Source organism: Nilaparvata lugens, chromosome 1 (genome assembly GCF_014356525.2).
Source record: "Nilaparvata lugens isolate BPH chromosome 1, ASM1435652v1, whole genome shotgun sequence".
Lineage (NCBI taxonomy): Eukaryota > Metazoa > Arthropoda > Insecta > Hemiptera > Delphacidae > Nilaparvata > Nilaparvata lugens.
Genome location: NC_052504.1, coordinates 49,548,823 through 49,693,001, shown reverse-complemented (window position 1 = coordinate 49,693,001; position 144,179 = coordinate 49,548,823). Strand labels below are relative to the sequence as shown.

At 32.6% G+C, this 144,179-nt stretch overlaps 2 protein-coding genes across 12 annotated transcripts in view; one reads left to right on the top strand and one right to left on the bottom strand.

The window, feature by feature from the left end:
- The window catches only part of LOC111045126 (actin-binding LIM protein 3), a 95,249-nt gene extending 49,215 nt beyond the window's left edge, over positions 1 to 46,034 (top strand). Inside the window, exons 3-20 of one of the 2 annotated variants that reach the window (XM_039435743.1) lie at positions 1 to 85; positions 9,819 to 10,002; positions 12,650 to 12,777; positions 13,387 to 13,513; positions 14,587 to 14,680; positions 15,672 to 15,762; positions 16,630 to 16,799; positions 19,148 to 19,219; positions 20,897 to 21,101; positions 21,899 to 22,153; positions 22,955 to 23,064; positions 24,543 to 24,729; positions 28,345 to 28,461; positions 32,799 to 32,890; positions 36,736 to 36,805; positions 39,278 to 39,318; positions 41,146 to 41,340; positions 43,012 to 46,034. The exon at positions 1 to 85 is cut by the window's left edge and continues 11 nt beyond it. In XM_039435743.1, the coding sequence (XP_039291677.1) occupies positions 1 to 85; positions 9,819 to 10,002; positions 12,650 to 12,777; positions 13,387 to 13,513; positions 14,587 to 14,680; positions 15,672 to 15,762; positions 16,630 to 16,799; positions 19,148 to 19,219; positions 20,897 to 21,101; positions 21,899 to 22,153; positions 22,955 to 23,064; positions 24,543 to 24,729; positions 28,345 to 28,461; positions 32,799 to 32,890; positions 36,736 to 36,805; positions 39,278 to 39,318; positions 41,146 to 41,340; positions 43,012 to 43,125 (2,337 nt within the window). In that variant the 3' untranslated portion in view covers positions 43,126 to 46,034. Of the gene's footprint in view, positions 86 to 9,818; positions 10,003 to 12,649; positions 12,778 to 13,386; positions 13,514 to 14,586; positions 14,681 to 15,671; positions 15,763 to 16,629; positions 16,800 to 19,147; positions 19,220 to 20,896; positions 21,102 to 21,898; positions 22,154 to 22,954; positions 23,065 to 24,542; positions 24,730 to 28,344; positions 28,462 to 31,375; positions 31,459 to 32,798; positions 32,891 to 36,735; positions 36,806 to 39,277; positions 39,319 to 41,145; positions 41,341 to 43,011 lie in introns of both variants that reach the window. The other variant, XR_005572190.1, reaches the window with a different exon arrangement.
- A 1,240-nt stretch (positions 46,035 to 47,274) lies between these two features.
- On the bottom strand, positions 47,275 to 142,120 carry LOC111045125 (chloride channel protein 2). 10 transcript variants are annotated; one of them, XM_039435688.1, is made up of 21 exons: positions 80,659 to 81,193; positions 78,549 to 79,249; positions 74,517 to 74,790; positions 72,964 to 73,092; positions 70,192 to 70,325; positions 63,916 to 64,072; positions 63,416 to 63,541; positions 62,924 to 63,008; positions 62,164 to 62,265; positions 61,518 to 61,620; positions 60,771 to 60,902; positions 59,918 to 60,080; positions 59,138 to 59,253; positions 58,196 to 58,310; positions 57,467 to 57,604; positions 56,848 to 56,968; positions 56,309 to 56,459; positions 53,810 to 53,949; positions 51,150 to 51,330; positions 50,195 to 50,422; positions 47,275 to 48,583 (listed from the first exon to the last, which is right to left on the bottom strand). In XM_039435688.1, exons 2-21 carry the CDS (start codon positions 78,795 to 78,797, stop codon positions 48,434 to 48,436), a joined length of 2,994 nt encoding a protein of 997 aa, XP_039291622.1. In that variant the 5' UTR covers positions 78,798 to 79,249; positions 80,659 to 81,193; the 3' UTR covers positions 47,275 to 48,433. The 10 variants fall into 10 exon arrangements, with proteins under 10 accessions (XP_039291622.1, XP_039291614.1, XP_039291633.1 ...); XM_039435680.1 differs by having other exon boundaries at positions 47,283 to 48,583; positions 78,549 to 79,040; positions 80,818 to 81,193; XM_039435699.1 differs by lacking the exons at positions 78,549 to 79,249; positions 80,659 to 81,193 and adding an exon at positions 141,767 to 142,120 and having other exon boundaries at positions 47,283 to 48,583.
- Positions 142,121 to 144,179: the final 2,059 nt, after the last annotated feature.

The following is a 144,179-nucleotide window of genomic DNA, read 5'->3' as shown; positions in this document are numbered from 1 at the left end:
TGTCAAAGCTGCAAGAAAAAATGTTCTGGAGAGGTGCTCAGAGTGCAGGACAAATATTTCCACATTGCCTGTTTTAAATGCAAAGGTGAGTACTTTTCAATAAATTCACATCTTATTTGATGTCCGTTTTTTATCAATTTATGTTGCTCTTTCCCAATCATATTCATATGATTTGTAATTGTATCCACTTCCACTAATAAATAATTAAAAAACTAAAAAATATAAACTAAAAAATAATTCGATCCTTCAAAATCATGTTGATGAAAAATCCATTCAATAATAGTACTTTAAACCTGGCTAGCTAAGGTCTGGTGTCAGTTTTTTTAACTGGTGGCACCTGATCATTTCAGGGCCTCTGGCAAGACCTAACGACTATTAGGCTAATTAATTAGGCTACATCCGTTAATTGTAATTCCATAATTACTATTGATATAACCGTCGACGTAAAGTCTACTGTATTTGATATACAATGCGTATCCTTACTTTCTACTTATTTTTTATTTTAAACAGAAATTTAGAGAAACTAGTAAAGATCGAGCAACATATTCAAAATGGCATAGACCTATATAATATTAACAGACTAACGCAAGTACGGCTCAGAATAGAAATTACTGTAATTAGTATCAAGGTAGTGTTGCGTAGGCTTCGCACTAGATCACAAATCACCATAACACATTGTAGGCCTACTATGTATTAAACATAAGACATATGTATAGTTTTCGTTGACTGATTACAAATTGCACCTTGTAAGGTCGTCGACTCAGGTGAAATGTTGAAGAGAGAGAAAAAGAATGTAGGAGGAAAGATAGAGAGTAAGTGAGAATGGGAGAGAAAGAGCTGTATGTTTGCAATAGTAGTTGTAGTTGTTGAGCTGTAGTTTCCATTATGGTAACAACAACATCAGCGACTAATGAGACGAATTTCGGTGGAATGTTTTTGCCTGTGGCGGAAATTGAAGCATTCGGTGTCCTGTTATGTCACATGCGCGCTACAGAATACAACTATTCCGACATAACACCTGCGGCTGTGCCACCTGACCTAACCTAACACGCGACCATCTCCATTCATCATTACATGTCATACTCTTTTAATATCTAACACCTTTCCAGTATGGGATGTGTTTGATAGGAATTTAGAAGCCCTTTAATATATATTGAAAAATTAAATCTAGTTTATTTTTCTGTGGAAAAAAGTACCAAAGTCGGGTTGGTAGGTATGTTACAATAATGCTGGGATTAAATAATTTGAAGATGAAAAACCTAAGATATGAAGAACAATGAAGACACACATTATGCTGTATCTCCTAGGAAGAGGGAAGTAGAGTAGAAAGAAAGTCCTGTACATCTGCCCAAAAGTGCTGAGGTCAAAATAATAATCCTGATATAAAAATTAACCAAAAATCAATAAAGTGGAAAACATAAAATAAATAAGTTGGTATTTTCAATAAAATTATTTTTGGTATTTTCAATAAAATTATTGAAAATATTAGCCTATAATCTGTTATTATTAATATTAAATCCAACAATATTTTTAGATTTTTTACAAATCATCATGTTGCTATCAAAGTAATTACCATAGAAGGAAATTTTTATCACAGAAATTACCAGTAGGATATTATTATCATAATAATTCTATAGTTGTAAAAGTGAAAGTGAAACATAATCTCATCTAGAACATTTAATCTTTAAACATTTCATTTGGGAGAGAAATATCTCAAGGTTTGCTCTCTTTTCTCTCTCATTCCAATGATGTGTCATATTTGTAAAATAACCCATTTATAATTCTCTCACATAAACCTGAGAGAATAAACACTATTCTATCTTTTCAGTTTTTGTTGGTTTTCTATTCTATCTATACACTATTTATAAATATTGCTTAATTTTGATAGATATATAATTACCACCACAACACAAGAAGCATTAATTGCAATCTTAATAATTCATTTAAAGTTAAAGTAAATTATTAAATTTCTTAAAAGACTTCGTGATGCTATTGTGAAGCAGAAGTCATTTTTCATTTTTATTAAATTTATAACCCCCTGGAGGAGACGATTCCGGCTACCATATTCCCGGACCACATGGAGTTGGATCGACATCGGCGGCTTACAAGAAGATTTTCGACACGTGAGTGATTAAATTTGAATTAGTGATGGGCGCCCTAGTGCTTCGAAATAATCTGATGATCAAAGCTAGCTCGCCGAAAGGGTTATTATAAATTAAGAAATTAATAAGAGTAATACTTGCGCAAGTAAAAATTAGTATTAAAGGTTTAATTTAATTGAAAGAAAAAAATATAGATCAATATTTTAGAAATTTCTATTTAATCAAAGAAGTACGAAATCTAGGCTATCAAACGTATGCATACAATATTTAATTTTTGCAATACAATTTGCGATAATTTATCATAGTTCTAATTCACTAGATGAATGGCTCTACCTATTCCGTCAGGTGCCGAATCTTACACCCTGAGATAAAAATATATATTCGATACAAATAAATCTACTAAATACTAGAGATTTTAATATATAGATATATTTGGATTATTAGTGGCTAATTTATCAAGCTGATCTTAGAGCACATATTTTTGATTGAATTATCCAAGCCGACAAGTATTAGCAAGTACATGTCGCAGCTACATGCAAAAGAATGCATATGATTTCAAGATAAAGGCACATGGTAATGATTCGTGCCATAAATCTAGAATATAAAGTTAGCCTGTGATATTTTTATTGATTTCAAATATTGTTCTATTTTTATATTATATTTTTTATCGCTCTATATATATTTTTTGCCTCGACTGATCTTTGCATTATTTGTGTAATATATGTGTGAAATTTACATGGTGTGCAATTTATTTTATATTCCTCATCTCTATAGTATAAGTATCATTTATATATATATTTATTATTATTGAATTACAAGAGTTATTGGAGAAGCCCATATCTAGGCCTATCAAGATTTTTTCTAAGACTGAATACTATTAGAAAACCACGCCCTAATTATATTAAATCTCATGCTTTACCGACTGATGCCAAGCAGGAGGCTAATCGTTATTTAAATATAAAGAATAACGTGACACAAAGACATGTCGTACCAACGTGGGACTGATGATGAGAGCCAAGCTCATTGAATAATTATTTGAAATTAAGTCAATAACCATATTGAAAATTATAGATAACTTATACGAGTTGTGAGGAAAACTGACGAAGGGAAATTTGTATTACTTTTTGGGGAATCAATAGCTTTAAATAAAGAGAAATTATATGTTTTAAAGAAAATTTTTTATTATTGTTATTGTAAAAAAGAAAATATATTTTATAGAGAGAGCTATTATATTTTATGGGCCTAAACTGCTAGTCAGAAATCAATGAATAGTATTATTATATTATAAGAGCTTAAGTAATAAATAGGTTACCTGGCTTGTAATGTCCATAGGCCTATCCTCATTTGTGTCCTTATTAATGCCTTGTTGGCCAAAACTTTCACTTTTTTTTAACAAACACTTGACACTTAATCCATTTTTAAAATATGAGTCTCTTTTCGTCCACGCAAAGTAAGGTAGCAGACACACTGCAGACGGCGATAGTAGCGGAGATCGACGCTGAGGGGGGCGCGATGGAGTCCAACGCCCAGATATCTTCAATCACCGCCAAGAATCCTGTGAACAGTAATAAACCGTTAAATGTCTCCCAAGAAGCAATAAGGAGGGTTATAGTAGAGGGGATGATCAAGTCATTTTCTAATAGTTTAGAAAAAACAATGACCACAGTAATGAAGAACTTAAAGGCGGAAATGAAGGAAATGCGGGAATCACTGAAGGATACATCGGTAAGAACGGGTAAGGAAACTGCGGACACAATATCAGCATCTACCGCTGAAAATCAAGAACTAATTACAACCGATTTAACAGCAAAAATAGATACTGTCACTTGTGAGTTAAACGAAAGAATAGATAACCTACCAGCAAACGCAGAGAAGACTACAGCTAAAAAATTACGAATACATGATAACCCCGATACAACCCACGCAAGCTCAGAAAAAATAGATAGAGAAAATAAAGATACTACAGCCTCATATACCACCTTTGTGAACGGTTTACCGAAAATATTAGAAAAACAGAAGTCAATACAAGACAGCCTACCATCAAAAACCGCCGCCCACCATGAAATTAAAACAACCGCCAAACATCAACCCATATTAAGTATCCTGTTTCCCACCGAAGTCCAATCACCGCAGGTAGAGCAGCCCGCACATCAAGAGACCGCCACCATACTACCCGCTTGAAAGTCACACTCGCGCATCAAGAGACCGCCACCGCACCCGTGCATCATTCGACCCCACCAAGGCACCCAAGGAACCCAGGATAGAGGACCAAGAGGACGGACTACCGGAAGAGGAGCGACACCGCAAGGCCGGAGACGCAAGCGCCCGAGGACACCCAGCCGACATCAAGAACGAGAGGACGGCATACGGGAGAAGAAGAAGATGTATCGTAAGGCCCGGGGACGGAGGCGCCCGAGGACACCCAGCCGACATCAAGAACGAGAGGACGGCAATCGGGAGAAGAAGATGCATCGCAAGGCCCGGAGGCGGAAGAAACGGAGGAACCGCGCGCACCGATGGAGGCCGCATGCACGCTTCAAGAGGCCAAGGAGGATTCCGGACCGGCACCAAGGAGGACAGGAAGAGATTGCCGACAACCTGCATCCGCGGCACATTCGCTTCAAGAGGGCAAATCAGCGATGTGACCGGCAAAATGGATCGAATGAATGGATTAAAACTGGAGCTACTGATAGGACTACTATGGATTCGTGCATGGGCAACATAAAAATGGATTACTTGTGGATATTGATGGACAGAAAGTGGTTAGTAAAATCAAGAGCAATAAGGAATTATATTAAGAAAGTGAAAGTACCTGGATATTATATGATGAGAGATAATACTATTAAAGAGATGATAAATGTTTTGTTATGGTGTTTAATATTTGTTATGATGGCTGTGATAATATTGAAAAGTGATGCTATAATTAAGACCATGTTAGTGTTGAAGGAATTTGTTGACTGTTGGAAATCTTGTATGGTGAAATTATTGTTATTATGGCTGTGATGTTTGCTAAAAATTGTGATGTTAAGGAAATAATGAAGAGGATAATATTATTGAAGAAGTTTAGGGCTATGAAAAATCTTGCTTTACGAAACTGTTTCCTGATATGATTAAGCTTGTTTATAAAGAAACTATGTGGATAGTATTGAAAGAAATAAATGGAAGACTTTGAATCAATTAAAAGAAATTATTATTAAAGGAACAAGGAGTTATTTGAAGAGAGAATACACCAGATACCGGGGTTTTATATTCATGAAGATAAATTAATAATAGGACAGCCTCAACAATCAACAAATGGATAGCAGATAACCCAACCAGCCTACAGTGTAGCTACAAGCAGAAAACCAAAAGATACGGGAAAGCCACGAAATTTCTACAAACCATATCACAGAATTTGAAATAAATATGATAAGAAGTCAAAGGAAAACAACACTATCAAGCCAATTACTAACCTTCCTTAATAAATTTAATATTGGTATAGGACCTCGTGGCAACAATCCAATGTTTTAATTCCTTCCAGCCGTTAGAAGCCTGCAATAAGGAAAAGAACAATTTTTAAATATGTAATTAAATTATATACATCAGATAAAAAAGGACACAAGCGGGGATAATAAAATTAAAATTTGTTAATTACCTTTTTAAGAGAAAAATTGAGCAGTTAGGTTAGTTATGAAAGTCGATAGCAAATTCTGCTGTAACATGTAACACTATGAATTGTAGAACAGCGAACAGCTGACCAAAGCCACCCAAATCAAATGAATGTAATGTCTGTTGAACATATGTTTATAAAAAGAAGTACTGTACCCAAAGAGTTATTTATTATTGTTATTTATTATATTTATTAATGTCGATATATTTATTTATATGTTTTTATATTTATTACTTTTAATTATGCCACGTTTGTTACCTGAAAAGACTTAAAGTGAATACCAGTTACCAAAACCAAAGAGCCATTAGCAAAAGAAAGTATTGTACCTGATGTATAGAAAATTATTTATATTAAGACCTAAGAAATACTATAAGATATAAGCCCAGAAGTTTATGAATCGAAATTATTGTCTAAAAGGAATCATTTATGAGAATTATGAAATGTGTGTAGTTAAGTTGGCGGCCCTGCAAGCGGCGAATTTAAAAATTACTGTGTTGTAAATGGTGTCAGGAGGAGTACGTTTAGAAGTTTATATTTATGATATTTTTATGTGTGTTGAGGAGGAGAATTTGTTATTGTTTTTGATAAAGGTATAAAGGAGATGCAGCAAATATGTCTGCGAAATGTGATAGAAGTAGGAGAGTATAATTTATAAATAAAGTATAGTGTATATCAATGTATTGAAGGGTGGGTTTTCATTAAAAACATTGTGATTCTCAAATATTTTGAATTCAAACCCAGGGGCGCGTGTAACATATTTAAATCTGGGTAGATGAAAAGCCCTAACAGAAATAGTAATAGGTCTAAAAATAAAGTAATTGGCTAATATCGCCAAGCAGATAATAATCAAGATAAGATAGCATCAGCTTGTTCTGGCTAAATGGTACAAGAACTTAAAAAGGATTTGAAGGAAGTTTACTACTCATAAATAGATTATTTATAAAATATTTGAAGATTGAGGTTAGGTAGATGTATTCACAGATCGGTGACCTAGAGATCGATCAAACCGAAGAACGTAGAATCTGACCAAAACCCCTTGGCAGAGCTTTATTGCATTCGGATGGTGTGCAATGTGAAAAAACACCCGTCCACGTGGCTAATTATTAGTTAGCATGGAATTAATATTAATATATAGAATATTAACTAGCATGCAAAGAGCATAAATAAAAAACCAAATAAAAATAATTTAATGTATTCAGGAAATAAGAGTTACCAGGCGCATGAATACCTAATAAAATTTGCATGCACCAATAGTAAAACGGCAGTTAATAGGCGGCAACTGTAGGCCAATTCAAAAATATTTATATATATTTATATAATTGTAGTAGATTTTGTGTAAAAATTTGTGTAATCTATGTTATCAATATGGCTCGAATGCAAAGAAATTATTAATCATATAATCTAAGCAATATTTTGGCATTTTTGTAAGATCTATTTGAATTAATGGCGGAGGATTGAGATATTTAAATTTTATGCTAATTTGAAAGTCGGAAAGAGGATCTGTAAAACTTGAGAAGGAAGAACCAGCACTCGCCAGCCAGATGCCACCATAAGAGGACCCCAAATATTTTAGAGCGAAGTACCTTATTAATAATTTTGTAAAAATTAAAGTTAAAGTAAATTATTAAATTTCTTAAAAGACTTCGTGATGCTATTGTGAAGCAGAAGTCATTTTTCATTTTTTATTAAATTTATAACCCCTTGGAGGAGACGATTCCGGCTACCATATTCCCGGACCACATGGAGTTGGATCGACATCGGCGGCTTACAAGAAGATTTTCGACACGTGAGTGATTTAAATTTGAATTTAGTGATGGGCGCCCTAGTGCTTCGAAATAATCTGATGATCAAAGCTAGCTCGCCGAAAGGGTTATTATAAATTAAGAAATTAATAAGAGTAATACTTGCGCAAGTAAAAATTAGTATTAAAGGTTTAATTGAAAGAAAAAAAATATAGATCAATATTTTAGAAATTTCTATTTAATCAAAGAAGTACGAAATCTAGGCTATCAAACGTATGCATACAATATTTAATTTTTGCAATACAATTTGCGATAATTTATCATAGTTCTAATTCACTAGATGAATGGCTCTACCTATTCCGTCAGGTGCCGAATCTTACACCCTGAGATAAAAATATATATTCGATACAAATAAATCTACTAAATACTAGAGATTTTAATATATAGATATATTTGGATTATTAGTGGCTAATTTATCAAGCTGATCTTAGAGCACATATTTTTGATTGAATTATCCAAGCCGACAAGTATTAGCAAGTACATGTCGCAGCTACATGCAAAGAATGCATATGATTTCAAGATAAAGGCACATGGTAATGATTCGTGCCATAAATCTAGAATATAAAGTTAGCCTGTGATATTTTTATTGATTTCAAATATTGTTCTATTTTTATATTATATTTTTTATCGCTCTATATATATTTTTTGCCTCGATTGATCTTTGCATTATTTGTGTAATATATGTGTGAAATTTTCATGGTGTGCAATTTATTTTATATTCCTCATCTCTATAGTATAAGTATCATTTATATATATATTTATTATTATTGAATTACAAGAGTTATTGGAGAAGCCCATATCTAGGCCTATCAAGATTTTTTCTAAGACTGAATACTATTAGAAAACCACGCCCTAATTATATTAAATCTCATGCTTTACCGACTGATGCCAAGCAGGAGGCTAATCGTTATTTAAATATAAAGAATAACGTGACAATATAATTACCACCACAACACAAGAAGCATTAATTGCAATGTTAATAATTCAAGTACAAATTGTTTGATAATAATATTGAATAACACTGCCTGCGACAGCATTATGTAGTCTGAGCTGTGTGTGTGCCAACATGATTCTTTTCCCACTCTAATTCAAAAGAAATTTGTTGCGCTCCACGCTCTTTTATAACAATATTATTCAGTTGTGGCCTATATGACCACAACACACGCATCGTATTGACTCATTCACTGATGGGCAAATCAGTCACGGTCAAGGCATAACTGATCGATAACCTTGGAATCCTCACAGTATACTATACACTAGATGGACTAAGAAATGAGCTAAGATGCATGTTACAGAAGGGCAATTATTAGCATTTAAAGAAAAAATTAGCTATATATTTATAAAGTAATTGAAATAGTTATGAAATATATATATATATATATATATTATATATATATATATATATATATATTATATATATATATATATATATACCCAGGATATTAAGATCAACACTAACATATTTTTCAATGTTAAATTATTTATTATAATTTTGTAGTATGGTAAATAATCAATATTTGAATTGAATTCACAGATTTACAGGTATAATTCAATATTCATAGAATCATGGAGATTCTTGACCATTCAAAATCTTTAACATTGTCTTATGATTGCTTATCCTTTATGTTTAATTAATTGGTGCAATCATCAAAAATGTCATCAATGTATGAGCAGCTAAGTTTTGAATCAATGACAATGTAGGTCCACATTTAAGTTGAAAATAATTGGTAAGATACTTTGATTGAATCTGATAATCTATTGATCTATTGTGATCTAATAATATATACAATCTGTAATCGATTGTGATTTTACAAAAGCAAGTTCAATCCAATTCAGTTTAATAGAGGTTGGCTTACTCCAACATGCCGAATTTTGAATCTTAATGATTCAAAATCTTCGATAATTAATTCGAAGTACAAATCTTGTAGGGTATCTGTACCTTTAGGGTAAAGTGAATTTGGGTTTTGAGGTGCACAAATTCAATATTTCTTCAAATTACATTTATATTATTTACCTTGAGTATATTTATATCAATTTGGCCCTTTATAATAAAGGGAAAATATTATTTGACCAATTATTAAATTATTAAATTATAAAATATAATTATAAATATGAAGTTTATTTGTTTGTCTTGAGTTATATCATGTAGAATTTCAATGTTTGTTCACTTTCAAAGTTTATGGTAATGCATTCTTAGACTTCCAGACAACAGTATGAATGATTTGAACAAATAATATAATAATTATTGTGTTGATTGGTTTGCAGTGTGCAAGAACTCGCTGGCACAGGGTGGGTTCTTCTGCAAGGACGGCGGCTACTTTTGCACGAAGGACTACCAGACGCTGTTTGGCACCAAGTGCGCCATCTGCGGCGACTATGTCGAGGGCGAAGTGGTGTCGGCGCTCGGCAACACCTACCACCAAAAGTGCTTCACCTGCGCTCGGTGCAGGTAGGCCTACAGGGACTAGATGATAGACCTACATGTTATGTTTACATAAACTTTGATCTTTATTTTCCAAAAAATTACAACAAAGAAAACGAAAAACATAAGGGAACTTTCTTATTGCATTAGCAAGTTGATGCTAAATGTAGCTATATATTTGTAGTTTATTAATAAGAAAGTAACATTGCTGCTAGAATAATTATAATATACCATATATATACTATTTTTACTATAATATACTTATAAATAATATAGTCTACTAAAAATAATTACGGGTAATATTTGAGGTAACACAAACACATACACATTTTCATCATAAGCGAGATAATTCAACCTCGAATAGAGCAACGAATAAAAAATAAACAACAGAAAACGAAGATACAAAAACCTAACCTAACAAATTTGCTCGAAGCGGTTCGAGTTGATCACGGCTGTGATCAAATCAATCAAATTTATTTGGCATAATATCGAAAATACAAATCAAATAGACAATACAAAGTTTTACACATAATATAAACAATTTCTATAAGTAGGCTACATAAAAATAAACTTTGATAATAAAACTTATTATATAGGCGCTGCCTGCAAAACCTCTAAGGTTTGTGTGCTGGCAGCGAGTATCAATACAAAATACAACACTAACAAATTTATTGAAGTGAAAAAGAAAAAAAGAAATGATCTTGGACCTAATTATTTAAAAAAAGTTGTTAAAAGTACTTCATATGTGTATAAAATGAGCTATGTTTATTGATTTGATCCAGTCTGCTATTTTTTTTATATTAGTTTTTGTTGTCTCACTTGTAATTAGGTTCGATGGTATTAAATTGATCACCTATTGCTTATATATGTGAATTGAATTGAATTCACAGATTTACAGGTATAATTCAATATTCATAGAATCATGGAGATTCTTGACCATTCAAAATCTTTAACATTGTCTTATGATTGCTTATCCTTTATGTTTAATTAATTGGTGCAATCATCAAAAATGTCATCAATGTATGAGCAGCTAAGTTTTGAATCAATGACAATGTAGGTCCACATTTAAGTTGAAAATAATTGGTAAGATACTTTGATTGAATCTGATAATCTATTGATCTATTGTGATCTAATAATATATACAATCTGTAATCCCACATTTGTGATTTTACAAAAGCAAGTTCAATCCAATTCGGTTTAATAGAGGTTGGCTTACTCCAACATGCCGAATTTTGAATCTTAATGATTCAAAATCTTCGATAATTAATTCGAAGTACAAATCTTGTAGGGTATCTGTACCTTTAGGGTAAAGTGAATTTGGGTTTTGAGGTGCACAAACTCAATATTTCTTCAAATTACATTATATTATTCACCTTGAGTATATTTATATCAATTTGGCCCTTTATAATAAAGGGAAAATATTATTTGACCAATTATTAAATTATTAAATTATAAAATATAATTATAAATATGAAGTTTATTTTGGTTGTCTTGAGTTATCTCATGTAGAATTTCAATGTTTGTTCACTTTCAAAGTTTATGGTAATGCATTCTTAACTTCCAGACAACAGTATGAATGATTTGAACAAATAATATAATAATTATTGTGTTGATTGGTTTGCAGTGTGCAAGAACTCGCTGGCACAGGGTGGGTTCTTCTGCAAGGACGGCGGCTACTTTTGCACGAAGGACTACCAGACGCTGTTTGGCACCAAGTGCGCCATCTGCGGCGACTATGTCGAGGGCGAAGTGGTGTCGGCGCTCGGCAACACCTACCACCAAAAGTGCTTCACCTGCGCTCGGTGCAGGTAGGCCTACAGGGACTAGATGATAGACCTACATGTTATGTTTACATAAACTTTGAACTTTGATCTTTATTTTCCAAAAAAACATTACAAACAAAGAAAACGAAAAACAATAAGGGAACTTTCTTATTGCATTAGCAAGTTGATGCTAAATGTAGCTATATATTTGTAGTTTATTAATAAGAAAGTAACATTGCTGCTAGAATAATCATAATGTCTATTATAAATAATTACGGGTAATATTTGAGGTAACACAAACACAAACACATACACATTTTCATCATCAGCGAGATAATTCAACCTCAAATAGAGCAACGAAGAAAAAAATAAACAACAGAAAACGAAGATACAAAAACCTAACCTAACAAAAATTTGCTCGAAGCGGTTCGAGTTGATCACGGCTGTGATATTCAACAATGTAAAAAGACTGTGCATGGCATGCATGTTCTACCGTTAGTGGCCAGCCTAAGGGTAAAACATGTAAATGCATGTTCATCATGCACACCTGCATTTTGTATTTTCAATTAATTTAATCAAATGATATAGAAATGTATATTGCTCCCTCCTGATCAACGGTTATATTTTAATAAACTCATATAAGCTTGTATTTAATATATTAATAAAAACTCAATTACCAATACAATAATGAGACTCAAACTCATTCTAGCTTATGAGCTCCTTTGATATTATTCAACGTGATTCTACTGCAACGTAATGCAACTCAACCTTGTTTCAAGCTCAAGTCTTAACTTTTTTATTACTATACACAGACTCCAGTATTGATTCTAATATTCTTCCTTCATAACCTGTGCTATTCTTTAAATTTCATGCTACTTATTCAAATTGATTAATAACGGTTTTTGTTTCAGGCATGCATTCCCCAGTGGTGAACGGGTGACGTATACAGGGAAAGAGGTTCTGTGTGGAAAGTGTGTGCAGATTCCTGTGCGAGAAGTTCATTCAACGCAGTCTAGTCCAGTTAGTGCTTCAGCAACTGGTCAGTAATCATCCTATAATATTATCATTATAGGATATTAGTACTATAAAACAGAATGAAAAATGTTTTAACAACTTCAATGTCATAGTCTGAATGTACATCCAATACTAACAAATTGAAAATATATATGTGAATAAAAAGAAAATCCAATTTCAAAATTTAGTAAATTTTCCGAACAGACTCCATAGCAATTGTTGACGTTCTAAAGACCTCAACTAGGTAAACAAGTGAATAGTTTGACTCACATCAGACATGTGCTGCCAGTTCGGATATGAAACTTTGTAATAGCAGTAGACCATATCTGACTTTTACAATTGATTTATTCGTTGTAATAATTTTATAAGTTATTCCTATGATAACTTATTTATTTCAAAATCACAACGTTATTATACATTTATAAATGACAGTTTTGGGATTTTACATGATTGTATGTGTATGAGTTAATAGATGAATTAATGAACAGTATTAATCAATAAATGAATGAATCATTTCATTTATCCATTTACAAACTTGACTAAACAGAAATAATACTCCTTTATCCATTCGCCATACCCCTATATTCGTTGGTGAATAAATGAGAGGTTTGAAAAGTGAATGTTGGTGTTTTAGATTGTGCGGGATGCCGACAGGACTTGAAAGAGGGGCAGGCGCTGATTGCCCTGGACAGACAGTGGCACATCTGGTGCTTCAAATGCAAGGAGTGCGGAGCCGTGCTGCATGGCGAATATATGGGAAAGTCAGTATATGTCAAGTTTGTACTAAAACAATTAATTATTTGACTTGAATCTATTGAAACTAGTGCTACAGTATCTACTGTAACCTGAAGGGAAATGGTCTGACGAAAATAAATGACGATTTAAAGAAGTCAAAAAGATGTAAATAACAAATTAGAAAGATTTTGCGCCTAATGAAAAATAGTATAGGCCGTTGATATTTTCAGAATAATTGTTTAGCTTATTGGGATTTACAGAATTTGGCTGTAAAAGACAATCATTCCAGTAGGTAACGCCGATTAGACTAGCCGGCATAAAAGAACCACCTGCTAATTGGCCTCTAATTCCACTACAATTTTAAAATAGATTAATTTTTTGGTACAAGTACACTGCAAGAGGTAGGCCGATTTGCTTCCGCTTATTATTTGATTATTTTTGTACCTGGCAACTCCTGTTCATAAAAATTATTCAATATTCTAATACCTTTTACTGCACCAAATCAAGGAACATTTCCTTTATTCTTTATCTGAGTTTTTAGAAACTGTTGTACAAATATTCAATTTCTTCAATATATCTGACTAATATTATTATTATTATTTTGTTTTCGCATTCTATGACTGTGTGTGTGTTGTAATATTGTTGATGTGCGTGTTGGCTCAGCTGTTCACAGCCACCTAAATGCAAGAGACAATAATGTCTGCAAGGTTGAGCACCGATTTAGTAGATTATAGAGTGACTAATGTTGTGATTCAAGTGGTAGAAATTAGAACTTTGAATATCAAATCCCAGATGGAAACTATAATAGACTTTTAATTTAATTTATTGAACACAAAAAATTTTCATTTGTAGTATTATTATAGAATGTATAACTATTATGTTGTAGTATGAAATTTGAATACTCCTGAATTAGCTCTAAGCTAGAGGAGCAACAAAACACTGTATGTATATGATACTATGTAACTTTAAATGAAAAAAAATTGAAATTATTATTATTATTATTTTTATTATTGAACCTTTATTTCGTAAATAGTTCTGCCGCCAATTATTTGTATTTTCTTGCAGTTAATCAATGTTTGATTTAGTTTATTTTTTCCAGGGATGGAATTCCGTATTGTGAAAAAGATTACCAGAAACTATTTGGAGTGAAATGCGCCTACTGTAGTCGATACATATCTGGAAAGGTTTTGCAGGTAACATACTCGATCATTAAAAGTCTGCTTTTATCTAAATTTTTCCTTCTACATAGAATTGTAGAAAATGTACCACAGCAAAAATCGATGTAACTATTATAAAAAAGTTGATTGAGAGTGTTAGCTCCATTCAACAAAATTCACTGGATAACTTGAAAAATTACAACTTCTTCTAACAGTATTATTGACATAAATTCTCAATTCAACCACAGTGAGAGTTTTCTTATTTACACTCTGGTTAATATATTCTAGGCTATAATATGTGAATATTATATTATTTCCGTTTATTATAAACGGATATTGCAAATTTTACGTGCAATACCAGTGTATTTATCATTTATCAGTGTTGAATTATATTAATAAAATGAAAACATATTGATAAATTATATATTTTCCTGCTTTTTACGCTCTATTCGCTCAATAAATCGATAAATTAGTAATAAGTAATGATTGTATTAGAGAATAACTAACTTCTCATGGATTACGAATGCGTTATTAATAAATTTCGTAAGGAAGAATTTACTTATTACTAATTTGTGAACCAGGGGCGTATTTAAGGGGGGCCCAGGGGGCCCGGCCTCCCCCCCCCCCCCGGAAATAATCAATATGAAATCAGTAGGCTACAGTATTTACAGAAAAAAGTATAGTAATCTGAATTTTTGACGGCCTGACGGAAAAGTAAAAAGGGCGTTCAGCTTCAGCGCAAATTACCCTATGAATATGAGCAGCAAAACTGATTTAAGAATTATGAGGTGTTACTTAAAATCACTTAATTTAACATTAGCCTTGGCAAAAAAAATTCTATATACGCCACTGGTGTAAACCACTGATAAGGTCTTGTAAACTTTTCTTTCTTGAACACATCCAGAGGTTTTTAATTACCGTATATGAAAACTAAATTCATCCGATGATGATTTTCAACGTGAAAAGAATTAGACTAGATAGCGTTGGATAGACTCGAATGTGTGAAAATGGTGTGCTTGTGTTTCAGGCTGGTGACAACCATCATTTCCACCCGACCTGTGCGCGCTGCACCAAGTGCGGTGATCCATTCGGAGATGGTGAAGAAATGTACTTGCAGGGTGAGTTCAACTATCTATTTATTAGATAAATGGCGCAATGAGCCCAATCGACTATCGTCATATTACTTGAACAACACATTACAAAATAGCATGGTATAACACAAAAATTGATGATTATAATTTATATCATTAATAATAATGATTTTCGAAAGTTACAAATTAGTTTATTTATATTTGGACTTAGATGTATGATTTGGAAAAATAATAGTTTCGGGCTCAAAACTGTTATTTTTCGCGAGAGTTGTAATAAATATTTTAATTTTCTTTCACTTGATATTATAAAAAATGAATTAATAAATAAAGGAACTCTACCTCAAGTTTATCTATGAATCTATTAACATATATTTTTGTACACTCAACTCTATTACAGCAATTTGATATGAATCCTTCATAAATTTTCATTGAGAGAATGCATTGATTTCCTTTCAATTGAACACTCAAGGTCATACGATTCAAAAATGAAATTTGAAATTCATAGCCTCTGAATGAATGGCTGTGGTTTTGAAATAAATTCTTTCACGTTTTATATTATTACATTAAATAACAATTTAGACGTAGAGTACTAAAATATCATTGAAAGACAAAACATCAACAGTTTGTTTTTTGCTGATATCCTGATCAATCCAAGATTCTGGTGCAAAATAATTTATTTTCGCCTTTTTTCCAATCCCTTATCTAGTCTAGGCTATCTAGCTCTGATTATCTAGACTCTAGAGTGTAGAGTCTGCTCCTAGTAAGGTGCCAGTAAAATACTTTTATACCATAAAATAAGTGTTTCAATTATTTGCCTTTATCATACTTTCAAAAACAGTCACAGTATACTTTTATAAGTTTTAGTAGTATTTTGACGATGAATTTGTTGTGGAGGTGGCGCGATCTGGCACCCGCGGTGCGGCCCGGGACCGACGGAGAACGGCACCATTGTGAATGGCGGCTCTGTGAACGGACACGCCACCGACACGGAGGCCGAGGCAGAGAGCACCAAGGACGGACGCGATTTCGATCGCATCAGCAGTTCGGCTGTCAGCGAGATGCAGGTACACTCAAGTGTCTTACAAGTCATTCAATTCACTGAAGCTTTACTACCTGGTGTCAGAAGACGCAGTAGAATTATTGCAAATGAGGGACAATTACATAGAACATGTGACACTAACCAATTAAAAATGTCATTCAAATCAATTTAAATAATTGTGATACAAATCAATTGAAATTGTGGCACAACCCAGTTGAGAATGTACACAAATCAATAGAAAATCTTACACAAACTAGTCAGTGAGATGGAGGTTCAGTAAGCTGTTGGCAGTTATCACTCAAAAGTCAATCACGTTTTAGTATGCACACTGACTCACTTTGTTTTCATAACTTGTTTGTATTCCTATATAATTTTTGTCAGAAGATGCAGTTGAAAAAGTGGCGCAATTGAATAGACAGTGTGATATAAACCAATGCAAATTTGACACAAACCGATAGAATATGTAATGTAACTTCATAGAAAATGTAGCACAACACGATTGAAAATGTTGACAACTTGATAGAAAATTTTAGACAATCTTGATTGAAAATCTCACACAAAAGAAATGAAACTGTGGTACAACTCGTTAGAGAGTGTGGCACAACTACATAGAAAATGGTATGTAAAGTAGATCGATAGAAAATGTGAGAGACATTTGTAATTTTATGAAATGAAATAGTTGACTTGTCTGCTTGGATCTAAGACAATGTTTTAATTTCACAAGAAATTAGATTCTCTCAATGTTTTAATAGTTAATATTTTCATTTCAACATTTTCAATATACTCAATATTTTTATAAATAGATGTTTGCATTTTGCGTTAATTACATATGTGTTACAAGATGAACTACTTGCATTTTTTCTATTAATTTTGTTGTTTAATGTATCATGCATTAATATTTGGTGTTCGCCATTCAATTTAATTTTCCTTACCTATATTAAATTGATTTGAATTATTGAATATGCTTTCAATCTTCAGTAAAACCTATTAGTGTGATAGAACTTTTCGGAAGTCATTATTATTTTTGTTTGATAGTACCTCTCATCAATTATTGTGCCGTATATAGTTCAAGCTTAGTTAATTAGTACGTGTTGTAATAAACTGTCATAATTTCTTCTAGTCTGTTTAGATAAGATAATTTTTCTAAGTTTTATATGTTGCCTTGTAAGATTTTTCATGCTACTAGAATGGTTATTCCAAAAGCTATTTTTTTAAATACGATATTTTGATTTTAATATCATATTATAATTTTTTTAAATCATTTTTCTAAAAATAATATACAATATCATAATTGAAAACCTTTTACAGAATTTATTTTCAGTATTATGCCGAACCTTGGAGATTGTTCAGATAAAAATTCAGAGAATATTAATCAATATCAATGAATATCCATGGGCTTGCATATCCATCAATCTCAATATTAAATTGAAATACCAATTCTCTATACAATTTTTTGAGTGTTCAACAAAATATTGAGCTTTATACTATGAATGAAATAAGTTAAGACTAGGGCAAAATATCCGCGTTATCAAAGTTTTCAAAATTGCAACCTTTTCATGTAAGACAATTGAGTATTATACTGTAATATAGGGGCATACATGTAAAGATTACAAGGATGCAAAATTTGCAACGCAGATAATTTATCCAAGTCTCAACTTGTCTTATTCGGAGATTATAAGTTCATACAGCCTATTTTTTCCTAGACTGCACATTATGCATTTAGTATTGTGTGTTTTTTTGTTCTATACACTCGATTTTGTTTTTAATTTTCAAAAGCTTATTAAATAATTCAGAAAATGCTCATTAAAATAAGCGATGTATATTTGTTTATTATTCAGCTTCATTGCTTATTAACAAAGAAAATAGCGTTTCTCAGAGCATTGAAAAAGGTTTGATTGACAAGTTAATAGTCAAGTACAACAAGAGGATAAATTATATCAATTTCAAATATTTTCTAGAATGAAAAATATTGTCAGAAGTGGGCTTGTTTTTAACTTCATTCTTCGTCTATATTCTTTAAAGTCAAACCACAACTTTGTTTATAATAGTCAATATTTATTCCGAAATAATAGTAATATTATTTCTCGTTTCATTCCTGTCGTGGACTTCATATCCAGCCCATATCAACCGTTAAACCAATTTCTCCACATCCTCTTGATTTATTCTAAGCTTTTACTTTCTTCAATGCTCTGTGAATATTTTTGTTTCCGGTTGAAAAAGTTCGATAGTGGTTTACCATTAATAATAATAATTTTGGATATGGAGGGATGCTTGATTTGTTCATTTATCACTTTTGCAATTATTGTTTCATTCATTTATTATTTTGCATGTAATTTTGAGTTGATTTTTGTTTTGGATGCGTTTGTTTGGCAGTTTTCACTACGTTCTCGCACTCCAAGTCTCAATGGATCACTTTATAGTCCTTACAATAGCTTGAACAGAAAGGTCAGTTGCATTCTTTACACAGCATGCTTCAATAGATTAATTTTGCAGCACTAACTAGTGTTAGAATGTAATTTCTTACTGGAAAAATAAAGGTAATTGTCTAAATTAAAGGTATATCTAAATAAAGGTAAATCTCTTCCAATCTTAATCTAGCAGGCCAATATTAATTTAATTTAACAGTTTCAATTTCAATTTCGAAAATATTGATATAATTACTCATTTAAAAATATAATTACTATTAGGGCATAACTATCTAAATTTTCAATCTTGAAATCTACTTTGATTAATTCAACTTAAATATTTATTTGAATTTTTATAATAATTATGGTAATTGAAATTTTCATTTATCGTACTCACACTTTTTATATTAAAACATATTCTAATTGAATATCAAAAATAATTGGTATGGTCTGATTATTTTTCACCATGGAATAAAGTGAAAGAAAAATAATGTAAGGATGTTGATATTCGGGAGCCTTTCAATATTTGCTTTGATATTGTTTACTGTTACTTTTGAATATAAGTGAACATAAAAATAGAAAGAAAAATAAAAAGAGATAAATAAGTGAACATTTATAGAGTTGCCTTTCGCGGTTACTCCTAGGAGATTCCTATTATGATTTACATATCCAATCTTTGAAATTTTTTAATGTGTTAACAATCTTTCGCAACCAATCATTTCAACTATGTAGCCTAGCTTTTATTCAAATAACTACTCGTGTTTTCCATTCCAATCAAAATACGTAAACATTGTGGTTCGATTTAACTACAATTTGAATGATGTGAATGTTATTTGCAAGCATACACTTGTATCTCAGATATAAATAAAAAACTTAACTCTATTCAAGTCAATATTACTCGTTATAAATTAGTTTCCTCTGTTCAATGCTGTAGTCTAAGTTTGGGCATCAAACTAGTAGGCCTCGAACAATGTAATACAATAGGTCTAACATTTTTTCCAATTGTTACTTGAATAACTTTTTCCAAAGTTACTTAAATAACTTTTAGAAAAACTACAATTACGGTAATTGTTATTACAATTTTAATATTTTTAAATTGTCGTATGAGTTGATGTAAATTGCTTATCAAATTATCACTTGAAACAGAAATATTATGCAACTTCTACATAATATCAATGTCATGAATTAAATACATTGTCTATTCCACATTTGATTGATCACATGCGGAATAGGCATTATTCATGTTATTCATTATTTTTACGATAGTTTGAGACGGAAGCCTTGTGATCTTCTTACTGTCTTATACTGTTATTTCAATTTTGTTAAATATTGTGTAATTTTAAATGTATGAATGAGTACAAATATCTATGATATTACTATCTATGAGTCATTAAGAAATCTTGTGATTCAATTCCCTTCGGAAATCCGAGGCCTGGTTGCTCGTACTTTTATTGAATTTAATAGCTGATTCAAGGCGTCATCTGTTTTATTCATTAGTTCTTGTGGAGTTTAACTGTATTTTAATGTTGGTTATATTTAATATAAATTCATGCAACTGGAAGTCGGATTTCAATGCTCTCGGAAAGTTTTAAAGTTGATGCATTCGAAATATTTTACTCTTTGAGAGTTTTCAAGATGATGCATTCTAGATATTTTCAATGGAATGCATACTACATGGAATGTTATTAATTTGCTATGGTTTGCGTTGCGTTTGTAGTTCGGCACGCCCTACCAGCGAGCAGGCAGCCCTGGTCTAATTCTGCGCGAATACAAGTCCCCGAGCAGCCACCAGTACCCGGAGGACATCAGTCGCATCTACACGTACAGCTACCTGACCGAGGAGCCAACCACCAGCTACCTGAAGCGACCCATCGACCCCTACGACAAGCCGCCCACATCGCCGCACTTCCACCGGCCTGCCTGTCAGTACAATATCACAAATAGTCTAAGAGACCACCTGTTCACGTTCACAGTAAATTCCAATCCAGTAGGCAGAATACAAAAGCAGAACCATCAGCCAGCACAACTTTTGCATACTTTTTAGAACCCAGTTGCACTTACGTTTATTTAACATTGATTAGCCGCAGATTAATTCATTAGCTGATTTGTTCTCGTGTCATCACTGCCAACCGGGAATTTAATTTTATAAACAAGGATCAGGTTTTGAAACTAACCTACATCTTGAACCCGGTCTTAGATTTCTTAGATATTAATAAGATGAAGAGTCGTAAAAAGGTGAAAATGTCAGTTCATAGATTGGAGGAATTATATTACAAGCCGCGTCTGTCCGGTCTTCCCCTACATGCAGCTGAACACTGACATTTTGAAGGTGGGAGTAAGAAACTCAGCAGTCTTTTCCTAGCTTCCAAGACTGATGCTTCTATTCTATATTTTCGAATAGTAAGCATGCAGAGAGATAGGAAATGATTTGTATACGAGTGAGAAAGGTGGTCCCACTTCTACCTGATCACTTACAGAGATCGAGTGGCCAGGGGCTAGAAATATTCTCAAGTCCACTTCTTGCATTGTTACCGTATTCAATAAATAATAGTGTTTAATTACAAAGAATCACTTGTACCCTTATTATATCAAACATAATAGGGTGCTTATATCAATCTTTAGTGTGTGTATTTATGTGATAGTGTATTTTATAAAAAAACTTTAGTGTGTTTAAATGTGATTTAATTAATTGAGTACTGATTTGGTGCGCTTGTTACAGCGGCGCACTCGATGCGCAGTGGTAGCAAATCGTCGGGCACACTGCGCAGCCAATCACAGCACAGCCGGTCGGGCATGTGTGTGCTGGTGGAGAGCATCCGCAGTGAGACGCCCCGCCCCCGCTCCCCCCACCTCAACAACGAGGAGCCAATCGGGTTGGCGCACTTCCCCGCCGGCCATCCCCCCCCGCCCGGCGAGAAGCCCAAGATTGAGCGCGACGACTTCCCCGCGCCGCCATACCCCTACACTGATCCCGGTAAGCTCCACTTATTATGCAACTTGTGCATTCGAATAGCTAAAAATCTACTATGCTACATATAATCTATTAATTTGAGTGTAATCAACAAATAAGAACTAGGAAGTCGAAATAATTCAATCTTCAATAAAATACAAGAGGTTTTCCTCTGGAAGTTAAAAATGACTATTAATTCTTATTTTCAATTATTTCTACAGTATTTTTTGTATTTTCCAATTCACTGGATAATGCTGTTTGTTCATTGGCTTATCCAATGAATTGTTTAAATTTTGAACTGTTGTCTGATTTATTTAATAGATGATTCATTTTTTTCATAAATCACATTACTTGGAGGTGTCACAACCGTTTAGAAATTAGAAAACCCTAAGTTTTGTTACTCTCGAATTTTCAAATCCAAGTTTGTTCATTGAAACTGCATTGTAAACTACAACATGATATGGTGGCAAAGTTATTTTGAGAATTGTCACAACCTTTTCAAAAATTGTTTCAACTCTTTTTATCTAGAAAACTATTTTGCTTGAAATATTGACTTGGACCTAAATATTGTAAATTATGAATATTTTTAAACTCAGAATTCCACTAGAGGTTAATATTGGCGAAACAACGTGAACTAAAGAATGACTATGATGTAACTGAAACTAGTTAACAAATGTTATTATAAAATATAATCCTTTTGTTCAAATTAATATGAAAATCTTACACGATAGCTTCACAACTAGGTACATATAAAACAGAAAGTATAATGTTCAAAAGCTCTAAATTTCTATTTATAAAATGCAATGTTTTGTTTTATGCTCATAGAAAGACGACGTAGATGGTCCGACTCTTACAAGGGTGTTCCAGATTCCGAAGACGAAGACACAGTAGACACAACTATGAGTAAAAAGGAAATGACAGAAATCAAATTAAAGGTATGCAAGTTTCTGACATTTGAATCAAAAATATTAGGTTATACCAACATATAGTAAGATCATAACACTTGTATGCGCTTCTGTATATTGATGCTGACCATAAATGCGAAATAGAAGTATTGTTCGCTACCTTTTCCTAGTAGCTGTTCTATAAAATTGAAATCAAGATTTGCAAGGTTTTTTTGCTGGAGGAAATAATAATGTTTCGAAGTAACTGATGAAACTGTAACATTCCATGAGTGGAACGCGAAATGCAATACTTGTTACTTTGAATGTGCCCATATCTTTTATTTACGAGCATTTAAAATGTAATTGGAATAAAAACGATAAGGCTCTGTTGACACGGCTGTTCTAGCAACGCATGCTGAAAAAGGATCATAAACAGCAAGCAATTTTCATAAATAACAAGCCTTATTGCCCCAAGCAGGTTTTATAAATAAAATTAATGAAAAAATTGACATTTTTTTATAATAGAAATCTCATTCTACGCGGTCTTCTCATTCTAGAGAAATTTGAACTCTTATTAGTAGAACTTGAAAAAAATTGAAACTCGATAAAATTGAATATTAGCACCTATAGTGAGGTCCACGTTATAATGACAGTGAAGAAAGATAGAGAAAAACGTTGCCAAGTCTCTCCATTTTGCCACTGACTGTACACAGCTGTTACTCAATTCATCCCATTAAATTTAATCCAATAATAATTATCATTTCCTTATAAAATAATTAATTTAATGTCAAATTAATCAAGAAAATATATTTTTTCATAATTCGATTAAAAAATTTGCCTTCATACCTGAGATCAGATTTTTATTTTTATACAAACCTGAAATGGCGGCTAATTTAAAAAGCTGTGATACAACAATCTGAATTTCAAAACAACAGAAATTAAGTTATTTGGTAGGTATTCTATTCCAATTTATTTAAAAAATAATAGAAAAATAGAAATCCTATTTAAAAATAAGTAATTTCAATGGATTAATTCTCAAATAACCTTTCAATATTATTTATACCGGTACAAGTAGGTCTTACCTATACGTGTAGGCTAACTGAAGCATGGATGAAGTCTAGGACGGTTAGCTATATTCTTTTAAAATATCATTTCAGGTATTTTAATTTGTGTTTCTCATACGGTAATGTCTAAAAATTAGTTAATTGATTCAAAAATACATTTTAAATCAATTATACGACTTGTGTACTAAAGTATTTTGATAGAATGAAGAAAAAAAATGGCGGCTGAGAATTCTTTGTCTACTTTTGTACAGTCGTCACTGTCAAAAGTAAAATTAAAGTATTCTGGAAAACAGACAACATCGCAAAGCTAGAGACACATAGCGCTATCTGTTTTGTTGTATGATAGAAAAGGACAGCAACAGTATTGTCAATCCTACACTGCCATTATAACGTGGACCTCCCTATATTCACAGATAACCAAACTATGGAATTCAAAATTACATACTACATGTCTGTATTTTGCAGAAAGAAGAGGAGGAACTGAGTAAAATAGCGACCGGAATCGGCAAAGTGTTTTTGCAGAATGTTCGCGAACGCGAAAAGCTACGCGCGTGGAAAATGAGTCACATCGACCCGCGCAATGCCTCACGCACCCCCTCCGCCGCTAAGGAGCCCACCTACCGTCTGCGCTACCAGTCACCTGTCAACGCATGTAAGTTACACATTGGCAATCAAACATATCTTGACGACTATCATAGAGAAATCACGTAGGAAAGCGTTCTCAGTCTTCTCAGTCATTTATCATCTATATAACGACATTGAACTAGTGAACAAATGAAATTTAGTTTAATGTCAGCAGTATAAAGAAACATCTCAATAAATATCAAAATAATGCTGTGTTAAATTGAAATTTTACAGACAAATTAATTAAAGAAGAAATGAAATGCAAAAATTCACGTTTAGAACGTGGTGAAGATAACAGTTTTAGTTTCCACTTGATTTAATAATATTTCCGAAACGAATTGCTTTGAACAAGCTATTCAATTGTCATATCAACAATAATATAAGATGAAATAAAACAAAGAGATAAGTTAATTCCAGCTGTGCAAATATTTACTCTAGATTTTTCATTTGTTGACCTGGTGAAATATGGAAAATAGTGTTCATTATATCACTAACTACTGAGGAACATAATTCTCTACATCAAATTTCAAATGGTTGTAAACTTTGTTGTCTAATCCGTCCTTTTTTGAAAAATGTGGATGACACGCATCTATTGCAGAATGAGATTGACATTATATTTTATTCAAATTTCGAATTGATATAATTCTTGTATTAGGTCATTAAAATAACAGAATTCTTGTATTCTAATACGAAAACTTTGAAGATAATCACAGAATTATGACTGGATATTGAACTCAATCGATAAGATACTTTAAAAAAAATATATTATTTTTATATGTCATAAGCTTTAAGCTTGAAAATGTTTATTATATTTCTGAAACTTGTGATTGAGATAACTGAACATGATATCAGTACACGAGTCTTGGCGTTGAGTAAGTGAAAGCAATGTACAGTAATAATCATGTTTCCTTCTATCGTAAATAAGCTGTAAATTGTAATGTGTTCACGTTTGCTCGTTAAATATATACCATTGTTATTTATCTTGATCGACAATAATCAATCGCCGCCCATTCTTCAAATAACTAATTAAGCCAGTTACTTCAAGAAATGTAAAATAAATTTCCAAGACTATTTTTAAATGTTATAAAATAATAACAAATTATTTGAATTTTTCTACAATGAGGAATTCGTTCTCTATTGCCAAGTTGTCTACCACTTCATTATGATTCGTTGAAATAGTTTCTGACTGAAAAAAATTATAATAGAAAAGTTGTGGATTGAAGTAAAATACCAGAACTTTTGATTGGAACTGTACAAATTTCCATATTCCATTGGAGAACTCTAATACCAACAGATCTGTTAATAATTTAAATATTTATCAAATTTAAAACAATTGTTTCATTCATTGTGTATAGTTATCTTTCTACTCTTCAAATTATCCAATGTATAACAGAATTACTGATGAAAATCATACTTGTTTCAAGCTCAGTACACCATGCATTTATTCCTTTATTCTGTTCAACTGATTATGTTTTCAAGAACGGCTCATCATTTAAAGTTTTGTTTTTACAACTAACAAAATAACGTTTGCATGAGGAATGGTGCGTATCAATTGTGTTGAATGTTTGTCAAATTTTCCAATTAAAATTTGCTCTTCTTCATTAATCATTTCTGACATTTCAACCTTGTATCCAATGTAAAAATCCCATCATAATTTTAAGTGGCTGTTCATTTTTAACATGCATCTCTGCATGTAAGTTTGCAAGCTTTCGATATCATGCTGTAAATGTTTTCATTCATGTTTTTCTCATAATTATCAATCCAATTAAACAGGATTATGCATCAAGAAGGTTTGTTAGCACCTGTAAATAGGCTATAAGAGTACTTTTGTGATTAAGACTAGGTTTTAAGGGAAAAATTCGCCGATTTGCTGATATCAAAATAAATATGATTTTCTTTAAACGAATTGATAGATTGAATCACGGGAAATAGATTTTTGATCAAGTGTCTAGCCATCAATTCAACAATTGTTAATGCTGGGAGGGTACGGTATCTTCTCTGGTAAGGTCTAATACAGTAGGCCTACATAAAATTATTAGATATCTCCACGTTGTAAAGTAATGTAGATAAAATTATATTTTCTATATTTTTCAAGCCTTGTTGAACATTTCTTCTAAGTAGAAAACTTCTCCAGAAAATGAATATCTAAGAAACATGATATTGTTTCATGATTTCATGATATTCAATTTATGAAATTTTTTAACCTCTTTTCATGCTTTTATGTTGTTGATAACACACCGCAAACTCCCTTCTATGAAGCACGTCACACATAAGCATTTTGTTCTTTCACAAAACATTGGTATGCATACTCCAAGTGTATCATTGCATCCAATTAACCAATTTCTAGATACTTTATTTTCATCTTTCCATGCACAGAAAAAATTCCTTTAAAAATATAACTGTATGTAGCCCTTAATCCAAAGCCAATACTATGCATAATCATTCTCAAGTGAATCGATTGAGTTGAAAAAATAATAAAAATAATAATTAAATGCACACATTTAATAGGAATACAGGGATACAGGAATATCCTGTATGCTCTATGAAATGTTAATTACAATAAAATTTCATACAAAAATTCGAAACTATTTTCAATTTTCAAAATCAGAATCAATTTAATAGGAATGCACAGCAAATCCAAATAAGATTAAATCTAATAACGTTCAATCAAAATAATAATTTTGAAAATAGAGAAATAATATTAAAATACGTATAATTTCCTTCTGCAATATTTAAATTATTCCATGACCTTTGATTTAGTTGAATATTTTTGTTGGTGGCGTAGCACGACTAAATATTGACTTCAAGGCTTGAATGAGCCCCCTGCACACAGGGACATTTGTAGCGTCCACGGGAACGCGGAATTGAAATGTAGTGTACATTCTTGTTCCAGCCATTTCCAATTCCGCGTTCTCATAGCAGCTAGTGAATGCTACTAATGTCCCTGTGTGCAGTGTGCTAGAAGTATTTTTGTTGTTCAAACCAAATAAATAATTTATTTTCCAGACAGCTAATTGACACTAATTGTTAAAGATATATAAAAAATTATTTAGAGAAACAATGTAAAACAAAAAGATTGTCCGGTAAAAATAGTATAATGCTCAGTTGAAAGGTAGAATATCATTCATTTTGAAGGCTACAAATCGTAAGACAAATAATGAAGTAGGCTATTGAAAATAGCATAGGTTATCAGACTAAATGCCATGTTGGGTTTACGGTTTAAAAGATAGTAATTATATTACTCTAAAAGGCTTGAAATAGTTATTCTTGAAAATGAACTAGGTTAATAAAGAGATAATCGAGGAGGATTTTTAATCCAATAAATGTTATACTGGTTCGATTCTCGGTCTGGGCAAAATTTTAGGACAGTTTCATTCTACAAATTTCCTTCTGCTATCTCTTCGGTCAATATTTGCAGTAGCAGAAGTACTTAGCTCTATTTATAAAGCTCTCTTTTATTGGATATTTTAAAGAGTATTATACAATAATAATACTCCAGCAGTTTGTTTACTGTAATAAAATCTTCCATCTTAAATAGTATACTTTTGTAGTTGGAATGTAGAGTAATGAAGATTAGTGTTGAAAGATTAGGAATGGTTAGGAATGAATGAAGTACAAGAGATGAGTGCTCGGTTATGTTTAGCCCCCTCGCGGAACCTGGACGCGCCCCGGCCCTGGGAGGAAGACGACGAACTGGATCGTAGCTCAAGCTATCGCTCGTCGATGGGTCGATCAGTCGGTGCCATTCCCAGCTATAACGGTAAGCAACCCCCCACTTACCTCCACAATCAATCATCAGTCATTACATTTTAAAAGAATGTTGAAATCCAACTCCAACATACAACAAAGCTATGAATTGTTACAATAATTTATTGCACATTTCACCGAAAGCAATTTTCCTTAAATTTTCAATTTAATCCAATTTGATGGATATTACCAAATTTATTTTATTTTACTTTAAAATTATTCATCATAGAAAATATATTCATTATTTGAATGTTCTGTCATGAAATATACATCGGTCAGATGATCAATGTGACCATCAAAATGTCTGCTTAAATGATTCAAAATTTTAATTTGTGATAGCTCATATTGTCTTATATGACCATCTTTCACAGATACAACTAATTACCAAATAATAGTTTGAAAATTGATAAATCGCTCATAGTATGTGAAGAATAGTCGTTTTGTGTTTTACAATATTTATTCAGGGTATGCTAAACAGAATTATATTGGAATAACATGCGGTTTATCCCTTAATTTTTATCTGAATATTCTCGAAAAACTTGGGCCTATATCATTCATAATCTCATCATGTTTTAATATTGTTTTGATACTTCAAAATTATTCATATGAACATATTCAGAATGATTAAAATTTCTCTATACAAACGATTTTAATATTCTTACTTGATGATAATTGATTTACAAACTATTATCATAGTTTGAAAAGATCAGATGCTTTCTTATCTGTTTTTCATGATAATTTCAGCTCTCTATTGAGGCTAGATACACAGATTGATGATCACTCATAGGTTTACTGGATATTATATGTGGCTTAAACTGCATGCATTATTATAAAATTAAAAAAGATGAATATTTTACTTTACATAACATTTGGAAGCATGCTCTATTCTATTCTTTAGTGTAACTAATTCACAATGAAAAATATAATATTAGTATCTATTGTTGTAAGAATATAAATATTTCATTTATGGAAGAGCGTGCAATAAATCATCCATCATTTTTGCTGAATAATCACGTTCGTAGTTTTCAACTTTTAATTGAAATTTGTATCTATTGTTGTCAGAATATAAATATTTCATTTATAGAAGAGCGTACAAGGAATGAACCATCATTTTTCAAAATAATCACGTTCGAAGTTTTTAACTTTTAGTTGAAATTATTCTATGTTACCAAGCTAGATTTCAGTTGCCACTTTGTGATCAGACTTCAAGCACGGTAAGAAATGGCAAGCTTATCAGTTCGGTTTTCATGATAAAAGGCATGCAGTTTGCTGTTTTTTCATTTGCTTGAATGCAGGCAGTTCATTGCATTTAGCTATCATTTCAATTTGTTAAAAACATGGAAAATAGCATACAAGAAACTATACATTTTCAGATAGGTCTTGATCAATATTTATGGTACAAATAAATTAACAACCTAGATTTGTTCAATTTATGCAATTGAAAAAGTTATACAGCTATCAATAAAAAGTTATACCTACATCTATTAATATGAATTACTAATTAAGTTTAAAACCATTTCTAATCCATTATCTCGTCCAACTGGTTTTCCCATATCTTTGCTTGCCACTTGCCAATAATTGGATATTGCTGTATGTTTTATATGGAATGAGTAACGAAGTCAAGTATTCGCCATAAACTATATAAAACATTTGGAATACTTCTATCATTCTATTGACAACGGATTATAAATAGTTGTATCTACTGTTTATAAAAGAGCGGAATAGGCTTCAAAAAGCAACTTTGAAATTCAACTACATTCCTAATGTAGTTGACATTTAAATAACAGTTAAATGTAATTATTAAATCAAAATTAGAATCTTGGAAATACCATTCCATGCAATTTCCTTGCTAAATTCAGTTTCAATTTATCCATTTTTTCTACTATGTTTGATAAATTATTAACTTCCTGCTTCTATTGCATGTTGATTTGATATTTGTGTTACTTTTTGTAATGTGCATACCTAATATTGCAAGTTAGCGACTCCTACTCCATTGTATAACCCTTCATCCATTCATTCTTAATCATCTGATGAGCATTGTTAAAAGCAATAAATGCTGGTGTAATATTAGACTAAATTAATATTCATACTATTATTGAAATAGGCTTGGATGATATAAATTCAGTCATATTTTTATAAACTCTAGTAATTTAATCGACTCTGTTCTGTCATATTATGAACTCCATCTACTTTTTGTCTTTTATATTTTTTCGAAAAATTAATATTCCTCTGGTCTGTTATTTAATCTTCCTCTGGTTATAATCTCATAGAGTGTATTATTTGTGCAATGTAAATAATTTTTGAAGATTGTTATTGTTACTATTTTTGTTTTCAAGCAGTTGATACCGCGGTATTAGAAATTTTGTTCATTGAAAAGGTTGAAGTTGCCTTCCGGAAGGCTGGTTGAATTTCAATACTGGAAACATTACCTAATGTTTCAAGAAGCATGTTTAAAATCATTGTTCATGTTTTAGATGAATCCCATTCCAACCAACCAATACCTATTTAGAGTTTTACCGTCTCTCGTTGGCGTATGAAAGTGAACATTTTTGATAAATAATTATCTCCACATGTCACACCTTAGATTTTATATGCTTTATCCATTCTCTAGCACTATTCTTATGATTACCAAATTTAACATAATCTTCCAACATTATAATGACAAACCAAAGGTTTTTTGATATTTTATGATTTAATTGTACAGTACTTCTATAACGTATATAATAATTTTCCACACCTTAGATGTTTTTCATAGTATCCATTATTATCTACCACATATTGCATATTAGCAATGTACAATAATCCACCCACATTGTAATATCAAACCAATAGTTTATTGTTATTATTTTATAATTTAATTAGTGACGATGATGTGTAGATCGTAGCATAGCATACCTACTTAGCATGTGTGTTGTGTGGGTTAACAGTGGTCTCGTCCCACCACATGGTGCCCCGCCCTGGCTATGGACTGAAGAGCTCGACACTGCCTGTCTCGGCTCGCTATGACTCGGTGAGTGCAAACCAAATTGATCCTGGATCCTGAAGCCACAGGTAAGTGCCGATTTTCATTTTACGGGGACCCAACCGCTCAGAGATCTGTTGCTACTAGATGAGGTGAGTTTCGATTTACTCTCTTGAAGTAGTGTAAATGAAATGTAACGGTTTCAAAGATGTTTTTATTCTATCAAGTTTTAAATAAATTTTAATGAAATTACGATATAACAATTCAAAATTGTCATTCCCTAGTTGGATGAAGCTTTATTTTAACAAAAATACAAAATGATTTGTCCATCAACTTCATTCTGATTCTGAGTAATTCTAAAATTATATTTTTTTTGATGGATTTGTTGTAGTAAAAAATTGAGTAATTAATAAATTAAAAAAGGTCATTCTGAATTGATTCATAATAATTATAAAATTCAGTCCTTGATTTATTCCAGTCACGACAAAAATGGTTTCGTGTGATTTCTCCCGTATAGTGATTTTATTTCAACAAAAACAGAAAATAACTCATTCTTGAACTCCATTCTAATAAATTATTCAAGTAATCCTCTTTCATCGCTATTGAATTTATATTTCTTCAAAAGTATTGATGCGTCTTTAACTTATTTTTCAATAATCTATCTCATTTAACAGATTTGTAATTCTATCCCTGTATTTTCTCTCTTATTGGATGAACATTAACCTTTACCATTACATTTACGCTACTTCGGAAAAGACAGTGTTCGTTTAGCAGTGATAAACAGTGCAGCAAAAAAATCAAGGTCATCAGAGCTTCTGCAAATATACTCATGGTTGGTCACTATTTATGGCTAATTTACGACCATCTTGTTTCGAAATGGATCTAAATTGATGGGTCCAATTGTCCCAGCATAAGAATATTTTACACTATCAATTACTTTTTATTATTAATTTGAAACTTTTTTTAAAACCTTGAGGAGACGAACAGACCATGTAGGGTTTGTCAAGTTCATAATTTTTAATCAAAGATTCAAAATATCAAATCATCCGTTAATGATGGGAGTCATAAATTATGATCTTAATGGAACTGATCCATACTTTTGTTACTGTTTAATGTAGTAAATGTTCAGTCATTTCACACTCAGTCTGAAGACGTCAACACACCAAGGTGTAATGTTCTTCACTAACTAGTGATTCAATAATTTCAACTATAAACTTACCAAAATTAAACATTGATGCAGTTCATAAATTAAAAAAATATTGAAGGTTCAATATTTTTTTAGAATTATAACTTGACACCATGAGTATATTTAGGAAGTTGCAAGTTGCGTTGGGTGGGGGGGGGAGCAGTTGAATGGAGTAAATGTGTGATTGGTTGTGTGGTTGCAGTGGTGAGTGCCTTGAGGCATGTGCCCAAGCCTGGCTACGGCCTGGCGCCACGCTCTCACACCTTCAGTTCGACAGCCGGCACCACCACACCTGTGAGTACAACATAGCCAACAATCAACAGTCATATACAGCAATGAACTGTAATGCAGGAATTGTAGGCCCGGCCACACAGAGACCTGAGATTCTATAGTTTTGTATATCTATATCTTGGGTAGTTCTCCAAAGAATACTGTATAGAAACCTTCAGGATAGCAGATCGCTCTCTATGTGGCCGGTTCCTCAAACAGTAGAAATTATTCAATTCCACTGTAATTATTTGAAAGGCTGCTGAGTGGAGATATATTTATCAAATTATTGTTTAATTTATTATTTACCACATAAATCTCATTGAACTATCTGATTTCTATATCAACTATAATTCAGTCACTTGAAACTATTCAATTTCAACACAAGTATTTGAGAACTTGTTGAATTATCCAGCATATATTCATTATTCATATAATTAAGATTATTATCCATTATTGTAATGTATTGACAAAATTATAGAAATATTTAGAATAAATATAAGTGAAAATTCCACTCAAATTAAAGGCTACTGAGTGGAGATATATTTATCAAATTATTGTCTAATTTATTATTTACCATATAAATCACATTTGAACTATCTTTCTATATCAACTATAATTCAGTCACTTGAAAGTATTCAATTTCACCATAAATCAAATCACCATAAAACTCTCTTCAGCCAGCTACAAGTATTTTGTTCTATTTCATAACAGTTATGTTACAATATTCTGAATTATCTATTACATGTCTATCTATTTACAGGCTTGTCATAATAAATATTATTCCAGTATTATTATAATTTGTGAAGTAGACGAGAAGATTTCATTGACAGAAATTCTTCATTACACATTTTTGTGTGAAAGAAAGAAAGTAGTCTACTACTTATATTTCGTGCTTTGTGTAATCTAGAATGTTGAAGAAAGCCTTGAAGGAGTAAGATGTAGTTGAAGAAGGAAAAGAATAGCTTTTAATATTTCTAAGTTTTCTGTAAAAGCTGATTCTGAGTTTAATAAAATTAATTCTCAGTCTCTCTCTTTGTTTTTCTATGAGTAACTAAGTTATCTTGATATTAATTGTTTTATATATTTACAATACAAATGATACTAATGTAATAGCCTAACATTGGAAGATTAAATAATAAGATAGTCCTTGTGTTATTTTTCTTTCAAATGAAATTTATTGATGACAAAGTCCAAGATAAGGTTAGAATTTCATGTGTACAATTTTTATAAAATTTGGTCTAAAATAAACATGAAAACTATAAATTTCTAATTTAGATGGCTTCAATTAATAAATTGATTAGAAATATTCCACTCAATTACCAATTGTAATGAAGAATAATGAGTTATTTAAGAAAATTTGGAACCATCAAGAAACACAAACTTGTAAACACTAAAGCTCAGCTGACGAGGTTTATCCTTATTGAACTAAGGATGTGGCTATATTATGTTATAACTATTTTTGATGGTGTATTTTGGGCTGTACTTGTACATTACATTATTTATCCATTCAATGAGTATGGAATTTATTACAGCAAAGGTAACTATTGCAATATTTGTTCACTATAAAACTTGGAAAAAATCAATAAATTGCTCACTCTAATATAAGATTAGAGGCGTATAGATATAGAGATATGAGGCGAATCAATAATATTATTACGATTGATTGAAAAATAAAATTAATTGTAATAACCAATTTTATATGTAAAACTGGAAGAGACTTATTGATTCAAAACGTATTTGCTTGTTTGTCTGTTTCAAGCTGAATTCAAAACTCGCTTGTTATGATATGGATTATTTTATATATTTACAATACAAATGATACTAATGTAATAGCCTAACATTGGAAGATTAAATAATAAAGCTGGCCACTGACGAGCGTTCCAAACGGCGTGGCGCGGCGCGATGTCACTCCAGCTGGAACGATCCAAATCCGTAAATATTTTGTGGGTCAATTCACGAGCACTCCATTCCATCACTCCAGTAGTTGATGGTTTGTGATCAAGTATGGACGAGGAAACTTCTCCTGATTTCAACAGCTGTGTGTTTGTACGTAAAAAGAAAAAAACCCAAACGGAAATAGGTGAAACGTTTATTTTCGAATAGGCGGAATCACACGCATCTGAATTTATTTCAAGATCTTAGTGTCGAACCTTCGGACTGGAAGAATTATTTGCGTATGGATGAAGATACCTACAACCATTTACTTCGTTTGGTAACACCGATGATTACAAAGAAAGATACAGTCATGAGACAGTGCATTCAATCCCGGGATCCCGGTCCATTTTTGATACCTAACAATCCCGGGATTTTTTAGCGTCAATCCCGGGATTTTCGGGATTGAAAACCTGAAATTGTGAATCATATTTTTCCAAAAACAATTCAATATGGAATTTATTCATGGTGATGAATATGAGTTTCTATAACTAATTTATTGTTCTAAGTGTTTGACTAATTTATTATTTCACAGGCACAGTCTACAGTTGCATATACATAATAATGATTGTATACTGAAGCCTACTCTTTACTGGCTTAATAGAATTCGCATTATTAGTTCGCATAATTGGCAGAATGGTTGTTCATTGGTTGTTATGCCTCTTTGTTTCTGTTTACACAGCACCACAATTACCAGTCTAGACGGCGCAATATTTGCAATAGTGCTGATGGCATTTCCTTGAAATGCATTCCGAACTTTGAAAAGACTTCAGAAATCAGAAATAAAAAAGCACTAACGATTCACTCTCTGTCTAATTATTCCTCTCCTCTTCTCTTCCTCTATCATAAGTAGAATATCTAGTTGAAGAAGGAAAAGAATAGCTTTTAATATTTCTAAGTTTTCTGTAAAAGCTGATTCTGAGTTTAATTAATTCTCAGTCTCTCTCTTTGTTTTTCTATGAGTAACTAAGTTATCTTGATATTAATTTTTTTATATATTTACAATACAAATGATACTAATGTAATAGCCTAACATTGGAAGATTAAATAATAAGATAGTCCTTGTGCTATTTTTCTTTCAAATGAAATTTATTGATGACAAAGTCCAAGATAAGGTTAGAATTTCATGTGTACAATTTTTATAAAATTTAGTCTAAAATAAACATGAAAACTATAAATTTTTAATTTAGATGGCTTCAATTAATAAATTGATTAGAAATATTCCACTCAATTACCAATTGTAATGAAGAATAATCAGTTATTTAAGAAAATTTGGAACCATCAAGAAACACAAACTTGTAAACACTAAAGCTCAGCTGACGAGGTTTATCCTTATTGAACTAAGGATGTGGCTATATTATGTTATAACTATTTTTGATGGTGTATTTTGGGCTGTACTTGTACATTACATTATTTATCCATTCAATGAGTATGGAATTTATTACAGCAAAGGTAACTATTGCAATATTTGTTCACTATAAAACTTGGAAAAAATCAATAAATTGCTCACTCTAATATAAGATTAGAGGCGTATAGATATAGAGATATGAGGCGAATCAATAATATTATTACGATTGATTGAAAAATAAAATTAATTTTAATAACCAATTTTATATGTAAAACTGGAAGAGACTTATTGATTCAAAACGTATTTGCTTGTTTGTCTGTTTCAAGCTGAATTCAAAACTCGCTTGTTATGATATGGATTATTCAAATTAATGTTTATGCTTTGAAATATAATTGTAATCAAGTGAATTGAATTGAAGATAATACTTTCATTCAATTTTGTTAATGCCTGGTGGCTATATGACTTATAGTGGTCAAGGCTCCTCTTAGAGTTATCAAGTCTTCATTATTATTGAAAGGTACAGTTTCTTGATAACTTCAGTAACCAATACCCAAACCATATCTAATATTATTCTGTTTGTGTTTTGCAGGGTGATTTTTCATTTAGTGGATTAGGAGAGAAAACTCACAGTACTGATTTCAGTAGCGGAAAATCAGATAGTAAGTACAAATAGTATCTATTCATTTCTATCCAAGCTTGATAATATTCGTCACATTCATGCCGTAGTTTTATATTGAGATCCATCAATTGTTAGATGTTTGCAAACAATACGAACTCTTATTCGAATTTAACCTTGTATTCGAAAATTCCCACGAAATTGAGAAAATTAAGTGGTAAAGTTACAAAAATTGAGGCAGTGTGAACTTTCCTCACTTTTCTAACACACAGTATAGACTTTTATCGCTTAATAAGTTATGAAAATATTCGCTCAGCCCTAAGCTTGCTGAATCCCATGCAATGCCAATGTTAAAAAGCCATACCACGCACATAATACTAAAAAAAACTTATAATGAAGCTTTCCAGCATCTTGTAATGGAAGATCTATAGTAAATTAATTTACCAACTATTGATAAAAGCGTGATCCACGCGATAAATGACTGAATTTCATAAAAGAAACAAGGTCTTCAGAAAAGTGATATAAAATTGTCCACGTAGAATAATCTCCATAAAATTGACATCTTATTTGCATTTGAACATGTGTATACTAGGCTATTTTTATATCTGTCTCATCAATATTATTTTTAAATATAATTTCGTGTTAATCGACACAACACATCCACATTACGGTTCTACAATGCAAACCCCTTTCAATTTGTTGTTGATGATTGTTCCATGATAAAACCTTATTTGGTTGTTGTTGGGTAGAATTGATTTGTAATGTATGTGTTTTTGGATTATTGTAGATATACGTTAATCGGCCAAAGAATCTTCACCTTCATTCAACTGTAAACTGACTTTAATCTAACAACAATTTAACATTCAAATAACTGCGGTTATGGAAATAATGTGGCATGTGGGAATGTTATTTTATAATTATTCTCATCGTTCAATTCCCAAATTGGGCTGGAATATAATGTGGGTGTTGATACTCATTCGAATTGTCGAAGTGAGAGAGATAACCCGTCATGTTGGGACGCACGATCATATGCAGTGTGAACCCTCACATCTATTCCAAAGCATATGGTTCGTGCACATGCAGTGTGAACGCAGCCTAAGGTTGAGTCACCCGAAAACATTCTTCTTCAATAATAATTCTGTGGACTAGAGTTCGATTACAGTATATGAAATTGCCCTTCCCCATAAATATATTGAAAATAGTTCCTATAGATATTTGAATTATGTTAATTGACCCAGTAAATGAAAGTAATTATTGATAAGGGAAGTTGATTAACCGCCTAGTGCTTTTCTATCAATCATTAACAGTCTCTGATACCATTGAGTTGTTTGTTACGAGTAAAATATCAATGGTGCGCGGTTGATGAAGGGCATAAATAGCTTTATGCTTTGGACGCTATTTTCGACAAATAAACATTGAATCCTTGCCAAATGAATTAGTTTCCTTGATTAATATTCCAAATTCAATTTTTTTGTGATTATTTTGGTATCAAAATTTATGTGTTTGAAAGTGCTGAAGAATCATAACCTTTTTTGGACTAATTTGCAATCAAAATTCGGGAATGGAATAGTAAGGCATATAAGCATGTTTTTCCATCTCCAATAATTTGATGATGATGTGCTTCATCATTGTTGAATACATAAATAATGAATAAATTGTTCCGAAAAATCGAAAAACATAAAAATTGTACTGTACCAAAAACTCGAAATACAGGTTTGAGCAGTAAAGTATGGATAATTTTAAATAAATGTCATGGGCTTATTCGTCAACAGAGCTCGAATTTTATTTTAACAATGTGTAGTTCAAATGTTGCTATTCCAAGTAAAAGCAAAACATTTCATTTTCCACATACCTAATAAAAAAGTGAAATAAACGGTGGTATTTTTCATCCAAACACTTCTGTAAACGTTCTGTGGACTTCACCTAAGGATTTCATGCAGAAACACCAGGATTTCTCGTTTTACAGTTCCTTCATGCTACGTAACGTTCAAGTGTGCGTGGTTTGCTATGTTGACTTGAGTATTCACGTGATATGCTTGAGACGACTATGGACCATTTCCAAAAAAGTTTACAGAAGTGTTTAGGTGAAAATAGTTGTTATTCAGCACATTTTGTTATTTATCCATAATCAATGAAAACTTTCTTTAAATTTCCCCCTTTTCACGTGTGTAATGGCAACGTTCAAGCTACATATTGTAGAGATAAAAGTTGAGTTTGGTTCAAAAATAAGTTTGTGACAGTTTTTTCAAATTATCCATACTTTTCTCCCCCAACTCTGTAGTATCGAAACAGCAAAAAACATTAATATTGAAGTCAATTGGATGGCAATTCTTTCGACCAATTAGGTACTATTTCAATGTTTATCTGCTGAAAAATAGTAGTTTTACTCATTTTAATTGGCGCACCGCTGCAATTTGACTCTGTGTTTGCATTCAAATGAATGGTATGACAGACTGTTAAGAAGTCGTAGCTTATAGCTTGCCACTCACCAGTCTATGTCTATCTTTCCTCACAGTTTCTGGAGGCTCGATATCCGACGTCGACCGAAGGATCCTGGTATGTATTGCCTCCTTGGCTCCATTGGCTTGCCTCCTTCTCAACTCCGCTACTCAATTTCGCAATGCATGTCATATTTTTCCACTTTATTTATTTAATAATTCAGGGACTGAATAATATTGTAGACTGGAGAAAGAAACAGGTTTGGAGCAAAAATGTTTTTCTCCCGAAATATCATAAATATAAAGATTTGTATTTAAAAAAATATATATAAAAACTAATTAATGTGGTGGAAGATATTCAGGGAATCGTTTGGCTCCGTAGTTGCATTGATAAGTTTTCGCTCAGATAAGTTGAGATTTATTCGCCTGCTATTACCGTGATTCCTTCAAGAGCCGACTTTACTTAATATCAATGAGTTGGAAAAGCTTACAATTGGTTCGGAACCCATCTGAAGATAAGTTGAGATTTATTCTCCTGCTACTCCCGTGACTCCTTCAAGAGCCGACTTTACTTAATATGGAGTTGGAGAAAGCTTACATTTGGTTCGGAATCCACCTAAAGCTGTTGGTCCTTTCATCTCTCGTCATCCTTCCAATTACCCACGCACAAGCCTTGAGTGGGCATCACCCTCTGCTAAAAACTTACTGTATCTCACTAAGTTCCTCATCAGGTTTCTCTGTAGATATATAGATTGTTTGTTAGCTATTGATTAATAAAATAATTACAATTAAAAAAAAAAGAATCTGTACGTTTCTAAAGCTTTTACAGTATCTTATGTATTATAATCGTATGAATTTTCCGTTAGCTTTTGTTTGATATTTTGAATAACTGCTGGTGATAGGTCTTTCAATTCAACTTACAATCTAATAGAATTCATCATTTTCCTTTTTCTCAAATACTAACATAAAGGACCAAGTCGCCTGCATAGTTTATTCTTTTACACTGTCGAAAATTCTGTAGAAAAATATGTTTTCCTTAGTTTTGGTGTTTCTACCGGAATCAAGCATGCGTTGTAGTTTCGAAATTTTTATATAATTTATTTAGAAATTGATTTTCTTGAATATTATTTCTCATTGCAGAACAATCATATCACTTTGTATTATTACAGTCAAAAATAATCATCTACCAAAACAATTTTGTAACCAAGCAATTACTATTACTATTCACTGTATTAATATTTTCAATGTAATTATGTTATCCGTTCAGTTAATTCTCTTGGTTTCTGTAGTGTTGGTTTATAAACTTGGTTTTTATAATTCTATTTTATACACTTAGGCCTATATAGTTGGTTTTTTATAATCTTTGTTATTATTTGGCTTCTTTATTAAGTTTTAGAGTAGTTAGATCTAGCTCTAGAGCTTAATAACTTACATAATAGTTTCAGTTTAACTTCAATTCAGTTGAATGTTTTCGTTTGTGAGTATTTGTTTGGTGCCACTGTTGTTTTATCACATGTTCCATTATATATAATACTATTAATTATTCAGATAAATCAATAGTATTTTTTTATATACGAGTTTTCCAAGGTGAAAATTATTTGAAAATATTCAGATTTTTCCATTTGTGTTAATAGTCTGATAGAATGCACCAACTTGACAACAATGCTATCCAATGGAGATTGTTTGGCGTTAGTCGCACTATAGTTGGATTAATATAGCCTACGTTATTTTATTGTGAAACCAATCTGCAACAATTCTACAACTAATACACTTTTTTTGAAAAAAAATTATGTATCTCCCAATCAATAATATGAATTAAAATAAAAAGTGGTAGTATTCCAAAACAAATATTCCTAGCAAAAAATTGCTAATATTTCACTAGAATTTAGAAAAATTGTGATATTTTTTGAAATATTCTGATTTTGTTTTTGTGTTTTATTGACAGTCTGGTGAGATGCACAGTTCTTCGACGTACACCGGCTGCTTAGGCTACCCTCCCTCCGCGTCCCCCCACATCCGCCGCTCCCTGCCCAACATGATGGCCCCCGCCTCCAACGAACCCCCCAAAATCTACCCCTATCACCTGCTGCAAATATCCAACTACAGGCTGCCGGCCGATGTTGACAGATGTAATCTTGAGGTCAGTAAGATCCAATCTCATTAAAAACTATTAACCCATTCAATCAATTTTCTCAATACAGTATTATTATAAATAGTCTACATTCACTATATTTATAGTCTAGTTGGTGGGAGGGGGGATTCCAAATATGTTGTATAATAATATTGTATATTATACAATATTATTGTATTTCGTATTCGTGTATCATGTTTTTGGAAATAAATTTGAATTGAATTGATTATTCAATTCTCATTCATAAAGAATCAAACCTCAAGATTAATATTGATAGTTGATAGATCACATTAATTACAAATACACTGACAAACTATAGTCAGATTCATTTAAAAATTGTCAGCACTCCTTACAAATAGCACAGAAGCTTCCCATTCAACCAAAGCTGACCGTTTGAAGTGAATGTCAATATAGATAGTTGACTCCCTGTTGTAGTACAAATAGAATTTATCATATTTTCGTTGCACCAAAATCAAAAGATAAAAAACCAATGCAGGAGTGGTTTGATAGTTCTTTTGTAAATCAAAATAATTGAAACCATCAATTCAAAACGAAATTATGAATAGAATTTAGTTGCATAAAGGGAAGTGAATAAGACATGGAACACATTAGATAGATTATTAGATGTGATGGTACATTTTGTATGGAAAGAATCAAGAGAGTTCGTAATTATTAGAAATTGCTTTGAGAACAAGCATTTTCTCAAGCTAGATTCCAAGGAAGCTTTTATTATTTAGTCGTTTTCCAGGAAACAGCCACGAAAGAATTTTTCTCGACGGTTCTATATCCCCCAAAACCCCTAAAATTTCGGACTTTTTTAAATTTTTCCATTCAATCTCGAAAACGGACTTTTTTATCTATACTAGAAAAATATCAAAGTTGTATAGAGTAGAAGTGGTAGGTTTGCATAATTTTGAAAAACCCTTAGAAAATACCCCTTTTTTGAAAATTCGTAGCTCCGGAACAAAAAATGGTAGAATTCTGCGCGACCACTAAATTTCTTGGAATTTCTATTATCTTTAATTTTGTAGAGAATGATTTTTCTCCAAAAACTCGAAGTTTTCGAGATTGAATGGAAAAATTTTAAAGAAGTCCGAAATTTTAGGGGGTTTTGGAGGTGAAGCCGCCCTCTGGCGTGTCAGCAAATTTCAGATTCGAATTCAGTGCCCCAAAATACATATAGAACCGTCGAGAAAAAATCTTTCGGGGCTGTTTCCTGAAAAACGACTTCCTGATTGTTTACAGATTAGTAGCATATTAAAGTGTAAGTTTTGAGTTAGAACGAATTTTTAGAAAGTTTACTGTAAAGTCTACTACCAGTTAACCTCTAAAACTCAGGTGTTTACTAGGCCTATAATATTCGTTTATAATCGAGGTTGTCTTGCCTTTCCTTTCATAATTCTGTTTTGAATCAAGTGTTTAATTATTTTGATTAACAAAAGAGCTGTCAAGCCACTTCTGCATTGGTTTTTTATCTTTTGATCTTGGTGCAGCGAAAATCTCTTGATAAATTCTATTTGATGAAAATGGAAAGTTGATAAGCTATCTAGCAACAGGTCTTGAGTATTTTCCTCATATTCTGCTGAATAACTGTTGTGAATTGAATATGATGTTCTTTTATTTTTTTGTAGCGGCGATTATTGCGTTTCAATATAGTTTTATGTTGTGTGTTGTTTGTAGCGACATCTATCTGAAGCGGAGTTCGAAACTCTGTTCCACTGCAGCCGGATGGACTTCTACCGCATGCCACAGTGGAGACGAAACGAACTCAAACGACGCGCCAGGTTATTCTAAGCCATTGCTTTGCCTCTCCACTTCAACGTCTTCAGCATCACAATATTCACGTCGTTCGTTCCGGCTTACTGTGGCATACCCTTATAACAAACGTTTGCCATAATATTGTATCAATATCTTCCATTAAATAGAATATTGTAATTTAAAGATTAATAGATTATCATATATGAAGAACTGTAAAAGAAAAATCATATATTATGTAGAAGAATAAATTATTAATCAAATGATGATGTAAAATTTGCTACAAAACTATATTTGATAGACTTATAATATTCAACCAATTGCGGCAGCTAAGATACCCTAGTTTTCAAATTATATGATGCAGCTGATTTTTCAGTATTGTTTAACATAAAAGTTTAGTGGATATTGGTTTATTTAATCCTACTTTGTAGCTGCAGGATAATTTCTTTACTTGCATTCTTCAACTACTTTAGCAGCCTAAATTAATAGCAATTCAGTTGTGTATTTTCTGAACATATCGATTTGAATATATTATTTTTGAAATATTAATTGATATTGAATTGAATGTTTTATTCGGCAGGATTAATTTTCCACCGTAGGTAACCAAATTCCTAGCAATTGGATTTTTATTACTTGATTTAATTGTATAATTATAAAGTTTTGAATGTTGATGTAATTTGTAGTGAGCTGTGAAAAACTTATTATATCAACATGCTTTTAAATGTTCTAAAATCTGAATTTATTCCAATTTCTACAATTTTAATAGGGAAATGGAGACTATAGTAGTTTCGAATAACTTGGATTGTTATCAATACTTCCTCTGGTATTGCTCAGAAAATATTTATAACAGTAGCCTAGCTAACTTTGTTAATTATAAAAGTCTAAACTTCTTTCTATAACAGATGAATTTCATCTACTTACAATCGTGTCATATTTTAATTCACATTCTCATGAAAAATTAAAAATTGATTTATTGTCTTTGAAATCTACTGAACTACTTGTCTGATAAGTTGTTAATGAAGACTTCATAATTATAGACTGATTCTCATTTATTCAGAGATGAACTAGATCAATTGATAACTAAAAACTCTTGTCATTTGACACGTATATTTTCCTGTTGAAGTTTATAGTAAAATGTAATAAGAAAAATTACAATTTAGACATAGAATCTGAAACAATAAGGTCACCAAGTTATATTTTATTAAATGAATTTCTCATACGAAAATAAATCAATTTCTTAGAATTAGAGAATCACCCTCTCATAATTTGGTTTCTAGAATTGAATTGAAATGTAATTGAAAATGGTGCTAACATTAAGTGGGATTGGAAAGTCTCATTTAAACTTTGAATGTTCGTCATTGTCATCTTTTAAATATTTTTATTTCTAGAGATCAATCGAACTATTTGACATGTCGATCCTTTCAAATAATAATACCTACCATAAGAGATCCATGAATCTTGGAATTTGTTGAGAATTCTTTACTACATATATGATTTCAAAATCTGTCAGTTTCAAAGCATTGTCTATGAAAGACAAAACGTCTGCAAAACATTTTCTAAATTATTAATTCATTTATTTAGACTGACGAGTTTCAAGCAGTTCTTCCACTGCCATATTTACTGATAAAATTTTATGTACTACAATTCCAGCTCGTTAAAAATTCATTAATAAAGTTGGAACTGGCAAGGCTTTGTACAATTTTCTAATGTTACATTGTAATCGGAATGGAGTATATAAACAGTAGGCTACTTCATCCTCTCTGCTTTGGAGCGTTGCTATAATAATTTATTATGAATATTCAACTGTAAATATTATTTCAATATGAATAAATCGTTAATGATTAGTTTGATTGTATTATTATTAAGTAATAACATTGTAGTATTGTAATATAATTTACTTTAGGGCACATTATTGAAGCATTTAATTCGTCGAGCTGTGTAATATCGTTTCAAATTAGCTTTGGCGGCTTGTATAAACTTAGTATAGTTGACTCAATATTTTTATTATTTGCTAATAAATTATCATACGATAATTTGTTGAAAAAATGTTGCTTTCTATCTCTTTGGTCTTTAACTTTGGTAGCTATTTTACAACTCGGTTCTCCTGGGAACAACGTGATAATATCCTACGATGAGTTATTTTATTGCTAAGTTATTAAAATTGTGGAATAATTACAATGAAAACAGTAGAATGAGTGACCTCAAATTGGTAAGGAAAACTCAATTTGATCCTATTTTTGTTTGATATCTTTTGAGTAAGTAATATTGTGAAATATTAAGTTTGATTATGACTTCATTTTAGTTTCCTTAAAACTGCAGCTATATTTACGTTACAACCAGATTATTTTATCATCCCACATATTATTAGAGTATATTGCCTCTATGTATAATATTGACGGCAATTCATAGCTATTCAAATTTAATCCTTATATTTTAACAAGAGATAATCTCTAAATCATTCAAGTTATTAATAATTTTGCGATTTTTAATTTTATTGAATAATCTAACAATGATTTTAATTTTATTAGCCTATCAGTTGGTTGGATTTCAATATTGGTAGCTTATTATTTTTTATATACTGGTAACTGTATGATTCAGTGGTAACTAATTGTAAGTTCTTCTCAAGAAATTGAATGTTAGCTCAAGTATTATGTTTCATATTATATCTACAGAAATTATTCTCAATTTTGTAACATTTATTTTCTATCATACGGAATATAATAATGATGAACTTTTTTGTGTAATTAATTACTCTACCAAAATAGTCATGGAGCAGCTTCAGACTTAATTTGCTAAAATTATTTCATTGTCATTTAATACTTCAATACTTACAATATTCTGCTTTTGTATATTCACGATAAAATTTTGAAATATACTGTATATAATGTATTATCCTACTCTGAAAATTGTCTCCATATGCAAAATATTAAAGTAATCTGCACAAACTGTCCTGACATTTTTATTCATTTTTCCTCTCATGAAATTTGAATATCTTGAAATTCTATCAACATTCAACAAATATATTGATCAGCTTTATGATAACGTTAATTAAGCCCGTTAATACAAACTTTATATCAGTCTTGCATGATTACGCCAGATTGATATAATGACTGAATTGGACGGTTATGGCCACACGATATACGAGAGTATTATGATTTATTCAAACGTATTTTTTTATTCAGGTCCGTACGCAGATGCTCAGTGTAAACTGCATTTAGCCTGTCAAAAGTCGATTTAAAACCGTGGATCTGTATGCTGATTCGATCTTTAGCCAGTAAACGCCGTTTAAGCTGGCTCAAAAGTAGCAAATTTGGGCGTATTTTATATTATTTCAAATTATTTGAAACGATAATCTACAAAACAGTGAAGTTTTCATACTTTGCGTTCATTTTCAGTCTAATTAGTAGACAATTACCAAAAATAATCAAAACAGTTGATAAACCAGGCAGTACCGTAAATGCTCAAAAAAAGACTATAGAAGGAAAAGTTTGGAAGACTCGAGCTTGGAAACCGGCTCTTAGGCCCGCCGCAAATTAGACCCACACGTTAATACACGAAAAGCAACCCACGCCGTGTGTTGTTTTGTAAACCCTTGCTATAGAATAGAATTATTCATAATCAATCAGCTGACAAGTGGATTATTCATTGCATGTATTACACAGATGTCTATAGAAGCCTAGCAATGGTTTACAAAACATCCCAGGGCGTGGGTTGCTTTTCGTGGATTAGCGTGGGTCTACTTTGCGGCGGGCCTTAGAGTCGGGCGTGAATTGCCTTTGAAGTTTTGCTTGTGGACCGGGCTTTAATTGATTATACACTAATAAATATACAAATTTTTGATGATACCTGTACCACGTCTATATAGTGTGGTCCACCTTATAATGGCAGTGGATGAAGATAGAAGAATAGCGATGCCGATTCTCTGCATTAATTAATAATATTTCTACACTATCAAAAACATAATTGTCATCGTTGTGGACCTAAAAAAGGATAGTACCACCGGCTTTGTCAAATGATAGACAAGGATATCAAAACCAAAGTTGATCAAATACTGTCATTATAACGTGGACCTCACTATAGTGAGATCCACTTTCACATAGCATTGATGTTACTACTTAATACCGGTATGTTGAAAAGTGTCACATAAGAGTAGATAGTGTCAACATGGTGATAAAGCAAGTATAATGATTGACGAGTGACATAATCAATTCGCATTTATTTTTAATGACACTAAAATGTTCATACATAACAAATTATTGTAAGGAAAAGGTTGAGGAACGGGTCTTAATACAAAGCTATGAGCATTTTTATCATAGCTTTTGGCGTTTATGCATGAAATACAGATTAGAATATAAAAATAGCTCAATTTTTATTAATATGCATCAGATTTTTAGAATATGTTGTTGGAGCACATCGCACTCAGGTAATTTCATTCAGCCAAATATTTTGTCGACGCTGATTTTGGGGCCAATAATGAACAAATTTTGTAAAATTAAAGCCATGAAAATTTTTGACCCCAAATAATTACCTCTATAGAAAAACTTATTTGTGTACGTAATTACTTACATACATTGTATATTTTCAAAATTTTTGTTCTTTGTTGAATGCTTTATTTGTGCTAAATCTTAGAGGAGGGTGGATGATATACTATACCGTAAATACTGTAACGTACAATCTCTAAATTTCTAATATTGTTTCAACATCATATTAGAAATATATATTATCGATTATCACGACATAAAAGGCTACACATTACAATTTGGTCAGGTTTCAGGTCAAGAAAATTTGCTTTCAAGTGATTTTGATTAAATTTTCAAGAAAACTTTACATTCGGTATCAAGAGATTTCGAAATAAAATTGAGTAATCTACTTTTCTATAAATCGTCAAGTTCTAAAATGATTGCTGAATTTTCCCGAGAATAAAACTAGCTAGATTATAAATGTTGTTATTATTTTTAAACTATTATTTGCTCGAAGTTTCTCAAATGTTTGAATATAGTTCACAAAACACTTGACGAAAGAAATATCTCTCAATATTCAAATATTTCACAAATGCTTACAACATTTTAATGTATTTCTAAATATAATATATATGTTCTACATCTAAAAGCGTGATAACAACTAGAATTATAATAGTATCTAAAGATCACAGACCGACTTCAGTATAAAACTATTTGACTAACATAACAAAGAATACAACAATGGTACAGACAATGTGTACAGACTTTACACTTTGTTCTAGTCAGTAATGTTTGGTTGCTGCCAATTTGTTATTACTATACTAACAATACAAGTAATCTCAACAGTTCCAAGTATCCGTACTTGAATGATAGGAATTCTCAAATAACTAGCTACTGTTTGTAGAGATAACAGTATTTATTGAGTTTTTGTTTTCTGCGCTTAGCATGGGCTCAGTGAGTGACGACTGCTGCTGCTGCTGCTGCTGCTGTGAAGGAGGAAGGTTGCCATAGTTTGAGTCTTCGATCGCCTTCCTCAACTGCAAATTAATCAAATAACAATGTTATAGTTGAATTGGTTCTCAATGCTTAATACACGTTTAGTTCACTTTTTCCAAAAAAATATTTATGTAATCTTTGTCAAGTGAATCTTGTACATGTGACATTTCAGGTTTGTCTTGCGCATACCGACCAAAAGACGCGGTATGATTTCAAAGTCGATTTACAATAAATACTTAGAAAATAGAATTGTCTAACACGTTCATTGCTTCGGAGTGCGATCGGATTTTTCAATCATTTCACACAATATATTTGTTAGTAGAAATACCTGAGAAAACAGCCTGAAAAATCATTACGTATGCTTACTCTTACACCTAACTGACAATCTTTGGATAGCGGCGTTTTACAATATTTATCGATTAGCTTTTGAATAAATGCAATTTCTCATATATTTCTATAGTCTAAATAAATGTAGGAGAGGGCCAGAGACCGCAGCTATAATCTCGTTGCGTTTTGTATTCTAGTAGTGCTCAAACACTTTCAGGTTTAATATAAAATGCAATTTTCTAAGGAATTGTAAAATCGCGTAAAAATGTTTTTATTTTTAATACTTCACTTCTCAGAGAATTATAGGATTTAAAATATGTACAATAACTGGTAAGTCGATAATTTTCGTTCAACTTTACTCAGTTTATTGTAAATCTCAGATTTTGAGAGAATTGATACATGCATAAAATATTTCTTAATGTTTCAAATTGACATTTCTTCAACCCAGAACAGTACTAGGATATCGGAAATCAAATGTTGCACTTGGATTTATGAGGTTCGTTTTACATGAAAATTAATGTAAATAAGATGTAACAATAAAATAATTAATAAATGATTAAATAAAATTTCGATTGTTAATGGCAATCATCATAAAATTTGAAATTTTATGGAGTTACAATTTCACACGATCTCACAATGATGCTATTTGGTTGGTTGGAACTTCAAGTTTCAACTCATTTCAAACAGTAGATTGTATTGTCTATTCATACACTTTCAATCTGGAAATATGATGATGCGGCGGAAGTACCTTCAATTAGAAAATAATGTATGTAGTTTAATGGCAGTGCACATAGTGGAGTAGTATGTTTCCACCCATTTAAATGCATGCGAAACATTCAACATTCAAACTTGAAACTACCTTCCCGCTCCACAATGCACCCTTTTTATTAGGGTTCACCGTTCTATGATGGAAGAGGGCAAAGGGGTAAAGTGATACTAGAGCTGCAATACCCGCTTCAACTACAACTTCAACTTCAACTTCAACCCGCTGGACTGAAAAGTGGACTCAAATCAACTCAAGTGGATAGCATAACCTATAGTTTTTATTAATTCATAACTCTACCTTCATTGTATTATCATTCATCACAATCATCATCATCACCTAGGCTTAAAATACTTCTAGAAAGTCGCCTTTGTAAAATAATAAATAAATAAACTACATGTTGGCCCAATGACGACCAGCGCCAGTGTGTGGATGGGTGGTTTGCCAGCGCTGGCCATCATTGACCTGTGTTGTGTAACACCAGGCTGGGCCAGTGACTGGGCCAACATGTAGACTAGGCAGACTAGGCATTACAGGTTGATCTTATTTTTGAGTGACTGACCTCCTTGAGGCCGACAACGCCGACCAGTTTGCCAATGGCGGTGACATAGGCGAGGTTGACGCCGACCAGCGAGAATATCGAGTGCACCTTGAGCAGCGACGTCCTCTCGACCAGCTGGAAGGGGGCGGGGTCAATGTGGCACTGGTCAAATGTCACCTTCTGCGTCATCTCCTCCTCCTCCCACTGCTTCTGGTCCTCGGGCGACATGTCGATCACTCGCTCTCGAGGCTGCAAACAATAACATTAGCTTAAATATGTTATAAAATATTTTTATAAGATATTAAATCGTAATTAAACTATAAAAAGTAATGATTTTGGACTTTGGGGACCTTGGAACGTATAGAAAACTTGATTTTGGATTAACTTAATTTTTTTTAAAAGCAAAACTTTTCTTTCCTATATGGTAGAAGGTAGGGCAAGGAAAGTCGTAAAACATGTCTTATTTCATCATAAAGTCATTGATCATAGATCTTTGTCGAAGATTATCTACTGAAGATTATCTGAAGTTATCTACTCATCTACATATTTATTTTCTGTTAGTATGCAATGGGTCTTGCAAGATCTGGCAATACATTGGCATTTGTGATAAAGAATCAATCAATCAATAAAGATCGTTCAAAAAATATTTAATATCGTATAGCCTTAAAAGGTTACGGTACATTCTAATATATAATAAGCAATGCATAATATGGAAATCAAATAAGGAATTTTGTTTCTCCACGATAGGAAAAGAAATATTTCACATTCATAGATTTCTATGAAACACGAAATTGACCTTCATCTATTGTGTTACGGTATTTCTATAGCCTCGTTCACACTGAAAATATGTTTGTTCAATCAATAGCCATACAGACAAATATTATAGTGACCATGCATGAGCTATGAATTTCAAGTGAAAATCGTCACATCGTTAGGCTACCTATAACATTTGGTTAATGCACTTGTGAATGCTTACAAGTTGAACTTTCTTGTAGGGGCCCGGACTGGCCGGCGTGAGCGGCCTGAGCAGAGAGGGCTGCTGGATGATGGTGTGACTCATCTCCCTGGGCGACATGTCCACGGCACTCTCCGAGTCCGGGTGCACGTCCTGCAGGGTCGCCGATTTGTGGAAGATCGCCTCGAACGCCATTCTGATCCTGCAAAACAAAGATTCCCCATTTAAAATTTAATTGATTTATTTAGAATCTCGACTGTAAACTCTTCAATGTTGACTTGAATATAATGATAAAGGCGTGATGTATAGAGGTTGACATTATAGGATTAATACTGTATTAACAAAATTTATACTTTACAATGCTATTCTTACTACTCCAATGTCGACTTCAGTTTGATTATCCAAGCACGATTTATAGAGAATTTTACCATAAATTTAAAAGAAACAAGCTATTAATGATAAAGTATTTTCAATGGGGCTACTTGAATATTGATAATAAATAAATCAATAATTAACAAAGTACCATTTTTCAAAACTTTTTTATATTAACACTCAAGTTATTTAAAACACCACTAGTTTCGGCTTTCAAGCCATTATCAAGTTTCTTCAAAAAAAGTTGTGTTTTATATAAGTGTTAATACAAAAATGTTTAAAAAAGGGAACTATGAAATTCTTTCTTTATTAATTAAGCTATTATAATTTTCTGCAAAAAATCATGAGCAGACTCCTACCATACTATTAAATTTTAACGCTCGTATTCACGACTAAAAAATAGGTTGAAATGAACTACATTTGAGAAAATCTCACTTGGAGCAAAGTTTTACAATATTTTTTATGATCTCAGTATATGAAACAAGAGTGAATTGAAAGATTTATCGTAGCATATGCTTTATCTAGTATTTATAGGTACCGTAGTTACCTTAATAGAATAGAATAGAATTTTATTAGTCATTCAATATTTACAAAAAATACATCGACTTCGTCAAAATAAATCTTTTTTAAATCACTATTATTCATTAGTCAGTCTTAAAAATAAAAAATGAAATTAACAAGTAATGTAAAGCATAGATCACAAGTTACTCATTATATCATAAGAGAAATGGTACCCAGTTTATAGAAAAGAAATCATTTACTGTGTACAAACATTCATTAACTAATACATATTCAATTTTATTTTTAAATTGAGTGAATCCTAGTAACTTTAATTTGTCTGGTGTGGAGTTATATAATTCTATTGACATGAAGTGCCAGTTTCTCTGAGATTTTGGAATGGCCATATTGCGGAATTTTAAGTCTATGTCTATTTCGTGTATTTAAATTATGGTGTTGGTTTGTATCATATTTATCCAAATTTTTTTGTACATAACATAAAATATTAAAAACATACAGTGATGGCAATGTCAGCAATTCAAGTCCTATAAAATGTGGTCTACAATGCTCATTCATTGAAGGGCAAATTACATATGATTCTAATAGCCTTTTTCTGAAGGAAAAAGATTGAATTGGCTTCAACACTATTAGCCCAAAGCATAATTCCATATGATAGGAGACTCTGAATGTGTGCGTAATAGATATTCATCAGCAAAGGCCTATCAACAGTTACACATAGTCTGCGAAGCATATATAGGCCTTTAGAGAGTTTAATTGACAAAAATTCAATGTGCGCCTCCCATGACAGACATGAATCAATCATAACACCTAGAAATTTGACTGGTGTAGCATCCTTCTGCTTTCTGAAATTGAAAATTATATCAGAGGTTTTATCATCATTAAGGGACAGATTATTAGCTGCACACCAGTCCTTTAGAATAAAATGACTATGGTTTCGTTCTCTTTCAAGATCAAACTCGGATGGGCAATTAATTTTTAAGCCAAAGTCATCAGCAAAAAGGTAACCATCCAGACTGTTCCCATCAATATTAATCGGCAAATCATTTATATAGATATTGAAGAGAATAGGCCCTAAAATAGAGCCCTGAGGCACGCCAAACTCTACGAATCTGCCATTTGACAAAACCCCATCCTTGTATACAAACTGATTCCTGTCAGTCAAATATGATAAAAAAAGTCGCACTGCGCCTGGTGTGAAGCCATAGAAACCCAGTTTATCTCCCAATATGTGGTACTGAACAGTGTCGAAAGCTCCTGAAAAATCATATGACCTCAGACCAACAGAATCACCCGACTCCATGTTGCTTATAACCCCACTAAAAACACCAACAATAGGATCATTTGTGCTTCTACCAGCCCTGAAACCAAATTGCTTATGTGTGAATTTACTGTCGGACTCAAAATAAAATGACATCTGTTCATGAATCAAAAACGTCTCAAAAACCTTGGAGAAAACAGGTACAATAGCAATTGGTCTGAAGTTACTTTTCTCCTTTCTAGAACCCTTTTTATGTATAGGCAAAACTTTTACATTTTTCAACTTTTCAGGATACATACAACCAACAATAATACAATCATTAAATAAAAAAGCCAGTACCTCACTTATTTTATCAGCTGCTATTTTCAGAATCGAAGCATTAAGTCCATAAATATCCATACACTTATAACATCTTCAAGTGATTTTTGGACTGTGCTTTTTTCAAGATAGATTTTACATAAAACTATAAAAATGTATATTTGCGAATAAATAAAAAATGGCTCGGTTGATATAATTTAGGTACAGTAGGTACCTGCTTTCAGCTCCAGTGACCGTTGTGTAAGGAGTGACATTCGGCGTGAGAACCGGACTGAAATTGCGAAGACTGAATGAGTTGGTCTTTTTCAATATCGACTTTTTCGGCTGACCTCCAAAAACTGGGTTGTAATGAGGCTGTTGAAGAAATAAACATTCATTAACATTTACGATTATTTCAATCAAAGTTAGATATAATCCACTCTAAACATGGAAGAACCTGATTATGATCTTCGGTAATCAAGTGAAAATGAAAATTATTAATTACTACTGTAGGTACCTTCAATGAATAGGTATCCTATCAAATGTCATATCCTTGCTCGTATATAGGCCTATAATTAAGTGATCACCCTTACAACGGGAGTAGCAGCGCATGGGAGCTTCTTCTCAATTTATAAATGAATAAATGATAAATGATAAATGAATAAATGAATAAATGAATAGATGAATAGATGAATAGATGAATAGATGAATAAATGAATAGATGAATAAATGAATAATGAATAATGAATAAATAATAATGAATAAATGAATAAATGAATAAATGAATAAATGAATAAATGAATAAATGAATAGATGAATAAATGAATAAAGGAATAAATGAATAAATGAATAATGAATAATGAATAAATGAATAAATGAATAAATGAAAAATGAATAAATGATAATGAATAAATGAATAAATGAATAAATGAATAAATGATAAATGAATAAATGAATAAATGAATAAATGAATAAATGAATAAATGAATAAATGAATAAATGAATAAATGAATAAATGAATAAATGAATAATGAATAAATGAATAAATGAATAAATGATAAATGAATAAATGAATAGATGAATAAATGAATATGAATAAATGAATAAATGAATAATGAATAAATGAATAAAGAATAAATGAATAAATGAATAAATGAATAATGAATAAATGAATAAATGAATAAATGAATAAATGAATAATGAATAAATGAATAAATGAATAAATGAATAATGAATAAATGATAAATGAATAAAATGAATGAATGAATAAAATGAATGAATGAATGAATAAATGAATAATGAATAAATGAATAAATGAATAAATGAATAAATGAATAAATGAATAAATGAATAAATGAATAAATGAATAAATGAATAAATGAATAAATGAATAAATGAATAAATGAATAAATGAATAAATGAATAAATGAATAAATGAATAAATGAATAATAGAGAATAGTATTTTTTATAGTTTATATACAAATATATTAGTTTTTGCTGAGAATGATGCCGGCATGAGTTCCACAGAGGCTTATGCGTAGGTTACGAATGATGATGGGAGCTAGATGAGTGGACCTACAGCTTCAAGTGAGTTCCGAACCACCAGGAAGCGGTTTTTGAACTCATAATAATGGTATTTAGAGGAGGTCGGCTATTAGAATGGTCACCCTTACAACGGGAGTAGCAGCGCATATGGGAGCTTTATCTCAAACCAATATAGGTTTCAACTTGCTATAGGATGACAGCTGTCATCTTATACAATAAGTAGTAGCTTCCCGCTTCAGTATAATGGGCTGGAACATTTTTAAAATTTACAATTATACAAGTTTTACTTGATTGTTTATTTTTTTTATAGAATTGGTTACGGTAATTTATTATTAGAATATTTTTTTACTTCGTGTTCTTTCATTTTAGTATTGTGAAGACAATTGAAATTGCAAAAAATAGAAGCTCCAGAGATAACATAACAGCTAGAAAGAGTTCCAGTAAAAATAATAGAATAATATATTGAATAAATTACATCGCTGATTGCCAAAAACAATACTGGATAATTTATCAAAGAAATTTTATGGGTTTGCTTCAAAGCCAGAAGTTACCTGTTTGAAAATTACTTCACTCTGTTCATTTTGTTCAATACATGTTCTCTGCACCTGTAAATTAATATATCGTGTACGATTCAGATAAGCTTGAAGCTAAAGTAGGTTGAGTTTCATTAAATTGCATGTACAGAAGACAGGACCAAATTAATTTTCAAAAACCTACTAATTATTCTATAAATTGACAAAAATATCCAACTTTTAACACGAAATAAGAATATTGTTCTTGTGATTTCTTTGAACGGTTATTAATGTTGAACAGGCTTTGTATCGTGATGAGCTGGAACTCATATTTAATAAACAGGAATTATGACAGAAACTACATGTATGAGTGGAAAATTATTTCGCCTTAGATTGGGAGAGGTTTTTGGGCATATTTACCCATTAAATACAGTAATAATATTTACCTGTGACCCTTTCAGTGAAGATTAACATTCACACACCGATCAATTCTACTACGAGTTTGAGGAGGTTACATATTGTAATATTCCGATTTCAATAGTAGATGGAAAATTATCAATCTCTATCATTTTAACCCCTTTATTTGACACCAAATAAAGACTTACTAATATCAAGAACGAAGAATCGTCCCAACAAATAGATGAACAAACAGAAAGTTGTTATAAATAACAGTCACCTCGATATCAGAGTTGTTGTTAGTGGCGAGCTCATTGTGAGACAATTGTTTCATTTTGAGTATGTCGGGCGCGGGGGTGACTTCGAATCTGGACGGCCTCCGCTGTCGCTGCTCAAACTCCTTTCTCCGCCTTTCCAACTCCTCTTTCGCCCTGAAAGTAATTCCAAACTTTATATAAAATTCAGGCAAATGGAAATTATTCAAGAACTTCCAACCCAGCAGTTCACAGAATTTCACAGTAATATGAAAGGAGCGGATGAGAAAAACAGTCCATATTTACTAGAGTTGGAAGGAAACATCAACATACAGAAACTTTGTTGTATACACATTTTGTGGAACTTTTCCATAACTAAGAATACTGATTGTGTGGTAAATTTCAACACTTATTTAATATTTTGTATTAATAATAAATAATTCTAGAAATTTTGTTCATAGTAGACAATATTCAAATCAATTTTACAATTCATTATTTATTTGAATTATTGTTATCAGAGCTCGAAATAATTAGTGAATGAATGAATGAAGCCTCATTGACGTACCTCTCTTGAGCTTCTTTCTGCCACCTCGCTACCACTTGCAGTCTTCTCTCTCTACCCACGTGCTTCTCAATCACTCGAATCAACTCAAGACGCCTGATCGATCCAAGCAGAACCATATTGTCTGAAAAATTAAACAAATTCAATACGAATGTAGTTTTACGATATCATATATTAAATTCCACACATAGCACTGTATGTATGGTCTTTGTCTTGTAACAGTTAATCTATTTTTATTTCTACTGAAGATGAAGACTTTAAAAGTCCATCAATTATTGTGCTTAGGTAATAACGTACGGGATTGACTAATACATGCCAGATGGAATGGGAATTGAACCCAAGGACAGTAGAGCGATATAGGTAACACTTAAGATCGAACCCAAGGCCGGTATAGCGATATCAGACAGTTTGTTTGGCGCTCGATATATCTGTACAGACTAAGTCGGCTCATCAGAATTTTAGCAAAACATAAAAAAAGCTATCTAAAAATTGAGAGGAATAAAGATTTGGAAATAGTAAATGAAAACTGAAGAGATAATTATGGGATGAATATCTAGATTGTAAAGACTTCGTTAGATGATGAATAATTTTGGATAGGATAGGAAATTCTGAATAGGCTTACCGGGGTTCTCGACTAGTGGAAACACTTTCAGTCCTCTATTCTCTCTCAATACCATTTTGAGATCATGATAATTCATATTTTGCCAAATAAACTTGACGTCTCGCACCATGAAGTCTTCAACATAGAAGTTATACATTCCTGGAACAAATATTAACCATAAGTTACATTGGATATCCCAATGTTCAATAATACTCTAAAACGTTGTAATCGCTTAAAACAGTATATCCTGAAATTGTAAAACATGACGATCATATGTAATTTTATATTATATCATAATCATGAGGACTGAGAAGTTGGTAATTCCTGAAAAAGTGATTTTCTCATATATGTATATTTCAACTACCGAGGCTTCTCCAGCTTCAACATTTACACAACTGTAACTTTCTTGATGAGGTTTTGGACTTCAAATATTTAGTTTCACGAATGTTATACAACCATTCCGATTCTTCAAATATTTTATAAGGCCTACAATAAACATAAACTATAGGTACACATTTTCAATTTTTAGATCTGAACTGATCAAAATTCATGAGACATCAAAAGTGTTCGAATAAACTGCATCAAATAAACTTGAAGTTATTCATCTATATAGTTCCAAATAGAACGAATAATCTTGAACCAGTTGATCTTCCTTCTTTTCCCAATAATTATACTTTTCCATACTATTGCAAGAAATAAGCAATATTTTTAGCGGTATTTGATTTTGTCATAATTTGAATAAATTCGTACCAGAGCTGGACGGTAGAAGATCTGGTAGATAAGGTAGTTTCTTAATTAAGATAATACTGTCGTAAAGAGATGGCTGAAGGAGAGCAGCAATAGCATTGGATATCAGAACTGCCATCTGAAAATTAAAAAACAGCATTTATTAATGCAGGCCATTTTCTGATCGATACTAGGCCTAAATAACTAATTTACTGTACCTATTGCGTCCAAATATTTCAAATAATAGTCAATGAATTTTTCTCAAAATAAAATTTTTGATAGCATTACTTTTATTTGCATATTTATAAGCCCAATACAGGTTTGAAAATTATCCATTTAATTATATTATTTATAATATAATTATTAAATCTATTATTTATAATTAGCTCTATTATAATTGAGCTAAGAATTATTTTGATATTTATAAAAATATATTTTTAAATTATATTAGAACAGTTGAAATATGTCACACAAATACCGTTAGATAAATCTCTGAATAGAAGTTTTCAGAATTATGTGCCTCAATTTATCTAATAAATCATTTTTATGACATTTATCATTAATAATTTAAAAAATTTCATTGAAGGGAATATGATGAAGCAGCCTTTGTGGCTAAGTTAAATTGAAGATAATAGGCTAATTGAATTGAAAAATAGATAAAGTTGTATTAAATGAAAAAGACTAAGAAATTGTCAAAAAACACTGATTAATAAGTGTAATAACCGAAACCGGTCTTTCTAATTATCAATAAATCAGTGGTTTTTTGACAATTTCTTAGTCTTTTTCATTCAATATGAATAATTACCACAATATCAACTTCTCAACTACACAAAAAGTTGTATTAATAAATCAAATATAGGTTTACACAGTATAGGTTTCATAGTCATACTTTCTCTCGTTTACAGATTCTTCAAGATTCTCAAAACAATCTTATTTGCAGGTTTTCTTATAAAATTTCGTACTAACCATGACAGGTATGATATGAGTAATTTGTCCGGTCATTTCAAACAGAATGACAGAAACTGAAATGGTGTGAGTGACTGCTCCCGAAAACGATGCTGCTCCCACTGCAGCATACCCACCTAAAACAAAAAATGCATATTTGTATATTATAAAATTTTACAATACAATTATGAAATTAATATGAGAAACAACAAAGTAAACTTCTCTTCTTCCTTATTTTTATGAAAAGTTCAAATAGAAGTTATGTGACTTTTTTTCGAGAACTTTACCTTGAGACAAACTGTATTCATAGTTTTAATCTAGAATTTATAAAAAAATACTGTTTCACTCAACTTATTTCTTAAGGTAATTGGCATTGGATTATTACTATAAGTATGCAGATTTCCGATACTAAACTCGAGGGCAAAAATAGCTTGTTATTAGTGTGAAAATACAGAGTGTATTGATGTATCAGATTTACAAATTCAATCCACATGCATTAGCTCAATATGTAGAATCAATAAGCGTTTCAAGGCACTGCTGAGCCCCATCAAGTTTCAAGTGGATAGCAAGTTTTACAAACAAAACTGAAGTTCAAAGCGAATGAAAATAATATCTAAGACACATACATCATTTCTATTTTACACTGTAGACTGTAAATAAAGGCATTCACAGATACAGCATTTGCAATATCAATAATGTCTATTAAATATTTGACTCCTGATAAGATTAAAAGAATCAATAATCATTTTAGTTCAGCCTCACATTGGCGATGTTGAGATAGATTGGTTTGGTCAACTTTACCTACTATTATAGGTGTGTTGAGTTTGCCACGTCGGATGCCGTTGGGAAAGGACAAGTGAATGAGTTCCCCCACCACTCGGCCGAAAGCGGCTCCTATTTTGAAGACAGGAATGAAGCTACCGGACGGCACGGGAATTGTAGAAGCTATTATCGAGAAAACATACTGCAACAAACATTATTAATTGATCGATCATCTTATCTCAAATACCAATACAACAGCAAACAATACAACAACAACAATAAAAAATATACTACAACAGGAGGAAGCATTCGGCTTCTCAAATATTAAAATATGAGATAAAAGAAATACACCGAATCGAACTGAATTCAAGTAGTTTATTTCTACTGCAAGAATCTTCAATTGCTATATCAATTTTTCTACATAAGGTTGAAAAATGAGTTGGACGCATGGATCAGAGTTGCATGGTCTCTTTACGATGCACTGCTGTCATCATTTAAATATTCCTTAATTATTCATTTACAAGCATTCTACTGAAAAGCAACATTGCTTTATCATTTAACGCTTTTAATAGATCACAAATATTTAGTAGTCGTAGTGTATATAAGTGCTCGAATAAAAAGTGAAAAAATGCTTCTATAGTGTTTTCTAAAAACTTTAAAATTTATAGTTTTCAAGCTGCTTGATTAACTGAGCCAAGTGTCGCATTACGTAATGGATTGAGAAATCCACTTCAGTTAATTCAATTAATTGAAATCTTTGGTGAAAAATTCACACCAGCTATCAATTAATTGAGTGACATAAATAGTATCTCTTCAATTGTGTTCTCTTAACCATCAGTTGTCCAGATAGACCGTAATTTATGTAAGAAACCTAGCAAAATCATTCAATTACCGTGAATAGAATGAAGCCGGCCAAGCTGACGAAAACATCGGTGTGGTTGGTTGTCCAGTGCCTCAAGATTTCAGCCTCTTCCACCGTCAGGTAGCCTTTGGTCCACGTGAAATTACTGAAGAGACCAGCAACCTGAAAATGCAATTACCCAAATAGATAAATTTAAAAAATAAAATAAATACAGTATTTTATTGTATTTTTTTCTTTAGGACTACTTTTAAAATAAATAAAAATATAAATCTGAGTACCCTTTTAAATTATTTCGTCAGGACATGTTTCGACTAATAATGACATTTTCAGATTTATATTTTTATTTATAATAAATAAGTTACCGTGTATGTCTGATATGTTGTTGCTGTTTTCTATGCTATTAACATATTAGTAATATCACAGCATTGAATATTTTCTATTCCTTTCATATCAAAATGCAAAATTCCGAAAAACCTTACACTTACGTCGACGCATAATATTATTCTGAAAGGCCGAAAATGCGTGGCATGTATTCAGACAAAAACAAATCCCGTCGTGTTAGAACGTAGAACGCACTATAGCATTGCACTTCAAGTTAGTTTTGCAATAAAATGATTTTAGGAAAAATTATTTCATCTTCTAAGATACGTACTAACTGTATAACGAGTAAAATAATTTAAAATAATGCACATGAAAATGGCATTCAGACTAGAAGGCAACAAATAAACTATAAAAATCTCAACAAGTTAAGATTGGACAAATCAATATTAGGGCTACCTGATCGTGTGTATTCAAATCACCAGCCATGTATTGACCAAGTCCAAGCGGGAATGAGACAGAAGAAGACAACAGAATGACAATTCCAGGGTAGAGGAAGCGACTGCAAATTGAAATAAAATTCATTCATCAGCTCACCAACGTGACAAATAAGAGTAAGAATTAAAACTTTTATATCTTTGAAGCACAATTCGAATAGGAATCGGAAACGACAGTAGAGTAATACAATATTATATTACATCAATATTTATTATTGATTACCGGTACTTACTGTAATAAAATTACACGATTTAATTATTATTGATTACAATTCCATTAAGACAATACAAAATTACAATTCAGCAAAGAATCAGTCAGATACGGTTTAAGCATGAGAATAAATCCAATAATCCAAAACTAAGAAATATGTTGCTTTCTTCGGCAACTGGAGCATTGAAAATACGATTATTGATTCATTTTGATCTGAGTTATGAAATGTTGAAATTTAAACTTGAATCATCAATTTTATTAATTTGGATCTCTTCAAACTATGATGGATGAATAAAACAAATAAATCCAATAAATTTTCAAAAATGAAAGTCTTACTCTGTGAACAGTCTATTTATGTTCTGGCAAGACTTGTATCAAACAAAAAATACTCACGTACTTCTTCTGCAAAAAGGCATTCATCTTCTTGTTTCTGCGCATGAACAGTACGTATTGCCTGTGCGACCACACATATGCAGCTCCACCAAGACCGCACACTATTCTGAAAACAATTTCCTATTAGAAAGAACATGTTTGAAAAAATTTGACGACTTTTATTGGATTGTAAAGGAAAAACAATGTGAAAGTAAACTCGAAGAATCAATGCACTTGAAAATCATTTTGTTTTTCGAAATATAAAATCAATCATCAAATAAGGTATGTACTAAAAATTGAATTGGTGAAAATTCATTTTATAAAAATAAAAATAACTTCATATTTTTTAACATATTAATTTTGAGAAATTATTGATATTATAGTAAAAAATAGCCCACATGCAGTTTGAATTTCCTCGTCCATAAAAGAGCTGAACGATATTATTGAACTGGACAGATTTTAGTTCTCAACTAGTCTATAAATACTACTCTATGAATTTTGCTCTTTTGCTATTGCTGTCAGTAAGTTCAACAATGAAAACCCAATTCTGAACTATTTTAATTCGTTGTTGGTTCTCCATCTTGTTTTCACTGGAATTATTACTCTTGTATTCTTATACAACTTTAAAGTGAAAAAACAATCACATTCTTTGGTGTGGCGACGACCGTTTCGTGATGGCGTTTGCACATTGGAGAATGTATAACTTATAAGTTAAAGTTATATAAGAATACAAGAGTAATATATTTAATTGAAAATATATGAAATGAAGTTAAATTTCCACTCACCCCATCAATGCATAGACAACTAGCTCTTGAGGATCGAATGGGAAATCCATTGAGAAATTAGTCTGGAAGAAGGATTTGACTGTATCTGAAAAGCATTAAAACTCAAAATGGAAAAAATATATAGAGGTATTTATCAAAGAACGTTTTTGATTACCATTCTTACTAGAAAACTATTAGTACCTACAGTATAACAGTAGTGGCTGTGTACAGTGTTGCTCTCTGCGACAGTTAACATACAATGAATTAAAAAACTGAAATTGAACCACCGGCCATTAAATTTTTTAAAATTATAATATAATACTATTATTATTATTTATCTTTTATTCTTGGAATCAGAATGGAGTTTTTTCTGGATAGTGGTCAAAGTTTTATTGAGGCTCCAAGAAGTTTCTTTGATATCTTGAAATATTTTTTGCCACTAGATTCAACATTTCCTCATTCTCTAAAATCAAAGTAGGTAACTTAATAACTGGAAAAATATGAGCTGCTTACCTTCCTTTTGGAACCAGACAGCAAACAACCTGAAGACGGTGGCACTACACACGGCTGAGAAGAAGCCCCGCCAATAATTTCTCACAGCAAAGTAAACCGTTGTTACTTCGATACTAAATAATACACCTGTAATAAGAAAATTGAATTCGTTAGTTGTAAGTTGAGAGTGGAATGATATTGTACACAAGGTTACCTTAGTCTATGAACATTTTATTGGAATTGAATCTTCATTGAGGTGAACATGGTGAGGTGTCGTTTATCCATATTAAATAAAAACGACTTGATAATGTCAAAACTGATTTATTATAACAATTTGAGACGATTTTGAGACTTCTCAAATAAACCACTGGTTCTAATAAACCAGAGGTTTTGGCAGTATCAAGCCATTTCCATGCAGTAGCATCCATCATAAGTGGCATATCATCTAAATCCTCTCATCACGAGGAAAACCCTCTTCATGAAGAATAAAACTAGAGAGAATAGATTGAATGAATAGTTACCTCCGATAGGTGCGCCGAAGCAGCTAGCCACGCCCACGGCGCAGGCGGCAGCCAGCATCTCAGTGTTGCGCGACTCATTCTCGTAGATGCCCTGGAACGAGGTGACCAGCTTCGACAGCAGAGTCGCCACTATGCTCGCTATGTGCACGAACGGACCCTGTCACGCACAATGCACACATCACATCACTTACCGTAACTAACTTAATGCATAACGCACATTATTCTATTCCAACTTCCAACTGCCTTCATTTAGAAATTAGCAGGTAATGCTACGGTAATATGCATTGCACTGACATCACTATAAAACATCAGAAGAATTAGTAAAATAAAAAAATATATAGAACACCTCAACAAGTTGATAAAACCAAAGAGAAACGAATACTATATAATAGTAGTAATATCTAATATAATATAATTAGGGGAAAGGTGGGAGGCTATTAAGACATTTTTCATGTTTCATGCCATAAATTAAGGCGGTAGCTACAAGAAGGGCACATACAGCTATATGCCCTTATTGCGGAGAACGATCCGCCATTGCTTTCTCCATATATCCTGAAAGTTTCATGATGATATCTTGTGTCGTCATGTTGGTATGTGTGTTTTTGTAAATGAATGTCAGCTGATTTCTGTAAAATTTTTGGCTTTCAACTGCCAGTTTGCTAACTACCTTATAATACTATTATTTAGTGAATACGTTTTGTTATCTTATTTATGAGTTTGTTATGGCACTTCATTATTGATAATTGATATAGAACTCTTATATCCTTGAAAATGTGGAAGAAATGAGTGATGAAGACTGTGACAGCAAATGAATGAATGAAGACTATTGACACCAAAGATGGGACTGAAAAATTTGTAAGAAATTTTTTTATTTTTGAAATTTAAAATCAGTTTTTAGACAGTAGATCTAATTCAATAAAGTTTATATTCTAACTTAAATAATGATTTAATAATTCATTCAATTCACATTTTCTTTGACTGAATAGCCATTAGGTGTAAGAAGGGCACATAACATCTCTTTTTTTATATTATACTAGCCGTCAGGCTCGCTTCGCTCGCCATATCCGTTCAGCCAGGGGCTCCGCCCCCTGGACCCCTCGACTGGATCGTCCAAGAATGAGATCAGCAGGCTCACTTCGCTCGCCTGTATTTTTTATTTGAGCATTTTTATCATATGTTAGAACAGTCGGGGTCCAGACTAAACGTCTGACTAAACGGATATGGCGAGCGAAGCGAGCCTGACGGCTAGTAATATAATATTCCCAGGATTGAAGTAGCAGTGCCCAATCAATCTTTCCGCGATAAATGCATTTAAATCTCAACGCCCATTATTTGCACAGCCTGTTTCCTGTCCGTTAAATAGCTTTCAAACCAGCTGTAAGATTTATTTCTAATGCCAATGATCTCCAATTTTCTCATCAGCTTTAATCTATCAACTGTATCAAAGGCTTTAGCTAAGTCGAGGAAAATTATACAGTTATTTAGATTATCATTCAGTGAGCAGTTAACTTCCCTTGTTAAATTAAAGAGAGCATCTGATATATTTTTGTTATTTCTGAATCCAAATTGTCTTTCCGTTAAAATGTTATTATTTTCAATATAGGAACTCAACTGTGACTTTACTATTTTCTCCAAGATTTTTGAAAAAATACTTAAAAGAGATATTGGTCTGTAGTTATTTTTTTGAGATTTGTCACCATTTTTGTGCAAAGGAAAACCTAGCTATTTTGAAACTATCAGGAAATATACCTTGTTCAATACTTAAATTATAAATGTGTTTCAGAGGATTAAAAAATTTGTATGTTTTGTTTGAAGAATCTAGTAGGAATATTGTCGTATCCTGGCGCAGACATGCCTCTCAGTTTTGAGGTAAATTGATAATATCGATTTCACTAACGGGTTCATTGTAAAATTCGAATCAAGACGGTAGTTTTCATAATTCAAAACTGGTGGTTTTGTAGAATCTACAGCGCGGGCTAAATTCTCCCAACACGTGAAAGTATCATTAAAATCCTGAGCTACAGCCTTGATTTTCTCTAGTGGAGAAATGGAGCTATCATGAGCTGGCTCGACTGTTTCAAGAGGAAAACCATCTTTCTTATTGCTTCTGCCTGAAATTTCATTTATAATGCACCAGAACTTTTAGGATCTCTACCACTCTCATTTATTCTTCTATTATAGTATTGATTTTGCTTATTCTTAATAAATTATTTAGTCTATTCCTATAGTTTTTATAATGAGTTAATAATTCTCTATTGAAGGTTGTTTTCTGGTTTGTTTATACAATTTATCTCTTTCCCTAATAGATCGAACTAAGCCTTCGGTATCCAGGTTTAATTTTTTTGAAACGAGAATTCCTTTGAAACTGGTTTTTTTGATTCATCTATGTTACGTTTAATGATAGAATATATTTGTCTGTAGCAATGTTGACTCCTGCTCTATGAGAACGGAATTCCACGTTTCCTCTCTGAATGTAGATAATAAGGTTTCATTATGAATAAAATATTGGGAGGATCAGATTTACTTTTATTTGTGAAACTGGAAGTAATTTTTATTGCTTCAATGTAATGATCTGTAACTGCTACTTTAAGATAGCTGATTGTATTATATTAAGGTTTGCATTGTTAATAAATATATGATCTATTAAAGTGCTACTAGTTCTCTGTTCTCTAGTAGGTTTGTCAATGCAATTGACAAATCCATGCTCATATAGAACATTTAATATGAGTCAGTTTGTAAATCGTTGTTCAAATTGTTTCATGATGATATCTTGTGTCGTCATGTTGGTATGTGTGTTTTTGTAAATGAATGTCAGCTGATTTCTGTAAAATTTTTGGCTTTCAACTGCCAGTTTGCTAACTACCTTATAATACTATTATTTAGTGAATACGTTTGTTATCTTATTTATGAGTTTGTTATGGCACTTCATTATTGATAATTGATATAGAACTCTTATATCCTTGAAAATGTGGAAGAAATGAGTGATGAAGACTGTGACAGCAAATGAATGAATGAAGACTATTGACACCAAAGATGGGACTGAAAAATTTGTAAGAAATTTTTTTATTTTTGAAATTTAAAATCAGTTTTTAGACAGTAGATCTAATTCAATAAAGTTTATATTCTAACTTAAATAATGATTTAATAATTCATTCAATTCACATTTTCTTTGACTGAATAGCCATTAGGTGTAAGAAGGGCACATAACATCTCTTTTTTTTATATTATACTAGCCGTCAGGCTCGCTTCGCTCGCCATATCCGTTCAGCCAGGGGGCTCCGCCCCCTGGACCCCTCGACTGGATCGTCCAAGAATGAGATCAGCAGGCTCACTTCGCTCGCCTGTATTTTTTATTTGAGCATTTTTATCATATGTTAGAACAATCCAGTCGGGGGTCCAGACTAACGTCTGACTAAACGGATATGGCGAGCGAAGCGAGCCTGACGGCTAGTAATATAATATTCCCAGGATTGAAGTAGCAGTGCCCAATCAATCTTTCCGCGATAAATGCATTTAAATCTAAGTAAACCTATAAAATAGTGACATCTACAATCTCTGAAATAACTTTGCTACCTACTGGAATATTGTATTAGCTTAGAATTGTTCCAGATTGAATATTACTGTTTATGTTTTTTATTCAAAAAGTTTTCATAACTTCCAAATAATCCGTTTCTAATTTGGAGTCAGAGGTTGAAAATGATTAAGCGTAAAATTTTAGCTAAAATAGGGTGAAATCAAATAGCGTGTGAAAAGAGGATGTGGGTTGTTCATTTAATAGCAGAGTGCTGGAGTATTCTCTATTGTGTTTGTAAATTTCATACTGTTCCAGAATATTAAGTTTTCCACTTTTGTGGGTGAGGTGGAGGATCTCACAAACATAAAAAAATAGATTTATAAATTTGCATATTCTAAATTCCAAGTTTCTAAAATGTTCACAATAGAGAAATCTATTCAAAATTAAAGAGGATTCAGAAGTCTGTGCGATTATGCACTCAAGTCATTTTAAAAACTTAAGTTTTTCGAAATTAAACTTGAGTTTTTGGAAATTTCCAAAATGTAGGCTGTTATTCGTAAATTGCCATAATATTTTTCATCATTTTAAATATTATGCTGTTTTTGAAATAAAGCCATATAGAATAGAATAGAATCGCTTTATTTTATACCTAGGAGTTAGGACGCAGCCGGCTCTCTCTTACACTCAACCCTCCAATATAACGCTGAATAATTCTAGATTAAACAAATCAAATTGAGTAAAAAAAAAAATATATATAGAATATTACGAAGAAGAAGAAGAAGAAAAAGTAGAAGAAGAGGAAGTAAGAGAAATGATAGATATTGAACTTTTTTGAAAAATAGAAGAAAAAGAAAGAAAACTCGCCAAATAACCCTGTGCTAGGTTCAACCACCCTCACCACCCCTGATCCACCTGAAAACAGCCGGGCCAAGCCAACGAGGTTCCTCAACTCAACAGGCAATGAGTTCCACAATCCATAAGCCGTCACAAGAAAGGACTTGTTAAACATGACTGTCCTATGAATTGGGACAGCCAGTAAATGGGAACCATGCCGGGTACCACCCCGACCAATGTCACTCAAGAAGTGAAAGTCTTCAGCTACGTACTTGGGTGTCTGAGTTTTCAACACTTTATGTAGAAAGAGAACCGCATGGAATTACCTACATTCATGTAGCTTCATGAGTCCAAGTCGGTCAAAGTATTCAGTCACATTACCAAGTCGGCACGTCCGAGGTTGAAGATGAAGCGGAGACACAGTAGTTATGTGCACGTTGCATCCTCTGTAGTAGTTGAACAGTCATGTCAGTAGTTACAATGTCGCAATAGTTGAAAACCGCGAAAATCAAGGTCCACACCGACATAACCTTTGTTGAAAAATGAATGAAGTCCGAAATCTTCTTCAACGTCTTGATCCTAGCAATCACCCTATTGCATGTCAACGTCACATGGTTTGTCCAGTCCAAGGTCTTAGTCATAGTGAGTCCCAAGTTTTTCACGTCTGAGCTGTACTCTAATTGTACGCCATTTATTGTAATATACGGTCCATCTGACAAGTCAAATGTGTTCAGTAGTCTCAAATAACCAACCACGATTGCCTTTGACTTTGTCTCGTTCACCTTTAGCCCATTATTACCGGCCCAATCAAGTAAACGTAGCCTACTAACTCATCATTGATTTCCTCTACTGCCGTGCTGAAATTCTTTTTATTGCAGTGTTTATAGATTTGCAGGTCATCTGCATATAGATGATATCTGGTGGTTAGTGAAGAACTAGTCACGTCGTTTATGTATATGCTGAACAGCAGAGGAGCCAAGACCGACCCTTGAGGCTCTGCTCTATCCACATCCCAGTGCGCCACTGTGAAGAGACACCCTCCACTCTGACACCGACTCTGCAAGTAAGACCTTGCCCATGCTACAGTGATGTTTGAAAACCCTAATTTGAGAAGTTTGTACAAGAAGGTGGGATGGAAAATGGAGTCAATAGAGAGAGTTCAGAATATAATCTTCTCAAAATTTGCTTTGACTATATAGCTTTTTAGATATTGATGTGATTGTCTTATTCATGTATTGTTCTATTAAATAGGCCTAGGCCTACTTCCATGTTCTATGAAAATAACAAATAATATTTAAATAATATTAATAAATGTATTTATTAATACATTTTTTGTAAATAAAAAATGAAATACTAAAAAATTACTTATAAAATTCTATATAAAATTACTTTATGTATAGTATATAAATTAATACATTTTATTAAAAGAAAATCCAAATTAAATGCGGAAAATCATCCCTAAGACTTTTGCTACTGCAAATATTGACAACAGGGTAAACAGCTAGATGGAAATTCGATGAGTGCTACTATTCAAAAATTATTTGTCAGCCCGGGAATGACAAATAATTTTTGAATAGTAGCGCTCATCGAATTTCCATCAATCTGTTTGCCCTGTTGTCAATATTTGCAGTAGCAGATGTCTTCGGGGTGATATACAGCATTTAATTTGAATTTGCGTTTGATAATAATTTTTTAATTCATTAGAATTTGAATAAATGCAATATCCCAGTAATTTCCATCTGCTTCATGTATGTATTTCAATCGATCAAAATTGATTTACTATAAACCATATTAATTCATCAGATTGATTGAAATAGTATCTGATAACGATAAGGAAAAACTTATCTTTGGTTTGGTTGTAAGTTAAGAAGCATTAGATTATGAAGCGCAAAATGACAAGTCTATATTCAAGTCTAGTAATTAATCACCTCTTTACCCAAAGGTAATCCACTGCCCAGGGTAGCAGTGAGACCGATTATTTTGGCGATCAGAGTGCGGAACGTCAAATATTCCTTGAGTGTCACTCCGCGCAGGATGGTCTTCATCTCAGGAATACCGGAACCTGAAAAGTACAAATCATAATCATTTTTTAAATCATACAACGATTGTAAACAGTGGGAATCATCACCACTATACAGCAAACAGAAATGTATTCAATTACCTATTAATAATTTTTTCTTTGTATTCTGCTATTCCTTCATTTTAAAAAATATTATTTTGATTGAATTGACCTCATATATTTTGCCATTTCCTCATATATACGACTAGTGCATAAAATGGTGATTGATAAATGGAAATCTCAAAACTAGTGAACAATTTCCTTAATTTGGAATAGTGTAAAAATTAGAATAATAATAATTTATTTTTGTCAAAAAACAATTACAAAATTGCATTAGACAATGTCAGAGTATTTAAGAAACATTATTACATTAATAATTTGGGGGGAGATCCACTCAATACAAATTTATACCATCTAGGTAACTCATAAATAACAAATATAATCTTATAGGCTACACATACTAGTATAATATACAGTATTTTATAAGACAAACATTAATTGAAGGAGTTTTCATAAAATTCAGTCAAACTATAAAATGGGTTGTCACTTAGGAATTTGTTTATTGCCTTTCTGAAACTAGGATAAGGTAGATCTCTGACATATGATGGCAAATGATTGAAAAGTCTTATTCCCACATTAAAATGGCTTCTCAAAGTCCTTGATAGCCTTACTTGAAGAATATGTACATTTCTATAGGTCCTCGTATTATGATTGTGCACATTAATATTATTAAAATCAAGGCTTCATTCCTTCAATTTTATATACAAAAGCAACGTATATATATATATATATATATATATATATATATATATATATATATTATGATTGTGCACATTAATATTATTAAAATCAAGGTTTCATTCCTTCAATTTTATATATAAAAGCAACGTGTATATATATATATATATACAAACAAATGACAGTCATGACTCTAGTTTTGACAAATAGCGGTTTGCAGTGAGCTCTCACATTTGTTAGTTACTATTCTTATTGCTTTTTTTGCAGAACCAAAACTTCAGACACCCGTGAACAATACTATTTCCCAACAGAATAACACTGTAACTCAAGTGGGAATGAGACAAAGCATAATACACATTTAAAACATAGTTGAATGGAACATGATATTTTAGAGTCTTCAACAAATATATAGAGTTTGATAACTTGTAAATCACAGTAAATCAAGATGATCATTCCAAGTCAGATGGTGATCTATTTGTTTTCCTAATAATTTGATGTTTTTACAAAATTGTTTGACAATTCATGTCTATTATTCAATGTGAATATTGCATTTTGCGTCTTGGATTCATTGAGGAGGAAACAATTTGCTTTGAACCATGAATTAGCCTTGTCTATTGTTTGATTAGCAACTCTGTTGAGATTTTGAAAATCTCTGTCAATAGTAGGAAAGAAGTATAATCAGCATACATTATGGTTTTAAAAGATTAAACACTTGGATAGATCATTTATCATTACAAGGAACAACAGTGGTCCCAGAACAGAACCTTGTGGTACTCCAAATTTAAGATAAGAAATGGCAGATAGTTTTCCATTAACATCAACTATTTGAGATCTATTCTCCATATATGACCTAAAAAAATCAAGACACAAACCACGTACTCCTAAGTGACTCAACTTGTGAAGGAGTATTGAGTGATCGACACAATTGAAAGCTTTGCTCAAGTCACGGGCAGTCATCTGAGCAAGGCATTTATTCTCCAAAGCTTCTATTATTAATTGATCGATAATTGTAAGAACTGCCCCTGTTGTGCTTTTACCCACCCTATAACCAAATTGGGAGTTACTTATAAGATTATAACTATCGAAGTAGGTACATATCTGAAGCTTTGAAACATGCTCTAAAATTTTTCCGAAAATTGGAACTATGGAGATAGGCCTATAACTTTTTGGTGTAAATCTGTCTCCATTTTTTTTACAAGTCTCGAAATGTTGAGTTTTGTTGGAAAAACTCCTTGTTGTAGACACAAATTTATAAAGTGAGTCAATGGAGCAATAATAGACTGGATTACAAGCACATTTCAAAACGTGGTTGGATAAATCGAAAATGTCCCTGCTTCTTGAGTTTTTCATATCCATGACAATCTTATAAACAGTTTTATGACAATATTATAATTAGTTTACTTCACTTTATTCATTTCTACAAAATGAGTCTCAGAATGGTCATTCCTTGGGTTGAACATAGAAGACCAGTAGAAACAGTAGAATCTACCATCTTAACTGTATTATCACTAGGACTAACAATAGACGATTTTTCAAACTGACTAAGAATCTCATATTAGTGATAGCATATAGCTTTAATGTGTGAAGAGACCATCAGAGTTGGAAGAAATCATCAATATTGTTACTTTCTTTACTTTATTATTTTACCAATGAATTTTATGCCACAGCGAGTATTGGTTTAATGGAAAGGGTTGATATAATTAAAGAGCTTACCATGAGCATTAGTTGAATGGGAATTCATTTATAACGAATGCTGACAGGTTAAAGTGGATCTATCATAAGAATTTAGACCAAATTAGAGCTTACAATAATCTAAGTTCAGGCATACGAGCTTCTCAATAAAGTAATTGGGAATAGTAATTGGGTATAATTATCTTAAACTGCTGTTTGTATGATAACTCACCTATAGACTGTGGAGCAACGATATGAACGAATCCTGCCGAGAATAGGATGAGGAAGAGCGGAAGTGAGACCCAAGCCATGTACTGAGCGAAGGGATGAGACGTCAGATCTCTGTACAGCCATATTCGTGCTGTAGCAACAAATAAATTAGGAATAGAATAAATAATAATGAAGAGATTAGAAATTACATATAGTATCCAAAAATATCTGAATCGTTAGAACCGGAATCAATCAATCTTGATTATAGTCCGTACAAAATAACTTTCGACTTGGGAGGGACATGCGCAGCAGAGAAACCATACAGTGGAAGGGATACAGAGGCGCGATGTTTCCGTTCTGAACCGGCCAGCGTTCTCCAACTTCTAGCGATTGTTCATGTGCTCATGCTACACATGCGAAGTTTCCTGTGTGAAAGCAGTCAGACGACTGACTCTAAGCGACAAATTGGCAGCTGCGCTTCTACCTATGACTCTATATTTATCACTGTAATTGGCTGATCTCCCACCATTTCTCTACGCCGCATATTCCTCCAAGTCAGAAGTAATTTTGTACGAACTATAGATTAGTATTGAACAGATAATTATAAAAAAAATGAAAACTGAAATGAGAAATATAATTACAAACTTCAAACATAGATATTAATTTTGTCAGAATGTATAAAATCCATGAATGCAAATAAACTCACTCTAGATTTCAATGGTGCTTGAACCAGTAATAATTTAGTCCACCTAACTACCTACTTCTGTAACTTATTTATTCTCATCAATTATCCATTAGTTTCAGCATAATTTGTTTCACCTTGAAAACATTGCAACTTCTGATTTCATTTTAATTACAGTAAAATATTCTGGTTCTTCAACACAATAATAATTTGCCGTACGTATCACTTCAAATCGATTTTCAGTATTATGCTATTCATTTATACCATCATATATCCTCAATTAACATTACCATTAAACAATGATTTAAACGATGTAACAAAAAAAAAATGATCTAGTTAGTGGAACTGAGACCAGATGAATATTAAATCAGTCTTAAAATATCAAAACAAATAAACATGGAAATGCAATAAAGATATAAATTAATTTATAGCTAGAATATGATCATACATATTAATTTTCATAAGCATAATATGACTTCCAAGTATTTCCAATGTAAATCACCAGCTAGGATAGCCGAGAAGACTAAGGCGTTGCACCCTTCAGTCTGCTAGTGATACCTGGTCTTGGGTTTGAATCCCCATGGTATACCTATAGGCATAGGCGTTTGATCAACTCGCACTTTCAATTAACCACGTGCAGTTTGTGTTATTCTCTAGAATATTATCTTCAACGTATCGATCGATTACAATAAACTCTGACAAACTTTGTTGTACACGGAGCTGGTACCGCTCAAAGATTCTTCCAGAAAATCTTTTTCAGGAATATGTAAATACATTTTTTCTTATAACTAACTTATTCAGTTTCTTGTACTGTATGATATGAAAATGAAAATGCAACTTTTTAAATGCAAATGGATTATTAATTGTTAATGATTATTATAAAATAGTGAGACCTTTGTTGCAGACACTGATGCCATGGTCCATGAGGAAGCTGAGCACAGCCATGATGAGTCCAAGCAGGGCCAAGAAGACCCAATCCTCGCCCAGCTTGGCAAACGTGTGCTTCCAAATGAAGCCGATCGCATCCGATATTTTGGAGGCGCATTTTCCCTTGTACTTCACCAGCTCCTCGTTCTGTAGACTTTCTTCTTTTTTTCTTTTTCTGTGTAACCTGACCGCTTCTTCCTTTGCGTACTCTCCTAGCTCTTTCGTGTAGCGGCCATACATCTGTACAAATACAAAAATTCAATTAAGCACATGAAAAATACCGAAATCTAATACAGCTTCGAAACATATACTGCAACATTCGATTCAAAATACACCATTTTAGAATCTAAGAAAACAATCCCACAAATAGCTGATAGTTGATAGAAAATAGTTTCTTTCTAAATAACTGTTATAATGCAAATGAGTAATAGCCTAGAAAAATGAGAAAAAGTGTTTTTATCTCAAATTAAAAATCTTAATTCAATTTCGAGTAATATGGAAGAGTTCGGAAAATGCTCTAACGCTCCTCTCACACCATCAGGTACAACAATAGGTCTAGTACAAAGAATGATTGAATAAATAAATAAATAAGCATTTTCAATGAAAATTTTTGATCATTCTGCGTCTTTTAAAACTTTTTAAACTACCGTATTAAAAAGTGCATTTCGTGAACTCTTCATATAATGTGTTTCATGACGGATTTTCAATCTTATATGTACAACAAAAAGGTATAAACAGCCTAACCATAAATCAAAAAATTCGAGCTGGGCATTTGACAAAGTACTATATTTAAATATTCTGAAATGTATGGTTTTCTTCTATTACAGATTCATCAGCACATCCTCCCAAGACAAGTGACAGTGCCAAATAAACTATAATTTCTCAAATTTGCTTTTACATTCAAAACTATTACATCACGAATTCTATAATTCTCTACTCAACTACCATATTTTATATCTTCATTCATCTCATATAGATCGAAGAAATTCTTTTCTTAAAAGATCCTATAATATTAATTCATTCCTTACCATACCGAGCAAGAGAAGAGAATATGACATATGAGTATACAAGAGAATTCATAGAGATATAAATATATGAGATGAGAAAAATGAAGATCGATGAAATTTATTGATTGATTAAAGAGAGATTGATTTAATGGATTGATGGAGAGAAAGATAGACTTTATTCTTCAATTGTTAGAAGAGATAGAAAGTGCGAGACAGAGAGAGAACAAGCGAGAGAGAGAGAATCATTGCATAGTTACGAGAAAAATCAAACACAATTCCCATCATTTTTAATTCAGACTTTTCTAAAAATAATAAGTACTGCTTCACCGTTACTAATGACATTCCAATATAAATTTCCAAACCAAATCGGACTAAAAATAGTTTACCTGGCCAATATTTCAATCCCCAATCATTGCATAGAATTCGAACTTTACCACAAAAGAGTAGCCTAAATGCAATAAGATAGTGTCAGAACCTCGCCAATAGACGATTAGATTGCAAATAAGATCGAGTAACATCATTGTAGGTACATCAGCTTCGGCTAAATTATAGTCTTGCTCTATTTTTATTATTTGCATGTGGTCATTAAATACGGCGAACAGCATAAAAGCGACGCGTCACGTGGTTGCAAGTCCTTGAAGTTTTCCATTCAAATCTTGCATCATTGCACGACAGCCAACGCCAGTGCCAACAATGCTCTGATTGCAAAAATGACGAAGAGCGATTCAAGTTTGTTAGGTACTTCAAACCTCAACATCAATAGGTACCTCAACTTTAAAGTAGGCCTACTTCAATATGTATCAAAATATGTATTTATTTCCAATATGGATTGAGGTGACATTTCCATAAATTTTTGTTGATTGTTTTAATGTTTTACTGTAGAAATTCAGTCTATCAATAGAGTTATTTGAATTTTAAAACAAAATTATTTTCCAAAATTCAGTTTTTTCAAGTTATTATAGAGCGGAATAAAATGCTATCTTCAATTGAATAATATAAACTTATTACCGATAATTATTTTTTCATTTCAGAGAATTTGCTTATAAGAGATACAAATAATGTTTAGAATATAATCCTTTAGATTCATATTCAAATAATGAAACTTAATATTCATATCAACAATATTCATATCTGGACAATGTATCAGTAGATAGTGGTGTGATATAAATTGAAGTTAATGTGTAGTATTAAGCCTAATTGATTTATTAAGATGAGTGGAACTGATAATTATCAAGATAATTATTTATTCGATGTTAAAATTTTTTACTGAACTTTCCAATTATTGTGTTACATAAAAATTGATAGTTAAATTCTAGAAAAGGCATCTCTTTTTTGGTAAAACGTTCTTATATCGCCAGAAGTTGCTCTTAAATGCAAAGCAAGTCAACCACAATTCTGTATTTACATTTCATCAGTAATCGGACACCTTTTGCAGAAAAGTGGTGGCCAATCTCAGGTCTATCCTGCAATTTTAATAGAACAATTTGGGTTACTAGGGCATAGCACTTCACTCTTAAAACTCGAGTCAGAAGCAACATGCACCCAAGGATTTTAGCTTGCTGCTTCATTATAGCTTAGCTTTATACAAGTTGTTGCTCCTCATGCAGGTATCATAGCATTATAAAACTAGCCATTGTATGCTATTTTGCAAAGTTTTTCGATTTGTATACTATGAAGATATCAAAAGTTTTCTCAGGAAACATTTTTTCCTATTATTACTTTTTGATATATGAACGTCTAAAGTTTGAATTTTTGGGACAGATCATTTCAAATTCGGTAAGAGATAAATTCATAAAAATTTGAGGATGAATTCTTAATGGTATCTATTGTTGATTGAATGAGAAAAAAAATCCTGAGGATATCCATTTTTGATAGAGATATTCCAATTAAAAAAAGACCGAAATTACCTTCAAGGGCAGGTCTAATTGAGAGGATCAAGTATTTGAATTTTGAACTAATTCCGTTTTGAACTATTTTCAACGACATAGTGAAATAGATAAGAATTATTATATCATGAGATAATTCATCGATTTCTGTGCTTTATTAACAAATGTCTTGCACTTGATTATTCGAAGTATTCGGGATACTTTATAAAATATAATCCAGGGGGATAATTATTCGTGAGGGTATTATCTTTTTTACTTGAGACGATCCTTATACTCTACGAACTAGGATATGGTTGCGAAGCGTTTCCCTACCGATGGGTGAGGGATGGAATTTAGATAGTCGTGAAGTGGCTTTTAAAAATGAACTGTAATTTACTAATTTAAGACCATTATTTTTATTTAAAAATATCTTGAAGATATATAATTTATAATAAGGCGTATGTAATTTTCTGATTCAACAAGATAATTCTTATGCATTGATTGTGAGCGAGACAAAAAATAGAACCATACACAATTTTTTTTCGATTTACTTCCTTCCCATTTCACATGATTGGCCATCATGTTCCTCATATAGCTTACAGACAAGAATACACGAATAAAAGTTATGTGTGCTTTGTGAATAAATATGCAAAATGAACGAAAGGTGGTTATTATATGGCGTAGGTCGCAAGAAATCATAGAACACTAAAACTCCAAATTTAATGTCTGTTGTCAAACATAAAAATTTGGGAAACACTGCTGGACTATCAATTGTTCTAACGTTTCATGTTAACTATTTGACGTATCCTATACTCTGTGAATAGTTTACAAGATAGATTTGAGTCTAAGGAACAAAACAAAATAGAGATTTTATAGCTTTACGGTTCTATGTAAAATACTTTGAAGTTAGAACCGTTAAATATTGGTTTTATTATTCCAAGTATTCTGTGACGGGAAATACAGGATAATTTCGATGTATACTGTATAGCTATGCTAGTTTACAATGACAAGATAGGCAACTGCTCAAAAGTTTACTTTTTGTTATAGTGTTTTCTGTTTTACTTCAACTTTCAACGATTCTTATACTCTGTGAAGAGCCTCCAGAATGAAATGAAAAACAACCAACCCCAGACGCGTCCTCGTCGAAGACATCGTAGGCGGTGAGGAATCCGCCACCCGGGAAGGCGTCTGACTCGTACACATAGGGCGAGTAGGCGTCCTGGTAGCGTCGCGTCATCACCGGCGACTGGGGCGCCATCGGGCGTCGCCGCAGTTTGTACTCGGTGAGGAGGCGGTCGAAGTCGTCCCACTCCGAGTCGATCTCCTCATCGTCGACCAACTCCTCCTGCACGGGGGACAGCGGGTCGCGGGTCATCCTCGTCACCGGGAGTCACAACACTGACCGCAGAATCGTTTGTCTTTTTCGGATCACTGGGAGTTAGTAATCACAACACGTACCATTAGCCGAAGAGTCGCTTGTTTCTATACTGAATACTTTCTTTAGTAAGATTCACTCTTAATGAAAAGCATTGATGCTGACTGTTCAATGAGTAAATCTCACTTTACGGCGAGATTTGATGCCTAGTGAGATCGGTGCATTCGGTTTTTAACTGAAGAGCTTGGAACGAAATGACGCAACACGTGAGAGGAATCCCGTTTTTTGGATACTACTGCCAGCGGCTCGGTAAACGAGTTATCAAAGTTATTGGAAGAAACTGGGCCTATACTGTGATTATTCACAAAGATTTACAGTAGGCTAATGCCGCGTTTATTGTAATTTAATTACAACCAACACTACAAGACTCCAAATACTCAACACACTGAAACCTGTAGAAGAAGATTGTGTTCCAACTTCAAATCCAATTATTTCGATTTAATGAATTGAATCCGTAATGGCATGGATGGAAAGAAATCATGATTAAACTACAGCAACCATCACAATCGAACACACAAACTATGACTGATGTTTTATTTATTCTGTTCAAGTATACTATTATAGCTATCATTGAATTATTATTATAAGTAATGGCAAGGGTGAATGGTATTGATCTTTGTAGAATAATCAAAAGTTGCAAAGTTCACATCATATTGATAAGAAGATGCAGTGACAGTTTTTTCACATTGCAGAAAACCTGTCTATTTATTTATTTTTGAGGTCCAACATTCGGTAGTTGATCTTTAACATTAGTTTATTTTTATTTTGTTATTCCAAGGTTAAATGTTGTTTGTTTCAAGTTAAAGTTATTCATTTTGCTATTCTGAGCTTCATTGTACAACATTCTACATGGCTTCGGTTTGCGTGTCATCAAGTTCTCAGTAGAAAATTTATACAAGGACATCAAGTTGATTGAATTTTTAGAGGAAAAAATTCTTGTTGTACGAGTATAATTTCAGTTGGATAACAAACAAAAAATGAATCACATGACAAAAACGTTTAAATCTCAGCTGAGGATAAAGCTGACATGAGCCCTTGGCTTGTGCGTGAGTAATGTTAGGAATTAAGATGATGGCCGTTTAGGTGGTTTCCAGATTACACGAATGAAGCATGAAGCCTCTGCTATGTAATAGTAATTGATATGCAATTCCTAAAAATAGTTCTCAAAAAAGTTTCAAATCAGATTCAAAGCTCTTAGGGAAATTGGTTATAACTACCAATTTCTGTAGGCCTACCAGTTCATCAATATTGTACAGTGTAGGAAATACTTATCGAAATGTGTTATTCACTTGTAATAGAAATTATGACACATTCGATAAACAGAAAAGTCAATATTATTGAATTTGTCTGCTTCTATTCTCAACCAATTATTGTTATAATCATTATCAATCTTACATAATATGATATTATTGATATTTTCTGTACGATCAAGGCTGTTCTTTAAAATTGCCTTATATATTATAGCCGACTTTACTCAAACTCGTCTTTATAGCATAACCATTACATTATAAACTCGACACAGAGACTGCTACAAGGGCAACAGAACTAAAATTTAATATAGGGCATAGTATCAATCCAAAGAAAATTTAACTCGAAGCGTTTACTTTTCTAATTCCCCAAGAAGAAATGATTTATTTGGTATTACTTCCAATAACTTTTGTGATTGCCCTATTGAGTAAATGAATAGAAAATATTCTGGTTGCTTCCAATATTATGAGTGTAATACTGTTATTTGTGCAATCTCTGTAATTACAAAGAATAGGTAACATTATCAATAACTGTTTCTATAGAAGCGGCTTACGCGAGGTAAGAGCAATTTTATTGAGGGTGAGGGCAGGTATAATGTCGACTACACCTCCAATCTCAATTTTCTCGTTTCGCTATCTCAATAGCTTACAATAAACTATAGCAATTGGAAACTTTCAAATATCGAAGTATTTTCCGAGTGCTCAAGCACTACCTGACACGTAGAAATACGTTACTATAGTTGGAAAACGTGAACTCGGAAAAATCGATGTCGTATCTCCGTGTACATGGACGACCGACACAGAACGTAAACGACAGGTAACAAAAACTAGAAAGCTCTCGCAAACGATTGGATCGAATAATAATTGAATGTATATTCCGTGCCCGACCGACACGACACGGAACGACACGTAAAAAGTTGAACAATCGAAACGAATATGTAGTAATCGACACGACAAGAATCAGACACCCGGCGACAAAATAACGCATACAGTGACACAGTATTCAGCACAACTTTGTATCTAAAATTATTATGAGACCGGACCGGTTGTAAAGCAACAACGTTTGTGTCTCGACGACTACTGGGCACTGGCTTCCAGCACTGGGAACAGCGAAGAAATTGAAGAGGCGGAGGAGCCGGTGGCGGAGTGTGGAGTGGACGGGATATGCTTGCAGATTTGATGCTCCATCATCATCCACCTTCTTTGCTCCAATTGATCATAATTTTCCTCTTCATCTCTTCGCGACAAGTGGATAATAATCGCGTCCGTCGCTCTCCTTCTCTCTCAGTCTCTTCTGCCGCCTTCGGAGTCTCTCTCGCTCGTACTTTACAGCAAATCTCTCCTGCTTTTCTCAGCACAGGAAGTCGAAAATTAAGGCACTGTGTTGAAGGAACATTTTCTCGCAGCCGCCGACCAAAAGTGCATTGCATTGTATTCGTACGAGGCATGTTCAGAAAAAGTAGCCTGGTTATAAAGACTTATCAAGAATCAGCTTGTGGTGATAGGGTACTTCTGAAAATAATTTTACAAAATATTTGGATAATACTTGAAAACAATTTTGGTCTATTTTTGTCTGTTTCTTTATATAATATCATTAACATTATTATTAGAATCAATCAAAATAGTAGAATGTTATAAAAAATACATTTGTGGATATATTTTCCACAAAAATGCAACACAAAGTACTTGATTGTGCAAATTTAAAACTGATCATCCATGTAACGTGATTTCAAAACAATCACTCTTATTCATTGAATAATTCATATTACTAAATTTATTGCAGAATCATCACTTATTCAGCCTACGATTATATTAGGCTTATATCGGAAAGTTTGTAAGAATCAAAATTAATTGGTTTAATTTCAGTAATATTGTATTAACTTGGTTGTAAACTTATTTGATTATAATCTCTAGTGAGTAAAGCCAGAGACAAGAAATAATTTAGATGTTTTTATAGATATATATAAAAACATAATTTTCTTATGCTTATCCTTTATCTATGGTAAAGGTAAGGTTGTAAGTTGAATCTCTAACTATGAGTTATTATACCAGTTACAGGAGCATCGATTAACTGTTTCTATCCAGGAGTAACATTTCACCAAACTACACAAAAGTTGTAAAGCTTAAATATTTTATACTTTTAACTATAAATCCCATATAGTATCAATCGAATCAATAAAGGTCGACTTAATAATCCACTCTACCTCTATTCTTTAAACTCGTGTAAATTATTATACGTTAATACTCATACAAACGATTTTTAAATCTTATACATACAAAATATACAAATGCCAACAAATTTCGACGTAATCCGGTGATTCGCATGACGGCCACGATTTCAACCATTGAATTACGGCTTATAAATTCTTCCTATCCCTTCGCCCTCATACAAATGGCAGTGGTAAGCACAACACATTAACCAGTTAAAACAGATTGAAGTGAATTTTTCTAATATATTTATGAAAAACTACTTACAGACACCGAAAGATGTAGTATGAACAAATAGAAATACTGCATCGTTGTCCAGAGATACTTGGCTAATGTGAATGCTTAGAAGTGTCAACTATCGTCTGATGATAATAATATGCCTATTTTTGTATTTATCACAAACTCATAACTTATGTTTACATGGATGCGTGTATACGAGTGCGAGAGTGCAAGCCTCAAAGATCATCGGCAAGCCGAAATTTGATGATTTTATCCAGTTGCGTAAGTTTTATGTTCTGTATATCTGTATTTTCACATCTATATATATCATATTATATCACTGCTATTCCAATATTCTCGAATGCTAGACGATTCTTGTTGCCTGCTGTCACGTTGTATTGTTGACTTGCAAGTCTATGTGATAAAAATTAGGCCTTGTTAATGCTATTGGTTTTGTTACACAATTCGTGAGAAAATGTTTTTTTTTAATCTGCTCTGTGACAGAAATTAATCACCTACAAAACGTATAATTATATCATACCAGAAAATATAAAATGTTTTCATCATGGATTTTTTTATTTCTAAATATTCAAGTCGTGAGCCGACTTAGAAATGATTTTAATAAACGCTGTAGGGGGTTGTTTTCATCTGAATCCAATGATTATATAATATATATAGATGATATAGTATTATATTATAGTTTACTAGCAGATAACCCGTGCTCCGCAAGGGTCTAATTAAAAACTTGACCTACTGAAATCTTGAAAATCTAAAATAGGCCTATAATATAACCATCCTCGGTAAATTAAGAATCTATATTCACATTTTTAGTCCCGTACGTGTATAAGCCAATTATAGATAACTGAAGAAGACATAAAACTTGAAAACCAAACAACTTTACACCGACACCGACACGTCAGGACATGACATAATTCACTCTGATGGACAGTATTAGAGGAGGCTGTGGTTTTTTTAACTGCGCGAGGTCTTCTGTTCACAGAACTACTAGATTAGTTGATTAAGCAAAATATCAAAATATGTACAAATACTGTATTCTGAATGCCACCTTCCCGGAAACCTAACTCATAGAGTATTTTTTTCTTTTGATGTTCAACTCGAATATTTTTAAATTTCTTGTTTGTGTAATTTTCTATTTATATATAAAATATTGTTAATGCCCAATACAGGAATACCTTTAGGGCATTCAATGTTAAAATTGTATTGATTTATTTATGTAATATTGTATTTTTTTAAAATAAAGAATATCATTGGCATTTGAACAAAGTTGGGTTCTAATCAACCGATCCCACTCCGATCCGATCACATAATATATGATCAGTGATGACAACGACATGGAATGTTTGTCCGTCATGTGATCTGTCCTTCCACCAAACAGAAATATCGGACAGGAGTATAGGATTGGAACGCTGCATGATAGGGGGGTGGCCCTGGCTTTAGACTACCTCATGAGGCGGCCAATAGAAAGCCTATAGTGAGATTCACGTTAAAAAGTCAGCACCATAAATCAACATTGATTTGCTATCTTGTCTGTCATTGGTCAAAAGCAAACAGCACTATATTTTTCCAACTCCGGTGCTAAATCGTTATTGTAGTAGGCCTATACAAAGAAATATACCGGGGTGACTTTGTCCCACCTCGCGGAAAAATATTCAAATGAGTTTATATCCTATCTCTGTTATCCGAAATCGATGTTCAACATTGATATCCGTAGCCCTGATCATTATCGAGGTTCTACAATCGATATCTTTCGAATCTCGATATATTAGTTGAATTATCGACATAAAACCTAACTGCTTGCTTCATCTTGTGATTTCGTTGTCGGAAAAAATCGTATTGGAAAACTTATTTCTAAAAGACTTATGATATCGGTGAGTACATATTATTTTGGCCTTTTTATTATATTTCAATTGGTATATCTATAATACCATAGTTGAACTGGTTAGGGTTCTATTACTACTTAAATACAACTAGGTTAAACTTTGGGTCAAAACTTTTTAGGTCACTTTTAGGTTAAACTTTGGGTGACTTTGTCCCACTATAAAAATCACCTTGCTTGAGATTGATACGATGTTAATATTCATTTTTTGCTGATTCTGCAGCTGGATCCAACATGCTTCGAAGCTAAGATAGATCTTTAGGCTGCAGAGATTGAAATATTTTTCAAACAAAAAAAAATTGTGAATCTTTGAAGTAGATTCCATTTGTTTTCAATGTGAATATTCATTTCAAAGGTTAACCGTTGGTTTCCGTATATTTTCCAAAGTGAGTCCAGGTTGTGATGGAATCCCTACTAGAGTGATTAAAAACAATATTGACATATTAATACATCCTATCCTACATATAGTCAATTTAAGCATTCTGGTTGGACACTTTCCTTGCGCTCTCAAAACAGCCAGAGTAATACCTATTTATAAATCAGGCCCCAAAGGCAAATTCTCCAATTACAGACCTATTTCTTTGTTGGCAACATTATCTAAAATAATCGAAAAGTGTATAAAAATACAACTGACTGAGTATTTAAACGAGTACAATCTCATCTCCAACTCACAGTATGGTTTTCAAAAGTCCAAAAATACATCTGATACTCTTTTCAATATGTCTAGGGCTATCTCAAGTAGACCTCTAGTATTAAATCAAAAAGAAAAGTACTGATAACCTTTTTGGACTTGGCAAAAGCCTTTGATACAGTTGACAGGAGAATTTTAATAAAAAAACTTGAATCATTGGGGATAAAAAATATCTCTCTCCGATGGTTTAAGAGTTACTTTCACAATCGACAGCAATCAGTTTGCATAAATGGTGAAAATAGTGATAAAGAGAATGTTGAGTATGGGGTAGTCCAGGGAAGCACCCTTGGGCCACTGCTATTCCTAATCTATATCAACAATCTGTCAAAATTAGTAGTTGAAGGTGAGTTGTATCTGTTTGCTGATGACACAGCACTTGTGTGTACTGGGAGCACTTGGGAGGAGGCCTACATGAGTGCTTCAGTTGATTTGTCAAAAAGAAAGAACTGGTTTGATCACAATAGCCTTACAGTAAATGTGGAAAAAACGAAGTTTATGCCAATAGTTACAAGAAATCAAGCTGATCCAGGCTCACTAATACTAACGATGCATTCTTGTAATAATCCCAGGTCTGCTGGATGTAATTGTAGTATGATTGAGCGCGTTGATCATTACAAATACCTGGGCGTTGTCTTGGATTCCAAGATGAGTTGGGTACAACATGTCCAGTGTGCTAAGAATAGGCTCAGAAAGCTGCTTCACGCATTTTCAGAGCTTAGTAATGTTCTGAGTGTGGATCAGTGCAAAGTAGTTTACTTTGCCTATGTCCAATCTATAATACTATATGGAATTCTAGCTTGGGAGGGGCTTCCTCCTCAGTCATTGAGCCTCTCGCAGTCACCCAAAGATCAATTATAAAAACAATTTTAAAGAGAGACTTTAGATACCCAACAATACAATTGTTTATCGAATTTCTCGTACTGAATGTTGGACAACTTTTTATTAAATCCTTGTTGATCCACATCAAAAAATACAAAACTGAACTTCTGGGAGAAACAGTTAACCATAGCTACTCAACTCGCCACAGATCCAATTACAGCTTTGAGATACCTCAGCTGACTCACGGCTCTGAATTGACAAATCCTTCATACCTGGCCCATATCTTGTACAGAAATGTGCCAGGGGTGATTAGGGAAGCAGAGGCATTAAGTTTGGTAGTGTTTAGGAAGAGGGTAGACAGGTGGCTGTACCAGATTGGTTGGGAAGCTTCAGAAGAACTACTCCAATCTCGTTATGCTTGGTGACCAACACGACTTCAAGGTTTCCAGACAATTGATTGGTATTTATTTTATCATTGATATAACCGATTTGACTGTTTTGCCTTTCTGGTTTATGCTTTTTTTTCATTCTCTCTTCTGAGAATTTCTGGAATCCCTGCCACTGCGGTCTTCAAAAAAATATTGTTTTTTCTTCTTTATTTATTCTTCTAATCAATCAAGGTATTAAGTATACTTATTCCTACATACTCTTTCTTAAATATACATCAGCACAATATATTATCTATTCTATAATCAGAATATTAATAATACATCCATAATATAAGTGTATTCTCTATTATTTACTTCTATGAGCAGATTAAGCTTATTATGTATAAAGTGGAACTCCCCCCTACACACAGATGGATAGTCTAGTAGGGGGATTCCAAAATATGTTGTATATTGTATTTCTTATTCGTGTATTATGTTTTTTGGAAATAAACTGAAAAAAAGTCACCCCAATCCCTGGTTGACATTGTCTCTTAATTTCAAAAAAATATATCTTTGTTAAAGTAGAGAAAAATACAAACTTTTTATAATGAAAAATATTCTTCAAACATTGCAGAAAACAATAAAAAATATTGCAAGAGATTTGTTGCAACTCAAGTATTCATTGCAAGCAGTTTAAAATCACAACTCTCCAAAATTGGGACAAAGCCACCCCAGTTTACATTATCAATATCTATCTCATTATCTATCTCAGAATATTAATTTAATCTCAGTTACGAAAATTCATTACTAAATTATAAAGAGGAATTATAGAGATATATTTTCTTGTTGAATATAATACATTTGAGATATTTTAATTTATAATTATTAACAAATTCAAATTCATTTATTGCCAAAAAGAAAACAAACAATAATTTACTCATACACATACATACACGAGCAAAAATAAAAATAAAATGTTCATAATAAAATATTACACATACATGAGAGCAGAAAAAACCAATTATAAAATTTTTAGGCATCACCAGCAAAAAGAAAAATCTTTGCCCGCTGGTGAGAGTTGCTTGAAAAAAATCCTTAAAATAACTAGAAATTGAAACGAAAAGCTTTATAACAAAAGTAGACACAAAATATACTTAAAATCAATATACTCTAAAAATGTGGTCCAAAGTAGAATAATTCACTCCTATATTGATAATTTATAAAAGGTCAGAATTCAGAGAAATACCAAACTGAAAACTGAAACAGAAAAAAAAAACAAATCACAATGCTAGGTTCAAAGTGAAGAAATATTCACCTCTAATCCATTCCATTATGCTCTTCTTTGATATTTTATCATTTAAATCAAAAGGTATTGCATTTATTAATTTGCTGCTTGTGTAGATCAATTGTCTTCTAATGAAAGTTAACTTTGTAGGATAAATTTGGAATTTTTCTATTAACAAGAATTTATTATCAATTAACATTATATCAGACGGGCAGGAGTAAACTCCGCTCCGCAAGGGTCTGTGAAAAGAACAAATAGATTTGATTATAGTTCTATCAGTTCCATGCTGAAAGTTAGAACACTATCCTATCTAATTAACTCGACAAGAGAAAAATTAACTGAAAAAATAGAATAATAATTGTTTAAAATAATCACTCCACTTTTATGGGCTACTTTATTAAAATTAATAAAAACAATATGAAAAAATAAAGTACACTTTTTATTTGAAACATTTTAAAACTGAAAAACATTCCAACGGTAAAAAGGTACTTCATGTTTTTATTAATAATTGTTTATTATGTTGTCAGAATAACGTGGATAATCTTCATTGAAGTTAGAAATTATCAGCAAGAAAAAAAGGACTTTAGTTGGACTCGAGCCCACAACCTTCCATTCAATTATTAATTTAGAATTAATTTGTTAATAAAAATAGGTCTATAACCATTCTCAGTAAATACAGTATTGTCATGCAAAATTTCAAGTAAATCAGTTTGATAGTTTAGGTGTGATGATAATTATGTCAAACATGTATTCCCCGTGCATGTTATTTCAATTTTTGCTCCACCGTTCTTGATAAGTTTATCATGATTTTTGTTTTCTATTTGCATGTTTCCATTCGTTTATTTGTATTGCTATGTTTTAACATGTATGTTTAAATTGATGAATAAATTGAAATTGGAATTATTAATTTTATTAATAGTATAAATAGTCCGGGAAGACTTGAATCAGAATCACAGCTATCTACTATAGCTACAGAAGTACGGTAGGTGAAAAAAATGGCAACTATATGCCACGGAATATGCCAATAGGCAACTATCATTTCCACTGACTACGACGTGATCTCACTCCAAGTCCATTTTAAATAGCTCCTCTGCCGAAGAGTTCCCCCGCTTATCACTGGTGCATGCATTCTGATAAGTGCTGCTGTAAAGCGGAGGATTCTGTTACTAAAAACGGAAGTGCACCAACTACCACTTCTTACTTTATCTACTAGAGCGAAGCACTACCTCATCTTCTGTAGGTAGTACAGTACTGTATAATGACACTGTATCATCTTTAGGATTATAAGCTTATTGTAGGGTCTTCTTTAGAAACGATCAAGCCCTCAGTTTTCTCTGGTCTCTTCTTGAGTTTGATTTTAGTTCAGGCTGCTCTCATCTCTCATTGCAGTTTACATGATAATGCTCTGTATTCTTCAAGATTGGAAAAAAGTGTTGTTTTTGGGTCTGTAGGAATGAATTTTTGGAAGTAGGAATGAAGATAATTATTATTATGTTTGTTATATTCTCAGGCTACTGCTTACTGGTGAATGTCATCTTCAGAATTGATTAATACAATTTGCAGCTTGGAAATAACGATTTAAAGCTATTTGCCAAACATAATTAGATAACCATCGTAGAAAGCTAGTAAAAATCTTATAATTATCTAAATTTTCAACTACTATTCATAGTTTTTCGAACTCATTCTTTCGAATGGATTAGGCCTTTAAACAATGTTCATTGTTGATCAATATTTTTTATTATTTAAAAAATCGAAAACACGATTTAAAGCTATTTACCAAACATAAATTATATAACCACCAAGGCAGTAAAAACCTTCTCATTATTTGATTTTCTAACTATTCATCGCCCTTCCAAACTCTCTAAATTGGCAAAATTTTGGCTAAATTGGCTAAATTTTTCTGGCTAAATTTTGACGACCACCTTTCTTGAGAAAATAATCTATCCAAGAGATGTGAAGACTTTATGAAAACTATGATTGAGGATCTTCGGCTACCTGAGGGGAAATTTCTAATGAAAATTAATTTTAGAAACTGGAGGGATTTCAATAGTTGAAAGATTTGAAGTTGTCAAACTTTGTGCCCTGCTAATTATTGGAAAACCATTAAACGTATAACCTATTCTTCATTTTATCTTGATAAAATTTAAAAATATGAAATATTAGAAGCCCTGAATCCGCCCAAAGTGAGATTCTCTTCGAACTAAAAGCATTAGTTCAATGGGAAACATTGATATTATATGCATACATAAGGAATGCATAAATACAGTTTAAAGTTGAATCTCACAATAGAATTGATCAAGGTTTAATAAGTGCACAAGAATAAAATAATATCTTCATGAGTATGATAAGCTACTTAATATATTGCTTAAGCTCCAAACAAAACCCTACTCATTAGATTAGAGTCTTTATGATCATTTTTTAATTAATACCGCTTAACAATCAAATGACCACGAAATTTCACCTCATTCCTAGTCTGACCACAAACCAATCACAATAAGATTTTGCACACTTATGCAAAACTCATACATCAAGTGCGTGCAATAATCCATTCATTTCGCTTCACTAATTAATTGGATTTCACACAACGGAAGACATATTCCGAAATGAGAAAAACGATTGAACTTTCATTTTGGAATAAGGTTGAATCGATTATATCGGCAGCCGCAATTTCGCAAATAGAATGTCGGCGATTCACTGTCAACATTCCTCATAAATAGCAACAACGATTTCCTTACAACCTTTGCTGACAGCTGCAAGTGAATCCAGTTGTTGCTTTCACTAGGCACGGACCGACGCTATCTTTTGCATAAAAATCGATTGATCAAAACGATTAGACCAAGAATATTAGCAGTCTGGCCGCGAGCGTTATGATTATTATCAATAGATTGGCAACGACTCTTGGTCAATTCTCATATCTGAACCCTGATAGTGTCGATAGTTCCACTGCGATAAAACACTTCTAGTAATTTTTGCAACTGCAAATGGAGTAGAATATTAATTACAGAGGTCAAGCATAATAATTTTTCATATGGCCGGTGTTTGACCTTCTTACATGATTTTTTCGAATAACTTTCTTGGTCAGGTCCTCTAACTTTATGTCAAGGATACAAAGAAATCCTTCGGTTATCATACACTTCGACTTTTCTATATATTTAACTGCAGTCTGCAATTTTGCACACTAATGCAGCAGTTAACTATAGCTATACTAATAACTGTAATTGATATTAACTATTAGTTACACTAATCCTGTAGTTAACTCCTGTAATTCTGTAGTCGATATCACAGAGCTCAATTAACAATCTTCCTTATTTAACGAAAAATTTCTGAAGTATGACCTTAATAAATGATTCGACCCTATGATATTTTAATAACTTTCTTGTAGACAGACTTCTTGACTTCGAGATGCAATGAATTTCGTTAGTTTTCCCTGAAGAGTTTGAAGCTAGCTTCTTTTGGAACAAGCTCGTCTTTTTCTACAAACTATACTATATCACAACATCTATCTCTACGCAATAGTTTTTCCAAAATTTTGTTTTTCAGAGTTTATGAGTTTTTTTTTAATTTGAAGTTTCATATTGATTTCTATTTCCACGGTTTTTGCAGGATTTGCTTGTTTTGTTGGGGTTTGGTGATGCAACAAATGACCAAATATGATTGTAATCGATTTGTATTGGGATAGTAGGCCTATTTTAGTCACTTATTCGAATAGATTAACAAATTTTGTTGAACAGCTTGATGAGATGCTAAAGTGTGAGGTCCACGTTATAATGGCAGTATTCGATTACCAACATTGGTAGATAACAATGTAGGTGACAAAGCAGATAGCACTATCCGTATCTAACTCCGCAACATTGCCAGATCGTTTTTTAACAAAGTAAAAATATAATTAACTAACAAAATATTTAATCTCAATCATGAAATTTTATTTTTTAATCACAGGAAAAATTTTTTTCTTGACGAATAAATGTTATAATTGATTATTTCAAAAAAGAATGAATAGTTAATATTACATGAGATATAATATTAACCGATATCATTATAATATCGTTATAACTGGAACCGGTATCGTTGAAAATCTAAAAAAACGAAACTATCTATTAATTTTGAGTTAAAGTCTGAGTAAATTTTAAAACTTAAAACTTATATAGTCCAGTCAACGAAAGATTATAGAGGGAAAAGTTTGGAACACAATTTTCAACTCCACAGCTCTTTTGAGGATGGTAAGAGGATTAACATATCAAAAGTCCTCACCACTATACCCTGTGCTAAAGGGGTAGGGCTGGTTTGAAAGTACCATTTTTTCATTTTTCGCATATATCTCGGAAACTATGCATCTTATGAACATTTATAGTCTATTCCATGCAAAATTAAAGCTCACAAAATTACCAACAAGTTTTGTCCTTTACATATTTTCCATATCTCTCACAGTTTCTGAGATATCCGCTCTTGAAGGTGAGAAATTTTTTGAAATAACACTTTTGCCTCCAATTTTTTCATCTAGACTAGTTTGGAGGTGAGCATATCAAAAATCCCAACCCCTACATCATGTACTGAAGGGATGAGGGTGGTTTGAAGGTTGCATTTTCCACTTATTTCTTACGTGCTTATATCTTGGGAACAATGTATTCTATTGACATAATCAACTACATAAAAATGAAGCTTAATAAATTCCCTACAAGTTTTGTTTCGTAGATATTCTAGATAAATCCGATACTTTTCGAGATATTTATGCTCTAAAGTGATGTATTTTCGAAAAAACAGATTTTCCTACATTTTTTTCGCTCTTTCAAGTCTTATAACTTTTCAACAATTGATGAGACAAGAATGTGCTGATTACGAGATTGTAGAGCATTGAATTATCTTCCATTTCATGTATAACTAGCAAGAACCCGTGCTTCGCAAGGATCTATTTTGAAACTTGACAAAATGAAAACTTGACGTAATGAAATTTTGAAGAATTGAGAATAGGCCTATAACCATCCTTGGTTAATTAAGAATCTATGAAAAATTTCAAGTTAATTAGTCCAGTAGTTCAGACGTGATGATGCATCAAACCTAATTTTCCTATCCCGTACATGCATAAGCCAGCTCTTTACTTTATATAATTATTATAGATATAGTTAACGACTGCAAGAGATAGGACTGTGGAACAGAATAGTGGTGAAACTATGATAGCGCCAGAAGTGTCTCAATAACACAATAGTAGGTACTACATGAACTTTTTGAAAGTGATTTGAAAAAATGTTAAAACAACAGAACTGAATCCTTTTCATTCTCCTTAATTAAGAGAGGCTTTTGTTTGAGCCGAATGGAAATCTATTTATAAAAAAATGAATGTCTGTTTGTGTGTTTGTTTGTTCCCTGTAGACTTGAAAACTACTTGACATAACGGCATGACACTCTGGGAATACGGTATGTTGTGTGAATATTGGGGATGGTTTCTGAACAGAAATTTCAATAGGGGGGCTAATAATAATTATTTATTAATCCATTTTACAGACATATGTTTTCGAAATTTTCGGCCGAGCGGCTACTGAAGAACGAAAAGATGATCATGATTCAAGATCATATTGTGATAATATGATTTAGTATCTAAAGTTACCAGCTGTAATAAACATATCACCATGTGATGAATTATTGTGTACTGGTATTGAAACGGTAGTTTGGAGTTGAAGTGTAGTTGATTGGTACCAGCTGTTGATAATGGTTCCTTAGAAAACCTATACAAATAATTATCACTCCCCTATCATTGAGAAACTGGAAAATGTTGAAAAAAAATATTCACCTAATGAAAGAGAGTATAATATACTATATATATGAATAATATATATAAATATATATTATATATTGTATAGTAATCATATTGCATTCATCAATTATTACTGAAGAATGAAAGAATAATTTACAATTTTCTAAATTTAGCTTAGCTTATATTTATCCTAAAATGGAAAGAATATGGAATTCTGTGTAATTCATCGTACATCGCATATTTCCTGGACCATATATCGACAATCTACAGCTATGGAAACATTGAATATTTTTCTTTGAAACACTGATATAACCTTTTTTTTTTAATGAAAACTTTACTGATAGATATTACTACCAATTGATTGAGAAGAATAATATGTTTCCGGAATAACGAATGCTGCATGACTAAGCACATAGGAAGTCCATTTTGAGATGTAAATGAACATGTTGATTGTCAGATAAATTTCATGATTCACCAAATAAAGTCAAGTGTAACATGAGATACATTGGCGGTACGAAGTTCGCTGGGTAAGCTAATATTGTAAATTAAGCTTTATTATTAATAGACAACGCTGAAAAAGACTCAATCACCAGGAATACTATAAATCTATGGGGGACCAGTAAGCCATTAATTTTGAGTAGTTCAATTACTTCCATTATGGACAATCAATACGTATGAAATTTATTAGCTACCGAACAGAATAAAATTTTTTTGGATGCAGTGACCCCAACTACTGTATTATGAATAACCATTCGGATCAAATATAAGGAATTACTCGCATCTCTCATCAACTCGTAATTTTTATTCACAAAATATTAACAAAAAATATATATATTAAGTTATATTTAATAAACTCACAGCTAGTACTCAAGTTTGTCTTTTTCTGGCCGTGCTACAAATAAAGTAGGTATTTGTTTGACATTTTGTTTCTGTAATCTTGTTGTCTATTAAGAAAGTTTTCAATGTGATTTTTGATGGCAATAAAATTCGAATTTGAAAAAAGAATTTATCAACAAACTCTTAACCAAAGAAAACCTTTGTGCTCTGTTCTAATCGGTGTGTATGATATTCCATATACAGCTGATAGAAGGCGCAAACCGAACTGGCCAAGCATACAACGATGGAACAAACATGTGATAGGTCGTTCTCTCAATCAACGCAAAATCAATTCGATCAGCTAATTGATGAAATTGTTTAAAGCTTTCCAATGATTACAACATACGATGTTAGAATATCATGTGTCAATTATCTCAGTTCCATAATTATGGAGTTCACCTTACCATAAGCTTACTTAATAGGATCATTTTCAACCTTTGAAATCCTTAGAGGCAAAATATCTCAAAATCCATTCTTAGTGCGCATCTAGCATGTTTGAAGAATATTTGTGCAAAGTTTTAAGTCTGTAGGCCTATTAGTTTGAGCTGTAGTGTGATTTTACATCAACATTTTCGAAAAGTGCCCTCTCCTGAACCCCCCTGTGCTTCTGATTGGAATTTTTCTGCATAGATCTGATTTTTTTCGTACCTGAACGAAAAAGTTCCTCATGACTTTGCTGTGCAATGAACGGTTAAGAAGTGAAAATTTTTGGGGGCCCAGCTCCCTCAGGGGGGGCAGATTTCTGAAAATCCTTTCGTAGTGGATGTTTTGAGGCTACAATAGACAATTGGGCGAAATTTCAAGTTTTTAGGCTTAGTAGTTTGGGCTGTGGTGTGATTTCAGTTTGTCGGGGCTTAGCCTTCTAGATATAGGTAGAAGAAGAAAAAAAAAGAAGAAAAAGAAGAAGATAGATTATTATGTTGCTTTGGCCTGTGATCTGTATAAATGCCCTGTGACAACTGAAGGTGCGTCCACACATGCCGAACCGAACCTCGAACCGCGCAGCTAACCGTGCATTCCTCCGAACATCTTGCCTTTCAACGAACATGAGCATATGTTTCATAATGTTAAGAATCAGCTGCTAATCATTCGCCGTACCGCACTCCGAACCATTCGCCGTGCCGCTTGCCTCTGTTCTAACTGTTCGCCTCACCTCACTCCAAACGCTGAACTTTTCAGCCAATCAGAGCCCTCGATTACAATTCGCTGTGCAGCTCGCTCCACAATATTTTGGCTATCCATCACAAGTGGAAAACATGCGAACATGAATACAGAAGTAGGCTATGGGCAATTTTTTATTTGATTAAATTCATTTTTTGAAGAACTCATTGTTACGAATGATAAATTGATAGGAGCTTATAAATATTTTCTAATTCAAATGGAATAACTTATGAAAAAAATAATGATTGGATAAATACCAATATTGAATGTTGACCAAGAACTCAGTACATCGACAATTCATTCAACTAATTCTGTATTGATAAAATTATAATCATTTTCTCTATTGATAATCAATTTCATCAACTAACTGAAAATAGTACTTCAATTTATATAAATCGTAATTGTAGGTCATATCTAAATTCACAAAGAGTTCGATTCTTGTTGGCAAGATAGGTGTTATTCAATGCAGAAATCATTGTTATTTTACTAAAAGATAGGATTAAATGAATAGTTCTCTTTCAGGGGGAGTTTTGACAACCCACAAAACTCATTTTTCATTTGAAGAAATAATATCAAAAAGGTGCATAGGACCTTACTTTTTTGTACAGCTTGCCAAAATACCCCTCATTTCAATATTACAATTTTCGACTGACTGTACAGTGAGTCAATCATTCTATCAAGGCTTGAATAATTTTGAAATTCCAATTAAATAAAAATGGTAGAGAATAATTATCATGAAGATATCAACACCTTCATTCAAAGACATATTAACTGCATGCATTTTCATATTGCCGATACAGCATTGATAAAACTGTAGACGTTTATTTAGCAGTCTCAAAAACTGTTCTAGCTGAAAAATTAATCATACATGCCACGTGTAGGCTTATACATTGCATCAGGAAAACGAAGTTCAAAACTATGGTTTTCCTAAACATATGTTTTTGAGATAATTTCTTTGAGCAGCTGTTTCACATTCACCATTATAAATTATACAGAGTTTGTGAAAATAAAAATATTTATTGATTACCAAAAAAATACTATTACGGTATTATATTAATGATAATAATTGATTATTAAAACAATACTTTTATTATATCAATAATAATAATAATATTATTAAACATATTTATCAATTATCAGGACAATATTATTGAGGTTGAGTGGAATCAGGTAAAAAGCAATAATAGAACAGATGTTCTTTTTTGAATTTCTATCATATTATTTTGTTATTTCTAATGATTACAACATATGTTAGAATATCACATGTCAATAAATAAATCATCTCATTTCCACATGGCACTCACCTTACCATGTTCATAACCTTACTTAATAGGATCCTTTTTCATCCTTTGAAACCCTTAGAGGCAAAATATCTCGAAATCCGTTCTTAGTGCGCGTCTAGCATGTTTGAAGAATATTTGTGCAAAGTTTCAAGTCTGTAAGACAATTAGTTTGAGCTGTAGTGTGATTTTACATCAAAATTTTCGGAAAATGCCCTCTCCTGGACCCCCCTGTGCTCCTGATCGAAATTTTTCTGCATAGATCTAATTTTTTTTCGTAGCTGAACAAAAAAGTACTCCATGACTTTGCTGTGCAATGAGCGGTTAAAAAGTACAAAATTTTGGGGGGGCCCCAGCTCCCTCAGGGAGGCAAATTTCTGAAAATCCTTCCTTAGTGGATGTTTTCAGGCTACCATAAACAATCGTTCAAAATTTCAAGTTTTTAGGCTCAGAAGTTTGGGCTGTGGTGTGATTTCAGTCTGTAGGGGCTTAGCCTTTTATAAGTATAGAGAAGAAGAGAAGATAAACCTTTATTTGAGCATTCGTTGCCTGGACTAATAGTAACATGAACTCACATATTTAACACTTTGAACAGAAAAGATTGATCTGCCAGATGTTAAATGTAGCTACTCGTTCGTTGCATTATTTTTTGTATGATCTATTAGTATCTTTGAATGTGAATAACTTTAAAACGGTTTGAAGTTTCGATGTCCAGTTTTCGCCATTCATTTTCTTTTTAAATTTTATATCGAAATCATGTATCATACGACCACTTTTCCATTAAAAAAAATGAAATTGAATTCAAAATGGCGGATCCAAGATGGCAGACCAAAATTTTGTAGCAACAGAAAAGTTGGTTGTTAATTATTCGGATCCCTAAAAAATATACAGTCAAAATATATTTTCAAAAGAAATATTGATGTTTCCATAATTTTCACCAATCCTGTATGCCAGAATAGTTTCTGGATTTAGACTAATTAAAAACATAGAATACCAATAACTCCCATCTGCATTATTAATAACATCAATTTCAGCATTGAAAGAATCTATGTGATGAACACAATTAACAGAGAATTAAAGCAAATAAGATCATTAAAACATTTAAATAACACCGAGCTATCAGCTTATCCATGAATAAATCAGTTTGATATTATTCAAATGCTATAAGATATTAGGCAAGCATCATTAAGAAAGAATCACTTGACTTTGCTGTTGTGAAGGGTTATAGAGCACTTGACTGAGCACTCAATTTTGCCCTAATTTCTTACATGAGACCAACTAAAAATTGGTGTTACTGATTGAAAATCGATTTGAGAGTCGCATAGCAAGAATAGTGCACATTATTTGAGCAAAATTTGATTTCTTCCATGAAATGCTCTGCTTTTGGCCTTATTACGAGAGTTGAGGACATTCGACAATTCATCGTGAGGCGTGGAAATCTTGAACCGCTAATTTCAGCTTTACTTGATTTTTACTCTAATCAAATAGTATTGAAGTATTGAAACATCATGAAAATACTACTAGATATTTCTTCAACAATTTCAAGTTACCATACAAAAGTTTCACTGATTTGGATGTATGATCTTCTCTGGCTGTATAAGTTAGCCTGGACCTGATTTACGATTTTTTTCATTTTTATTACTAATGAATTATCATTTATTGTTCCAAATGCATCACAGTATAGAATAAATTTTCGCCCGAAATTATTTATTCAAATCTAAAAAACAGGCCAAATGACTTGAGATTTAATTGTCACTTTGATATGTCTATAATAGGTGGTTATTTTAATGTAACTGAATCGCTTCACCAGAGATCTCTACAGAGCACAATATTTAAGGCATATTCAGAATATTACAACAAGAAAAAGAAAAACATATAATAAAAATCTCTATTTTGAATAAATTAGTGTACAAAGATTGAAGTGTCCTTTTTTTTGCTTTTTCTTCTCCTACTTCTTTGTTTTTCCTCTCTTGTTTCGAATATGGAGCATCCAAACTGAGGATTGATATTGGTCCATCCATATATCAACCATACAAACTGAGGATTCAAATTGGTTGCCTATAGATTTGGCTGAGAATGAAGGGACGCAACACATGCATTTGGATGCATCGAGGCATCAAGGCATGGAGGCCGAATAAAAATGTAGTTTGACATTCACCTTGAATTGATAATAAAAGAGAGAGAGTCGTCTCTTTACATGCTAATTCATTGAACGACTGCAACGAATCGTACAAGCGATTGTCGATAACATACGAAGGCCTACTTCACACACTACGCTTATTCGCAATGTACGCTATAATCTACTAAATAAGTAAATAATGGGTTCTCTATGTACTATTCACTTTGATGATACACTTTAATCGCTGACAAATGAAAATTTATATGAAGAATATATGACCACAAGAGTTCATTCTCTCATTCAGTTGCAGTTGTCACATAAATATAATACAAAACATCGATTCAAAATTTCAACTTCACTGAGAAAGAAAACGATGATCAATGATAGTAATTTATAATTATAATGCTCATTGAACATGGAGGACAAACGTTTTGGCACAACTGCAAAGTAGGAGTTGTCTATGTGTAGAGACAAGTAGATTTGTGTGTTGACTGCAAGATGAAAATTAACAGGACTACAAATTATTTTAGTGACCACATATTTAAAAGAAAAGAGATTTCATCTGAGAAGTTTGTAATTACTTCGTAATGGACAAACGTCTCTTCTCGTTTCAATGTTCTTGAATATCGGATTGTTTGTTATGAGGGAAAACATGGATTTTGATGAGCAAAATAATGCAACTACGAGACTACGAGTAAAGCACTTGTACTGCACTTGAATAAATGTTACTGTCTAACTCCAATCCATATAACTAACTTCATATAACTACATTGTCTAACTTCAGAAGAAATCCAACATGGAGATTTAGAACAAGAATTAGGCCATGAATAAAATATTTTTTGATAATCTAAGGAGAGACAGAATTTTATTAAAGAGAATTGACCGGTTAAGTTATGCAGTAGTCAAGAGCTTATCAATTTATCTGGAGACTGTGTCTAATATGAATATTTTTTCGATAAGAAAGGTATTTTTTCATAAATACTTGGAAAATTGACTTTGGGAAAATTCCGACCACTTGAAGAATTCAATGAAAACAGTATTCATAATTAATATATCTTTCAATAATTCCCTTCAATATTTTAGTATGTTCCACAGCTTATTTATATGTTTACTCGAATAAGCTGTGGAACATACTAAAATATTGTAGGGAATTATCAAAGTTAAAAATGGTTCTCCGTGATGATAGTAGATCGTGATGGTAATCAGAATCAAGAATTTATCATTATAAATTGAATCAAGTCTAGAGAGTTCTAGAGTAATTATTGAGAACCAGTTCGTCATTAATCAAGAAATGGAAGACTGCAAATTATTATCTATAATTTTGGTAACTCGTTGGTCATTTCAAATATCGAAATTGAACACTCTATGTCACAGTCTCTCCAACAAAAACATGCAGAAACAACCGTTCATATGCTACAACAACAATAATAATAATAATATAATAATAATAATAATAATAATATAATAATAATAATAATAATAATAATAATAATAATAATAATAATAATAATAATAATAATAATAATAATAATATAATAATATAATAATAATAATAATAATAATAATGAAACCCAGATTACTCCAGTGGAAACCATTCTTAATAGTCACTATCGTAATCCTTTATTCCATTTTTCCAAGTACAGCATAATGCCATTTATCGATTTAGGATTATCTCGGCAATTGATCTCAAATGAAACTAAAGATCTCTTTTTCAACAGTATCTATCTAAATGATTTATAACATTTCTATCTCCAATACATCTCAATAATATTCATTCAGAATCTTCTCTCAACTAGGTACCTATATTTCCAATAAATTATTTTAAAATCTCAAGTAACTACTAATATGAAAGTGCTTTTTCGAATTAATTTGTGTATTTACGATGAATATAATCAATTTTCAGCAGTCAGAAGAAATTTTGACGAGCATTTAAAATCAATAAATTGCAGCTTTTATGGACAATGATTATGTAATCAGAAACCACCAAGGTTGTTTTAATTGTTCCTGAAGTAGTATAATCCTTATGGCATTCCAGTTTGTCACCATTCAACCGTAATCTTCTTTTCAATTAATATTGCTTCTCATCCAATCACAGCGAATCCAATCGATTCACCTGAGCCACGCTTCATCTAACACAGTGCCATGAAAACATTAGCCGCGCAAAAGAAAAGGAGAATAGATTGCCGAAGATTCAGCCAAGGACCACCCGAATTTAAAACCAAAAATATCCAGCAACAAAATAGAGGTGTTTACAGGTTCCCAGACAAAGCATGATTTTAGAACGAGCACAGTAATTAAATATCAACAGTAATTAAATAATATGAAATTAAAAAAAAATTTCTTCTTGATTTTTTTCCAATGTAATAGAAGGAACCTTCTTTCCAAACGCACGACCTATAGCATTTATTTAATATAAAAGTAGAAGAGTAAAATTCATTTCAATCTCTCTACATTTAAAAATGTTTTGCTTTGGCAGATTTAACAAGGATGAGTGGAGTACAATACTATCAAGTCCCAACTCACTCCTATGTAGTCCAGTCACTATATACATTGGAGCATGCAATATTTATATTGTGGTTCTGATTTTTTAATATATTATTTGGGTGCATAAGAGAAGTCCAGAACCAATTTCTTCATGCAAAATTTCCTTGTGCTAGATACAGGGTGGCCCAAAAACCTCGTATTTTCGGCTCATTTTTCAGTTTTCAGCTATTTCTGCCAAATCTCGTAATCGGACTGAAAAATTTGCTCTCGCCTTTTTTCTAGAATATAAAATTCAGAATAAAATGAGATCATTCGGAACTCTCTATCTCCAATGAGTACTGAGTTATGATTTTTCAAAAATGAGTGAAATTTGAAGAGAAAATAAATTTTTTATGAATTTTAGATTTTGATCAACAATTTTGATCCGATTGTTACCATTTAGATGTATAATTCAAAATCCCTCCGGGCGTATTTTTGTGCTCTACAATCTGAGATCAGGTAGAGCGCTGCATCTCATATAGATTTCCAGGTACACCTGACAACAATGCTCCTTGTATTGTGAAAAACACCTAATTTTCAGCTTCAACCATCATCACCAGCTACATAGTCTTCAAATTGATATTTCGTACAATGACATAAGTTCATAAGATTATGTTCTATGAGAATCACCCGATAGATGCACTTCATTTCATTATTTCCTAGTGAAGAGGCGCGCTTAAGGACACCTCAAGGATCAAAATTTCAAACACTTATAACTTTTGACACAATGCTCAGATTTCATCGTACTACATTCATTCTTCTCGGCTCGTCAAGGCGGTCCAAAATCATGCATCATAATTCAAATTCGGTCAAAAAGTGGAAAATTTATTGTTGGGTGTACTAAAGCCCATATTCCAATACACAAAAAATAGCCAATTTCTATATTCAAATCTGCATGTCTTTTGAAATACTTCTGATAAAATTTCCAAATCTAGTGAGGATGTGGAAATTGTCCCCCTCTACTCACTCCAATAAATAATACTTCTAATTCCAATACCATTCGAAAGTTCCAGAAGATTTCAAAAATGGCGATTTCAGTTTTTACGTTTTTTCCGTGATTTTAGTGTTGATCTAGAGTTTCTAAAACGAGTCTGATACGTCATAGAAACTCTCGATTGATTTCAAATTGTAGATAAATTCAACCTCTACGAGCTCAGTTGTCTAAAATCCATCTGAATAACTTTTCCTATCAAGGTACTGCCAAAACCGTTAATATGATGAAAATTTCTAAAATTTCCGGACTTTTTCCAACAATCAAATCTCACTCTACGAAAATATTTTTCCATGAATCGTTTACAGCATGTGAAAGAGGAAATTATATTGTACATTTCAAGATCAAGTAATGATTTTTATAGTAAGGGGCTACCGAGATACATAGTTTTGAATATAGAAATTGGCTATTTTTGTGTATTGGAATATGGGCTTTAGTACACTCAACAATAAATTTTCCACTTTTTGACCGAATTTGACTTATGATGCATGATTTTGGACCGCCTTGACGAGCCGAGAAGAATGAATGTAGTACGATGAAATCTGAGCATTGTGTCAAAAGTTATAAGTGTTTGAAATTTTGATCCTTGAGGTGTCCTTAAGCGCGCCTCTCCACTAGGAAATAATGAAATGAAGTGCATCTAACGGGTGATTCTCATAGAACATAATCTTATGAACTTATGTCATTGTACGAAATATCAATGTGAAGACTATGTAGTTGGTGATGATGGTTGAAGCTGAAAATTAGGTGTTTTTCACAATACAAGGAGCATTGTTGTCAGGTGTACCTGGAAATCTATATGAGATAAAGCTCTCTAAATGATCTCAGATTGTAGAGCGCAAAGATACGCCCAGAGGGATTTTGAATTGTACATCTAAATGGTAATAATCGGAAGATATAATGTTGATCAAAAACTAAAATTCATCAAAATTGATTTTTCTTCAAATTTCACTAATTTTTGAAAAATCATAACTCAGTACTCGTTGGAGATAGAGAGTTCCGAATGATCTCATTTTATTCAGAATTTCATATCCTAGAAAAAAAGCGGGAGCAAATTTTTCAGTCCGATTACGAGATTTGGCAGAAATAGCTGAAAACTGGAAAATGAGCCGAAAATACGAGGTTTTTGGGCCACTCTGTATCTAGCACAAGGAGTTTTGCATGAAGAAATTGGTTCTGGACTTCTCTTATGTACCCAAATAATATATTAAAAAATCAGAACTACAATATAAATTGCAAGCACCCCCCCTTTTTTATGTCTATATTGACTGGACTAATGAAGGAATTTCAATTCATTTAGAAATAAATTCTAGTTATTAAATTCTATTAAATTCTATTTGAGAATGTTAATTAATAAGTATGGATCGGTTTCCCATAATCCGATGTTTTGTTTCTCAAGCCAATTTTGTGGATCAATTATTACAAAATCTGTTAAAAAGGTCTGTAATGATTCAATAATCAATATGAAAATGAAATAGACTAATATAAAAGTATTCTATCATTACTACATTTTTTATAAGATAGCGAGTTGTCACAATATCTTAGAACTATTTTTACCAGAAAACTGTTCACTACAATAAAAACACGATAATGATTATTTGGAACACCCAGTTGTGAAGAGATAATTGATTTTAATCAATTTTATATAATTGCGATTGTCAAGGGGAAAACTTAAAGGAAAATTGACATTAGTCCTAAAAAAATGTTGTTTTGGAAAATATTGAGGTGGAACTGTGGTTTACCCAGTTTTTTCTGAAGAAATCTACATAGGCTACTACTTTGTCTGAATGATGATAAATTGTTGATAAACATTAACGAAAATTCTCTAATTGAGAAACCCCGTTCAAATATGAGACATATGTAATTTTTCTGAAATATTTTATCGAATCTGGACTGATATAAATTGAATATGTTATTGATATGGATTCGTGAGAGCCCACAAAATATATTCTACATTGAATATATCTAGTAAGAGACTACTATTGAGAAATGGAACTGTCAACCAACCTTAGGAGATAGGTTCACCCAAAACACCATTGTTATTTGAAAAATAACTCTCCCGCCAAAAATTCCGACGAAAATGAGCTAGCATTTCAAACGCGTATCGGAGAGCAAACTAAAGCAAAGCAATGCAGATTTGTCTATCGGGGACAAAACTGTTTCTGCCATATGGCTTTCTCAAAAAGCAAGAATAAATGCTATCAAAGTGAATGGGCCATAATTGAGGCGATATCCAATCTAATGAATGTCTGCACAGAGTTAGCCAGACTGTATGGCGAATTTTCAGAGATAAATTCAACTATAAAAACTACCAATCGAGATTCGTCTTTATCGCAAGAAATCAAACCACTAGACATTATTATGTATTAAAAGACTGATAGGATTATGACAATCTTGGTCAATGAATAGTCATGCATATTTCATCATAATCAAGATCATTATGATAATTAATAATACTATTAACTGAGAACAGTCATATAATGAGGTCATATAATAGTAGGATATAGATATGTAGCCTACAGACTTTGTTTATCAAAAGCGTGAAAAACAGTAAAAAGCACTTAGCAAAGCAAATAATTTTCAAAAGAGTTCAAATATTTGGCTTCAACAAGATCTCAAGATTTCTTTCTAAACTAAGTTACTCAGGAAGATGTCCTTTCATGTGATGATGAATTCTGATTTGGAACAGTACATCTATATCGACGACGCTTGTAGAGTAGATAATTCCAAATTCCATAGATGGATTGACAATTCAATTTCCCGGGAACCTTTATGAAAACTACATTCATTATGAAACATCAATACAGTATCGTTCTGATATGAGAAGAAAAGTTGCTTACCAAGCTTCCTTGATGCACAAGAGAACATCCATTTAAGAAATTAAGCTGCATGACAGTTTTGTGGTAACCCGAAGATTCAGATTTTGAAGAAATCTAATCGAACCAAAGGAAACTCAGAATGCACTACTATAGAAACTTTGTAACTAATCACAAACTACTTCAATTAGAATTATTGAATGGAACTAGAGAAATAATACTTGTGAATATTCGACTCACACAATGAGCAGGTTGAAGTGAACCAGATGACAACGATTGTTATATTGAGCGCAATCCAACATACCTGAAACAAACGCAAAGTAATGAGTTTACAAATAAAGTGATGATGTTAGTATAAGCAATGTATTTTTCCATGAGAAACTATGGTCATCAATTATTATATTATTGAATAGAAAGTTTCAACTGTTTAGTTGATATTTAAATCTCATGATAATTAGGCTAGTGACCTCATTATGAACAGTGTAAAAACGTGAGAGAAAAAGTGATGGAGATAATCAAGTCAATTCCAATAATTAATATGGATTTCGCGCTATAATGGAAATCGTTTTAACGAAAAGGTAACATAGCGCATAAAGGGGCGAGAAATGAGAGCTAATGTTCGTTAAAATTACTGTAGATTCTCAACAATTCAATTCACTCAAAAAACATCATCAAATTCGGAAATTGGCTCTGCCCTCCTCGTATTTGAATTTCAACAGAATAATATTGTTTTATCTGGTCTCGATATGATTGATATTTGAATTCATTGCAATAATAATATTTCATGTTCATCTGTTGTCATCAACAATATGAATAATTTCATATTATAGAAGATGTTAAAGTGTAAATTTTTCCCTCAGAGCACAGATGATAACTCCACTTATCAACGTATTGTTCGATTGGGATGTTCGATGGAAGACAGGTGTACTGCAAGAAAATTTACATAATCATAATTCTACGGGAAAACATTGTTTTTTTTTTCAAAATTCAAAGATGTTCGCTCAAGGCATGTAGAGAGGAAACAAGAGCTGTGAGTAGCAAGGTTATATGGTAATTCATACCCATATCTTTTTACAGTACTACAAACCAATTTCTATCAAGAATTGCAATCATATTTGAACAGGGCAAGTATGGAGTGAGTGGACTATATTTACGATGTTTTAAGGGTTTTGCCAAAGGATATCAAGCAGATGGAATATAAGCCAAGTGGTAAGTAAATTATCATTGTTTGGTTCGATGTAACACATTACGTTCAATATCTCAATTTTGCTAGTAAGTCTTACTTATTATTTTTTCAAGTACGTATTTCTTTATTGAAAGCACAGAATGTTATGTATTACGTAATGGAGATCCATGTTCATGCTAGTGATTTTCTTCGAACAACATCTTAGCAACGAGATTGTGTTATTCAGCGACTGAAGATTGTTTCTACCCTCCAGCAAATCCGTTTTAATTTTGCTAACAAGTAATTCCCGCTTGGAAACCAGCAATCTTCTAAGTTATAGAATTTTTACAACGTGCAGAACATTTGCCTGAGAGCGAGGACCTTACTATCTTCAAGGTTGTTCGAAGATTTGTTTTTTTTCTAGTTTTCATCACTGACACGCAGGAAGATGCGGCAATTGTTTGGTGGTGGGCATTGACTTTGAGATGTAAGCTCAGTATTGATGGAGACCCGAGCTTCTTGGACACGCTACATTTGCTCCGCCGGTTTTTATAGTATACATTATCCCTTTCAAATATTCTATTATTCTTTATAAGAGAGGAAGAAGAATCTTCCATCCATCACACTATGATGACACATGCCATCTTCAAACATGTTTTTCAAAAAGCCGATTCTGTTCATGTGGGTTTCTCCCCTACTTACAAGCACGTGAATAGAATTTAAAATGCAAAATACAGCTATTTTCCAGAGAAATTATCAATCATAATCATTGAGGATTATTATGAGGATTATCATGAGGATTATTCTTAAAATGAAACATAAGAATAATTTAAGGCTACTCATAGAGTCCGATTAAATAGTTAAGTGCTTATGCTACTCCTGTTCTAATCATTTTGCAGCCTACACATGAAAGTTGGCTTACAAATAGCCGATTACTCAACTGAAAACTACACCATAGAAGCATATACCTCTCTCTACAATTTACAGTCTTCATCATCCTTCATATTACAATTACCCATGCATAAGCTTGAAGATCATGAGAGCATCAACCTTGAGAAAAAGTCACACAAAATTTGTTATTCATATCTGATTTAATTTGATGCAAAATTATTAAAACACTATTCCTAATGAATTCAATCATGTAGTATGAGGTATATAATAAATGAATAAAGAACAAAAAATGGGTTCAAGTTTATGTTGTACCACTTGTAATAAAGGCTGCAGCAACTGCAATATTTCAGCTTTCGATATACGTCAAAGGAATGGACAACAATCACATTGATGATCCATTCATACACAAAACATCGCATCAAAAGGTGTCTCTGAAGGCTGTCAAGGAAATTTATTCCTCGTCATAGATGCAGCTATCAGAAGACACAATTTGATCGACATTTACATTATCAGAATTCTAAATAATTTCCACCAATTACAGCTGCATTAGCATATTGAAAAATTTCACTGCAATTTACGCAACCAGAATTTGCAACAGATTCAAGCATTCAGACGACCACGTATTTGCTAAAAATATCAATGAAGAATAAATTGACAAATTATTCTATGTTGGCAACTTGCATTTATGTTGTATCTACGAGATCAATTAAATCCCCATTGGATCAATGGCGTTATTAGCTTTGACTAATGAATCCATTATTTCAAGTTTTATACACATATTTTTACTTTACTTATAAAGTTATTCTACTTGTGAATCCTTATAAATCCTGGATATCATAAGTTTTCATAAATTTATTGTTTAATATTGATAGACTCGCAACTTCACCATGACAACAATCATAACACGAAATTGCAAATTTGTCAAATCTAAGCGTGATTTCATTGATTTCAATACAGCTATTTTCCATACATTACGACATTTTTTAGAACCGCATTAATTACATTGAATGCGATTTTTCAATAAATAAGATTCAAGCTTCACATGAAACAACTTTAAATAGAAAGGATTTTATACGACTGGATGTTCAAAAGAGGTTCTACACGCGGTGCCTACCTCCTTAAGCTTTATTCACATTGGGCTTGGACAGAAAATAATAAGTTTCTATAGAAACATGGGAACTTAGATTTATTGCCGATACCATAACGAAAAAACAATTTGTCGATTTGTCGAAAAAAGCTCAAACATAAATCTGAATCATAGTAGAGTTGGCCAAGCAATCAATCACTCGTCTCATGACAAACTCACATCTCAGCCTCAATGATTTCAACAATAAAGCTAACAATAGTCTTGACTCTTGACTGTAGACGAAATTTAAAGCAAGTTTGAGACAGCTGACAATAGCGCGCTCGGCCAAAAATGAATTGGAGACAATTCGATTCTGTGCTAAAACAGGCGAGACGACGAAAAAAAGAATTCAAGTTTCAGTTGTTCTTTTATGTGTTCAGTCTGACCCTGTTTGTGTTATTCGGCATCTAACTCAAAACATTCGCGGTCTATTTTAGATCAAGATAAATCCAGACTGGCAAAAGGCGTCAATTGTGGTTGTTGTGGGCACTTGATCATCTGCTACACACATTTCGGAAATTGGAGATGAATGAAATCGTCAGAGTGCTTAGACATTGTACTTTGCAGAATAAACACCACTGCATAGTGTATAGTTTGAAGTCTAAACTGGACTTATACTGGTGTTACGAACCTACACACTTCACAGTGATAAACTGTTATGGTTATTGATGAGCGACGGATTGGTTCGTTCTTGATTGGATAAAATAAACAATAGAATTTTCAAGTGTTTTCAGCTTATTTACCTCTCAAAATTTGAAATCTACTGATAATCTACTTTTCTTTTTGAATAAATTTTCAAAATTAAATAACATTTGGACATAACGGTAAACTTTATTTTGACTATTCATGCAAATAAATCCCGAAATGAAAGATTTCTCCACCAAAACACTTAATAAACAAAACATGAACATTTAGGACTGGTTTTTCTTTTCATATAGATATTGGATTAGTTTTTCTTTTCATATAGATATTGGATTAGTTTGTCTTATCGGACAGTTGAAAATAAATTGATAAATAATAGTTACATGCAACTTCAATGAGAAAATATTTTTACAATATTTGAACATCTATATTTAAATTGAGATTTAATCCTACACTGTATACCTCCAATATTAGAGCTATGATCTGGTAATGAAATCTCATCAACTGAAAAAATCTCTAATCTCTCAAAATACAGGACCTATAATTGAAAACACAGAGTCTGGTGGTGCTGAGGGAAAATTGTAGACCAATCACAAACGAGTTAGAATTCAGACACGCCTCCTCATTCCTCATTAGTCGACAATTCAAGCCTGACGCCAAGTTCCGAGTTTTGCTACAAGATGGCAGTAGATCCTGGGTCATATTCTTATTCTCTCAATTTATTTTTATTCTTCTCTAAACTATATAACAGACGTTCCTGGACCTTCTCCTCAACTAGAACTTTGGAAGTTCAATTTGAAACTATTTCTAGTTTCAAAATCTCTACCTTAAGTTTGCGGAAATTCATTCCCACATCATAGCAATTTTGGATACGCAATCCCTCAAGCCAATAATTCATACTGTTCTCAGGTCTCACTGAGGAAATGATAATGATTGCCTCAATCATAATGTCTGGAAGGCTGAAAGATTATCTCTATTTTTAATTGGGATAAACTCATATCAATAAATTGAATAATAATGAATGAATTAATTATTAAAACGAATTCAGGTCACACAAAAGAAAGGAAGATTATTTGAAATTCACAATTCATATGTTTGGCTAAAAGTAAACAATTCAACTCCAAGTCAGACAATTCCACAGACGAGAAAGAAGCACATCATTTAAGAAAACCAATAACACAAACTCCTCAAAGCTAAGCTATAAACTTTTCAATAAAATGATTTAATCTATGTTGTAGAGCTCTAAAAAAGTTTTAAGTACAGGTAACACCAACATAATTGGAAATTTTGGCAGAAATGCAGTTTGTTAACACTATTAGCCGAAGATAATACAGCATTTGCAATCAATCATCATCATTTGCAATAATCATCAGGCAGAAAATTTCACACATTCAAAATTACTATAAAATCGCAATGACCAAAATATGTATTGTTTTGAATATTAAAGAAATCACTTTTCAGCATTAAAATAATATAATTATGTCAGTTTTAAAAATACTATGCGATATCAATTAGTCCTATACCAAAACCCCATTGTGGACAAAATTAGTCGAATAACACTTCCAAGGCTTTCAAGATGTACAATAAAGCAGAGTATCAAAAATATATCTCAGAAAGAGAAAACAAAGAACGAGCGCATAAACTTACAAAGGAAATAATCTTTGATTAGAATGAGAAAAGGGTACAGAAAAGCGAAGAAAACGCATCACACACAAACTTAACAAGCATTTATTAGAACAGTATAATATTGAAGCATGTTCTGTTTGGATAATCAATATTTACATTGTTTTTAAAATATTGATTACAACGAAGGCAACAACAAAATATACAAATTGAAGCAAATCATTATTTTTGTATTTTCTATAGAATATTGATTAACGAGGGCCACGAACATCCAGAAAAACACAAATTGAAGCAAACACCTCTTCCAGCTCCATGATGTCGACTTGGATTTGGTCGGGACATTGTGGAGACAACGAGCTCTCTCCGGACGGTTCGCATTGGTCACTGATTTGCATGTTGAGCCCAACTATCTCACCCGACTGGCAAATACACACTACATTATTATTGTGGCTCTGCTCTGCACAGGCGAGGAGAATCGCTTGGTGACAAGCCAAATCTGCCCGGTGGTTCTAGGCCTAGGCCTACCTTAATGCTCCGCCAACTTCGGTGTAAAGCGCCAATTTTCTTTCTGCGACAGAAAAACACCCGCTTAAAATTCCCCCACCCCTATTACAGTAATCCCTTCAAGGCTCCCTCTTCCTTCATTTGGCACCCCCCTCACCCACAACCATGGTAGAACAAAGTGGTTTCCATTTCTTTTCCTCGACTGAGACCGCACGTCAGTAGACAACTGCCATAGTGAGATTCACTTTCAACTGGCAGCATTCCTTATGAATAATATCATCGATGCTTTCCATCCAACCAATGTTGACAGTCTAAAGTGAATTTCACCAAACCAAATTTCGGACGCTCGTTTACAGTGTAAATCACTTTGGCCCACACAGCACAGCCAGTCAACGAAAACACAAGTTACGACCCGTAAAAACAAGAATCCAGTAGTAAATTTGAGCGCGATTCTCTTCGAAAAGAGCTTTCATTCCACTATTATTTCAGTCTTGAAGTGTCTGAAGCACTCAGTTCCCGCCAAAAAGATTGGCGGACTGTAGTGCGAGTAAACTCTCTGAATAGAATCGAAAAAAAATCTTATATGAGATTAGAATCCTGGTTCCATAATTGCAGTAGAATTGTATATTACTTGATTTAGAAATATTGTATTTGACTGGATTAGGAGTTAGTGAAGTGAAGTATGAATTACAATAGTGAATAGAATAGATTAATTTTAACTCACATACTTATAAGAAATTTGGAACCGCTTTCTAAGCCGAACCTTCAAGCATTGATAAGTTTTAGATGGTGTTCAGAAAAGGGGTTTATAAGCTGGCTATAGTCTTCCCCCAATAAAGAATATTTTCATTCATTTATTGAAATTCCAATTTAATTCAGTACCCTTTTTTGAATTATTTTTATTTCTAAATTTTTATTTCTATTTATGTGATTATTATTGTACATTTTTCTATAAACAAATTGAGCACGTGTAATATAGCATATATAAAATAAAGCAGCACGTATTAAAGACTAAATAGTGGAAATCAAAATAGAATACAACAGGCTATACAGACTACCAGTACAATAATCGTTAGTGAAGTTGAGCAACCGGTTGCGTGCAAAAATAATCGGAACTACCAATGACCTTGAAAGGGGAATCCCGTGCCCTACAATCACCTCTTGGACCAAATCATTCACTGATGGCGCATAGTTGTTGAAAAAAGGACTAAATTGAGCTACGAGACATAATAAAACTTGAGCCAATAATTCATGCGTTCAGCTTTTAAAGGTGAGAAATAATACATCAAATAGGGATTGTAAAATATATGAATATTCCCCACAGTTCATATATAGTTACACAGTATTAATGACAATTTCTACTTTAGAAATTTTTGATTTTGAAATAGTGTATTAAGTTATGTTTTGAATCTTTTGTACTCGCGCGAATTTATCAATGAATATTTCTATTCTATTTATTTTTGCTAAACATGTTATTCTGTTACTAAGGTTGTCGATTTATTTCACAATATTTCACAGTGTAAACCAATGTACCTAGAATCTAGAATCTAAAACCTAGGTTATCATTACACACATTTAAACCCACATTAATCAGCAGTATTCACGTTTCTTGAGTGCTGACAATTCTAGGTACCTTGGTGTAAACTATCTTTCTTTCATTTCTAAGCTACTTTCATTGAATTGTGTATAGGTGTAATGTAAATAATTTTTAATAGGTTTGATAGAGAATGTACACGTGATACAGTAAAGTATTTAATTATTCATTATTTTCTCATTTCTATTCGTAATAGTTAACGGTAACAGCAATATAATAATAATATCTTTGCTCCTTCCAAATTTCCTTTCAAACGATTTAAATCATCAACAAAGTTTGATTTTTAATTTTTGTGACTTTATTATATCATCGACAACAAATATTATTACTTCATCAAAAATTTCTCATCGAAAGAAATTAATTGTAGGTCACTCAAACGTTGGATTAATCCTAGAAATTTCATATCGCTACAGAGTTTTAACTCAATGCTTTACCAAAATTACAATTGACCTGCTTATTATTGTACACATTTGATTGAATGTTAGATATGCAATAAAATAATAAATTATAAACATTTTCCCATCCGAATGGCCTATTGTTTGATAACCTAGGTTATCATTACACACATTCAAACCCGCATTAATCAGCAGTATTCACGTTTCTTGAGTGCTGACTCTTCTATCTCTATTTTCATCTATTTCGGAAATTTTTCGACATGAAAAAATTCATGTTAAAACTTCAATTCTAGAAAAATTTCATTTTAAAAGAATTTCAAGGAGTTTGAAGTCAAATCCAAGTTCCTTCGCTGACTTCTCATCTACTATTTTCTTTTTCTATTAATTTAGGCTCTTGGATGACGGAAGCTTCTCCCTCAACTAACAAGAATTTCTCTCAAGTTTGAAGCAAAACTCGAGAATCTTGAATTGTGAAGACACTGGCTGTCTCGTCTCCTAGATCTCTTCCATAACAAATTAATGTATATCTTTCAATTCAACAAAAAGGTTATATGAATTGATAGCTCTCACGAGGTGTTAGAAATCAAACCAAGAGGTGCTATTTTAAAATATTGAGAACAATTTTTTCTGATTCCATGGAAATTCCAGCCTTGTAGTTCGCCACACCACTTGAAAGCTATTGAAAATATTCTGAACGTAGAACAAAGTATGACCTCCATGGTCCATCAGTTCAAACAATTCCGCATTTCTATACTATTTGTATTTTTTAAGATAATTGTTGTCGAATCAAGTTCAGTAGTTCATTAGTTCTTTGCTGATCTTTTCCCTGTCTTTCAATCCGAGGATTAAGCGTACAAATAGCACATAAGGAAGACAAATTTTCTGAGGAAAATGCCCAATGCCCTAGGTTTTCTGTGAGCCATAGGTTTGTCAATCAATCAACTATTCAATTATCAATCAAGTAACTCAGTCAATTTCAAGCAACTATTAAGCCTTGCGCGCATGATTGCGAATCGCATGACGGCGACGGGAGCGGGATTAGTTTTTAGATGGATCAAATTAGTCGCCGTCGACGTGCACAACGCTTTACTCGTATTTTGAAAGTTTTCCAACAAATGCAGTCAGTATAAGAGAACATTGAAGTTGAAAATTGGATTATATGAATCGAAAAGTAATAATTAAATAAATTATTAAAATAATAATAATGAATTTATTGTTTTTTAAATAGATTCTAGCAGTAGAATAAGAATAGATTAGATTATTAATATGAAATAAATGTGATGGAATTTAACTTGAAAACCCGCCAATCTCTTTAATTCATTATTCATTCATTTTCTTATTTGCCACAGGCTAAACATCATCAAACATTGAAAATAGTCAAGGACATCCAACATAAAAATATAACATTCATATTCAGACTTAAGAGTGGCCTCCCTGCTTATGTGCATTCGTCCAAGTCTGTTTTCTTGCTGACAATGCAAATTTCTTGTAAAAAAATAGATGAGCTTCAGTTGACTGGTGATGCTATTCTCGTGAAGTGACCACCTGGCGCAGAGCAAATGAGTTAGAGGTTAATTTAAGAATCTTGTTAAAATGTTATTTAACCCTACAACTGGCGGTTGTTTTTGTCTGAACTGGCAAGCCGAATTCGGCATGTTTGCAGAGGTTCATTTGAATAATTGTAGGAATACATCCAAAGCACATAAGATAATGTATCATGCATCATTTCTCTCAGAAAATCCCAGATAATAATTATATGTGGAAATAGAACTCACCAAAAAAATAATTTCATGTCATATGATCCAATATCCGAAATTTGAAATATAAGTATTTTTCACTGAACACTACACAGATTTCAGAATACCTAAAATACTCCTTAGGGCCACCCAATAAGGAAAAGCAGCCTTTTTCCTTTTCCAATAAGGAAAAGCAGCGGACCCAATATTGAACCCTAGGGAGCTCCTCCCACATGACAAAGTTTAGATCTGAATTTTACTATTTTTACTGAACCCTTTGCACCCTCTATCTCCACAATTCAGCTCCTTCCACTCAAATATAATCTTATCAGAGATAGGCATTTTCTATGGATCTCATAGTAAAAAAGCGTCCTTAGAATAAGAATCTCATGGTTCAAGCTGTCAAATGCCAAATACAGAGAACCCCAGTACTTTGTGACACGATCTAGGGATGGATAAATATCAATTATTATGAAGTACTCCTGAGTATCAACAGTTAACTTCTTTGGCTGAAATCTATACTTGACACCTTGAAAAGAGATTGTTTCCTTGAAATGTGCAAACAGAATGTCATAGATTCCTCTCTCTCAAATTTTTACTACGAAATTGGTTTAGCTATTGGTCTATAATTACTAACTTCCTTTCGAGAGCCTTTTTTATAAACTGGTTTGGGTTAAATAAATTTAAAACAAGATGGGAATGATCCAGAGGTAAGTGACTCATTCAGTAACTGGGTCACAGGACCACTGACACAGTGAAAGAATTCCCTCAGTACCTATCCTTGATGTCATCAACGCCACTTGGTAATTTTCTTCTTCAACCTAACAGCCATGAACATAACCTCCCGTTCAGTGGAGGCTCAACTGGAGGCTCATAAATAGCTTGAAAAACTGCTCAATAAAAATAAAAAGTTCAACATAATAACATAATCTTTCTACAGTATCTTTCATAGCAACGAAAAATATTTAATACCAATTTGGCTGTGAAAGAAAGTCAAGAAACGGATCACTTTTCATTTCCAGTCTCTGAGATGATAAGGAGTGCAATGATATATGGGCCATCCATATGATCACATAATTGATATTGTACTACAATTACAATACATATTACTTATTGTACTAGTTGTAAAATACTATAGCATAACACGAATCTTTAAGCAATGTAAAATACGTGGAATATTATAAACAAGTATTTACTAATACTGAACAATGACTATTACTTACAGTACTTCTTGTGGAATACTATTCAAAATACGAGTCTTTGAAGGATGTGAAATATTATGAGGAATACTAACACAAGTATTTAGTAATAAATATCATGAGTCCTTGAACAATGTAAAGTGTAAAAATTACACCAGGTAATGTAGTAGATAATTAATTTGGAGCAAATAAATGTTGAAGTATATTGAATCGGCACCTGCATATCATGCGGTGCTTGAATTCAGACACGTACTTTTTGCAAGGAGAGGTCACATTAGCAATTGCAGTCATGTATTTAAATTGCGAGTAGTGTCGGCGGTGTAGCAATTTGAAGATTGAACGTCCTAAATGTCAGCCTATCAGACAGACCTATCACCGACAATAATTATTTACAGATAAAAAGAAATCTATCACGCAATCAGGTCGAGGAGTTTTGCATTTTCTGTAATCTTTTCACGCGCCATTTTTATTACGACTATTAAACTGCTTCCATCTCAGGCAAGTTGCCTATGGTGCATATTAACATGTGATACAGTACTGCAGACTCGATTGCCAAATAATTTAGTGTGTTTTCATGATGATAGAACTCCTGAAACCGGCTACTTCAAAAGCTGCTTAATAAAAATAAAAAGTTCAACATAATAACGTACGGTATTTATAAAGTCTGTAACTTTTATAGCAACGGAAAATATTTAATACCAATTTGGTCATGCAAGAAAGTAAGAAACTAGTGTCATTTCCAAACTATTATGTTATAATCGTGAAAGTGTTATGTTTGATGTTGAAATCGGCATTTAGACTTCATACAAGTTTAAACGAAACTGGATCAGCTATTGGTTTAAATTCTGAATTCAACACATTATAATGAATGAGACTATATTATTTGATGTTATATTGGATTAAATTAAAATTTGAAGTCTCCTTCTTGGGAGACTAGCAGGGGCTCTAGACTATCTTTGAAAAAAATAATGAACCTTTTAACCTCCTTCTCATTCACATGGTGTGGATCTTAGTTAGGCAACCCGCAACACAAGACTCACTATTCAATCCTATGATAAATTCGATGAAGAATGAAATTCACAATTTATAGCTAGTCCAGGCAACAGATGCTCAAAAAAAGGTATAGAGGGAAAAGTTTGGAACAAAACTTTAAAAAATGTACTGAACGTTGGGTTGTAGAGAATTCAATTATCTTCAATTTGATGTATTATACTAACATTCTATACTTTCCATCAATTGTTACAGCAGCTTCAGTGTTGAGTGTGAAATTCTCAATGAAGCAACAAGTGTCAACTTGTCGTTACTCCAACTTTAGCACAGGGGTTAGGGATGAGGATTTCCGATATGCTCAGCTCCTAACTGGTCTTAATGAAAGAGTCAAAAATTGTGTTTCAGATATTGTCCAAATTACATTGTTAAATGATCTATTGTTTTAAAACTAATGATTTCACACTCAACACTGAAGCTGCTATAACAATTGATGGAAAGTATAAAATGTTAGAATAATACATCAAATTGATGAGAATTGAATTCTCTACAACCCAACGTTCAGTACTTTTTTTGATGCATTATTGTTGTTGAGTAATAAGTTGCAAAAAGTTGGGAAAAAACTGTTTTTTCAAATATTTTACACTTTTGAAAGTGAATATCTCGAGAACTAAAGGAGATATAACAAAACTCTACTGAACAAAACTTGTAGGAAATTTATCCAGCTTCATTTTTGCTTTGTTAGTCATGTCACTGAAATGCATTGTTCCCAAGATACATGCGTGTAATCCAGAAATGAAAAACGCAACTTTTAAACCACCCTCATCCCTTAAGCACAAGGGTCAGGGATGAAGACTTTTGATAAGTTCACCTACCAAGTAGTCCAAACAAAGTAAAATATTGTGCTCCAAACATTCCCTCCAAATTCCCTGTCAATTGATCTATTGTTGTTAAACTGAAGATATTACACTCAACACTATAACGGCTGCAACAATCGTAGGGAGATGCGTAAAATAATGAAATAATACATGAAATTGAAGAGAATATGATGCTCTATGAGCTCATGATTTGCAAGGATTTTTTCAATCAATCGTTAAAAAGTTATAAGGCCAAAAAGATTAAAAATCGGAGCCGGAAGGGGTTTTCTTCAAAATGTGACATCTTCGAGAGCTCATACCTAGAAAACTATGAGAGATATGGAAAAATGTTACAGATAAAACTTGTAGGCTAATTTGTAAGCTTTAATTTTGTATTCAACAAAAATTTCCGAAATACGCTATTGTTCGAGATATGTGCAAAAAAACAAAATATGGTATTTTCAAACCACCCCACCCCCTTAGCACAGGGGATAGGAGTGAGGACTTTTGATATGTTTACTCCCTTACTATCCTTAAAGGAGCTGTGGGGTCAAAAATTGTGTTCCAAACTTTTCCCTCTACAATCTTTTGTTAACTAGACAAAACATCTGTTTTGAAATCTTGAAACGGAAAACTGATACCAATATTTTTTTACACTCGAATTACCCCTTGCAATTATTGTTAACCATCAATAACTTTCTAACCAAAATTTATTCAGGTTTTCAGTTTCAGTTCAGGATGGAAAGAGTTTTGTGGTGAATATTATTGCAGAATGATAAATAAATAATTTTATTATCATAGTAAGGTATATAGTGTGAGTGTGCCACACCGGATCTCTTCTCATTGGAATTACAAATGAGTTTGTGGAAGTAAATGATCGAATGATAGATTTAATTATTTTGCTATTGGACCATATTGTAGAATTATTCGGTCATCAGCAACGTCAGTAAAATATTCATAACAAAGAGTCTGAATAATTTTTTATTGACTCTGGCAACCTATTATAGACCTTTGTTCATAAGACGTGATGGGACTTCTGTACTTTGGTTAATCGTGTACGTTGGGAATCAAGTTGTTGTCTGGCGGGTGTCATATGAATGAATCATACCTCCTATGCCTAGGAACTTGGTTGATATTTCTCCAACGGATTGCTGAGCCTGAGAGTCAGCTTGATGCTTTAAGCTACAAATAAGAGTTTGAGTCTTATTGTCATTCATGGAGAGACCGTTAGAGGTAGATCTTTGAATATTATGATTATATTATATTATACTTTTAATAATATTATTAATATAGATTATGGGAAATTTCACTACATTGAAAACACTTCTTCATCCTTTCTGATACATCTCGAGATCTCTCCGGTCCATAGGGAGGTCTTGTAATTATTTTATTTTATTTCAGTGAATGAAGCTTTCTTTTAAATGAATGAGGATTATGATAGAGATTATTTGATGAATATCCAAGTGATGATAAAAATACTATATACTATCAAAAGATAGTAATGAGAAAAATCTAAAGATGTGATAATCAATTGAAGTTAGGGGAAATTGAGGAACGCCTAAGGAACTACTGATAAAGTTGATTTGAGAGTTCAATAGCATCACAATCTTCAATTACCTTTCTGTAGATATTCCTTTCTGTAGATTACCTGTCTGTAGATATTTCTGATAGAATTGTCGTAAATTTCAATATATCAATCGAGAATCCTGTTATAATATTTAATCATTTCATCTATTTTACGTTCAATTAAATTGATGACTCGATATTTTGTAGAATTGAATATCATTTGAAAATAATCAAAATGGAACAAATCACGATTTTCACACCGATTGTCAGTTTTTAAATGTTTTTCTACAGTAATTGATTAATTTTAGTTATTGCTGGAGGGGCCTATATTGGATGAAAATTAGAAACACTGAGAGAAGTCACAATCATAAAATTATAAAACAGCCAAGAAATAATAAAACAACCACGACAACTCTTTTGAACAGAATTCCAACAGGATAACACTGGATAGCTTAGACTTGTCATCCAATATCAAATTCAAATTATTTGATTTATTAGTAGTGATGGTTAATCCTATCGACACCAATTAGGAAAGAAATGTTATCAAAGACGGTCCACGATTATTGTAATATTGATAAAGTAGGTCTTCAAAACGATAAAATAGGAACCCATTATTCTCCTAGTTCAATCTCAATGAGATATACAGAGACCTAGTTTCTAGTCCTAGTTGAAGAAAAATATTCAATTCCATATTCATACTATATAGAAATATATTTAAATTGCAATAGTCTTGAATTTGAAAAATATTTTTTTAGATCCTGATCGATTAAAAAAGCATTTCACAATCACTGAGAAAATATATTTTTTTACATAAATTTTATCTGCGATTCGGCATTTTGTTACTGGATACCGAAAAATATTTTGGAATGAGAATTTTCGATATTTATAATAAGATATTATTACATTACCTTCCTCCCTCGAGCAGGTGACATTTCAACTAAAATTCAGTTATTTTTTGTTGGAACGAAAATTTTGAATATAATGCAAACTCCACTTATAGTTAGCTGTATTATCCTACTGAAACCGCATATACTTGACTGAGAAGTTTTCCTTTTTAATAGAATAAAAAATAAATTATTTGCGCGTGTGTCAAGTTTTCATGCAAGGAATGTCACATGTAGTGAGATAGTCCTCATGTTCTCAGAATTTATTTCACAAAGAATTACTTGTGAGCATGGAATGCTCATGACTAGTTGGCGCGAAGCTGGAATTTAATGAGGAAATTCAGCTGCTAACTGCTATATCACTAGTCTCATGACAATTTGTTTGACATTAGTTGGTGACATTATAAAAATGAAGCATAGTTTATTAATCGTCACTAATTGACACAGGGGACTAATCAATTATCAGGTTACTTGAATTTTCCTCAAATATTAGACATAAATTTTGAGCTTTCAATGCAAGGCAGCAAACGCATCATGAAATGATGGGAGACGGTCACAAAAATCGTGCATGGATTTGTAAACCAAATAATAACTAATGTCTGAAACAACAACAAAGACGTGAAAAAATGAATGTTCGGAAAAATCATTGACACAGATCAAATTTTAAGAGGATACAAAATGAAGACATTGATATTCTCTACAAACTGTGCTCTAACCAGTTATGATAGTGATCATCGAAGAAAGCAATGTCTTATTATCTAAAAATTAATGTAATGGATATATAATTTGAAAATCATATTCAATTTTCCGAATATGGGGGCCAAATCCCAAATGGCTAAATGATCATTTACTTCGGTATGATTCATGGGGGTTGTTGATGGACCATTATCATTGCCATTTTTTAGTACCTAGTATTTTGTCTGCTATGGTTGTCACATTCTAGAATACTTTATAAGATATTTTCAAGCTTTTATTGAAAATTTGTGGGACACACAGACTTAATAATCTCGCGATTCACAGCAGTTTCGAATTGGGTTTTAAATCTAGCTTTTGAACAGCTTTAAAAATCATGCCCAACGACAGTTCAGTTTCTGATGCACCAGAAACCCGATATCTGACATAATAAGTAAAATATAAAAATTTAAAGTAGCGATTTGTTGAAGGTTGATCCCTAATTTGAGCTAATATACCCAAAAATATATTATTATACACTCCAGTTATATACTATAACTATACACCAATCATACAATCACAATCTACAATCATTCAGTCTACAATCGAGCAGATACGAAAGAACGTGGGGGATGGGATGGAACAAATCTCAACCAATGGAATTCGCACACTACATTTCTATTCATTTCTGGAATTGGAAGAAAAAAAGGCCTACTTAATGAAAAAATGATTCAATAAGATATGATAGATTAATTATAACATACTTCATTGAGCACCCAAATTTGCTACACAGTAATCAATCAGATAAATAATAATAATAAATCCTTAAAAAATCTGTCATGTTTGTGGGTCAAAATTAACGCAAGAAGTCTAATGATGTTCGCGTGATGTAGAACCAGATTCTCATCTCACATACCATACAGGAAACAGTCAACACAAACTTGTTAATCGTTATAATTAACACTGACACTTTCCTGTTGATGACGTAAGGAAGAAGATGATAATTATTGGGAGCCAAAATGTCTAGAACAATATTCTACAGGTCCTGCAAATCGATCTGCGAATTTTTTTCCAAGAAAAGTAAGTATGTGGGACCACCGGCAGTATTTTTTGATTGGGGAAACCGAATTAGATGATAACTAGTTCTACTAGAGTTCTCAGAAATGAAACAAGATTTTTAATACTAGAAGAACTGTTTTCTACATTCACTTGACTTGGATTTATCATGATTATATTTGCTCTGAAACTGTTGAGTTGTTGCCACTGAACCAAGATTCAAAACATCTCGGATCCTACAAGAATTGGAATACGATTATATTACAAATATGTTGAATTGATTGAACTTGTGCATTGAAACCGCACAGGAGAGTACATCTTAATTTGTTCAAATACACAAGTTGTTCGAATACGCTAGCCCTTCTACCGTTCTCAGAAATCAAACACGCCCTTCCAGTGATTTCCTGATTTGTATGATAATCCAGTAAAAGATTCAGGATTAGAGTATCAGTATACTAAGAATTTGATGATTCAGAAGTAAAATTCTATGTAAGTTACAGCTAATAACAATACCAATACCAATGATGGCCATAAGGGAGGAAAACGAGAAGAAGACAACTATTCCCAATAATTAGTAGTGACATAATTTGGGCAACACACCTCTCATCTCATAGAACAATGAAAAAACGGCAGAGAAAATCACAGCCTCCAGAAAGGGAGGATATGATTTGTTTGCTGGTGATGCCAGAAGACTATGACGTGTATCTGTATTTACTGTTTCGAATGTAGGTTTTCATATCCATATGATGTAACTTATTCACAACCAATATATATTACTATAGTGAATATCTTTCACTATAGTTTCTTAAAAATTTTGAGTCAAAGAAAGACCAGATTTTTTGAGAAACAAAATAAAAACAATTTGTGTGTACTCACATTTCATTTGTTGCCTCAATCCAATCACTCGTATATTCGAAGAGGGCAATTTTTTCAAAATCGCAACTCAACTACAGAACGTGTGTGTTGTTACATTCCAGGACGATTATATCAAGATAATGAATTATTATAGAAATGTCAGAATACTCTCTCACTTCAACTCAAACTACAAAAATTCAAATTTGAATCACAAAATGAGTACAACCTTCCCTTTATGAACCGAAATTTGACAACAAACTTTGATTATGAGTGCAGTATTTAATTGGCACTTTTCAACAACAATTCGGAACGTATGATGCGGAATGCACAATGCACTCGCCCCACCGTCTTTTAGTGCACTTCCTGTTTTTATTGCGCAATCATCATCGGTGTGACCGCACTTATTGTTTTTCACCAGTGTCCATTCATAACATTCTAGAAATTCCAACACTAGAAAATGATCCCATACATTTTTTGATACTACAGCAGTAAAAATATGTAATGATTATTATGAATGGAATTTGCATTGGGAACCTGGATCATCAGTTTTTCAAGAAAAACATCCTCGCCCCATTCACAATTGAATGGAATTTGTTTTGGAATCTTGATCATCATTTTGTTGAGAAAAACATCCTTGCTTCATTCACAATATCGTGTGAATACAGTATATTTAATAAACTTTTATTAAGTTACTGTATAGAACTGAAAACTACTCATATAAAACTTGCGTCTTCCTTCCAATCTTTGAATATTGGTTACGGCACCGTTCCAACTAGGCCTATTCAGAGATAAACATCTTTGTAAAGTATCTTTGATAAATCTGTAGCGCCACTAATTTAACAGGAGAACTGACACAATATCACTTCAAGAATGACTTTGGGAGAATGCCAATTAGTCAATAGACGACTACTTCTATCGATCTTGAGAACAGCAGTTGAATTATCAACACTTGCCAAAAATAATAGATTTGATGGTTGAATAGACTTGATCAATCTGGATTATTTCCTTGCTAATTTCTGGATTATTTTACTGAATAATTGTGAGAAAACCTATAGAATATTATCATACCATATTATTTAAGTTTATTCACGTAATAAACTTTAATCTGATCCTTATATTGGTTGCAGTCACAGGCTTTAAACATGAGTTTTTGAAGAGCTTGAAATATGTTTTTTCTGGGGTAAATCATGTTAATTTTTTGTTAGTATCTCATTTTATTGTAATTCCATTATTTACTCATTAATCTCTATTATCTGTTCAAAACATATATAGTAGAAACCCGGTTAACAGAAATAAAGGAGGGAGAGCCATTTCAGACAACCATTTTCCAAGGCTATGTAGGGAAATGAGATAATACATAACACAGTATTATAACTGAACATTTGAAGTTAGTAAATAATTGTATACATTACATATTACGGATTACATACATACTACTCGATTTCGGTTTTTGTATTTTAATAGCATCAAATGAATAATTATCTATTTTGATAATAGCTACTTATTTTTTGTATCAGACTTTTGAGAAAAATCACAGATATGAATGCTCTACCAATCACAAAACGTAATCTGTGATCATTTTTCATTATTTTCTAATGCTCGAGAACTTATCATTTAATTCTAAGAATGATAGATTCTTATTTTATTCTATGTTTTGTAGTGTTGTAACATTCCAGGACGATTATATCAAGATAATGAATTATTATAGAAATGTCAGAATACTCTCTCACTTCAACTCAAACTACAAAAATTCAAATTTGAATCACAAAATGAGTACAACCTTCCCTTTATGAACCGAAATTTGACAACAAACTTTGATTATGAGTGCCGTATTTAATTCGCACTTTTCAACAACAATTCGGAACTTATGATGCGGAATGCACAATGCACTCGCCCCACCGTCTTTTAGTGCACTTCCTGTTTTTATTGCGCAATCATCATCGGTGTGACCGCACTTATTGTTTTTCACCAGTGTCCATTCATAACATTCTAGAAATTCCAACACTAGAAAATGATCCCATACATTTTTTGATACTACAGCAGTAAAAATATGTAATGATTATTATGAATGGAATTTGCATTGGGAACCTGGATCATCAGTTTTTCAAGAAAAACATCCTCGCCCCATTCACAATTGAATGGAATTTTGTTTTGGAATCTTGATCATCATTTTGTTGAGAAAAACATCCTTGCTTCATTCACAATATCGTGTGAATACAGTATATTTAATAAACTTTTATTAAGTTACTGTATAGAACTGAAAACTACTCATATAAAACTTGCGTCTTCCTTCCAATCTTTGAATATTGGTTACGGCACCGTTCCAACTAGGCCTATTCAGAGATAAACATCTTTGGAAAATATCTTTGATAAATCTGTAGCGCCACTAATTTAACAGGAGAACTGACACAATATCACTTCATGAATGACTTTGGGAGAATGCCAATTAGTCAATAGACGACTACTATAACTTCTATCGATCTTGAGAACAGCAGTTGAATTATCAACACTTGCCAAAAATAATAGATTTGATGGTTGAATAGACTTGATCAATCTGGATTATTTCCTTGCTAATTTCTGGATTATTTTACTGAATAATTGTGAGAAAACCTATAGAATATTATCATACCATATTATTTAAGTTTATTCACGTAATAAACTTTAATCTGATCCTTATATTGGTTGCAGTCACAGGCTTTAAACATGAGTTTTTGAAGAGCTTGAAATATGTTTTTTCTGGGGTAAATCATGTTAATTTTTTGTTAGTATCTCATTTTATTGTAATTCCATTATTTACTCATTAATCTCTATTATCTGTTCAAAACATATATAGTAGAAACCCGGTTAACAGAAATAAAGGAGGGAGAGCCATTTCAGACAACCATTTTCCGCGTAAAAGCCTATAAGGGCTAGGCTATGTAAGGAAATGAGATAATACATAACACAGTATTATAAACTGAACATTTGAAGTTAGTAAATAATTGTATACATTACATATTACGGATTACATACATACTACTCGATTTCGGTTTTTGTATTTTAATAGCATCAAATGAATAATTATTTATTTTGATAATAGCTACTTATTTTTTGTATCAGACTTTTGAGAAAAATCACAGATATGAATGCTCTACCAATCACAAAACGTAATCTGTGATCATTTTTCATTATTTTCTAATGCTCGAGAACTTATCATTTAATTCTAAGAATGATAGATTCTTATTTTATTCTATGTTTTGTAGTGTTGTAACATAATAACTGAGCAATAATTTGATTAGAGTTATGGTAAAGGTATAAAATGTTTAATCAGAATTTCTCATCAAATTATTCATTAATGAACAACTCATATGATTTCCACAGAGAAGAGTATCATGATCATCCCATGCAAACAGAATCTCATGAAGAAGATATCAATTTAGAAGCCAACAGAAGCTTTGAATCTGTAATTTGAATGTTCCAATTGAATAAATGAAGTATCAAGGTACGCTGAAGACCATGTGGTACGCTGATGTCCAGTGCCTTGCAACGCACGTATTGAAAAAATATGTTGAAATGTGAGTAATTAACTATTTATTTATAAATTTATTAGGAATTGAGTATTTATATAATACTACAGTCATTAGTCATTCGAACAATCTTGCTGGCAATAAAGGACTGCTACAGTTCATAAGACGAATCAAATGATTTATTTTTATTAAAAAACACAATAGCAGTCCTGTACTGTCAGAAGTGCGTCTTAACACAGAGACCGACAAACATTTAGACATATTGAAGCAAAAGAACATTATACAAACTGGAACACTTTACATTATAAATATAAAAAGAATACACTTCACTGAATGAGTCACAATTCCTCAATGATATAATATCTTAACGATATTTATAAAAAGACTGGACTAATGACTAATGATAACTGTCACCAGCGGTCAAATCCCTCGGATTGATAATGCTGGAGATGCCGAAAATTCTTGTACTGTTTTATCACAGTATCATACTGTAAATTTTTCACTGCAACAAATGGCCAATAACTGAAGGTTGACCTATAAATGGGTTTGACTATTTTGTCAATATTTTGCATAACAAATTCTTTATGGATTTTTAAAGCTAATTATATGATTGTACTCAATTTTCAATTCCATAGCTAATATGTATATCAATAAAATTGATTTCCAATTTTGTATAAAAAATGTGAATTTCCTCGATTTTGAACTCTAAAAACAATGGGAATATTTTAAATTTAGCAGGCTAATATGACGAATTTCTGGTCGAACACCAACCTGACTGGGTCCGGCATAGAGCGTGACAACGTAGGGCACTGACGACATGACGAGGCGACAACGCGACGTAAGGACGCGACAAATCCCACGCGTGCACAAGTGAAGCAAGCTGACACATCTGACCGTGTCCGACGCCCGGGTTTATCTGATGATTCCAGCCGGCTGGAGCCAGTCTCTCAACCGCGCACACAACATTATCTCAATTCTGCAAATTTTCTACAATTCCAGTAGTAGTTGCCAGCCATTGTTCTCTGAGGTTTATGTGTGCGAGAGAGAGCGCGAGCAGTAGCCGAATGCATCTTGCAGCTCAAACTGATAACTGTCACCATTGCTTGAATGGGTAGCATTGATCTTATTAATAAGGAATGCTGACAATATAAGAGAATCTCACTCTAGTGGTGCAACAGAGAGCACAGTAGTAAAATGTATCTTGGGGCATGTAGTGAGCACGAGAGAGCATAACGTAAAATGCATACTAAAGCAAAGTATGCGACAAAGAGAGCAGAGTAGCAAAATGCACCATGAATTGCATACAGACAAAGTGAGTACCCCTCATGTGTCTGCTCTCTGGCATGTTATCAACGATTGCAATAAACGTGTCTGATATCCAGCAATTATTATTGTTATTATAGTCTACGATTCCATTTTTTATCGATATTCCATTTAACATGAGGCTTTGTTTCAATTTCACAATGTAATTATGGTAATTTCTTAGCGATAAGAAGATTTTCATTTATTAGTATGAACTACAAAATCAACTGTTACAGGATTCAATAATGTATCATAGTATTCACTTAACAATATTCATATTCAAAAACGTCTTTCAAGTTGAGCCTTTTGGTTCTCTTCTGTGATAATTTGTGCTAATGAACAAATCAAATAGAAAAACTAATAAGTTAACAAATTACCTTGGAAGTATGATAGGATTTATCAAAGAAGATACATTGAAACATTATGACACATTAGTTGATGTTGATTATTTGTTGATCTTCAATGTTCAATCAATGTCTAACAAGTTATTTGAATAGAAGATTTTACGCATCATGGATTAGTATTTAGTATTTTGTGAATGTTCGTCTTCGTATTTAATATTACTTTATCGTTCGATATGAGGTATCTTATAGCTTAATATCGGTCAGCTGAATCGATATACTATTTTTTGAGAGCTTATACATGTTTTTTCGGAGGATGATGTCCACATGACCCCAAGGCTTGTGCGTGGCCCATGGGAGGGTTGATGAAAGATAAATGACCATTCAAGATGATTCAAATGATCATTCAAGAAAGAATCTGAATCACAACCACCGAACCCCAACTGATTGGTCAATCACTTATGAACACTGAAAATTATTATAAGAACAGTAGATATTCTGCATATTTTGGAAGTATATTAAACAATAAAACCAAAATTATTTTCCATCTCACCAAATATTGTTATTTTCCCAGCTCTGTCCGTATTTAATATAAAAAAATATTCTACTAAAATCCCTATTGAATTTTGAATATACAATTTTTTTTTCATTTTCAAGCGTTAGGTTCTATGGAAATTATCAACTATAAAACAAAACTAATGATTGAGTTGCGTCATGTTATGTGTAACATGTCAATAACATAACATCCCAAATTATTGTCCAATACAAACAAATCAACAGCAAAGCCTTCAAAATACAACACACAGGTAAGTTATAGGTCAACTACTTTTTTCCTGCAAAAATTATTATCGTGTAAAGCACCGTATACATAAGAAGATTGTCCGTAATAAATGGCGCTCTGGCAAGCAGTTTATTTTGCTAATGACAGTGACAAAGACTTAAGTACTTCGATCCATGTTCAACTGATTACAGTCGAAATAATGTACAATAGCATGATTTTCTTCCATAGCAGATTATATTAAATCTTTAGTACGAAGTAGACTGTAAAGTTTGAGATAATGAAGTACGAGTTACAACTCATCAATAGTAAAAAATTATGATTATCGGAACTCGTGATTTGAACGCATGTCGTTGACAATGTTTATTAGGAACATTATTATGTAAGTGGTGCTTTATCTTGACAAAACGATTACCATCAGCCTTGAGCTCTCTAGTATACTGTAAGTCGTTATTGACGGGACACTTCATCGACACTAGCAACAGGTTACTATGCTTTACAAAGTGCCACAAATCAACTAACTGACAGAAACCGTTTCCCTTGAATAAGAAAGATATTTCCGAATTTTCTCTCACGAAATTTACTTCCACAACCATTATATTATGCTGGTAGGTCTAATAACACTGTGAGCCTGCCTACTTGAAAGCTACTGATAGAGTTATCATGATTCTCGAAATACTCAACTTTATTGGAAGTCAAAGATGTTTGTACTCAATATTGTAGACTGAAGAAGAAAGCAATAAAAACTGTATTAAGATATTCTTAATAAATGCTGTGAGTCTATCTCTACTTGAGTCACGAAGATATTTATATAGTTATCAGGAACGATGAAATCAATTGAGAGATTATGCATTTAATGCTAAAAGTTTACAAATATATTATAAAATAAAGTTATAATCGACAATTCACAATATTCTACAGTAAATAAATTATTCACATCTGAAAAATGTGTTCGTGCTGCAAACTTAATTACAAATGTTTATATTTATTAATTTCAGAAACTACCAAACGGAAAAAGAAATTTTGCAAGATACAAATTAAAATTAATTATTATTAGAAGAGAAAAATCTAAGATTGTAATTCCTATTTCGAATCATTTCAAATTGAAATTACAGGTGAATGTAATTCGATTTGTAGCACGAGAAGTTCAAACCTGAAGTTGACCCAACACCTACAGAATAAAGTAGGCAAAGTGTATGCCTTATTCTGAATAAATTATTTGCAAAACGTTTTTCCGAGGAAAGGTAGAACTGGTTTCACCCACTGAGTCCGGGTGTGGCAAAATCTCTACATGAGATTTCCGGTGTACTGCATCGTGCAATAATTTTCACATGCAAATTGTGGTTTTGGATATTTGCAGGAATATAAGAAAAGAGATAAGTCGATGATAAATGTGATTCCCATAAATCTTTCAGGGGAATTAATAGGATTTAGTTGAATCCTCAGATTACAGTACTGTATTAGGAAAGTTGTTCTAAAAATAAACGGAATTCATTGGTTTGAGCTACCGCTAAATGTGTCTTTCAACCCCATATAACACTTGATCAACCTCTAAAAAAAAAGATAAATCATTATTTACGTCCAATAAATCTTACAGGAAAATCAATACAATTTACATATTTATCCTTCGGTTTGCATTAAATTGGCGTACTGTATTTGAGAAGTTGTTAGAAATCATTGAGCCAGTGTTATTCATGAAGAGAGGAACTGCCGCTGAAGGTAACTTTCAACCCTAAATAAATATAACGGGCGGCCTAATAAATAAAGCGATTTATTCTGAGATTGGATTGATAACGTCGTCTTTCCGTCACTCCTGTTTGAAGGGTGGCTGCTTGAAGCCAGCTACACTCAAGGATAGTATATCTATCGTATATCTATACACTATTATAGTGATATATATACCACTAGCTATATATAAGTTAATATAGCTATATATAATATAATTATATATAGCTATATATACACTATAGATAGATATCTATACACTATTCTTGAGCTACATTAACATTTTTTTATGTGCCTACAAAGCCATTTCCGAGTCGTTCGGAACTCACCTAATTCTTTAGTCTCAGCCATCTTTCCCATCATCATCTTTCCCTTCAGCCACTCACAAGTTGATATAGGAAGCATTTAAAAGACCTTCAAAACATCTAAAACTGTAGTATAATATTGCACTAAGTTACCCTTAAAAATGGAAGAAAGTAGATTATTCATCACCAAGTTTGCCGAAAAGAGAACCGGTTTTGTTAAACTTTGCCAGAAAAACCGCGATTATCCCGACCACACGCCTGCATCACGTGACCTATAGCGAGATTCACTTTAAACTGCCACCATTGGTTGAATGGGAAGCATTAATGAAATTTACAAGGAATGCTGACATTTTTAAATGAATTTCAAGTAGAAGATGACAAGGAAACAGATGGACTCCAATGCCGGGTGGTGGCTCCTATGCACTGTACATTATATAATAATTATGTACTGAAGTATTTATACACTATGCTAATAGGTGGTACTATAGCTGCAAGCGAATTAGCATACATAATGAACAAACGCTAGTAAAAAGCGCTTCAAATTTATATGGTAGTCGCTCTAATAGAACACTAATCGGTACATGCTTGGAATTCCTCATTCGACGTGTAAAATCGTCTATTTCCAAAGTTCAACTAACACAAAAGGCTTCAGGTTTTTTCAAAAGCCAATTTTTGTAAAGAATAACATTCGACCGTAAAATTTGAAACCAAGTGATCAGCAACGTCTTGTTATATCTCAGTAAACATGACAGCTTGACAGGCGATTATTTGTTAGCGTATTGGAGCGGTATAGGGTTTTCAATAAATTGAGAAAATTGTGTTGAGATCATTATCAAGAAAAGAGAGGATGAAGAATTGTAGGTAATTATAGTATACGCTGGAGTTGTAGAATTATACAGTTGAATAAACTATTGATTTTCACTTGAAGGTAGTCTTCATTCAAAGGTCCGAGCCATATTAAATGTTTTCAGGCGTTTTTAGAGTCGGCAGGGCAGGAAGCTCTCAGATTGGCTGATTATCAGCTGATTGGGTTGGCGTTCGGGAATCAGCTGATAATTAGCCAATCGTAGAGCTCTCGTTCGCCGCTAGTGCAAAAACGCTTCATGTGGCTTGGCCCTAAGGATAGCCGCAGATTGAGACGCGTCGCAATTCTGACAGACGAGTTAATATCATATGATCAATATCGGGGCACCGAATTTCGCTCGTTATTTTTATTTATTGATAAACAGAACACAATTCTCTAAAATGATCGTGTTTATATTTCACAGCTGGCTATACGTCATCTTATCAATGTCGGGGATGCGATATTTTGATTTTTCACATACTCACTCTCTCACTCACTTTTTACTATCCACAGCTGTTTCAGCCAAGGATGAATTATCCTTTTAATGTCGTTCAGCGAGTTTTCCCAAGGATGAGACCTAGTGCAATCGAATCTTTATATATCATAAACCTACTATGTTCCAAATTTCATGAAAATCGTTAGAGCCGTTTTCGAGATCCGTTAAACAAATAACCAGATATAAAAATAGCCAGATATATAAATACAGAAATTGCTCGCTCAATAGAATAGGATATTATAATGTTTACATTGAGACGAAGCTAGCACATGTGAACATTAATATGGTATTGAATCATCTAGCAGACTCGCGTCGCGTCATGTAACGTCGCGTCTCAATTTGCTACAAGCTTAATGAACTTCTGGCTTTGATTCTATACTACGGTATAATGAATGTGATAATATCTAACAAATATTTATGCATTCACCTTCTCGTAACTTCAACAGTTGGTGAAACCTTGACGAACTCGACCCCCCTCCCCCCAAACTAACACCCAAATGAAGATAGCGACACTGCTACCTACTACTGCGTAGTAATAATAACTCAAGTTATTATGATTACAAGAAAATGTTGAATTAGATAGATAAACTATTATTACAAAATTATCTAAGGTCTAGACATAACCCCAAGATGCTATTTAAGACTTACGAGCAAAAGGTACAATGGTTCATTCAACCATTCCATCACCAAGGATTCTCCTTTCCTCAATCACGAAAATTAAAGAAAATCTTCAAGAGGTATCAGTAATGAATGAGTCACATTTCGCCAGTCTCTTGGTCAAGGCCACATGGAGAAGTCAAGGTCATGATATTTTAAAAGCCAGCTGTGTAGACCAAGGACTGAGGTCACTTCGAGCGTGTAAAGTCGTCGGGATTCAAATTATTTCACGCTGAAATGAATCGAATCAGCCCACCTTGATGGCCAAACGACTGCTTCCAGTTGAATTGTCTGCCAGTCAACCGTGAAAACGATCGCTTGACGGTCTCATGACTCCCCGCCAAACAATTATACATACTTTTCAAGTATATAATGTATACAAAAATGTATACCACACATTTACTTCTTTTTAAACATTTGCATACAATATTTTCAATTCTATTCACTGGCCATTAATCCATTCCCAACAGAACATTTGTGTAACTTGCATAAAATTCTAACCTTTATCATTCAATATTGATTAGCAATGAACTCCTTCGAGTGCATTTCAATCGCTGCCAACTTCAACGGCCTTGAATACGAACGGCTTCAACGTATTTTTATATTTATACATATTATTTGTTTTATGCATTTCTAGCTTTCAACTGCATCTTCATCTCTCTCAAGGGAAAACTGTATTTTATAGACTGAAAATATTCCATATTCATCTTAATTCCAAAAAATCAATAAAAACACCTTAGATCTTGGCAGAGATGACAATTTTGCTTCCCACCACCGCCTAATTGAACAGCTAATGGCAACGAGTTTTGGCTAAATACTGTGAATAGTGTAATAAGATTCGCTCCAAATTTTCATGAAAGCTTCAAGATAATATAATGCACACGGTGACATGGTGGAAAATCTGAGTATATAGAGCGAAAATCATGGAATTAGAAAGTATTTTGATTTCAGAGAGAAATCTTTAAAAGAGGAATTTTCGTTCCTAGGACGCTATATTAACAAATAGTTAATTGTTAGTTAATTGTGATGCATTCAAACATTTACTTATGTAACGGAGATATTACCAACTTAGCAGAACCATCCTGGGTAAACGAGAAATAAGCCAGGGAACTAAAATAAGGATATACGAGTCAATATTTAAGCCAGTTCTACTCTATGGAACAGAATGCCTCACAATGATAGAAAAGCATAAGAGTAGAATTACCTCCTCAGAAATGAGATACCTGAGGAGGGTGGTTGGAAAAACCAAAAGAGATAGAGTGAGAAATAGAGTGATCAGAGAAACATTAAAACAGGAGGAACTGATTACCACTGTTCAGCGAAAAACCCTTGGATGGTATGGCCATGTAGCTCGGATGAGTGATGAACGAAAGGCAAGGCTGGTTATGGAGGCAAGACCGGAAGGAAAACGAGGCAGGGGACGACCACCACTGCAATGGAATCAGTATGTAGAGAGTATAGCTGCTGGAAGAGGAAAGACAATGAATGAAGTAAAGAGAATGGCACAGGATCGTATAAAGTTTAGAGAATGGTTGAAGGAACCCGACGCTTAACGGCAAAAGGGTGTGAAAAAGAAGAAGAAGAACGGAGATACTATGTAAAAATTGTGTAGGTTATTGTGACAACCATAACATTAAATTAGACTATCACTGTTAAATAATCACTGTATTATTGGAACACAACATGATAACCCAGTTATCCTCGACATGCTCAATGAGACTGATAATGAATTTAGCCGTAATGACTAGTGCAAATATGTACTTAGGATAGAAGAATACAGCACGATATTCACATTTAATTCAACATTAACTCTTTGAATAAAATTATCTGATATCAAAGGCTTTTTCATGTTCGTGTTAACAGTAACTTCAAATGCTTTGATTTGGTTTTCTTTCATAGCATTGTTACATTTTGGCTCATAATAAATTTAATAAGAGTCAATCTATATTGCTTAGTTATACAAAACTTTCAAACTAGTCGTTATGTCTCAAGAACGTATAAATCTCAGATATTTGAAAGTAACTAAAAAAGGATTTAGTAGTAAACACAAGCTCAAATGTGAATAATGCCTAATAAATTAATAATGTGGACAAAATAAATCAGTGATACAGCTCAAGTGGATACAGAATGATATTACTGGTCAATAGATGGATATTCTTCCATTTTGAATCCCTGGAATCTTAAACGATCCATGAGAACTCCAGAGCTTTTAATAAGATTGAAGTAAAGCTTAGAAGGAAAATCTTTTGTGATTGTCTTGAACAGATACCATAAACTAGGATAGTTTACATCCGCTAGAATGAATGTCTGAATAATGTATGAACTAATTAAGTCTAGCTACAATGCATCTCTGAGCCCGAAATCACATCTTAGTAGATCAGTTAGTACAATCATATACAGCTACAGAATAAAACCGAAATCGAACGAACTTTAGTCGAACTCAGAGCTCTTTAACCACTCTTAACAACTTCAATTTAAATTATCTCATTGGATTGGAAGTGGATGCTCATTGATGATCTCAGTATTATCAAAGTTATTTCTTAAGCGGTTTTATTGTAGAGAACAATCTCTGTTCCACTCTAACATTGTAAGATAATTTTCACATGATTTCACTTTAGTTTTAAAGGTAGAGCATGAGATCAGCTCTACTGACAGACAGTTATGATTTTGAATAATTATTGCTTCCCAGTTATTCACTTCAAACTGTCAGCATTCCTTACGGAAGATCAATATGCTTCCAATTCATGCAATTTTGACACTTTGGATTCTCATTTCAGGTTCATTCATCTCTCATAATCATCATCACCCCTCCCCTCCCATTGCTTACAGCTCATGTGGACATCGTCCTAAGAAAAAATAAAACTACATATCTTAAAATCCTAAACTATCAATTCATGGTGAACCATCACATCAGGTTTATGTATTTTTCAATTCTCTAATTATTTCCAAATTCCTCTCTTGAATGAGGGGAATATTAATTTCATGCTACTTTTCAAAACAACTAGATTAGTAATATGAATTGGGTCACTTCCACACTAGGTTGACTCTTGACTAACTGGGAATCTTTAGTGGCGTCTATCGGTGAATAGAGAGTATAAGATAAAAGAGAGAAGATGAAAACAAGAATAAGGAAAGAAGTCGAGAAATTCATCAAATGAAACCGGTCAAATGACTAATGAATGCAGTTCGGAGAACTTGAAGCTCAGTTCACAGTCAGGCCAAGTACACATTCTTCACTACTACGTAACATATTTTCATTCATTCTATGATTTTTGAGATTAGACAATAATAACGTTTACGAATATGCTGGAAAATATGCAAATATTTATTCGTACATTTTTATAAATCTTTATTTCTATGAAGATCAGAAAGACTATACTAGGATTGTACTTGTGAGAACAGTGAAAATAGAACCTACAAATCCGCTTGAAACATTATCATGTTAAAAACATGTTCTCTCTTCTTATGTCCTCAATTGTCTATTCCATGTCTCTAGTCAAAAGCATAAGGGTTAACAAGGTAGAACATGAACCCTCAAACACAGCAGGTGCTATTTGCTGCATTCATAGTCAAGCTGATTCACACAAATGACAAATGATAATTTCTTGTTGCACCTATTAGGATATATACAATCAATATGCTTCAATAATATACATATTGTATCGATATTATATTGCTTTTATAATTTATCATATCGTTATCGTACATACATCATATTTTATTAATAGTCTATAACATGTCGATAGTAAAGAGAAAAATTGGGAGTTTATAACCACACAATCAGTGTTATACTGGTATAGTCCAGTTACTATATACATTGGTGCATGCAATTTATATTGTAGTTCTGATTTTTTAATATATTATTTGGGTACATAAAAGAAGTCCAGAACCAATTTCTTCATGCAAAATTTTTTTGTGCTAGATACAGAGTGTCTAAAACCTCGTATTTTCGGCTCATTTTCCAGTTTTCAGCTATTTCTGCCAAATCTCGTAATCGGACAGAAAAATTTGCTCTCGCCTTTTTTCTAGAATAGGAAATTCTGAATAAAATAAGATCATTAGGAACTCTCTATCTCCGAGTACTGAGTTATGATTTTTCAAAAATTAGTGAAATTTGAAGAAAAAATCAATTTTGATGAATTTTAGTTTTTGATCAATATCTTCCTATTATTACCATTTAGATGTACAATTCAAAATCCCTCTGGGCGTATCTTTGCGCTCTACAATCTGAGATCATTTAGAGAGCTTTATCTCATATAGATTTCCAGGTACACCTGACAACAATGCTCCTTGTATTGTGAAAAAAGCCTAATTTTCAGCTTCAACCATCATCACATTGATATTTCGCACAATGAGATATAAGTTCATGAGATATTATGTTCTATGAGAATCACCCGTTAGATGCACTTCATTTCAGTATTATTCCTAGTGGAGAGGCGCGCATAAGGACACCTCAAAGATCAAAATTTCAAACACATAACTATTGACACAATGTTCAGATCTCATCGTACCACACTTCATTCTTCTCGGCTCGTCAAGGCGGTCCAAAATCATGCATCATGAGTCAAATTCGGTCGAAAAGTATAAAATTTATTGTTGAGTGTACTTAAGCCCATATTCCAATACACAAAAAATGGCCAATTTTCAGTAGTTGGTGATGATGGTTGAAGCTGAAAATTAGGTGTTTTTCACAATACAAGCAGCATTGTTGTCAGTTTTACCTGGAAATCTATATGAGATAGTTTTTGGGCCACTCTGTATCAAGCACAAGGAAATTTTGCACGAAGAGATTGGTTTTGGACTTTTCTCATGTATCCAAATAATATATTTTTAAAAATCAGAACTACAATATAAATTGCAAGCACCAATGTATATAGTGACTGGACTATATATCTCCCTTTTTGAAAAGAGATTTGACTGTTGCCACTTTCCAAAATTCTGGGATCCTCAATCGCCTCCAGCACATATTCATCACATGGAGGAAGCGAAGTTTGAAGAAGAGTCCCCCATGCTTGAACAGCTCCATATTTGAACCATCCGGCCCAGCTTGTCTTATCTCATACACTTTTCTAACTTGTATTATGCAGGCTAAAACATATTTAATTTTAAATCTCAGTTGATGTTCCTAAATTGAAAAATTTTCAATTTATTTTAAGTTAGGAATATCAATTTAGGAATATCAACGGAAATTTAAAATTAAATAGGTTTTAGCCTGCAGAATACAAGGTTAGAAAAGAGTATAAGATAAGAAGTTTTATCTCCTAGCTTGAGACATTGGAGCGACCAATGACGACTGGCAGGTTGCAGGGGCAGTTGGACGCGCATAGACTCACTCAATGACTAGAAAAATATACGCCTATGCTATGCATAGAGTGACTGTATTTACCAAAAGTTTAATCAGTGAACGTCAAGTTTTTATTGTTTATGCCACAATTCACACTACACATATAAGTAATGAGGTATACACAGAAATGGATTGATAAGAAAATGGTTCAAGACTTTTAAAGTGAAGGTGAAATAAAGGTACCAGGTACTTGAACCGATAATGTCGTGGCGGTAATTATTATACGACCGCGGCGCCCGTGGCGACCGCCCCGGTCGCCCTGCCCTTTGGGCGGCCCTGCATGAACCCTCAAACACAGCAGGTGCTCTGCTGCATTCATAGTCAAGCTTATTCACACAAATGACAAATGATAATTTCTTGTTCCACCTATTAGGATGTATACAATCAATATGTTTCAAGAATATACATATTATATCGATATTATATTACTTTTATAATTTATTATATCGTTATCGTACATACATCATATTTTATTTATATATTACATGTCGATATTGAAGAGAAAAATTTGAAGTTATAACCACACAATCAGTGTTATTCCGGTACTGCTAAACACGATCACGAACAATGAATGGGTATTTCCCTCAAGAGGAACACTTATGTGGGTAAAAAAATTAGGCAGTTCTGAAACGCTCCTTCCCAAGGAATTGAACAAAAATGACAGCATTACCGAGCACCGACTCTTTGTGGAAATGTTGGCAGAAACTCTCTCACCACCTACAACGCTACGTAGGCCTAATATATTGCGTGATATCTGACTTAACTGATAATAATTATACACCTGTATCCACACACAGACAACTGTCACATTCATGAAATTATAATTTCGTATTTTGTTATATTCAAATAGTAGTGATTTTTGTTTATTGTAAAATTTATTATTGATTGCCCTTATTCCTATCCTTTTCGTATTCCTTCCAAAATAGAGGAGAGACACATTCAAGTATGAATGCATTTCTTTTATTTGATTTTCTGGCAGTCCTTCAAACTACTGATGTGTTTATCTCCAAACATAATTTGAATTTGATTAGAACATTATCCTTATCAGGTTTCGGGTGAATGATTTCGTGAACTGCATAAACCATCAGAAGTTTTCGGGTAGGCCTATGCTGGATGCTGGAAAATATATGAAGAATAATCTATTTTCATTCTTCCCTAGTAAAATATATGTATATAATTCAAGATCGTGGAAGAAAGGAGATTTGGAAAGTCAAGGGTTAACAACATGAGAGTCATGAAACCCGTGTATTATTCAAATGGAATTGATAAATTGGTGTTCATCCATGAAAAGTAAATTTATTTATGTTGAGTCAATATTTGTTGACATTAATACTAAATTATGAAGCAATTGATAAGGCGTATTTGTCTACCATTGTTTATGTTTTGAGTGTTGGTAGCACTTCTACATGTTGTCAATCACATAATAGGCCCACAAATATATCTCATTCCAAATCCGGGTCAAAACTTCTCTCAATCTTGAAATCGAAAAATGAAAGAAACGAGCTCTGTTTTGTTATCGCGACGAAAGAAAGCGAGTCAGTGAATAAATAGTGTTATTGACATGATTGGTCGGCCATTTATTAGGCTGTTGCGTTATCACTCTCGACATCCTGGGTTATTTTCGGTTTTTAACGCATGATACTCCCTAAAAACAGCTCTACTGACATCACTCTATTGAAATGAGCTACAGTATTTTGCCTTCACTATTGAAACGCTTTTTCAGTGATATAAAGACTGACTGAAGTTATTTTTGTGAGGAACTCTGGGAAGTCGGATTCCTGGATTTAGACCCATTTGATCACTGGAACCACAAATCAGGAGTCTATGGAGTTGGGTCAAATTAAATTACTGTATTAGTAATACTTTCATTTTCTCAATAGTATAATACTTTTATCTATGCCTTCATAATACTTATTTTACTCGAAATAAAGGAATAGGCCTACAAGCAACCAACTTTATTTACTTACGCTCGTCTAGAATTTGAACACGGATATTTTAGTAGCCTAGCCTACGAACTAAGGCCCGGTTGCACAAAAACAAAAAATGTTAACCGTGATTAATTCCACGAGAGCCAATCACAGAAGCCGTCTTTAAAATTTCTCTAATATTTAACCGGCTTTTGTGCAACCGGCATTAAGAATTCTTTACTATGAAGTCCTTAGTGATTTCTTCATCTACAGTACCGGTACCGCACATAAAAAATTAACTTACAAGCCAATGTTTTTATTAGAGGTTTCTATTTGTATTTTTCTATATAGCACAAATATTCTTTTGCTTGTTGGCCAAGCGTGCAGATGAGAAGGAAAATCTGGAAAGAGCAATAAATTAGAAACACTCACACTAAAAGCGTGAACTTCTTGCTGATAGTTGCGTTCAGTGTGAACAGCTACATGCATGATTGACTTGCCTTTGCACATATACCGGTATACGATTATTGAAGATTCAATGTGATCACACCACTAACAGTCAACATTTCTACAATAATTTGGAACAAATAGGAACTATTTTATAAAAATCTAATAGCCTAACTGTTGTAAAGAAAAACTAGGTAGGATAGAATACGTGAAACTGTGATTTTGCTCATCTCAAATTACTAACTTATCAAAGTCTAGTAAAAAAGATTCCTATGTCAATGTTTTTACTTTCCTTGCCCAATTACCATTGGTAAGGGAAGTATTGCTTTCTGAAAAAATTAAGGTAGGTACCCCAATTTCCATACGTTTCATATTGGACCCCTGAGACCAAAAAAGTGGCTTTTGGGTATTGGTCTGTATGTGTGTGTGTGTGTGTGTGTGTGTGTGTGTGTGTGTGTGTGTGTGTGTGTGTGTGTATGAGTGTATATGCGTCTGTGTACACGATATCTCATCTCCCAATTAAAGGAATGACTTGAAATTTGGAACTTAAGGTCCTTACAATATAAGGATCCGACACGAACAATTTTGATCTGTTGCAATTCAAGATGGCGGATAAAATGGTGAAAATGTTGTCCTAAAACAGGGTTTTTCGCGATTTTCTCGAAAACGACTCCAACGACTTTGATCAAATTTATACTTAAAATAGTCATTAATAAGCTCTATCAACTGCCACAAGTCCCATATCTGTAAAAATTTCAGGAGCTCCGCCCCATCTATGCGAAGTTTGATTTTAGATTTCCAATTATCAGGCTTTAGATACAATTTAAACAAAAAAATCCAAGTGGAAAAGATTGAGAATAAAAATCTCTTCAGTTAATGTTCAGTTACATTTTCACCTAAAATTGAAAATAAGTTCGAAATTCGAGAAAATGTTATTATTTCAATTACGAACTGTTGATTATATTAAATCATTCACTATGAAGAGATAGCAAACTTCGTGTGTCTCCAGCCTTATTGTCCTGTCACCAGCTGGCTTGGATCTTTGAATAGTTGACTTGAGATGCGCGGGAACACTAGCGTCAGGTGATAAATTTCATAACGGCAAGGAAAGTTGTGTGAGTGCGCCAGACCAGATTTTTTATAATTATGTTCATATAAATCTGGCGGTAAAACGATGAATGTAAACATGTTTTTTAAAGTTGTTTCTTAGACCTATATATGAATTCTTATATTAACCAGAATTAATTTAAACTTACCAAAGTCGTCTGATACTCATGTTGATCGGAGCCTCTGAATCCTGTGTAAGCCATTTTTTATTTCAAGAATGATTGGTTTCACAATACAAGAAACAGTGCGATGTTTTTACCGCCAACCAAATCTACAACTGTGAGCTTCCAAAAACTCAACTTACTCGATTAAAATTAAAATCAGATTACCGCACTCAATTATAATTATTTATCAATTAATACTTGAAGTCATTGATAAAATAAATATGATAGTTTACTTTCAGCAAAGTCACTTGTTATTATGCATGAGAAACGCCGGTAAGTTGAGGTTAGGTTAGTCGATTTTTCATCATAATCGATGCTACACAATGAACGGCCGAGAACAGACTGTTCTTGTTTTATGCTGACCAGCTGTTGGCTGGCGGTAGGCTTCGAATCTTTTATTGAAGCGCCACCTGCGGGAAAAACCGCAAATTATAGTTCACTGATACTTTGCTATGCGAGGACTTTGATTTTTCATCTCCATCATCCATCAATCTTTTGCATCCATCTCTTCTCCTCTCTCAAGAAAACTGGTTTATTGCTGCACCACAATCCACAAACTTGATGTGCACATACCGGTACCCGATAATACTATGGTCGTTAATTGCCAAAGCTCCATAAATATTTATTCGCCTCCTGATAATGATATAGTAGGCTATACGGTACTTTACCAATTTCCAGAGACAACTGGCAGAGATTACGCTATCTTTTCTCTCTCTCTATGACTACTCTATAGCCGAGTAGGCTACATCTTTAGCTATAGGTTTACTTTCAACTGGCAGCATTCATTGAAAATAGTTTGAAATTCAAAAGAATGCTTCTTTCCTTCTTTGGTGCTTCCAATTCAAACAATGCTGACAATTTAAAGTGAATTTTACAATACCATGATCACAGGAAAGAAAAGACGCCTCACCACATAGGTAAATATGTCAGGGTGAAATTGTTTCCTGGCTCTATGGTCATGGTGAAAGCAAGCATGCTCTTCATATTCCATGTTTGAAATAAAAATAAAATGTCTAAACAAAATTAATTAGCTTAGCTCTTGAAATTGAAATATTTGGTACTGTACAGTATTATTTTATACTTCGTGTACAGATTTTTTTCTCATGATCTACGCATCTACGCTCTTTAGGAAAGATGTCAGTTACGGTAATTTGATATTTTTGTAATAAGGTTGTATCTTATTATAACATCTTCATTATAATATAGCCTATTTACCTACCATATATTTTTATGAATTATTCGTATCTCATATTCTTATCTGCATTTGTAATTTTTTTTCAATATCTTTTGTAAAAAGTATCTTGCTTTTCAAACGTACTAAAGAAGTAATCTTTGACTTTATTATCGATCTCTCGCTCTCTCTGCTCTCTCTGGTATTACAATGTAATACAATGCATCACAATGAAATCATATCATGTAACATCATGAATGATTTGTAATACTATAAATATTATTGTAGCCATATTACCATAGGCGACAAGCCTAGTAACAATTGAATAATAAGATCTATCTCTCTCTATCTATATCTCATTTTTTTGGCTCAGCCTATTTTTTCCTCCAATGTGGTCATGGTTCTATTATGATTTTAATATTTTGCACAATAAAAAAATAAGAAATAAAAATAGATTAAATAGATAGATTTTATTTTACAATTGTTAATAGGCTTGTCGCCTCTGGTAACATGGTTACAATAATAATTACAGTTTTACAAATCATCTTAAATGATAACACGGCTACATAACATGATTTTATTAAATTCTAATAATAATAATTATATTATGATTTTAATATTTTGCACAATAAAAAAATAAGAAATAAAAATAGATTAGATAGACAGATTTTATTTTACAATTGTTAATAGGCTTTTCGCCTATGGTAACATGGTTACAATAATAATTACAGTTTTACAAATCATCTTAAATGATAACACGGCTACATAACATGATTTTATTACATTCTCATAATAATATAATTATTCATAATAATATAGTAAAATAAAAAAGGATAGATTATCCAATAAAATTATACAATCAACGAAAATAAGATGCCATTAGGTATTTTAAGATTTACAGGTATCAGTAGGTGTCAATCAAACGCAATCAAACGAGCAAAATCATATATTATTGTTACTGTACAACGATTATTGCAAATTTTCAATAAAAAAAGTATTTATAACATCTACAAAATGATTGTGGTGAAAATATATCTAAGTAGAAGTCTCATTCAACACAGCTACAAGCTTGGTTGGACCTGACCCAAGGTTGCCGCAAAAATAACATCATTGGGTAGATCATTCCAGAGTCTTGAAGCCGTGACCGTAAATGAGTTATTATACATAACTGTGCGATTACGAGGTATCTGAAGGAAGTATTCATGCTGTCGCGTGTTCCTGCTGTGA

Coding starts and splice junctions, on each gene's coding strand:
- LOC111045125 (XM_039435688.1), bottom strand. CDS start 78,797: ATGACCCGCGACCCGCTGTCCCCCGTGCAGGAGGAGTTGGTCGACGAT. Junction 60,903..61,517: donor ATTTGAATACACACGATCAG/GTAGCCCTAATA, acceptor TTGCATTTTCAG/GTTGCTGGTCTCTTCAGTAA. Junction 56,460..56,847: donor CAGAAAGAAGCTCAAGAGAG/GTACGTCAATGA, acceptor AATTACTTTCAG/GGCGAAAGAGGAGTTGGAAA.